General features: G+C 43.4%; 1 pseudogene; it reads right to left on the bottom strand.

Annotated features, from left to right (window-relative positions):
- Positions 1-66,488: 66,488 nt before the first annotated feature.
- On the bottom strand, positions 66,489-66,607 carry LOC134963867 (5S ribosomal RNA; annotated as a pseudogene).
- Positions 66,608-144,179: the final 77,572 nt, after the last annotated feature.

The following is a 144,179-nucleotide window of genomic DNA, read 5'->3' as shown; positions in this document are numbered from 1 at the left end:
GCCTAATTCATACCTGATCACAGCAGCAAAATTGTTCTCTAATATGCAAAACCATGTGCACTGCAGGGGGAGCAATAACATTTGCAGAGAGAGTTAGATGTGGGTGGGTTATTTTGTTTCTGTGCAGGGTAAATACTGGCTGGTTTATTTTTACACTGCAATTTAGATTTCCATTTGAACACACCCCACCCAAATCTAACTCTCTCTACACATGTTAAATCTGCCCCCCCCTACAGTGCACATGGTTTTGCCAATTAGAGAACAATTTTGCAGCTGCAATCAGGTCTGAATTAGGCCCTAAGTCTTGTTTTTTTCTGTGTGGCTTTCCACTTACTGTAAAACAAAATCCTTTGTAAAATGTACTATGGGCCCGATTTGGTATGTGTCGCATCAGTGATGCAATAACATATGGACTATTCTGTGTGCAGTACACACATGCAGGACCCACACTGCATGTATGCACACAGGGGGTTATTCAGATCTGATCACTGCTGTGCGTTTTCGCACAGCGGGTGATCAGATCCGAACTACGCATGCGTATGCACAACACTGCACCAGAGCGTCGCACGGCTGCCACGGGCATCGGCGCCCTGCGATGATCCATTCGCACGGGCATTTGCAAGGAGATTAACAGAAAGACGCCAATTGTGGGTGGCAACTGACCATTTTAAGGGAGTGTTTGTAAAAAACGCAGGTGGGTTCAGGTGTTTTCAGGGAGGGTGTCTGATGTCAGCTCCGGACCCGATCATCAGGATTCTATTGCACAGGAAGAGTAAATCCTGGGCTGCGCAGAGACTGCACAATATCAGTTTGTGCAGCTCTGCTACACATGCGATTGCACACCTGCATGGCAAAAATACACTCCTCCTGTAGGCAGCGACTATCTGATTGCAGGACTGCAAAAATCGCTGCCCAGCGATCAGATCTGAATGACCTCTACAGTGTGATGCGATCACATTTCACTTATGTGAATGCCTCTGCCTAATTGACAGGCAGAGACTTCATGGGGCAAAACGGGGAGGCAAATCGGCATTGTGGGGGCATCGACTCAGCGTTGGGTGTGCGTATCGTCAGAAATGCAGGCGGGATTGGGGTGGCTGCATGACATCACACGTGGCTGCTGTGACCCGAAATATGGCAGCTCGGCACTTGCCTTCGCAGCCTGGCTGCAGAGATAGGGAGCTTCCACAAATCAGCAATGCAATCACAATTACATTGTGATCGCATCGCTGCAGGTTATTTGCATGATGAATGGCCTTGCCCTGCACTGGGCAGCCCCCAGCATGCGATCGCTGGCAGTTGCAGTTTTGCTATTTTGAAGCGGAATAAGGTCTTTGTTTATTGTGTCTATAAAGCGACTTTGATTCCTTCTGTAGAAAAGCTCTAAATAAATAAAATAATAATATTTATTATTATTATTATTAGTAGTAGTAGTAGTAGTAGTAGTTGGATAGGATGAGGGTTGCCTTATGTTGGGTCCCTCCATCCCAGGTATTGTGCTCTCACTTCTGCTGCTTTTATCATCATATACTGTATGTCTACCACATATTGAATTCCAGATATTACCATCTAACAATATTCTTTAGGCTTGATATAGACCATAGGCATAATTCAGATGTGGTTGTAGTTGCTGTCACTGCTGCTTCCTTGGACGCATCTATTACAAGCAGACACCTCCTACTGCAGTAGTGATCCAATCTACATCATAGAACACAGCACTGGATCTCTCTCCCATGGTGCCATGCAAGATGTCTATCGCAGAGGCTAGAAAATCTCAATCCTATGATGGAGATCCCCGACCTCTTCCCTTCCCCCTAAATGGAGGCAACATGCATCCATTTCCACAAATGGAGATCATTGCCACTCCTCCTAGACCCCCAAATGGCAAGACAGACAATTTAAATGAACTACACGTATGCGAAAGGGTCCTGTGATGTCAAAAACAGGACTCAGCAGACTGTCAGTGATTGACAGTCTGCTGAGCCCTGTTTTTGACATCACAGGATCCTTTTGCATATGTGTAGTTCATTTAAATTGTCTGTCTTGCCATTATCAAAGCTCTTACCACCTGCTCACTTTTGAGTAGCTGTCATTTAATGTCTCCCTGACCCTTTCTCCAAATTCTTGACAACTTTGCTTCCTGCCTCACTCACTTCCTTTCTTCAGATCTTACCTCCATTAGCTTAGGTGACATCAATATTCCAGTTGATTTCCTCTTCCACTAGACTCCTTACCCTCACATCATCATTTGGTCTCTCCCAATGGACTTCCTCACCTTCCTGTGTGAATGGTCACTCACTTGATCTAGTCTCATTTAATGTAGTGATATTTCTGGTTACTCCAATTCCCCATTTTTCCTCTCAGACCATTGCCTTATCTCTTCTAACTTTACCCCCTTTCCCTCTCCACCTCTGTCTCCCAAGGCTACCATCACTAAGTGTAACACTAAGGCTATCAACACCATTTCCTTATCCTCCTTTCTCAACTCACATCTCTCCCCTATTTTATCTCTCCTGCCCGAACAAGCCACTTTTTTATACAATGCCTCCTTTACTTCTGGTCTTTTGCTCCAGCAATCACTACTCACCCTCGCAGATTCTTCGCTCAACTCTGGCAGACCAATTGCACCAGACACCTAAAACTAAAAGATGTCTAAAACTAATCTGATTTCTCATATAACCTTGCTTCTTTGTTATCTATTATAGGCACAACCATCTCCTCCAGCTCCTAAGTGCACTGTCCTGGAATTATCATTCACTCCTCCCACTCAATCAAACCACACATTGAATACATTTTGCAGTCCTTCCATTTGCAGGTACATCTTAAAAATATTGCCAGAATCAGACCTGTTCTTACCCTGGAAGCTAATAAGTCCCTCAGCCACAAACTATTCATCTCCAGATTAGGCTAGTGTAAACTCCTCCTGTCTGCCCCCTACCCACCGACTAATGCCTTTCCCAACTCCAGCCTGACCTAAATGCTGCTGCCCAACTCATCTTCCACTCCAAACATACTATATTTACCTTCTCTTTCCTACAATCGTATACTGGCTCCCTTTCAACTTAAGAACCAAATTCAAGCTTCTAACACTCACTTACAAATCTATCACCTATTCCTCTCACATTTATTTTTCTGCCCTTATCTGCCTTCAAGCTCCCACTTGTCCTCTTTGCTCCATAAATGAATGCCGCCTTTCCTGCCAACTGATTACTTCCTCCCACTCTCTCCTACAAGAATTTGCATGTGATGCTTCCTGGCTCTGGAATTCTCTCCCTCTCCCTATTGGAAACCTCACCAATCTACAATACTTCAAACAGACTATTAAGACTAAATTCTTCATATAACCATCCATCTCTCATCCTAACTCTCTGGCACATGCTCACTTTCTACCCAATCTGTCTCCTCCTCCCCTTTAAAATGTAAGCTCTCACAAGCAGTGCCCTCTTCCCTTTTTTGCTTTCCTGAATTGCTTCCCTCACAAAGGACATCTCATCAGCTGCTGGGCAGATAGAACTCACCCCTGGATGACCTATTGCTGCGCCCACACTACATACAGGATACTACTAGCAGGAGCAGTGGAAAGTGGAGAGATCGGTGTGCACTGTGCTGACCTTCAGCTTTGGTACACTTGTGGTCCAGGAACACACACACACACACCTTCCTGCTGAGCAGAGATCTGCATCTGCACATCCTGCCCTAGGTGACCACAGATGGCTGAAGTGAAAGCTGCACAATGGGAAGCAGCAGGGAATAGTGTAGCTAAGGCTTTATCTGTGTAGCTTAGTGTTGGGCATGGTATACACCTGACCTCCCCCTGCTGTGGAGCTCTGTGTGTGCGGTGTTATATACTCTGCTACTGCAACTCAGCACTGAGCTCATGGACAGCAGAAAGGACACAGGGGGTCATTCCGAGTTGATCGTAGCTGTGCTAAATTTAACCTCTTCGCTGCCCCGCAGCCCGCCCCCCCAACGGTCCGGCCATGCCTGAATTGGCCAGACTGCACCCCCTAAACAGTGGCTTAACACCGCCATCCAGCTCCCTCCCACCCAGTGACCACCTCTGCCTCAGAGGCGATCGCCAGGTAATGACGTCTGGCATGCACCAGCGCACTGCGGCGCCGGCTCATGCGCAGTTCCGACCCGATCACTGCGCTGCAATAAACTGCAGTGAGCAATCGGGTCGGAATGACCCCCACAGTGCTATTAGCAGCTGCTGTACCGTCTACTCATTACACAGTGACATCTCTGCTACAGAGGTTCTGACATTCAGTTCCCCAGCCAGAGTATGTAACTATAGAGCAGTAGCAGAGTTGTGTCAAAGTCGAAAAATATTGTAATACACACACCACGTACTAACCACACACACATGCCCGCTGCGCGTGCACTTGTTCCGCCGTGCGTGCACATATCTGCAATTTGCGTATGATCGCTCCCGAGGTCCTGCACGTGGTATGGGTATTTACGGCGGCGTTTGTGAGCGCATAGAGGGTTATCAAAACATTACATATTTAACCCAAATAGTGCACATTATACACATAGCCCCCCTGCACCACATCAGCAAGTATCAACAGTTTAAATGATTCCAGGACTAAAGGATTCACCTTTGCATGATAGGAAGGGACAGACTAAGGTTATAAGGTGATGTCTAGTATCCAGCTGTAGGGTATTTTAAGGGTAACATTCCGGTGTTGGTTAGAGGAAGATTGCATGTTCCTGCATATAGTTATGTGCAGAAGTAGAATATAGATATATACTGTATTTTCTGTATATTATGTATGCGGCAGGAATCCAGAGGAGACCACCCACAAGAGCAGTTGAGAAAGACATCGCCCACCTTTTCAAATCAACCTATGACCTCTCCTGTAATGTAAAGATGCATCTCTGTGTCCAATGGACAAAGGGATTACAGTATCCATTGTATTGCTTTTGGAAGTAGTGTATAAAAAGCCTGTTGCTGCCTGGCCGGTCAGAAGACTCTTAACGCTATCTACCTGATGAGCGGAGGACTAGACCAGGTTGCGCAAGCGAATATTCTCACATATGTACATTGACTGTAGCCATTTTACTCTGTTGTATTTTGTAGTGTATAAATTGTATTGTTATCCCCTTCCAGATATATACGCTGAGGTTTCGGAGCCCAGTGTTTAACTACAAATCGGTGTTGTGTCCTCTTTTCCCAGCTAGGGTTTAAAGCATATTACATTACCTAACTGTATAAGGTTTGAGTGTATTGATAAGGTGTGTATGCACTGCGGGTACTTTATACCGTCAGCGCTGCTTAAGGTTTAAGGTGTAACATCATTGCAGTGCTTTGCTGCATAAGGTTTAGAGTGTAATAATATCATTGCATTGCATTACGAATAAGGTTTAAAGTTTAGCAAGAGTGTGTGCGCGTGCTGTGTGTACTTTGTACCCCCAGCGTGGTGTTTGTACGCTAAGCCCGTACAACGTACAGGACTCTGTACGCAAATAGCGTACAAAGTGCGTAGCGTGTGTATTAAGTCTAGCGGCCGCAGCGGCTCCATGGTAAAAGTGCATTTAGAGGTATAGCTTTATGGTTAAAGATAATATCGACATTATCAATTGTGGACATCGTCCGGTTTTTCCTCATACCCGCAGCCTAGCAGGTTAAAGCAGACTTTATCTATCAGCAAAGGGCGGACAGGTATCCACGTAAGCCTTCTCCTGGTTGGTGGATACACTGGTAAACCCTATCTCATTGCTGATAAGATGGCGTCTGCTCTGCATGGTTTGTAGGGATGCTGGTGGGATCCGTAAGGTAAATATTAGAGATGAGCGCCTGAAATTTTTCGGGTTTTGTGTTTTGGTTTTGGGTTCGGTTCCGCGGCCGTGTTTTGGGTTCGAACGCGTTTTGGCAAAACCTCACCGAATTATTTTTGTCGGATTCGGGTGTGTTTTGGATTCGGGTGTTTTTTTCCAAAAACACTAAAAAACAGCTTAAATCATAGAATTTGGGGGTCATTTTGATCCCAAAGTATTATTAACCTCAAAAACCATAATTTACACTCATTTTCAGTCTATTCTGAATACCTCACACCTCACAATATTATTTTTAGTCCTAAAATTTGCACCGAGGTCGCTGTGTGAGTAAGATAAGCGACCCTAGTGGCCGACACAAACACCGGGCCCATCTAGGAGTGGCACTGCAGTGTCACGCAGGATGTCCCTTCCAAAAAACCCTCCCCAAACAGCACATGACGCAAAGAAAAAAAGAGGCGCAATGAGGTAGCTGTGTGAGTAAGATTAGCGACCCTAGTGGCCGACACAAACACCGGGCCCATCTAGGAGTGGCATTTTTGTTCTCCATATTTTAATAGGCACAACTAAAAGGCACCTCAGGTAAACAATGGAGATGGATGGATTGGATACTAGTATACAATTATGGACGGGCTGCCGAGTGCCGACACAGAGGTAGCCACAGCCGTGAACTACCGCACTGTACTGTGTCTGCTGCTAATATATAGACTGGTTGATAAAGAGATAGTATACTCGTAACTAGTATGTATGTATAAAGAAAGAAAAAAAAACCACGGTTAGGTGGTATATACAATTATGGACGGGCTGCCGAGTGCCGACACAGAGGTAGCCACAGCCGTGAACTACCGCACTGTACTGTGTCTGCTGCTAATATATAGACTGGTTGATAAAGAGATAGTATACTCGTAACTAGTATGTATGTATAAAGAAAGAAAAAAAAACCACGGTTAGGTGGTATATACAATTATGGACGGGCTGCCGAGTGCCGACACAGAGGTAGCCACAGCCGTGAACTACCGCACTGTACTGTGTCTGCTGCTAATATATAGACTGGTTGATAAAGAGATAGTATACTCGTAACTAGTATGTATGTATAAAGAAAGAAAAAAAAACCACGGTTAGGTCACTGGTATATACAATTATGGACGGGCTGCCGAGTGCCGACACATAGGTAGCCACAGCCGTGAACTACCGCACTGTACTGTGTCTGCTGCTAATATATAGACTGGTTGATAAAGAGATAGTATACTCGTAACTAGTATGTATGTATAAAGAAAGAAAAAAAAACCACGGTTAGGTCACTGGTATATACAATTATGGACGGGCTGCCGAGTGCCGACACAGAGGTAGCCACAGCCGTGAACTACCGCACTGTACTGTGTCTGCTGCTAATATATAGACTGGTTGATAAAGAGATAGTATACTCGTAACTAGTATGTATGTATAAAGAAAGAAAAAAAAACCACGGTTAGGTCACTGGTATATACAATTATGGACGGGCTGCCGAGTGCCGACACAGAGGTAGCCACAGCCGTGAACTACCGCACTGTACTGTGTCTGCTGCTAATATAGACTGGTTGATAAAGAGATAGTATACTACTAATATTATATACTGGTGGTCAGGTCACTGGTCACTAGTCACACTGGCAGTGGCACTCCTGCAGCAAAAGTGTGCACTGTTTAATTTTAATATAATATTATGTACTCCTGGCTCCTGCTATAACCTATAACTGGCACTGCAGTAGTGCTCCCCAGTCTCCCCCACAATTATAAGCTGTGTGAGCTGAGCAGTCAGACAGATATATAATATATATAGATGATGCAGCACACTGGCCTGAGCCTGAGCAGTGCACACAGATATGGTATGTATGTGACTGAGTCACTGTGTGCTGTGTATCGCTTTTTTCAGGCAGAGAACGGATTATAAATAAAAGTGGTGGTCACTGGTCACTATCAGCAAAACTCTGCACTGTACACTACTGAGTACTCCTAATGCTCCCCAAAATTAGTAAATCAAGTGTCTAAACGGAGAGGACGCCAGCCACGTCCTCTCCCTATCAATCTCAATGCACGTGTGAAAATGGCGTCGACGCGCGGCTCCTTATATAGAATCCGAGTCTCGCGATAGAATCCGAGCCTCGCGAGAATCCGACAGCGTCATGATGACGTTCGGGCGCGCTCGGGTTAACCGAGCAAGGCGGGAAGATCCGAGTCGCTCGGACTCGTGAAAAAAAACATGAAGTTCTGGCGGGTTCGGATTCAGAGAAACCGAACCCGCTCATCTCTAGTAAATATGCAAAGCTATTTTAAAAGTCTGTGAATTTCTGTGTGGCGCCAAATGCGCAGACAACACAAGCATACACCTGTACTTTGTATACCTGCTCGCATTGTTGCCATAAGTAGTGATTATTAGATTCATTTCGACCTGTGCTGAGAAATTTGTTGCTATTTAGTTAAAACATAGACTAAATATTAAGGAAGTAAACGTAAAACACAAATACAGTCTGGCCTAGTTAAACAGGTTTATACAAAAAGATACTGTGTTATGTTAAGTTAACGATTATAGGTAATATCGCTTACATTTATAGAAGTGTGGGATTTGTACTACTGCGGACATACGGTCTGTGTACACGTGTCTCGGACAAAGTACGGGACTGCATACGCAACGTGCGTAAGGGTACGGCCGCTTAGTACAAATTACACAATAGCATTGTTTAGTTTAGGCGCGGGATGGTTGCCATGCGACAATATCACAAATTGCTCAGTTTCTAAGATTTAGTTTAAATAAAACCTTTTTTACTGTATTACCTCTGGTACTAAGGCTGTTTATCTGAATGAAAGTTAATTTTCTTTACAGAAAAACCAAAGTGTATTTGAGTGAACGAACGTGAGTGTGCAAACATAATAAAGGTTTTGTGGACCCAGGGAATTCGGGATCCCGTAGCGGTGGTACACCAGGTGAGTGGAGACTTGGTGGCATGAGAATTAGCTGGCTCACGTTAATATAAATTGAAGTACAAAGTAGCAAGGTAGCAGATACCGCAGGCCAGAAGGTCAGCGAAGGTTTAGAGTACCGCAGACCAAAGGTCAGCGAGGTTTTTTGTTTAGAGTACCGCAGCCCAGGGGGTTAGCGAAGATACCCATTTAGTTTTTGATTGATACGCTCCGGCTGAGGTTTCGCAGCCTGAAAAATCAATTCCATTGGTCGTACGGCGGATAAGTAACAGTTACCTATACGCTGTGCGATTGGACCGCACGTTCGTGGGTGCAATACTTAGTGCAACGTGATACCCTTTTTATGAGCTTTGCGTAAAATCGCGGGATCATTAGCGCTGGATATAGCATACGCAAGCGTGATTTGTGTATAATAAAGGTTAAGGGAGGTTTCGCTGGTCACTCAGGAAATCTCCAACAACCAATATTTACTGGAAAGGGTAAGTCACTACCAGATACTTCCAGTAAATAGAGGTTACATAGGGGCCCTAGGTTGGGTACGTACCTTCGCTAACGACAGTGTTTGGTAATATTGGCCAACGTGGGCGGTGAGTGGGTGAAAGCACTCGGAAAACTTTCACCGTTGCCTTATATTGAGTATTTTGTTTTTTTGTAGGATTAGCCGGGATGGCAATACCTACAAAATATGAGGGCCAGTTGCTCAAGTAAGGGACGTGCAACCAGGGTTCAGGTTGACATACCGCGACCCAAAGGGTCAGCGAGGTTCATAATGTGTGAGAAGCATGGAACACACGCAGAAATTTTGTGCAATGAATGGGAACGTATGACTGCGGAAGATAGGGAACCATTCCCTAAGGTAGGCAGTTTTGAACCAGAGGTATTGCAGAATTTAAGGGTTAGGATATGTCTGATAAAATCCCGAAAGCAAAGGGTCAGACACACAAACTGTTTAAATTTATGGCAGCAAGAGGGCGATATGCAGAGGGAACTAGCTCACGCAGCAGGTTCCAAACCTAGCAGGAAAATGATGGCAACCGCACCACCACCACCGTATATTGTAGGGGAGAAAGTGGCTACAGACAATGGCATACTGGTATCTGATAAGAGTATAGTTGACAAATGTACTAATGCTAACCCGTGCACGTTGTATCCCATTTTAAACTTTCCTCAGGACTGCGAGCAAGAAGATGAGCCCAGCATGATATCGGCACTCTCTCTAGCAGCCACCATACAGAACACTCAGGTGGGCACGGCCCAACCAGTAAGATCAGTTGTAAGGCCCCCTAGCGGAGGGATAAGTGAGGTCGTGCCCACAGGTAAGTACAGTACCATACATTAAGCAGAGACAATAGCACCTCAGATTGTGGAGTCAACTCAGAATGATGTAATTTAATTAAATCCTGTCAGGGTGATCGCAGTCTTCAATGGGAAGACTGACGCTCAAGGAGTCACTCCCATCAGGAACATTGCTATGCATTGTCCTTGGTCCCGGACCGAATTAAGGACAATTATGTCTGAATTTCCCGATCCCAGAAAGGATCTAGTCGCATGCCAGAGGTTTATTAAAGAATTAGGTAATGCCACCGAACCCACAAACAAAGATTGGCAAACAGTGCTACGGGCTTGTTTACCCTCCAATATTGACCCCGTGAAATTCATTACTGATTGTAAATTAGATGCAGAAGTACCTCTCACTAATGAGTACACTCAGGAGAACGTACAACAGATCAATCTGCAATTAGGAGTATATTTCCCTATTGTTGTTAAATGGAATAAAATCTTTTCCATAAGACAAAAAGAAGGTAAATCGGCATCTGAATATTTCCATCGAGCACTGCAGGAAATGGCTAGATACACTGGGGTCGAGGACATTAAGGAAAATGTACATCACAGGGAGGTAGCTGTGTCAGTATTAATGGACGGGTTAAAAGAAACGTTGAGAACAAGGGTACAAACCTCTCTACCTAACTGGAGAGGTATCTCGGTGGCTGCATTAAAAGAGTCCGCTATCGAGCACGATCGGAACATCATTAAGCACAGGGAGTCACAGGGGGATAAGCTGATGACAGTTAGTATAAATGCCCTTACAATGAAGCCGCATCAGCCAAAACCCCAGACTCCTGATGGTAAGTTACGTGTAGTGGTATGCTATAACTGTAAGAAGGAAGGACATTATGCATGGAATTGTAGGTATAAGGACACACATAAGGTATACCGATCCCCTAGACCAGGATATGAACCACATTATGATAGACGTAATTGGGATCAGGGATCACATAGGAAAAATTATGAGCCACACGCAGGGGAAACAGGGAGGTATCCACCTAGGAGGGACTGGCAGGTCTCCGAAAATTCTCAGTTACCCCCCTCACATATTGTAGCTGCCAGCGCGCTGTGGGAGGGTCACAGTATACAATAGGGGTTGGGCCACACCTGTAGTCTGCAGCCAGTGAAGTTGATTGCTAGCCTTGGTAGTGAACCTGAGGTCACAGTTGATGTAGCTGGTAGATCATTACCTTTTCTTGTAGATACAGGGGCGGCCAGGTCAGTGTTAAATTCGAAGGTAGGTATGAAAACCACGGGTAACAGGAATAGTGCAACACTACCCTTTAAGTAGACCAGCGGAGATTACGATAGGGCCTTTGCAGACCAAGCATGCCTTTTTGCTGGCTGCATCGGCTCCGACTAATCTACTTGGGAGAGATTTATTGTGTAAAATGAGGTGTGTCATATATTGTACTCCTGAGGGTGTCTTCTTGGATATACCCGAGAATCACATTCAGGAAGTGCAGGATATGTTAGACACCTCACAAAGGTTAATGTCACACTCTGCTGTTACAGACAAGTGTCCATCCAAGGTAGAGGCAATGATCTCCCAGATACCGGAATCCCTCTGGACCAAAGATGGACAAGACACTGGATTGATGGCGAATGTAGCTCCTGTAGTAGTGCAAGTAAAAGATGGTAGGATAGCTCCAAAAATCCCTCAGTATCCTCTGAAGCCAGAGGTGGAATTAGGAGTGTACCCAGTCATAGAGCGCTTGCTACAACAGGGCATCCTAGTTAGGACGTCCAGCACTGCCAATAGTCCCATCTTCCCTGTGAAAAAGAGTGGGGGGAGGGGTTACAGACTAGTGCAGGATCTAAGGGGGATAAACAAGATAGTTGAGAGCCAATTCCCTGTAGTGCCAAATCCAGCTGTCATTCTCATGCAAATTCCCCCTACTGCCAAATTTTTCACTGTCATTGACCTCTGTTCTGCTTTCTTTTCTGTCCCTCTGCACCCTGACAGCCAATACCTGTTTGCATTTACATACAGGGGAGTACAGTACACCTGGACTCGCCTACCCCAAGGTTTCATTGACAGCCCAAGTATTTTCTCCCAGTCTTTGCATGACTATTTACAATCCTTTCAACCTGAGAGCGGATCAGTATTAATACAGTACGTAGATGACTTACTGCTGTGTTCTGAATCACTCGAATCGTCCTTGAAAGACATGAAAAAGCTTCTGTTTCACCTTTCTAATATGGGACACAAGGTTTCAAAGGATAGGTTGCAGTTGTGCCAGACCAAGGTAAAATATTTGGGACATTGCTTGACGCAAGGCCTTAGACACCTTACCGCTGATAGAATACAGGCGATTCACGACATGACTCTGCCACAAACCCAGCAACAAATCCGCACTTTGCTTGGAATGTGTGGGTACTGCCGAAACTGGATCCCAGGGTTCTCCATACTGGCTTTACCTTTGCAAGAAATGGTCTCCTCGAACAAACCAGATCGGATCTCTCACACAGATGAGTCCGAACTGGCATTTGAGAGACTTAAACAGTGCCTATCACAGGCACCTGCATTAGGCATGCCAGATTATGGGAAACCCTTTGAATTGTACGGTACGGAAAGTGCTGGGTGTGCGGCAGGTGTCCTAACCCAGAGACATGGTGATGCCAGCAGGCCGGTAGCTTACTACAGTGCACAGTTGGACACCGTAGCGCGGTCTCTCCCCACATGCTTGCGAAGTGTTGCAGCGATAGCCTTGCTAGTAAGTAAAAGGGAAGAAGTAGTGTTAGGACACAACCTGACCATCCATACACCTCATGCAGTGTCAGCCTTACTGAACTCTGCCCAAACCAGACATGTCTCATCTGCATGGTTTACAAGGTGGGAATTAGCACTAATGGCCCCTGTAAACATCACCATAAAGAGATGCAGCGCACTAAATCCTGCAACTTATCTGCCAGGTGTGCCTGGACAGGCACAAAGGGTGTAGATTGAGAATGATGGTGAAGGAGGATTTAGTACAGACACTGACACACATGATTGTATGGAATATCTGAACCAGACTTTCACTGTAAGACCCGACATTAGTGACAACCCACTGGACGGCGTAGATTTTACCTTTTACACTGATGGTAGTTGCCACCGACAGATGGACTCGGGAGACCTGTGTACTGGATACACAGTCGTAGATGACAGAGGTATCATAGAAGCTGAGCCCCTGGGCCCACCGCACTCAGCACAAGTTGCTGAGCTGGTTGCCCTAACCAGAGCGTGTGAATTGGCCAAGGGAAAGTCAGCCAATATATATACAGATTCTAGGTATGCCTTTGGAGTAGTGCATGATTTCGGGGCACTATGGCGCCTCAGAAATTTTATGATGGCAGCTGGCACACCTGTAGCGCATGCATCCCACATAAAAAGGCTTCTAACAGCGATACAAGAACCAGACAGAGTGGCTGTTATCAAGTGCAAAGCCCACACTTACAGTCAAGACCCAGTGTCACTTGGTAACAGCCGGGCAGACGAAGCTGCTAAATCAGCAGCCAGCACCCCCATACAAACAGATATCACATCACTGATGATATTCAACACCATCAACACACAAAAATTAAGTGAAATGCAAAATGTGTGTTCTCCACAGGAAAAGGCAGTCTGGAGGTCAAAGGGGTATGGCCAGGAGTCCTTAGGACTCTGGACAGATGGACAGGGTAAGCCAGTGGCCCCCAGAGCATATCTTCCAAGCTTAGCTGAGGCGGCACACGGTCTGACTCATCTGGGTAAAGAGGGTATGTGTAAGCTGGTGAGAGCCTACTGGTGTGTGCCAGGATTCTCTTCTCATGCGGGTAAGAGAGCAATGACATGTCTTATTTGCTTGAGGAAGAATATTGGAAAGTCAATACCAACAGAACCATCCCATATCCTGCCGACAGACGGCCCTTTTCAGGTAATACAGATTGATTTCATACAGTTACCACCCTGCAGGAATTTAAAATATGTGTTAGTCTGTATTAATGTGTCTTCCAATTGGGTAGAAGCGTTCCCTGCTGCCACAAATACTGCTACGTTCACTGCAAAGAAAATTGTGCAGAAATTTGTGTGCAGATATGGTATCCCTAGAATAATTGAAAGCAATAGTGGTACCCATTTTACAGGTGAAGTCTTTCAGGTTATGTGCAAACTGATGGGAATTAATAGCAAGCTGCATACTCCGTACCGCCCACAGGCGAGTGCGAAGGTGCAGAGAGTAAACAGCACTATTAAGAACAAGTTGAGCAAAGTGATGGCTGAAACTGGATTGTTGTGGCCAGAAGCTTTGCCACTAGTATTGTACAGCATCAGAACCACTCCCAGGTCCCCACTTAACCTATTACCCTTTGAGATTCTTTTTGGTCGACAACCCCATGTAATGATAGACCCCCAGGATGATTTGAAATGCAATAACGAAGTGACTGTAAAATATTTGGTTAAGATGAGCCAGCAGCTGAGGAATCAAAACAGAAATCTAAAGCTGGTGATTCCTGACCTACAGAACAGTAATTGTCATGACCTTGAACCTGGGGATTATGTAATGATTCGAAATTTTCTACGCTCAGGTTGCCTCACTGACAGGTGGGAAGGACCGTACCAAGTCTTACTAACCAGCACGACAGCATTAAAGGTTGCCGAAAGAGAGACTTGGGTCCACTCGTCCCACTGTAAGAAAGTCGCTGACCCAGAGAGAACCCGTGACAAAGAGCAGAGTGTAGAGAACATCGTATCACTGCAGTGTCTGTTCCGGGAAGGCTGAGAGGCAGGACTGTTGTCACGGCACCTGAGTGCGGAGAACAACAAGACCAAGAGGCGGTTGTCGCACCAGTTTTTCTTCTTTTTTTATTATTTTCTCCATCTCCCACTACCCTCTTTCTCTCCTCCTTCCCTTTTCCTCCCCCTTCTTGTTTCCTTTCTCTTCCCTTAACAAGATGGACTTACCCCAAGAGACTGCGTTCCGGGTTTTCCTGTTAACCCTGTTGTTGACCAGAACAGTCTGTTTCGGTGAGAGTACCAGAGAGGTCGAGAAAGGATCTGGAATGGGTTCTGATGGCGAGGACGGATTTGTAGAATTCCAAGAGCAACACATCACTCGAGCAAAGGCGAGTATCAGAAAACGATCTGGTAGTCAGGGAACTAGGAGGCACTGTGAAGGGTTATTGGCTGAGGAAAATTGCATTTGTAAAAATTGTGAGAACATAGTTGAGGATGGGTGCATCCAGAGATGTCAGTCCAGCCTTAATATCAACATGGACCATCATCCATTGAGTGATTACCACTAACTAGTGGGTAAGGTCTTAAACCAGACAGAATGCTGGGTGTGTTCACAAGTACCTCAAGGTCAGAGCAAGTAGTACCGTACCCTTTAGCAATAGATGAAGTACTCGAATTACGGGGTGGGAGACCGGTGGACAAGAAATTTAATATTTCTAGGCCCCCTAGTTTGAAGCTCCACCAGTACCATGTAGATAGATCCTTGGTATGCTTCAACATTTCCAATCTCCGAAAACCAGGAAATTGGGAGGTGACATGGAATAATCAAACCATGGCATTTTCGCATAGAGCTGATAGGAAACCCATAGACTCTGAACTTGTACGCCAAATAGCCAACAGTGGAAGGTATTTTTGGTATAGGTATACTCAAGGAAGCAAGATCATGCGGGTTGGAGAAGTACAGTATCACCAGGGTACTGTGCTCATATCATACATCCTGATACTTGTACTGAACAGATGAGAGAACTAGGGATTGGGTTTTTCACTTGGAAAGTTTGTAATATGGTAATGTCATATTCTGTCCCCTATGTTCTCCCCGATGATGCCTATTTCATATGTGGGAGGAAGGCGTATAAGTGGCTTGCCCCAAACTCAGAGGGATTGTGTTATGTTGGAAGAGTGTTGCCAGAGGTCATGACCATAACCCATGATAAGATGAAAGATGTTCACTGCAGTGCTCAGGCTCCTTATACTCATACTCATTATGAACACATCATCAAGAGACACCTCATAGATAGGACAGAGCACGTAGCCTCTGATTTGATCCATGAATCCACCGGGATTCAATTCCTACTTGCGTTAGACATCACCCGTACTGCCAGTGGAATTATAAATTATAGGTATATCCATGCGCTGGCGAACTTGATAGATAATATCACTGAGATGTATGACGACACCGTCAGGTATACGGGTAGGGAGTTGCAAGCTTACAAAACGGAACTGATCCAGCACAGAATGGTCCTTAATTATATCACAGCTGTGACGGGTGGGTACTGTGTCACTTTGGCAACTCAATATGGTGTGTAGTGCTGCACGTATATTACAAACAGCACTGATGACCCAACCGAGATCATCGATCAAAAGATGGACGATATTTTGCAGTTGAAGTGGGAGTTCAGAAGGAGACACAACCTTACCCTGACTGCTGTGAGTAATGATCTGACCGGCTGGGTCTCATGGTTGAACCCACGCAATTGGTACTCAGGTTTAGGAGAATGGGCTCAAAATGTTATTATGAGTGTAGGAAAGTTTCTCCTTTGTATCCTGGGAGTCGTCATAATTATTGGCTTGATATTTAGGTGTGTTTGAATTTTAACGCGGCGCAAGCACGGCACACAATTGATGAGTTTAAGGAGTGGGAGCATTGTTACAGCAGCAGATTTAATTTACGACCCATGCATAGAGACCATGTTGTGATAAGGATTGCAAATGAATTCCATGGCCCGTTTCTTTCACCCATTTTTCCTTTGTCTCCCCCTTGGCCCAGATCACCGATCCAGAAAAGACATCGACTACACCCAAGAATGATTACGAAAATGTTATGTGAATGTATTTTAGATATGTGTCTTATCTTCATCTCTACAACCTTCAGTTAGTGACACACAGTCGACAGGTGATATCCACATATATTAGCACTCACATATGTTCCCCCTCCATGTATCATCAACTAAATGTGCACCCCATTTGTTGGAACAAGAGCCGAAAAGAGCTCGGTAGTGTTTGTTGGCCCACTTACAGACCCTTAATACGGGATAAGAAGGATTTAATGTATGCTTTGCAATACCTCGAAGCTTATCTAGAACATATATGGCACGATGATACATGCCCCTCAGACATGGATTCATACATACATGCTTTTACTATCCCACTAGGTCATACATTTCCCACCTACACCTCTCCTCCTACCATCCAATCATCTGTAGATATTGTATTGTATATTTTTCTTTTTAATGTTTATATAGTGGCAGTTATTGTTGACTGCCAAAGGGTGGACCGTCAAAGTCGAAAAATATTGTAATGCACACACCACGTACTAACCACACACACATGCCCGCTGCGCGTGCACTTGTGTCGCCGTGCGTGCACATATCCGCAATTTGCGTATGATCGCTCCCGCGGCCCTGCGCGTGGTATGGGTATTTACGGTGGAGTTTGTGAGCGCATAGCGGGTTATCAAAACATTACATATTTAACCAAAATAGTGCACATTGTACACATAGCCCCCCTGCACCAAATCAGCAAGTATCAACAGTTTAAATGATTCCAGGACTAAGGGATTCACCTTTGCATGATAGGAAGGGACAGACTAAGGTTATAAGGTGATGTCTAGTATCCAGCTGTAGGGTATTTTAAGGGTAACATTCCGGTGTTGGTTAGAGGAAGATCACATGTTCCTGCGTATAGTTATGTGCAGAAGTAGAATATAGTTATAAACTGTATTTACTGTATATTATGTATGCGGCGGGAATCCAGAGGAGACCACCCACAAGAGCAGTTGAGAAAGACATTGCCCACCTTTTCAAATCAACCTATGACCTCTCCTGTAATGTAAAGATGCATCTCTGTGTCCAATGGACAAAGGGATTACAGTATCCATTATATTGCTTTTGGAAGTAGTGTATAAAAAGCCTGTTGCTGCCTGGCCGGTCAGAAGACTCTTAACGCTATCTACCTGATGAGCGGAGGACTGGACCAGGTTGCGCAAGCGAATATTCTCACATATGTACATTGACTGTAGCCATTTTACTCTGTTGTATTTTGTAGTGTATAAATTGTATTGCTATCCCCTTCCAGATATATACTAGAGATGAGCGGGTTCGGTTTCTCTGAATCCGAACCCGCCAGAACTTCATGTTTTTTTTCACGGGTCCGAGCGACTCGGATCTTCCCGCCTTGCTCGGTTAACCCGAGCGCGCCCGAACGTCATCATGACGCTGTCGGATTCTCGCGAGGCTCGGATTCTATCGCGAGACTCGGATTCTATATAAGGAGCCGCGCGTCGCCGCCATTTTCACACGTGCATTGAGATTGATAGGGAGAGGACGTGGCTGGCGTCCTCTCCGTTTAGAATTAGAATAGATTAGAGAGACACTTGATTTACTAATTTTGGGGAGCATTAGGAGTACTCAGTAGTGTACAGTGCAGAGTTTTGCTGATAGTGACCAGTGACCACCACTTTTATTTATAATCCGTTCTCTGCCTGAAAAAAGCGATACACAGCACACAGTGACTCAGTCACATACCATATCTGTGTGCACTGCTCAGGCTCAGGCCAGTGTGCTGCATCATCTATATATATTATATATCTGTCTGACTGCTCAGCTCACACAGCTTATAATTGTGGGGGAGACTGGGGAGCACTACTGCAGTGCCAGTTATAGGTTATAGCAGGAGCCAGGAGTACATAATATTATATTAAAATTAAACAGTGCACACTTTTGCTGCAGGAGTGCCACTGCCAGTGTGACTAGTGACCAGTGACCTGACCACCAGTATATAATATTAGTAGTATACTATCTCTTTATCAACCAGTCTATATTAGCAGCAGACACAGTACAGTGCGGTAGTTCACGGCTGTGGCTACCTCTGTGTCGGCACTCGGCAGCCCGTCCATAATTGTATATACCAGTGACCTAACCGTGGTTTTTTTTTCTTTCTTTATACATACATACTAGTTACGAGTATACTATCTCTTTATCAACCAGTCTATATATTAGCAGCAGACACAGTACAGTGCGGTAGTTCACGGCTGTGGCTACCTCTGTGTCGGCACTCGGCAGCCCGTCCATAATTGTATATACCACCTAACCGTGGTTTTTTTTTCTTTCTTTATACATACATACTAGTTACGAGTATACTATCTCTTTATCAACCAGTCTATATTAGCAGCAGACACAGTACAGTGCGGTAGTTCACGGCTGTGGCTACCTCTGTGTCGGCACTCGGCAGCCCGTCCATAATTGTATATACCACCTAACCGTGGTTTTTTTTTCTTTCTTTATACATACATACTAGTTACGAGTATACAATCTCTTTATCAACCAGTCTATACATTAGCAGCAGACACAGTACAGTGCGGTAGTTCACGGCTGTGGCTACCTCTGTGTCGGCACTCGGCAGCCCGTCCATAATTGTATATACCACCTAACCGTGGTTTTTTTTTCTTTCTTTATACATACATACTAGTTACGAGTATACTATCTCTTTATCAACCAGTCTATATATTAGCAGCAGACACAGTACAGTGCGGTAGTTCACGGCTGTGGCTACCTCTGTGTCGGCACTCGGCAGCCCGTCCATAATTGTATATACCACCTAACCGTGGTTTTTTTTTCTTTCTTTATACATACATACTAGTTACGAGTATACTATCTCTTTATCAACCAGTCTATATATTAGCAGCAGACACAGTACAGTGCGGTAGTTCACGGCTGTGGCTACCTCTGTGTCGGCACTCGGCAGCCCGTCCATAATTGTATATACCACCTAACCGTGGTTTTTTTTTCTTTCTTTATACATACATACTAGTTACGAGTATACTATCTCTTTATCAACCAGTCTATATATTAGCAGCAGACACAGTACAGTGCGGTAGTTCACGGCTGTGGCTACCTCTGTGTCGGCACTCGGCAGCCCGTCCATAATTGTATATACCACCTAACCGTGGTTTTTTTTTCTTTCTTTATACATACATACTAGTTACGAGTATACTATCTCTTTATCAACCAGTCTATATATTAGCAGCAGACACAGTACAGTGCGGTAGTTCACGGCTGTGGCTACCTCTGTGTCGGCACTCGGCAGCCCGTCCATAATTGTATATACCACCTAACCGTGGTTTTTTTTTCTTTCTTTATACATACATACTAGTTACGAGTATACTATCTCTTTATCAACCAGTCTATATATTAGCAGCAGACACAGTACAGTGCGGTAGTTCACGGCTGTGGCTACCTCTGTGTCGGCACTCGGCAGCCCGTCCATAATTGTATATACCACCTAACCGTGGTTTTTTTTCTTTCTTTATACATACATACTAGTTACGAGTATACTATCTCTTTATCAACCAGTCTATATATTAGCAGCAGACACAGTACAGTGCGGTAGTTCACGGCTGTGGCTACCTCTGTGTCGGCACTCGGCAGCCCGTCCATAATTGTATACTAGTATCCAATCCATCCATCTCCATTGTTTACCTGAGGTGCCTTTTAGTTGTGCCTATTAAAATATGGAGAACAAAAATGTTGAGGTTCCAAAATTAGGGAAAGATCAAGATCCACTTCCACCTCGTGCTGAAGCTGCTGCCACTAGTCATGGCCGAGACGATGAAATGCCAGCAACGTCGTCTGCCAAGGCCGATGCCCAATGGCATAGTACAGAGCATGTCAAAACCAAAACACCAAATATCAGTAAAAAAAGGACTCCAAAACCTAAAATAAAATTGTCGGAGGAGAAGCGTAAACTTGCCAATATGCCATTTACCACACGGAGTGGCAAGGAACGGCTGAGGCCCTGGCCTATGTTCATGGCTAGTGGTTCAGCTTCACATGAGGATGGAAGCACTCAGCCTCTCGCTAGAAAACTGAAAAGACTCAAGCTGGCAAAAGCACCGCAAAGAACTGTGCGTTCTTTGAAATCCCAAATCCACAAGGAGAGTCCAATTGTGTCGGTTGCGATGCCTGACCTTCCCAACACTGGACGTGAAGAGCATGCGCCTTCCACCATTTGCACGCCCCCTGCAAGTGCTGGAAGGAGCACCCGCAGTCCAGTTCCTGATAGTCAGATTGAAGATGTCAGTGTTGAAGTACACCAGGATGAGGAGGATATGGGTGTTGCTGGCGCTGGGGAGGAAATTGACCAGGAGGATTCTGATGGTGAGGTGGTTTGTTTAAGTCAGGCACCCGGGGAGACACCTGTTGTCCGTGGGAGGAATATGGCCGTTGACATGCCAGGTGAAAATACCAAAAAAATCAGCTCTTCGGTGTGGAGGTATTTCACCAGAAATGCGGACAACAGGTGTCAAGCCGTGTGTTCCCTTTGTCAAGCTGTAATAAGTAGGGGTAAGGACGTTAACCACCTCGGAACATCCTCCCTTATACGTCACCTGCAGCGCATTCATAATAAGTCAGTGACAAGTTCAAAAACTTTGGGTGACAGCGGAAGCAGTCCACTGACCAGTAAATCCCTTCCTCTTGTAACCAAGCTCACGCAAACCACCCCACCAACTCCCTCAGTGTCAATTTCCTCCTTCCCCAGGAATGCCAATAGTCCTGCAGGCCATGTCACTGGCAATTCTGACGAGTCCTCTCCTGCCTGGGATTCCTCCGATGCATCCTTGCGTGTAACGCCTACTGCTGCTGGCGCTGCTGTTGTTGCCGCTGGGAGTCGATGGTCATCCCAGAGGGGAAGTCGTAAGCCCACTTGTACTACTTCCAGTAAGCAATTGACTGTTCAACAGTCCTTTGCGAGGAAGATGAAATATCACAGCAGTCATCCTACTGCAAAGCGGATAACTGAGTCCTTGACAACTATGTTGGTGTTAGACGTGCGTCCGGTATCCGCCGTTAGTTCACAGGGAACTAGACAATTTATTGAGGCAGTGTGCCCCCGTTACCAAATACCATCTAGGTTCCACTTCTCTAGGCAGGCGATACCGAGAATGTACACGGACGTCAGAAAAAGACTCACCAGTGTCCTAAAAAATGCAGTTGTACCCAATGTCCACTTAACCACGGACATGTGGACAAGTGGAGCAGGGCAGGGTCAGGACTATATGACTGTGACAGCCCACTGGGTAGATGTATGGACTCCCGCCGCAAGAACAGCAGCGGCGGCACCAGTAGCAGCATCTCGCAAACGCCAACTCTTTCCTAGGCAGGCTACGCTTTGTATCACCGCTTTCCAGAATACGCACACAGCTGAAAACCTCTTACGGCAACTGAGGAAGATCATCGCGGAATGGCTTACCCCAATTGGACTCTCCTGTGGATTTGTGGCATCGGACAACGCCAGCAATATTGTGTGTGCATTAAATATGGGCAAATTCCAGCACGTCCCATGTTTTGCACATACCTTGAATTTGGTGGTGCAGAATTTTTTAAAAAACGACAGGGGCGTGCAAGAGATGCTGTCGGTGGCCAGAAAAATTGCGGGACACTTTCGGCGTACAGGCACCACGTACAGAAGACTGGAGCACCACCAAAAACTACTGAACCTGCCCTGCCATCATCTGAAGCAAGAAGTGGTAACGAGGTGGAATTCAACCATCTATATGCTTCAGAGGTTGGAGGAGCAGCAAAAGGCCATTCAAGCCTATACAATTGAGCACGATATAGTAGGTGGAATGCACCTGTCTCAAGAGCAGTGGAGAATGATTTCAACGTTGTGCAAGGTTCTGATGCCCTTTGAACTTGCCACACGTGAAGTCAGTTCAGACACTGCCAGCCTGAGTCAGGTCATTCCCCTCATCAGGCTTTTGCAGAAGAAGCTGGAGGCATTGAAGAAGGAGCTAAAAGGGAGCGATTCCGCTAGGCATGTGGGACTTGTGGATGCAGCCCTTAATTCGCTTAACAAGGATTCACGGGTGGTCAATCTGTTGAAATCAGAGCACTACATTTTGGCCACCGTGCTCGATCCTAGATTTAAAGCCTACCTTGGATCTCTCTTTCCGGCAGACACAGGTCTGCTGGGGTTGAAAGACCTGCTGGTGACAAAATTGTCAAGTCAAGCGGAACGCGACCTGTCAACATCTCCTCCTTCACATTCTCCCGCAACTGGGGGTGCGAGGAAAAGGCTCAGAATTCCGAGCCCACCCGCTGGCGGTGATGCAGGGCAGTCTGGAGCGACTGCTGATGCTGACATCTGGTCCGGACTGAAGGACCTGACAACGATTACGGACATGTCGTCTACTGTCACTGCATATGATTCTCTCAACATTGATAGAATGGTGGAGGATTATATGAGTGACCGCATCCAAGTAGGCACGTCACACAGTCCGTACTTATACTGGCAGGAAAAAGAGGCAATTTGGAGGCCCTTGCACAAACTGGCTTTATTCTACCTAAGTTGCCCTCCCACAAGTGTGTACTCCGAAAGAGTGTTTAGTGCCGCCGCTCACCTTGTCAGCAATCGGCGTACGAGGTTACATCCAGAAAATGTGGAGAAGATGATGTTCATTAAAATGAATTATAATCAATTCCTCCGCGGAGACATTGACCAGCAGCAATTGCCTCCACAAAGTACACAGGGAGCTGAGATGGTGGATTCCAGTGGGGACGAATTGATAATCTGTGAGGAGGGGGATGTACACGGTGATATATCGGAGGGTGAAGATGAGGTGGACATCTTGCCTCTGTAGAGCCAGTTTGTGCAAGGAGAGATTAATTGCTTCTTTTTTGGGGGGGGTCCAAACCAACCCGTCATATCAGTCACAGTCGTGTGGCAGACCCTGTCACTGAAATGATGGGTTGGTTAAAGTGTGCATGTCCTGTTTTGTTTATACAACATAAGGGTGGGTGGGAGGGCCCAAGGACAATTCCATCTTGCACCTCTTTTTTCTTTTCTTTTTCTTTGCATCATGTGCTGATTGGGGAGGGTTTTTTGGAAGGGACATCCTGCGTGACACTGCAGTGCCACTCCTAGATGGGCCCGGTGTTTGTGTCGGCCACTAGGGTCGCTAATCTTACTCACACAGTCAGCTACCTCATTGCGCCTCTTTTTTTCTTTGCGTCATGTGCTGTTTGGGGAGGGTTTTTTGGAAGGGACATCCTGCGTGACACTGCAGTGCCACTCCTAGATGGGCCCGGTGTTTGTGTCGGCCACTAGGGTCGCTAATCTTACTCACACAGTCAGCTACCTCATTGCGCCTCTTTTTTTCTTTGCGTCATGTGCTGTTTGGGGAGGGTTTTTTGGAAGGGACATCCTGCGTGACACTGCAGTGCCACTCCTAGATGGGCCCGGTGTTTGTGTCGGCCACTAGGGTCGCTAATCTTACTCACACAGTCAGCTACCTCATTGCGCCTCTTTTTTTCTTTGCGTCATGTGCTGTTTGGGGAGGGTTTTTTGGAAGGGACATCCTGCGTGACACTGCAGTGCCACTCCTAGATGTGCCCGGTGTTTGTGTCGGCCACTAGGGTCGCTAATCTTACTCACACAGCTACCTCATTGCGCCTCTTTTTTTCTTTGCGTCATGTGCTGTTTGGGGAGGGTTTTTTGGAAGGGCCATCCTGCGTGACACTGCAGTGCCACTCCTAGATGGGCCCGGTGTTTGTGTCGGCCACTAGGGTCGCTAATCTTACTCACACAGCTACCTCATTGCGCCTCTTTTTTTCTTTGCGTCATGTGCTGTTTGGGGAGGGTTTTTTGGAAGGGACATCCTGCGTGACACTGCAGTGCCACTCCTAGATGGGCCCGGTGTTTGTGTCGGCCACTAGGGTCGCTAATCTTACTCACACAGTCAGCTACCTCATTGCGCCTCTTTTTTTCTTTGCGTCATGTGCTGTTTGGGGAGGGTTTTTTGGAAGGGCCATCCTGCGTGACACTGCAGTGCCACTCCTAGATGGGCCCGGTGTTTGTGTCGGCCACTAGGGTCGCTAATCTTACTCACACAGCTACCTCATTGCGCCTCTTTTTTTCTTTGCGTCATGTGCTGTTTGGGGAGGGTTTTTTGGAAGGGCCATCCTGCGTGACACTGCAGTGCCACTCCTAGATGGGCCCGGTGTTTGTGTCGGCCACTAGGGTCGCTAATCTTACTCACACAGCTACCTCATTGCGCCTCTTTTTTTCTTTGCGTCATGTGCTGTTTGGGGAGGGTTTTTTGGAAGGGACATCCTGCGTGACACTGCAGTGCCACTCCTAGATGGGCCCGGTGTTTGTGTCGGCCACTAGGGTCGCTTATCTTACTCACACAGCGACCTCGGTGCAAATTTTAGGACTAAAAATAATATTGTGAGGTGTGAGGTATTCAGAATAGACTGAAAATGAGTGTAAATTATGGTTTTTGAGGTTAATAATACTTTGGGATCAAAATGACCCCCAAATTCTATGATTTAAGCTGTTTTTTAGTGTTTTTGGAAAAAAACACCCGAATCCAAAACACACCCGAATCCGACAAAAAAAATTCGGTGAGGTTTTGCCAAAACGCGTTCGAACCCAAAACACGGCCGCGGAACCGAACCCAAAACCAAAACACAAAACCCGAAAAATTTCAGGCGCTCATCTCTAATATATACGCTGAGGTTTCGGAGCCCAGTGTTTAACTACAAATCGGTGTTGTGTCCTCTTTTCCCAGCTAGGGTTTAAAGCATATTACATTACCTAACTGTATAAGGTTTGAGTGTATTGATAAGGTGTGTACGCACTGCGGGTACTTTATACCGTCAGCGCTGCTTAAGGTTTAAGGTGTAACATCATTGCAGTGCTTTGCTGCATAAGGTTTAGAGTGTAATAATATCATTGCATTGCATTATGAATAAGGTTTAAAGTTTAGCAAGAGTGTGTGCGCGTGCTGTGTGTACTTTGTACCCCCAGCGCGGTGTTTGTACGCTAAGCCCGTACAACGTACAGGACTCTGTACGCAAATAGCGTACAAAGTGCGTAGCGTGTGTATTAAGTCTAGCGGCCGCAGCGGCTCCATGGTAAAAGTGCATTTAGAGGTATAGCTTTATGGTTTAAGATAATATCGACATTATCAGTTGTCACATTGTTAGTAATCATTCCTAAGAGTAGCAGCATGGTGCAGCATTACTTTAATAATGGTTAATAAATAATTTTTGTTCTATGCATTTGCAAAACATTACCCCCCCCCCCCCCCCCGAACAACACTGCCTCCACTGCTAATAGTTCTGCTCCCACACATTCACATAACCACTGTAGGTAGTGGCCCCTGTATGTTGCTTTACCCAGGGACCTACGTTTCTGTAAAGATGGCTTTCACAGTAGCAGCTCTCCAGTCTTTCGATCTCCAATGTAAGTACCATACTCCACCATCTTTCCCCTCATGTGGACATAAGTGCAAGGGACACTACTACTGTGGGATTTAAGGGTGGCACTACTACTTTGGGCATTATGTGTATAAGGGACACTACTGTGAATAATGTGTATAAGGGGCACTTCTGTGTGTGGTAACATGGTGCAATATGAATCATGGTCACTAAGTACTGTATAATGTGAATAAGATTGTGCTACTTTGTGTTGTAATTTGAATTGGGGCTAGGTAGTGCATGGTCACACCTCTACCTTATGAGATCACACCCTTTTTTGAGGCGCATATTGTCACTTCATTATATATGGAATGGAAGGACACCAAACACCCTAGCGCCGGCCCAGTACTTAAGACGTTCATCGTCTGCAGATCTGCTCTGTCAGTCCCTTCATTGGTTATCCCATTGGTTATCAGTATTCTACAGTATTAAATATAAAATACTTTTACTGACATACAAGGCTATTAACCAAACTGCACCAACATACATCTCTTCACTCATCTCAAAATATCTCCCTACCCGACCTCCGTGATCTGCACAAGATCTATGTCTCTCATCCACACGCTTTACTTGTTCACACTCAAAATTACAGGACTTTATACAGGCTTCACCCATTCTGTGGAATGCCCTCCCACGCACAATAAGACTCGTCTCTAGTCTCCAAACCTTTAAACATTCCCTGAAAACTCACCTCTTCAGACAAGCCTATCAAATTCCAGACCCACCCACATAACCTTCAGAGCTTCCCTATCTAATTACATTCTCTCTGTACATTGGCCCTCATTCCGAGTTGTTCGCTCGCAAGCGGATTTTAGCAGATTTGCTCATGCTAAGCCGCCGCCTACTGGGAGTGAATCTTAGCATCTTAAAATTGCGAACGATGTATTCGCAATATTGCGATTACACACCTCGTAGCAGTTTCTGAGTAGCTTCAGACTTACTCGGCATCTGCGATCAGTTCAGTGCTTGTCGTTCCTGGTTTGACGTCACAAACACACCCAGCGTTCGCCAAGACACTCCCCCGTTTCTCCGGCCACTCCTGCGTTTTTTCCGGAAACGGTAGCGTTTTTTCCCACACGCCCATAAAACGTCCTGTTTCCGCCCAGTAACACCCATTTCCTGTCAATCACATTACGATCGCCAGAACGATGAAAAAGCCGTTAGTAAAAATCCTAACTACATAGCAAATTTACTTGGCGCAGTCGCAGTGCGGACATTGCGCATGCGCATTAAGCGGAAAATCGCTGCGATGCGAAGATTTTTACCGAGCGAACAACTCGGAATGAGGGCCATTATACATAACATCACATATTTTGTCTTTCTCTACTCTCACAACCTCCTGACACTTGGCCAACATTGCGGGGTGATCATATCATACAACCCATTAAGAACCTAGCAATCTGGTGGACAATTATGCAATAGGTAGCATCTATCCTTGTGTATCAATGCCTATTTCCCTATAGATTGTAAGCTTGCGAGCAGGGCCTTCTTACCTCTATGTCTGTCTGTTTTTACCCAGTTTAGTTCTATTACTGTTTTTCTAATTGTAAAGCGCAACGGAATATGCTGCGCTATATAAGAAACTGTTAATAAATAAATAAATATTAATAAAGTACACTGTATTTCACTGTTTTTTTGTTTTGCTCATTATTATGTATGTTGTAAGTTGCCACGGAACCCTTGTGGCATCATATAAATACATGATGATGATGATGATAACAATAATACTAATAATAATAATTATTATAATAATAATAATAATAATAATAAAAGTAGTGCAGTAAAAAAAAATATTTCTTATTTATAAATTACCATTACTTGGTTAGTGAGTTAGATGCAATCTATGTAGTGACAATCCAGCTTTGCACACAACTCAAGTTGAGTTTAAAAACTTTTTGAAAGATTTATTACTGCTTGCGCAATGCTGCCTGAACCTTTTTCAGCTAAAATTTACAGCTTTGAATTTCTCTCATACTTGTAAATCCTTATTTTTATCTTGGTAAGTTCAGGGAAAGTAGATATCTCTTGTAAAAGATGTTTTGCACTGGTGTTAATATTAGAACAGTAAGCTTATTTTCTTTTATACCAGTAAGTCTTATATATACTCTAAGTAGTCACATTGCACCATTTAAAACATAGAAATACATTGCAAAAAAAGTTCTAAAACAGCAATAAAAACAGATGTTATATTTTCTGGATGATATGGTTTTATTTTGTTTTTGTATTGTTTTTAAGATCCAATATGTAGAATTTACAAAGAAACCCCTGAAATGTAATTAAATAAAATATACATTTAATTATATGTTATAGAGATTGCAAAATTTGTACAATATATGTAAGTATATATTCTAAAGATTAAATAAATGTAAAAATGTTTTGTAACATATTGTTCACATTACACAGCATTTACATATTTCTCCATACAACGTTGATCATGTTCAGTAAAGCATTCCCACTTTTTTTTATTACACAAAGAATTGGCAATTTTCTACCTGCCACAGCTTCTTTCTTATTGGCTCTGTTCTGCATAACATTGTCATCTGTCAAAAGTGATCAATGGAATATTATGTAAAAAGATTTGGTGATAATTACTGCTACTGAGGAAAGGCTGGATGTAGATGTAATGCTACCCCCTAAATGAACATATGTATATATGCAAATAATAAAAACAACTTAAGGAAGAAATTTATGAAAAATTTATTTTTCCTTAATTTTATTATGTCTCTTGCTGTCAAGGGATGCAGATTGACAAGAGTCATTAGTAGAGCTGTCACTAGTGGAAATTCTTAGCGAATTGTTTATATGATAGTGGCATTATTACTTTTACTCGTATTTAGAACAGCATTGCAGTATACTGTGTTGAACCTGATTTATGCAAGAAGTTGAGGTAAGTTACTTCCAATATAAAAAGAATAACCCACCTCTGTGCTATCCAATAGAGCAGCCAAATAAACCAGGATTACCAAAAGTGTCACCTAACCAAATTAAATCAATGTAAATTAAATATAAATTGTTTCCCAATGTTCATGCGCTCAAAACATGATACCATTAATGTAAAAACATACATCAAATAGATGTACTCCGTAGGGGTCCAGACATGGTGGATTTCAATGGTGTCAAAGTAAACAATGGAATATATATGGTAAGCAGAGGTGTAACTAGGGTTTTTGGAGCCCAGGGCAAGATGAAGAGTGCCCCCCCCAAAAAAAAAAAAAAAATACCCACAAAATCAAGTACTGTATGTGCACGCGCTGAAAAAATGGCCATGGCCATGCACCAGAAGGGGAGTGGTCACATACCATAAGTGGCGTGGCCATGGAAAATGGGGCATGACAACATGACTATCACCTACCCCGTGTCACCTCTCAGCACACTATCACCTCCCCCTTGTGTCGTCTCTCAGCACACTATCACCTACTCCTTGTGTCGTCTCTCAGCACACTATCACCTACTCCTTGTGTCATCTCTAAGCACACTATCACCTCCCCCTTGTGTCGTCTCTCAGCACACTATCACCTTCCCCTTGTGTCATCTCTCAGCGCACTATCACCTCCCCCTTGTGTCATCTCTCAGCATACTATCACCTCTCCCTTGTGTTATCTCTCAGCACACCTTCATTCAATTTTTGCACATTACGGCAGTAGAGTACCCTACTTACACAGTACGCAGGCAGAGTCCCCTTTTTTACACAGTACGCAGGCAGAGTCCCCTTTTTACACAGTACGCAGGCAGAGTCCCCTTTTTAAACAGTACCAGATACACATTACCCTACAGTGCCAGATACATATTACCCCAATGCTAGATACACATTGCCCCACAGTGCCAGATATATATTACCCCACAGTGTCAGATACATATTACCCCACAGTGCCAGATACATGTTACCCAATAGCGCCAGATACATATAACCCCACAGTGCCAGATACATATTAGCCCACAGTGCCAGATACATATATGTCCAGCAGTGACAGATACATATTACCCCACAGTGCCAGTTACATATTACCCCACAGTGCCAGATACATATTACCCCACAGAGATACACATAGCCCCACAGTACCAGATACACATTGCCCCACACTTTGCCCCACAGTGCCAGATATATATTTCCAGATACACATTTCCCCACAGTGCCAGATACACATTGCCCCACAGTGCCAGATACACATTGCCCCACAGGGACACACATTGCCACATACACATTGCCCCACAGAGATACACATTGCCCCCCCCCACTCTCCCCCGCTCACCGCTGGCACTGCCCGCTGCTATGTGAGGGGAGGAGAGCGCAGTGCTTCTCCTGCCCCTCAAAGCACCATGAAGCCTGGTCTCCGGCTGCCGGGCATGGTTATCTTGGAGCCAGTTCATTAGCCAATTAGAGCTCGCAGACCGTCAGCCAATCAGGAGCCGGCCCGTGAGCTCTGATTGACTAACGAACCAAACCAAGGAAACTTGCCCCACCACCACCACCAGACCAGACACTGAACACATTGAGGGGCAGAAGAGCACAGGAGAGGCGCTGCATTCTCCTCCCCTCACGGGATGAGGGATGGCCCAGGGGCAGATCCAGAGCAGCAAGGGTGAGTGGGCATGATGCCCTGGTCACCGGCGGTGCCACCCTCTGCAGTCCCTGCCATGGCGCCCAGGGCACGTGCCCTGCTCAAACCCCCCCCACCTTAGTTACGCCTCTGATGGTAAGCATACAGATAAAACAATATTTCTTTTACAGTATATAGCCACTTTTAATTTAAGTAGTGTTTAGTGCAGCTTAGGAGGCTTTGATCAACTGCAGTTGTTGCTAAAAATAATGCTGTTTTGGAGGTACTGTAGTAACATTTTTACAGGATGAGGAACTATAAATGGATCCCAGTGACAGGTGGCAATATAAGTAGAATAAAATGACATTGTTAGTGTACAAACTATTGTCTATTTACATTGTTGCTTGCAGCATGCTGCAGCATGGCATTTTCAGTGCATGTGCCTGACACAATACGCCACTGTGATTGTCTTGTACAATTCGCCTCATGTTACTAAACCTACTTTCCCTTTTTTCTGAGGACATTGTTACAAAAGAGTCGATAACTCAGAGACACATTGGACATAGTTCATCCAAGCCTATACTTCAAGCACTCATTACTAACCGCCTTTGTTAAGAGCCTTCACTTAAAGGATGTACTAACCAGCGATCCACTATGTATCAGTCATCTGACTATTTGGACTAATATATTTTAAAGTTTTATTTTTATTTATTTTTATATTATTTTTTGTATCTATGAACTCCTAAACACAGATTGCACCCAAGCTTTACTTCCCTTTATCAACAGTACAGGACATAGTATGTCACCCTATAGTTATGGCATATTGCTTTTATTTGCAAATCCTTTTTCTTAATCAATTTTAGAATTAATGGGGCAGATGTATTAACCTGGATAGGGCATAAGGAAGTGATAAACCAGTGATAAATGCAAGGTGATACATGCACCAGCCAATCAGCTCCTAACTGTTAATTTACATATTGGAGCTGATTGGCTGGTGCGTGTATCACCTTGCATTTATCACTGGTTTATCATTTCCTTATGCCTTATCCAGGTTAATACATCTACCACAATGATTAATAAGGCTTTTTCATCTCTTTTTAATTTTTTTAAATATAGACAGTTTTCATTGCCTAATGTGACTAGCAGTCATTTGCATAAAGTGCCCCACTTGCGGTCCCAGTCAGCTTCCCCTTTTTGCCCCACTTCTGGTCTCAGCCAGCTGCCGCTTTTTGCCACACTTCCAGTCCCAGCCATGAGTAACATCACTTCTGGTGATGTCACCATGCACCTCAGAGTTCACAGAGGCTATTTATTAGATATAGAGGGCTTAGAGCACTCAGCTATAAGGCCCCATTTGAAACCACAGTAATTTGAACATTAGGACTACTTTAAAAGTTCACTTATTACTCTTTTCCTAATGTAGCCACCTTGCAGCTTCACTTCCGTATTCGTATACTGGTTACTGCCAGACCGGAAGTGCCCATATTCCCACCATGTTATATTAAATTTTGCTATTGCTTTTAACTCATGATTCCATGTCAATCTGGTATTAACATTAACTTATCAACCCAGTAACATGGTTCCCTACTGATTAGCACTGATTACGCACACTAACTTCCTTAAACCTGAACATTTTCGGGGGGCACACTAGGGGTCACCTCTTGATGCATACATAGGCCTGCATTCCACACCAGCTTTTTGCCCATCTACATTATAAATTGCAATACACCACACTGCAGCACTGTTCATACTATGCAATCCTATGGGACTGTGGGTGTGAATGCCGCATATGGGCACTCCGGCCTGTGTAGCAAGATGTTTATTGTGATAGGGATTGATTATAAGTCCCACATACTGAAGCTGGATTTGAAAAAAATAGGTGAAGGCGCACAAATGTATAGAACCGACTGCTGTTTTGATGCAAATTAGTAATTTATTTCTAATGAAATTTAAAATCTTTAAAAAAAACACAATAAAACAAAGGTAATTACCATAAGACCAACAAACATTCATAGGGTTAATACCACATATATTAGAATTCGCTCCACACAAACTGATGCTTTGGTTAGTAAATAGCTCCTTTTGAATATGGCTTAATGCATGCACCCATCTAAACTGGGCCGAATGTGCATAAAACGCCTTCAGCTGATATACTCAAAGTCCATGCACATGTGTGAACAAAATATGATTAGTTTTAGTCCCAAGCATTAACTGTTAGTCGTGCAGAGAATAGATCACAAAGGAACCTTAATTGCATGCACTGATGATTAATGGAAGTTACAGGATAATTCTCTTTCAGCTGATGAGTTAGATTTTATGTGCACATAAGAACACAGTGTATCTCCAGACCGGCTGAATACTGATTAGTATGATGATCACAAGAGTTAATATGAACCCGTGCCACTTAGGAAGTGGGTGCTAGCTGTTGTAATGGTTTGGTTTATACTTCACCCATTAGTAATCTCAGGAGTGCTCCCGTGTTGCGTAACACCCGTGTGTTCTCCTTTTGGTTCCTCCTGCCTGGTCCCCACTTGCCGGGGTCCTGATGTCAATTGCAGGGGATGGAGGGCTTTGTAGCTGTGTCGACGGGTTAGTATGACCGCGGCGGCAGTGGAAGAGTGGAGACGCTAGTGTATGTTGCGTGCCGCGACTTCCGGTTTCGGGCTTCCGTTTTTTCGCGCTCCACTTGCGGTTCACCAAGGATGAGTCACCTGACGCGTTTCTCCGCCCACAAAGATGGCGGTTTCATCAGAGGATGATAGGCTCATCACCATGGTCTCCTTTTATCCCCTCAAAGGGCTCCCAATTGGATAATTAATATTAACTCTTGATCTCCCTAATTGGGATACATTCCTATTCAGTTCTATCAGTGTTGTTTTCTAACCACAGCATATAGTTAATAAGTAAATCATTAGCTCATCAATATGTCCCGGTTAACATTTATACAGTACATAATACTTATATTATATTATTGAGGTGCCTGTCTAATATTCAATTCGAAGAAAAGAGGAGGAATATTAAAAGAAATATATATTTTATATTTCAACATCATTAAATACTAGATGATCAGATGCAAATATGTGCAGGTATATGTACATACTAACATACATACATACACATGTACATATAGGTAATATAACTCCGAGAAGAATCATATCCTCTCGAATTTCAATTTATTTTCCATATATATATAATATTATTACAACTACATATTTGCTTGGCAGATTTTTTTTATATATATAGAGATATATGCATAACACAGTCTCATCAAAATTAACAATAAATAATAAACAATAAATAACAATAAACAATAACAATAAACAATAACAATAAAGAAATAATAAAATCAGATAAATACAAATATTCGGTCTTGTTTAGATGGGCGCATGCATTAAGCCATCTTCAAAAGGAGCTATTTACTAACCAAAGCATCAGTCTGTGTGAAGCGAATTCTACTATATGTGGTATTAACCCTATGAATGTTTGTTGGTCTTATGGTAATTACCTTTGTTTTATTGTGTTTTTTTTTTTTAAAGATTTTAAATTTCATTAGAAATAAATTACTAATTTGCATCAAAACAGCAGTCGGTTACTATACATTTGTGAGCCTTCACCTATTTTATTCTTGTCTGCATTAGTATACTGGTTGGATTTCCAGGTCCACTTTGGGAAGGCAGCTGATTATAGACTGTTCTCTCTTCTTTATAGAGATTAGTACATATCAATCTAGCGCCAGACACATTGGTTTTTGTTGTAGCTGGATTTGCCTGGAGATTGTATTAGAGTTTCTCTAGCGTATTACAGAAAGTTTCATAGTGAATACCTGCATAATATAAGCAATGACAAAATTATAAATATGGTTAAACTCACTATATTAATCGATGGAAATTCTCATACTGTATGTCAGACAGTTGACATGGATAATACAACAGCTTTTACAATGTTTCTAATGTATGGTACTATAACTCATCACAATCCATATTATAATGTATATTGAAATCTATAAAAAGTGTGCAGGGTTAAGTGCACTTATTAGTTTGTTCAGTTTTTCAATTTATTAGGTATATGTACAACTAAATAATAATTACATTTAAATAATAAGAAAATACATAAGACAACAAAGTAATGTAATATTTCAAAGAAAGTTCTAGAAAATATTAGCTTTTGCCATTTTCTTTCAGAGACTTTGAGGTATTCTGAAAAATAATATCATGCACCAAGCCTCATGTTGTAATAACTTTTTTTATAACATTATTTTAAAGCACAGTATTTTTGTGAGTAGGCTCTCACTTTTTTACGATCAAAAAATACAACGTACAGTACTGTAAATATTGTAATCACAATTGCAGTATATGCCTTAGTGAAATTAGACTGCAAAACCTTAAACTCCACAATTCACTGCTTAAGATATTCATTAGGTTATGCATTGTTAAAGGTAGTATAACAATGCATAACCTAATGAATATCTTATGCAATAAGCTATTCATTTGCGATATTTGAACAGTTACTGTATGGTAAGCTCTTACTTCCTCTGCAAGTAGTAGGTTAAAAGGTTACTAAGTAATGAGTTATTAAATGGTCATAATATACTTGCTTTACTATTACAGTATATGATACAACCGGTAGAACTATAGAAAAAACAGACATAGCAAACACCTTCAATAATTTTCTGCATCATACTGTACTTTCCACTGTTTTCTACAAGACAAATGCATAAAAATTGTCTGCACTTCCATGTCCCTCAACATCTAAAAAAAGGAGTATTTCACTTTTTATTTTTATTTTTAAATGGAGCATGTTACCAAAGCAATTGGTGCTAACTTTTAGAGTGTTAAGATTACCTTTCCATACATGCTCTAATTTTAATTTTTTTATAAGTTTTGATCAATACCTAGATGAGGAAGGTCAGAAGAAAATGACACCTGAAATAATTGACTTCATTAAACCACTCCTATATTGATCATATAATACCCTGCAGCATATGCAGAAAAAGAAACCCTAACTCAATTAATAAATATGTGATTTTCATATACAGCAAAAACTTGTCACTGACACTGGAAAACTATTGAGCAGTATAACAGTTATTGATTAGGTCAAAGCTAGCTACAAACTGCCTATTCTGAGGAGTATTTTTTATTGTGAATGTTCTTTTATGGGATATGTGTGCACTTACTCAAAGACTGATTAACCTAAATCCATGTGACATTTAAGTTGAATTCAGCAAGGAGCCTTAATGCAGCTTAACTTTACCATATGACAGATGCTTAATCAGTGCATTATGTACAGATCCTTAGATCAGTTTAATGCAGCACAGCATGCTTGAAGTAATCAGAATGCAGGAAATTGGGGAATACTGAATGTAAAATAAGCTGTAGCTACAATTTTCTTAATAAAGAGTAGCTTGTTTAATTATGTAATAAAACATGCTTTATATTTAGCACTGTCATGATAAATATTTAATTGAAACTGCACCCTGAAAATATGATCTTTTTGTGCAGTTCTGCCCTTTAGAACATATATTTTTATAGTTTCTCCAGTTTATTTTATTTTCTTCATCAAATAATTTTGTTTTTTTATATTTTACAGACTATTTATTGAACTTAAGCTTTATTTCTTTTTATCTATAGATATGAATATGTCTTTTTTTTCTAAACTGCAAGTCTTAGTATTACATTTATATGCCACAATAACAGAAAACACTTCTAAAATATTCACATACTGTATTTGCACAAAAATAACAAAAAGTTAAAAACAATATGAATAACATAACGTGTGATATACATATGGGTCTTTTAATGGTAAATAATTAATTGAATTGAATAGTTAATACTGTGCAAGAAGCCTGTCATTTATTTTTATTAGAGATGAGTTATTTGTATTCTACTAAATCCAACATTGCTGAGTTTTACTAATTCAAGTATTAACTAAACCGATTTCAGATCGTTAATGCCGGGTCACACCCAGGAATTGGAAACGGATCCTTCCCAGGTGTGACCCGGCATTGGGCCCTGAGAACTGGCTTCCCGACTCGGCATATTGCATCATCAGGGACAGGTGCGAATGCGGTTCTAATAGATGAGATCATCTCTGCTCAGCTCTCCCTATGCAGTGAACAGGTTACAGGTTGCATCGACCCGGGAAACCCATTCACACTGCACCTGACCCGGTTTATAGCCCAGGAATAACCCTTCATTATTCCCAGGTTGATTTACCGGGTCAGGCGACCCAGGAATTCGGGACTGACCCTTTCACACAGCACAGCGACTCGTGTCGACCCGGCAATATACCGTGTAAATTGCAGGTTATTTGTGCGGTGTGAGAGAGGTATTAGATTGCATTGGGCTTTGGATTCTGCAGTTTGCCATCATGTTTTCGGTGGGAAAAAGGTGTGAAAGTGTCTAAATGCTGGAGTGCTCTTAGTATGAAATAAAAGAAAGGTCAGCACAGGGCCAGATCATCCACAAGGAGGAAAAGGGGACTGCCTAAGGAATGATGATTCTTAGGGGCCCCAGTTCCATCCACGGCTGGAGCGTCTTTTGTGAAATATGTAGTGCATACTACACAACTATATTTTACTTGATTCTGTATTCAGAATCAGTATACCAATCATGCTATGTATTTTGCAGTACCTGTAACCATAGAACATACTTTCCAACATTTAGAAGGAGTAAGCGGGAATATGGAATGGCAAAGCCGCATTTGTGCCTGAAAAGGGGGCGTGGTTGCAGGAAAAGGGGCATGGCTTAGCTGGGATTATGTATCCAAAAGCCATGCCTTCTAAATTTGCCACTTAAGGGGCATGGCCAGTACTTTGTGAGCTGCAGGCATGCACCCAGCCCTTCTGCCTCCCGTAAATAGCCACCAATATGTGCTTGTGATGGCTCTCTGCATCATTGCAGGTGCAGTGGCACACACAGCGTCTGCTCCAAGTGACTTAACAGCAGCGGACCTGGCCCGGGTCACCAGCGGCTGCATCAGCGGTTCTCTACATTGCTACTTTGCCAGCGACCACGATCTCTGACCCATATCAACTTTTAACAGTGTTCTGTGCCCATGGTGCTTTTCCAACATTACCAGATTATATTCAATCCATATATTGTCAACAAACGGACTAAGCGTTGAGACTGACAGAACAATACTGAGAGTCTCCGCTTGCTGCAAGTCATGTTGGTAAATATATTTATTTATTGCTATACTACATAAGCATATTTCCTTCATATTCCAGGGACTCTCTAACTCACAAAGTGTTTGTGTCACTTTGGATATAATAATTCGTGATTCAGGCTAATATTTGAATAGCTTTATTTTAATATTGTATTTTAATGTGTTGTTTGTGTCATTTTATTGTCTATGTTCAATAAATTTTTATTTTTATTAAACTGTCCTGTTCAAGTGCCTACCTGGTATATTATTTATTTTTTCTAGTGCACTGCAGGTGTGGCAGATATAACATTTGCAGAGAGCATTAGATTTGGGCGGGTCATTTTGTTTCTGCGCAGGGTAAATACTGGCTGCTTTATTTTTAAACTGCAATTTAGATTTCAGTTTGAACACACCCCACCCAAATCTAACTCTCTCTGCACATGTTATATCTGCCCCCCCCCCTTCAGTGCACATGGTTTTGCCCAACTGCTAACAAATTTGCTGCTACGATCAACTCTAAATAAGGCACATTATTCACGTTAGACCACTCAGTAGTGCCCTTTCTATATGTTACACCACACAGTAGAGCACCTTATACACATAATGCCAAACATTAGTAATGCCTTTATACACATAATACCACACAGTAATACCCATTACCCATACTGTATAACACACATTATTAATATCCTTATAAACATAATGTGCCTTACATACTATGTCATCCTTTATTAATGCACTTATACACATAATGTCCCTTACAAATATGCCGCACATTATTAATATACTTATAAACATAATGACACACATAATGCCCCTTACACATATGCTGCACATTATTAATGCCCTTACATACATAATGACACACATAGTGACCCTTACACATACAGCATGATGCACATTATTAATGTATTTATGCACATGACACATATAATGCCTCTTACACATATGCCGAACACTGTTGCACAACCAATACACCCGCACACAGCACTCACACAGCCGCTAACACTATGACCTCTGCTTCTGCTTAGATACAGATGTGTCCTTAGACATCTTGCCTCAATACACCATGCAGCAGGAGATGCCTGGCATGAGTCAGCTAGCAGCTTCCGGGCAGCTCTGCTAATGTTTGTCGAAAATGCATCTTATTTGTATTGTTACGTGACTAGGATGCACAAGCAGCTTCTGTGGATTAAAATGATATGCAGCATGTCTATATTCTTTGTGTGACTGTGGCTTTATCTGCATATGAAATGCTGCATTGCAGTGATTTCCAGGAATAAACTGTAACGTAGCATTTTGTATGCAGATACAGCCGCAGTCATACACAGAATATAGGCATGCCGCATATCATTTTAATCAACATAAGCTGCTTGTGCCCCTAGGCATTTAAAATGCCCTAGGAATTTGCCTAGTTTGCATATGCCTAGGGCCGTTTCTGATTGCAAGGGTAGTAATGGGGACAGAAGGGTTTATGTGTAATTACCTTGCATTCTAATGTAAAGACCACACTCATCCCATGCCATGAAAATGCACCTTACTCACAAGGGTATAGAATTATCGTACTTGGTGCCACATGTCCCTTTGTCCATTTGAATCTAACAGCTTTCTTCATTGCTTACTAATCTTTTCCATGAGATCTTTGCACTGTTACATTGAGCCGTTTATTCACTGCAACTTGATTACAATATCCTGCTTTGTATATTGTGATTCTCAAAATGTTTTTAATAAAACTGGCTGCACATACTACATGATTAAATATGCAGTCACTGGATTTGCAGTTACTAGTTTGTGTATCCTCATACTTTGAAAAATGAATGATACTTAAGTACAGTATGAAACTACTGTCACTTTGTTGATTATATTCTTCCCTCTGAGTTCTATGGAAACATCACCATAGGAAACATTGCTCCCATGACTTTATCAAGTTGGGCTGTCCTGGTCACTGTAGGTACTGGGAAATGTGCCCAAACAATCATTCTTCTTTCTAAGTCACCAAGATCTCCACTTGCAGCAATACCAGCCATGATTATAGAACATATGCATTATCTTCACAATGCCATGATATTATTTGCCTAATACCAGAGCCATAACTAGCAGTGTGATAAAGGTGCATTGTCCTCAGTGCAGGTGGCCTGTGGGCGGCATCAGCCGCTGCTGCAATTTGCAGTAGCTCTGCTGCTTCTTTGCAATTTGCTGTAGCTCTGCTGCTTATTTGCAATTTGCTGTAGCTCTGCTGCTTTTTGCACCCAGAGCTCTGGGCAGTGGCATAACTACAAGGATGAAAAGGGTACCTCTGCTATAATGCATAGGCTGCCTCTAGGGCTCACTGACTACCACTCCCCTGCACGGATTACCCAATAGCCACCTATGGACTGGGGACTGATTTTTTTAGAACTTGCCACCATGGATCTAAAGTAACCAGCATGACCCCTGCTGTGACATCATGCTGCCTGCTTCCTGCAGCCATCACCACTCTCCAAAAGAAGCCACTACATCAATGGAACACCATCAGAGCCCCACCCCAACATTACCTCTAGATATAGGGAATCTACAGGGACACATGACAGTTAACCACAACCTGACTGCCAAGCTATGCACCAGCCAGACACCTGTCAAAGCTCTCATCTCTAGCTCCACTTTCCTCTTTCCTTCCTCCTCACACAGCAGCAGGCAGTGGTAAGTAACAGTAGCATCCCCCTCTCCTCCCCATGCCACCAAAGCTCAATATACAGTAGGTTAAGCAGCAGGTAGAGGAAGAGCAGAGAACGTGGAAAGAGGAGGGGGTTGCAAACAAATAAAATGGAGAAAAAAGCAACAGGAGCCTAGTTACACCCCAGCTAATGTCCCACCCTGCACCTTGTAACTGCCTTCCCTACAACTAACACCCCTGCACCTACATCCATGCACCCTGTAACTGCCTCCTCATGTTTCTTCCACCCCTGCACCTGTACCTTCTACCCTAGACCCTGTAAATGCCACCCCTGATCCCCTTAATTGCCACTCCTGCACAGTGTTTGTCCCCTCTGCAACTGAATCCCCTGCATCCTGCAACTACCCCACTACACATTATAACTGAATCCCCCTCCAGCTGCCATCTCTGCACTGTGTAACTGCAACCCATGCAAGTAGATTTTTTAGAGGTCTGCAAAATATTTGCTCGGTCTATTTGATTTACCTCTGTCAGAGCCTTTTGTACCAATCATTTCTAGAACAGGGATATCCGGATAATATATTACAAAAGGCTCTGACAGAGGTAAATCAAATAGACTGAGCAAATCTTTTGCAGACCTCTAAAAAATCTATTATTAAAGGTAATACAGATAGAACTGCTTTATTTACTACACAATATAATAACTGTGCATATAAAATTAGGTCTATTATAAAGAAAAAATCAGCTTTACTCAAATTAGATAATATATTACGTGAAAATGTGGACTTGGAAGGCACAGTTATATTCAGGAAGTCTACTAATTTACATTCACTATTAGTTAAGAGCCATTATCAACAAGAACAGGCTATCAATAAAACATGGATACCGGAACGTCCAAAGGGTTTCCATTCATGTGGGAAATCCACATGCACTACCTGTAAACATGCTTTAAGAAAAGCCACAGACTTTACTTCAAATACTAATGGAAAATTATTTACTATTAAAGATTTTATGAATTGTAAGTCTACATATATAGTCTATATAATTCAATGTGGCTGTGGCAAGCAATACGTGGGAAGAACTACTCGTATGTTGCACACCAGATTCATGGAACACTGGTGGAATATAAATCAGGGAATTAAGACACATCCCCTTTCAAGTCACATTTCCCAATGCATGAAATCAGATACATTTAGTAGAATAAATATAAGGGCAATAGAATCCATTAAATGTACAAAAAGGGGTGGTGATAGATTCAACACGCTATGTAGAAGAGAAGCGTATTGGATCTATAGGTTGAAACACTAGTACCCTGTGGACTTAATGACACAGTAGAGTTGAATAATATTTGATACATATATTGGTTGAGTATATATGTTGAGGGTATGTGTATGCATGTACACACGCTACACATGTATGTGTGTGTGTGTGTGTGTGTGTGTGTGTGTGTGCATGTATCTGCATACACACCTGTAATTAGGGATGTCTTTGGTAAACAGCTACATGGGCATACCAATATGGAATGTGTACGAATATATATGGAACCAACTGTCCGCATTTGTTGCTGTAATGGTGTGCATACATATGTTCACACTGATTTTGCATGTGTAGGAGGTATCTGTGCATCTACATATGCAGTAAGATTTTGTACCCGCTATATAATCCTGCAAAGGAATTATACTATCATATCATTATACAAGGAATTATTGTGATAATTATAGGAAGTCTCTCTATATTTATGAAGCTATGTATCTAAGTATGTATTCTGAACTGACCTTAAAAACTAGTCAATAAGCAATATCATGATATGACCACTTCTTCTCTGCTTATAATCTATAATTTATAATCTATATAATATATACAACCGAAAAAGATAATAGAGCTTATTAAAACAAATTTTGGTGAAGTTAAATGTATACACCATACTTATATGGATTTATATGGTTTTAATTTACTTATGTAAGTAGTGTTAGGCTGTGTGTATTGGTGCATTGGGAGATTACCCTCTGAGGAGAACATCATAAGAGTTGGAGTAGGAGGGGTTAAATTTAATTCCATACAGGTGTATGGAATCATGAATGGTTTAAAAACACCCCTCTATACAGATGGCCTTACTACGTTCTGAGGAAGCCGCCGATCTGACTTGAAGGCGGAGAAACGCGTAAACCTTTTTATTTACTACAAGCCAGCTTTTGTTTATTCCATAACACTGAGGAGATCAATTCGATCTACATGCCCTGAACGATAACGGATATCCAAGGAGAGAGCGGCACCTGTAATAGTGCTTGCCGTGCGGCTCACGTGCAGTGTGTAGCCCGACACAAAGTACAGAGGGAGCGAGTCACGAAGCGGCCTGGGGAGAGAGAAGCGCTTGAAGCAGCGCCGGCCGCACAGTTCATGTGCGGTGTGCAGCCCAGCACAGAGAACGAGGTGAGCACTTATTATTACACCTCGTCCCAATGGAAACACTGCTGAAAAACTCTCACATCATCAGCTAAATAGCCACTCGTGTAAAGAAAAGCTCTGTTCCCTCTATGATATACTGATTAAGAGACTGTTTCACCTCAGTTAAAAATTAATCAAACATTGTTTGGTGAGCCTGTATTATTCCTTGGCAACCTTTAAACATCTATAAGTTAAACGCCTTCACCTGACCTCCTGATATGTCCGCATATAAAGGAACTGCTACCAGCGGACGGGAAGAGTGATTATAACAATAATATTGGGCTCACATATAGGTGAAACAAACCATCAGCATTTGGATACTTGATAATTCTAAAGGACATTTTATATTGCAGATTTGCATTCATTAATTAACTAGCTTTTTAAATTTCTTAATTTTATGTATATGATTGTTTAAACAGTGGAATATATTCGATTATATTTACCGGCTGGTAATAACAAAAACAATCTTTTTATTAGAATTGTATAATAAACCAAAAAATTATATATATTGGTATATGGTGTATTTATTAATAATATTTTTATATCAGCGCCTCTGCCTTTTCCCATTTGTGGGAAAAACTTTGTTTTTTTGTAACTTGAAGCACTGGCGTCACTGTCCTAAACCAGCCCCCTTTTATAGGGAGAGCTTCTCCTGGATTGGCTGGAAGAAACAGGAATAAGGAACTATGCTTAAAACTTGGTCTCCAACATGGCGGCGCCCATTAATGCAGACCTTTCTGCAAAGCCACATTGCTCACTGCCTCTGGTCTCCTAGCAATGGCTCAGCAAGAGTGACCCGTTGTAGCGGCGTCCCGCCACCACAAGCGGACCCCCTCACCACCGCCACTGCTGCATATGGACCCGGCGCAGCCGCCCACCTCCACCGCTGCCCACACACTGCCAGAGAAGCCAGCCCCGCGGCCCCAGCGTACCGGTAGGACTCCGGACACTGACACAAAGAAAACAGGTTTATTCATACTAGTCATCTCATTTGTCTGAGTTTTGAATAAATCAGATCAAGGGATCTGTGTTTTGCTATCTTTGGATCCTGCAGACGATATCCTGTTTATGTAATATGGCATCAATTTTCTCTTGGGCAAACCTCACATCAAAAGTGATGTGCTAAATTTGTAAAACTATGAAAATGGCAAACCTTTCTTCAGCTGTATAGGATGATGGCTTTGAGCATGCAAGATGGTATTGCAGTCCATAGGTTTATGATATACTGTATGACAGTGATCATTTGTTTACCATCCCATTTATTAGCCACATCCAAGTAATTGATATATTCAATACAGCAACAATTTGTAAATTTGATATATTGATGTGCAGTGTTGGCAATTAACATTGCTTAAAAAAAAATTCTTCTGTGCCCGACCATTGCAGAAGAATTATATATATATATATATATATATATATATACCTAGAATATAAAATAACATTTCTGCAAAAGGAGTGGTTTTTCAGGAACATTTCCTTTTCAGCTTGAAATATGTAAGTATTAGGAAATGAAGGTGCCACTGGTGAGCCCATTGTGCACTATGATAGTTGAATTAAAAAAATTGTTATTAAATAGAAAATAGTTCCCTGTCAAAGTCTTCTCCAATAGGTCCACACAAAAAAACCCCACCTGGGTCCTGCATAATCTGGTTTTTCAAGCAGATTGGAAAAACAAAATAACAATAACAAAATAAATGGAGGTCGCACAAGTGAGTTTTAGAATAATAAAAAAACAATTACTTATAACAATGCTTACAAACAACCGAAAGTAGTAGTAAACAGCATCAAATAGCCCAGCCTCATGATATCCACACGGGCCCTCATTCCGAGTTGTTCGCTCGCTAGCTGCTTTTAGCAGCATTGCACACGCTAGGCCGCCGCTCTCTGGGAGTGTATCTTAGCTTAGCAGAATAGCGAACGAAAGATTAGCAGAATTGCTACTAAATATGTTCTTGCAGTTTCTGAGTAGCTCCAGACCTACTCCTAGATTGCGATCAGCTCAGTCCGTTTAGTTCCTGGTTTGACGTCACAAACACGCCCTGCGTTCGGCCAGCCACTCCCCCATTTCTCCAGACACTCCCGCGTTTTTCCCTGACATGCCTGCGTTTTTTAGCACACTCCCGGAAAACGCTCAGTTACCACCCAGAAATGCCCCTTTCCTGTCAATCATTCACCGATCAGCAGTGCGACTGAAAAGCGCCGCACGAACACCAGCAAATCTACTAAGTTTTGTGTAAAATAACTTAGCACATGCGCACTGCGTACCATGTGCATGCGCATTTAGCAACAAATCACAGCATAGCGAAAATCGTCAATGAGTGAACAACTCGGAATGACCACCACTGTTGTTTTCGGATTACAGCAAACAGAAAAATTCTCCTGGTTTCAGTAGCATTCAAATCATTTGTTACTACCTGCAGGGGACTTTTGATAAAACCACATTCACTTTCTGATAGGCAACACTCAACATGTTTCATCACAACCAAGGACTTTGTCAGGGTGTGTCTATATATATCAGTGACTTGCGATGAGGTGAGGCAGGTGAAGCAGGGCCTTTCCTATTATACTTCAGTTTACATCAGAGTTTTGACAATACAAATTACAATATGGAAAATACAAAGAATATATTATAAATATCTTCTTTGTATTATTCTAATAATTTTATAGTCAAAACTTTGGAGTATATAGTCTATGTATAGTTTTCATCCAATTAGACATCACATATCTATGCTGTTGCTACTGGTGAAACTTGCTCTATTGGTCATTTTGTTGATTTATTGATGGTGGAAGACCCTTCTTGGAAAAAAAGATTATTCTACCAGATATCAAACAAGCCTTTTTAACTATATTTCTGTGTATATGTTTGGGCATTTTAGATTGATTATAAAACAAATTTTTGATCAGAATACTAAACTTTGGGACTAATTTCTCAATTCTGGTGTATACTGAAGCACAAGTAGCCACTGAAAGTGTCATCCAGTATGGAGTTTGTATGTGAAATGACTAGAAAATGTTTTGTTAAATAATAAATAGAGATGAGCGGGTTCGGTTCTCTGAGAACCGAACCCTACTGAACATCACGTCCCGAGCCCGGATCTGTGTCCGGCTCGGGTTTTCCCGCCAGACTCGGAAATCAGAACAAGGCAAAACCTCCTCAGATGTCTCTCACCACAGTGTCCAAGACGCTGAGATGCTGAGAGTGAGCCGGAACTGGAAGTGATGAACGAGAGCAGGAGCATGCACACGCAGGAAGCAATGGGACAAAGCAGCTGCACCAACTGTAAGGTGCAAGTGATGCTAGCCGTACTGTGCAGGGAGCCAGGGGAGCAGTGCGGGGGAGTCCGAGGAGCAGTGCGGGGGAGCCCAGGGAGCAGTGTGATCGTACAGAGAGAGCCGGGGAGCTGTGAGTGCTAAATGCTGAGCAGGGAGCTTTGCCAGGAGCTGATTCATTGAGCCACAGCAGGTTGCTGATCAGAAGAAAAGGGAGCAGATAAGTATTAACTTTTTTTGTATAAACAATTGTCTCCCTTTGTCTGTTACTGTATTTTATTGTGCTTTAATTTATACCTAATTTACTTAATTTATCATATATTTATCAGCTGGGACATGGTTAGAAGGAAGAAGAAGAGGGGGAGACAGGACATCTCCTATCTGCCAAACCCCAATAAATTTGCCCAATTGGATGAAGATTCTGAGGATGGCAGTGAGGAAATGATGGAACCAGAGGAGACTGTTCCCTCTAGCAATCAGAGGAGCGGTCCCCCCGGTACTGATGGGAAAAAAGATAGTGAGGTACATAGTCAGATTGTGGTTGTAGAGGATTCTATTATCAGGAGGACAGAAAGGGCAATCTGCTACCGAGACCATGATTGCTGTAGTTTGTAGTCTTCCAGGTGCTCAGGTACAGCATATCGTGGACCTGGTAGATAGATTGTTGGGAGGGGCTGGTAAAGACTCGGCTGTCTTGGTGCATGTTGGCACCAATGACACAGTTAGTGGTAGGTGGGATGTCTTTAAGAAAGACGATAGGGAATTATACAAGAAAATGAAGGCAAGGACAGCTATGGTAATATTCTCTGAAATATTATCAGTGCCACGCGCCAGCTCAGGGAAGCAGAGGGAGATTGGGGAGGTAAATGTGTGGCTTAGAGACTGGTGTAGTAAGGAGGGGTTTGTGTTCTTGGAACACTGGGTGGACTTCTCAGTCAGGCGCCATATTTTTTGTTGTGATGGATTGCACCTGAATGAGGATGGAGCTGTGGTGCTCGGGGGGTAGGATGGTTAGAAGGTTGGAGGAGCTTTTAAAGTAGGACCCTGGGGGGAGGGTTTAGATAGAAGCTATGGTACAAACAGAGAGAACAGTAAAGATGGGGTAGTGAACAATTTGGGGAGGAGAAGGAGGGAGTGAAAGATCAGTCAGCAAGGCCAAGGGTATCTGCATGGGTATTGACCCCGGAATTAATGACACGGGTATTGCCCAAGATATTCCAAATTTATAACCTACTGATAATTATTGTACAACAATACGGTATATATAAAATGATTTCCATTGCATAAGGGAAGATACTAACATCAGGGGGAGTGGTATAGATAGCAGTGAGAAAGGCTGTACTAAGTACAATTGGTGGAAAGGGAGGGAGGAGATTAACAGTTGGTAAGAGTAATTCTAGAAAGGCACTTGGAAATATAGATAAGATATCATTAAAACAAACGGACATGGGAGATGCTAAGCTAAGATGTATGCTTGCGAACGAAAGACGCCTATTGGGTAAAATGGGGGAATTGGAATGGCTTGAATCAAAGTCTCAGTATGATATAGGTATTTTGGAAACATGGTGGGATGACTCTCACGACTGGGTTGCAAATTTGGAGGGATATTCTCTTTTCAGGAGGGACAGGGCTACCTAAAGGGGAGGAGGGGTATGTCTCTTTGTTAAACCATCTCTTAAACCAAACTTAATAGAGGGTATCTTTGATGGAGCAGGAGATAACGTGGAGTCGCTATGGGCTGAGATCACAAGTGGGGGCACTAAGGCAAAGAAACTAGTCATTGGAACGTGCTACAAGCAACCGGATATTAGCGTACACGATGAGGAACAACTGTTACACCAAATTGAAAATGTAGCGAGAATGGGGGACATCCTAGTGTTAGGTGACTTTAACTATCCTGATAGAAATTGGAGTAACGATTCATGTGTAAAAACTAGGAGTAGCAGGTTTTTAAATACATTGAAGGATTAATTCTTGACTCAATTAGTTGATGACCCAACTAGAGGTAAAACTATTCTGAACCTAGTTATTACCAATAATGTGGACATTATATCAAACACTAAAGTTGGGGAGACCTTGGAAAACAGTTATCACTATATAATCACAATCGACATCAGTTTCAAGAAACATAGCTATAAGGGAACAACCATTTAACTTTAGAAGAGATAACTTCAATATGCTGAGACAGGCGCTAAACGCACATTGCCTGTGAAGTTTTGTTTCAAGGCAAGGACATATTGGAAATGTGGGATGCTTTAAAAGGGTTGCTTGAAAATAATATTCACAAATTAATTCCCATGATCAGTAAACGCAGGAGTACTAAACACAAACCAATGTGGCTTAATAAGGAGGTCAAGGAAGCAATGGCTAATAAGAGGCGTGCTTTCAAAACATTTAACTCTAATGGAGGGGAGGAGTCATTCTGGTATTACAAGGAATGCAATAAAAGATGTAAAAAAGTGATAAGGGCAGCTAAAATTATAAACGAAAAGAAAATCGCTATAGAGAGTAAAACCAATCCTAAAAAGTTTTATAAATATATTAACAGTAAAAGGTTAAAGAAGGAGAATGTAGGCCCATTAAAAGATGAATTGGGAGCTCTGAAAAATGATGACAAATTAAAAGAGGAAATATTGAACAATTTTTTTCCTCAGAATTCACCAGGGAAGATGAGCCGGTGACATTAGTGCATAACAACAATGAAGGTAATGACTCTTGGCTCGATGCTTGTTTAAGTGAGGAAGTAGTCCTGGAGAGACTAAGTAATGTGAAGATTAATAAATCACCAGGTCCAGACGGTTTTCATCCAAGGGTTATTATTGAGCTTAGGTTACAGCTAGCAAAACCCCTATACTTGATTTTCCGTAGTTCAATTAGATCAGGCATGGTACCAAGGAATTGGTGCATAGCTGAGGTAGTGCATTTATTTAAAAATGGAATTAAAAATAATCCTGGAAACTATAGACCAGTTAGTTTAACCTCTGTAGTGCATGGGTTTGTAAGGGACAGGTCATGCCAAACCAACTTAATTAGCTTCTACGAGGAAGTGAGCAAGAATCTTGACCATGGAAAAGCAGTGGACGTGTTGTATTTAGATTTTGCAAAAGCCTTTGATACAGTGCCTCATAGGAGACTGATCAACAAATTAAGGGAAATTGGTCTAGAATATACTATTTGTACATTGATAAATAATTGGCTGGATAACAGAGTACAACGAGTAGTGGTCAATGGGATGTTCTCCAGTTGGGCACCAGGAGTCAGCGGAATACTACAAGGGTCTGTTCTTGGCCCACTGCTGTTCACTATATTTATCAATGATCTAAGAATAGGCCTGGAAAGCACAGTGTCAATCTTTGCAGATGATACTAAACTGTGTAAGGTAATTAATTCAGAAAGTGATGTGGAGGCTCTACAGAATTACTTAGTTAAACTGGAAACCTGGGCGTCTAAATGGAGAATGAGATTTAATATAGAAAAATGCAAAGTTATGCATTTTGGTTTTAATAACACACATGCCTCAACACTGTAGATGGGGAAAATATAGGGATCCCTATGGTGGAAAAAGATTTAGGGGTGCTCATAGATAATAGGCTTAATAACAGTACACAAAGTCAAAGTGCAGCAAATAAGGCAAGTGCTTGCATGAATTAAACGGGGCATAGAAACAAGGGACAAGGATGTAATCCTGCCACTGTACAAATCATCAATACATCCGCACCTGGAATATTGTGTTCAGCTCTGGGCACCATATTATAAAAAAGATATCAGGGAACTAGAAAGAGCTAGCAGCAGATTTGTTTATTAAAAGAACTCTGTATAGGATGCATGGGCACTCACTTAGGCTAGAGGAGAGGAAATTCCGTACACAACATAGGAAAGGGATCTTCACGGTAAGGGCAATAAAGATTTGGAACTCCCTGCTGGAGAAGGTAATAATGGCAGACTCTGTAAATGTTCCAGTTCCGGCTGTATGGAGTACTGAGCTCCGTTTTGAGCTCCGTCCCCCGCTCCCCTAAAAACACAGTTTTCACGGCTTTTAAAGCCTCGTTTCGGGCCCAGAGCCTCCCGCAGTGCCCCTGCTACTTACTCAGCCGCCGATGGATAAGTTATTGGCGCCGCTGACAGCGCACCCCCCCCGGACCAACAACAGCAGCCGCAGCCTCCGCGCCAGGAGAAGCGGCGTGCTGCAGGGACGATGACAGTGGAGTCCGCTGTCGATAGCGCTCCTCCCCTCCACAAGAAAACCGCTGCCAAGGGACCAGCTTCTGGGGGCCAAGTAAGTGCTGGCAGTGATACTCCTGTGACGTGCACTGATGTGGTGGCAGCCATTACAGCCACTATGACTACCCTTCTCTCTAAGGCTGTGGCTGACATCACCAGCCAACTCCAACACCTCACACACAGGGTGTCTGCTACAGAGCAACAAATCACTATAGTCTCCCACGACGTTGAGGATCTGCAGCACACAGTGAAGCGTCTTACTAATGATAACTACCAGCTATGGAATAAGATTGACGACATCGAAAACAGATCGCGTCGTAATAACATTAGGCTGGTTGGTCTGCCCGAATCTATCAAAGGGCCTGCTCTGGACCATTTTGTCCGCAACACCCTCCCTTCGCTCCAAGGCATAGAGGCAGTTTGCCAGGACATGGTTATAGAGAGGGTTCATAGGGTTTGTCCGACACCGACCCCTAACAGGCCGAGACCCCGCATTACCCTGTTCCGCTGCTTAAATTACTTGCATAAGATGGAGATTTGGTTGGCCTCTCGTAAGGCAAAAACCCTGTTGTGGGAAGGGCATAAACTGCATATATTCCAGGACTACTCTGCAGAGTTGTCGCGTGCTAGAAAATCCTTCTCCCCTGTGTGCTCTCGACTAATCGCTGAAGGGTGCAAATTTGGCCTGCTGTATCCTGCCAGACTCCGCATTTATGATGGGACTTCCTTTAAGGACTTCTCCAATCCCCCCGATGCATTGGCATATCTCCAGGAGCTGTCCCGAGCTAAAGATGCCGACATCACGGATTCCACGGAATAATGCTTTATGCCCTCTGTTTTGATATGCTAAGCTTCGGCTTTTCAGTTTGAGCGCTTTTACTTAGCTCATAATATATCAGTCTGTTTATTACGTTTACAGGTTAATTCTCATGTTGTGTCTATTTCTATACTATGCGGTGTACTGCGGAGGTCTCCTGGCCTCTTTCATACTAAGTTACACTTTGGGGAGTAGGGACGGATCTACCCCTCCCCACCGGATGTGTTTTTTGTTTGCTATACTACTGTTTATATGCTGTTACGGAAGTTTGGCACCAGGCACTAGCATCTGTCTGCCCTTTCTCACTTATGTTCATCTCTCCCCTCTCCCTCCATCTCGCTTCTTCCTTACTACCTTATTCTACCCTCCTACTCTCTTTAGCATTGATTTTAACTTTGTGAACTGGTTGGATATTGCAAAGTCACGCGATATGGTTACCCTGAAGGCTCCCGCCCTCGCCCCACTATGTGTTGAACCACTTTTTCTGTTTCTCCCTGTTTCCTTGAGGGATGCCTGATCTACGCTTCGCCACATGGAACGTTGGAGGCATTAACTCCCCAGCGAAAAGGAGAAAACTCCTGATTTACTTACAGAAAAACGGCGTGGATGTGGCATTCCTTCAGGAAACTCACCTGACCCCATCTGAAACCCTGAAATTAGGAATGCTGGGATGGTCTGTGTTAGCATCTTCCTCCTACAACTCCAGAGCCCGTGGTGTAGTTATTCTGGTGCGTCGCTCTCTACCATATGAAATTCATAATGTCACTGCGGATGATTTAAGTAGATTCGTTGTAGTCTCCGTCGACTTATTAGGCAAGAAATTCATCTTGGCTAATGTCTACGCCCCCCCTCCCTACTCTAAGCCCTACCTCCGACAGTTAATTGCCCTTCTGACCCCTTTCATGGGGGATAATCATATCATTGGAGGGGATTTTAACTTGATCTCTTCCCCACTACTAGACAAATCTTCTACACGTTGGACCCCCACTCGTCACTCCCTAAAATAGGCATCCCTCTATTTTCATCTACTCTCCAGGTTATAGACCTCTGGTGAGCCCTAAACCCAACGGAGAGGGAATATACCTGTCTCTCGGCGGCGCATGGCTCTCTCTCCCGCATTGACTACTTCTTTGTCTCTCATACTCTTTTCCCTCAGGTCACTCAATGCAACATTGCCCCCATCTCTCTCTCTGATCATGCTCTGGTTACCTTCACTGCTCATTTCCCCGATGACAGGGACTCTACCAAATTGTGGAAATTTCCTTCCAGATTCTGCCGCTCTATTACTTTTAAATCCTTTTGGGAGGCTACTTGGGAAGATTATTGTATCACCAACTCTGAGCATATTAAGGCTGATCCTTTCCTGTTCTGGATGTCGGGAAAAGCCGTGCTCAGGGGTGCAATCTTATCTTTTACTGCAGCTTCCAACAAGAAATACTCGGCTCAATACCTGACACTTCAAGACACTCTATCTTGGTCTTTTCAGACATATAAATTTTCCCCCTCCCCAGCCACGAAACACGCTTACTTGACATCCAAAATTCATTTTGATTAATTTTTGTCGGAAATGGGTGACAGATACCTCTTCTCTGTCCACCACAAATTCCACAGGTTTGGTAACAAATCTGGCCGTTTACTCTCCAGTCTGCTACGCGGCACATATTCCCCAGCAGTTGTTCATCCACTTCGCACACCACAAGGAACTCTGACCTCCATGAACAAACAGATCGCTCAGATTATGCAAAACTATTATTCACAGCTTTATACGTCTGTTTTACCAAGCACTTCTTCACAAACACCACCAGCTCTGCCTCCTGCTCCTACTCCCCCTTTGCAGTCCACCCACTCTCCCACCCCTCAGGAGACACACCTCGGCCTCCCCCCCTTCTGGGAGACTCTGCCTTTTCCTACACTCTCGGAAGATATGGCCTCTCAACTTCTATCCCCGATCACTCTAACTGAAGTCTGCCTGGCGATTGGACAATTGAAACCTCATAAAGCCCCAGGCCCTGATGGCTATACTGGGGAGTTTTATAAACTCCTTCAACACAAATTTGATTATATCTTAGTTGAGGTTTTCAATTCTTTGTTGCTAGCTAAGACTCCCCCTCCACATTTCAACTCAGCTATCCTGAAATTACTTCCCAAGCCTGGAAGGGATCTAGCACTCCCTGGCTCCTATCGCCAAATATCTTTGCTGAACTTAGATTATAAGTTATTTGCAAAAATTTTGGCCGACCGTCTCAAACTTACACTCCCCCACATCGTCCATCCTGATCAGACTGGCTTCATCGCTGGCAGGCATTCGGTGGTCAATGTGAGGAAGGTGATAGCGGCTCTACATTCCTGTCATTCCTGCTGCTCATCACCCTCAGGCTATGCCATCCTTTCCTTAGATGCGGAGAAAGCCTTCGACTTAGTCCAATGGCCACACCTTTATGCTACCCTACGCCGCTTTGGCTTTCCAGAATCTTTTATTCACGCTATCCGTACCCTCTACTCATCCCCAGCCACCCAAATTTCTTGTAACGGTTTCCTCTCCAACCCCTTCTTTATTGGAAAAGGTACTAGACAGGGCTGCCCCCTCTCCCCTCTTCTCTTTGCCATTGCTTTAGAACCTTTAGCTATAGCCCTCCAACTTTCCACTTCTTACACTGGTATTTCCGTCGGCACAACTGAACTTAAGGTCGCCTTATTTGCAGACGACATGCTCTTATTTGTCTCTGATCCACTTTCATCTATCCCTGAAATTCTGCGCTTGATCTCAGATTTTGGTGCGACGGCCGGCTATAAGATTAATGTCGACAAATCGGAATTACTCCCTCTGAACGTTCCTCCTTCCTTGCTCTCCACACTCACGCAAACCACCACCTTCACGATTACTCAATCACATTTCAAATATCTAGGAGTTAGTATCCCACGTGATCTCTCACGAATTTATGAGTTACATTTTTCTTCAGTCATCGCTGCTGTGCTCGCTAAACTGGAGGGCTGGGCTACCCTTCCCCTCTCCATGTTGGGACGGATTGCAGTTCTCAAATCTGTAATCTTCCCTAAGATCTTTTACATTATGCAATCTCTCCCGATTAGCCTCCGCGACTTGGACAACACCACACTTCGCAAAGCTATGACCCGTTTTATCTGGCAAGGAAAGAAACCTAAGGTGGCTTTTGCGAAGCTGGTGATGGACAGATCTGCGGGTGGGTTTGGTGTCCCTGATTTTCTATCCTATTCTCTCACAATCTTCCTTCGATATGCCGCTGACTGGCTACTGGGTAGAAGCACTTATACAGACATGGCTCTAGATACTAATGCCTTTAGACCTTTTTCCCCTTGTGCTCTTCTGCATACAAAGAAGGCCTCGGTCCCACCCTCAATTATGGAACATCCCCTATTAAGGGACACCTATATCAGTTGGGTGAAAATACATAAGAAATTAAACTTAGATCACACTGCTTCCACATATATACCTCTTTGGGGAAACCCCTCCTTTCCTCCTTCCCTTCACAACACTTTATTCCTTCAGTGGCGGGAGAGGGGGCTATGCTCCGCTTCCCAGGTTTTCGATCTGGGTGGCCACATTACGCAGTTCGCGATGCTGAGAGACAGGTACTCCCTACCCTCTTCCCACTTTTTTATGTATCTCCAAATGAGGCACTATCTTACGTCACTTAACCTTGGTCCCTCTCATATGATCCCCTCCTGCCCGCTAGCAAAAGTTCTGAAACAATGGGAGTCAAGACCGTACAAAATCAAGCACCTCTATATTCTCCTAGTAAACATTCCCTCCACGCCATACCTTCCAAGACTAGTTGCCTCCTGGCAATCGGATGTTTTTAGAGATTACCTCCTACGAGCTTTTACTAGACCACCATCAACGCACCTTGTCCATACTGAGCTCTGCATACCTCCAGGAGGTCCATCTCAAAACTATACATAGGGCTTGCCTCCCTCCCTATGACCTGGCCGCTGTTGACCCCTTGGACTCCAACAAATGTCCTAAATGTAAAGGGGCTAGAGCCTCATTCTACCATTGTCTCTGGAGTTTTACTAGGATCCAGCACTTTTGGAATAAACTATTCGTATTCATCAATACTCGTTTCCACACCTCTTTACGGCCAGACCCGCTGGCATGCCTCTGCATAAATTTTTCTGTGTGGCAATCTATGCCTGGGATTAAACCACTCTTTCCTATGCTGACCATGCTGTTTACGATTTAAAAAAAAACGATTCTGAAGCACTGGGCTGTTATTAGATCCATCCCCTCCCTATCTGAAGTTTTAAAAATTATGTTGAAATATATCTATTTTGATCGCAAATCTACTATCCTTACGAGATATAGCCTGTCTTGCTGGGTTTCATAGAAAATGGGGTCCCTATCTGTCAACACTTGACCCAGATACTCGAACTCAGATAACCTCAGCTTTTGAAAATCCTCTATGGAAGTTGTCTAAATAACTATCTAAATAACAGTATAAATGGACTATGTTACTCCACTTTCCTTCCTCAGCCATTCTCTCTCTTCTTCTCCTCTTTGCTGTTTAACCTTTTGTAATGCTCTAACACTCTTCTGTTACCTTTTTCCCATGACTTTTTTTTCCCTTACCCTTTGATATTGCCTTCACTTTATTGTTATTCTTATTGTTGTAGCAATACCACCGACCACATTGTCCTGGGTTTTCGCCTGATGGGCTTTTTGCCCATGATTTCTCAGACAAATTGTCAGTGCTCCCTCTATTTCACCCCTCTTCCCCCCTTTTTTTATTTTCTTCTTTCTCCCTCCTACATATTTTATCTCTACTCACCATCTGTGATTTGACTGTATTTCTAATTTATTTAAGACTGTTTGAACCACGCTTACATATGTCTCTATTCCAATGTTCTCACCTCACAGAAGGATCAAACAATCCGTTGTGTTGTGTTGTTGATGTTTTTGATGTCGATTGTACATTTTTCTTCTAAAAACGCAATAAAAATCAGTCTTGTTAAAAAAAAAAAGCGGATTGGACAAATTCCTAACTGGAAAATGTATCCAGGGCTATAGCATTTAACATATTGACAATAGATAATCTGGGAGTGGTAAGAATCATTGTTATCAATTGGTACTAAGCCATTACTTCAGCAGGCACATTATAATATGAACAGATTAACACAGAATACAGGTTGAACCCAATGGGCAGTTTGCCTCTTTTCAACCTCACTGACTATGTAAGTATGTAAAATATCATCATCCCGCTGTCGGATTCTCACGGGTTTTGGATTCTATATAAGGAGCCACGCGTCATCGCCATTTTCACTTCAGTCCTGGAGAGTGTAGTGAGAGGACATGTCTCCTCAGTCTCTGTTCGGGAAATGGTGTGGCTCATGTGGTGGTGACCTGCTCTTATGTGTCATTCCAGTGCTGTCTTGTGCTGCATCAGTCCAGTGGTGGTGTCTTGTGCTGTATCAGTCCAGTCACAGTGGTGGTGTCCTGTGCTGCCATAAGTCCAGTGCTGCTGTATAAGTCCAGTCCAGTGCAGTGGTGGTGTCCTGTGCTGCCATAAGTCCAGTGGTGGTGTTCTGTGCTGCCATAAGTCCAGTGCTGCTGCTGTATAAGTCCAGGGGTGCTGCCGTATACAGTAAGTCCAGTCCAGTGGTGCAGCCATATAAGTTCAGGGGTACTTCCATATAAGTCCACTGGTACTGACATAAAAGTCCAGTCCAGTGTTACTGCCATATAAATCCAGAGGTACTGCCATATAAGTCCAGTGGTACTGCCGTATAAGTCCAGTTCAGTGGTACTGCTGTATAAGTCCAGTGGTACTGCTGTATAAGTCCAGAGGTACTGCTATATAAGTCCAGTGGTACTGCCATATAAGTCCAGTCCAGTGGTACTGCTGCATAAGTCCAGAGTTACTGTCATATAAGTCCAGTGGTTCTGCCGTAAAAGTCCAGTCTTGTGGTTCTGCCATAAAGGTCCAGTGGTACTGCCGTATAAGTCTAGTGGTACTGCCGTATAAGTCCAGCGGTACTGTCGTATAAGTCCAGTCCAATTGTACTGCCATACAAGTTCAGTGGTACTGCTGTATAAGTCCAGTCCAGTGGTACTGCCATATAAGTCCAGTGTTACTGCTGTATAAGTCCAGTCAGTGGTACTGCCATATAAGTCCAGTGGTACTGCCAAATAAGTCCAGAGGTACTGCCATATAAGTCCAGTATAGTGGTACTGCCATATAAGTCCAGTCCAACTGTACTGCCGTATAAGTTCAGTCGTACTGCTGTATAAGTCCAGTCCAGTGGTACTGCTTTATACTTCCAGTGGTACTGCTGTATTTGTCCAGAGGTACTGCCGTTTAAGTCCAGTCCAATTGTACTGCCATATTAGTTCAGTGGTACAGCCGTATAAGTCCAGTGGTACAGCCGTATAAGTCCAGTGGTACTGCAGTATAAGTCCAGTTCAGTGGTACTGCCGTATAAGTCCAGAGGTACTGTCATATAAATCCAGTGGTACTGCCGTATAAGTCCAGTGCTACTGCCGTATAAGTCCAGTCCAGTGATACTGCCATATAAGTCCAGTGGTACTGCCATAGAAGTCCAGTGGTACTGACGTATGAGTCCAGAGGTACTGCCGTATAAGTCCAATGGTACTGGCGTATAAGTTCAGTGGTACTGCCAGAGCCAGATTAAGGGGGGTGCCCAGGGGGTCAGTACATATATAAATGTTAGGGAACTCCAGCACTATTTCTGTGAGACACCTAGAGCCCACAAGAGGGTCATCTGCCAGTAACAGCCCACCACTGTCCCTTAGTGCATGACACACACAATGGTACTTCAACCTCTAGCAGTATGGGCTAAGACAATAGGCTGGAGACCACAGGTAATCAGCTGGAGTATAACTGCAGACAGATGAAGTAGGCTAGGCAATGGTTTACTGAAAATTACTGTGGGATCCTAGATGTATTAAGATGTCAGGTGAAAGGAATAGCAATAGCCTCCCAGGGTTGTAACACACAGACTGTGGATAAGAACAACAAGGAGAGTCTTAAATTCCAGAGTGCAACACAATACTTGATCACAGGTGCAACCTCATAGAGGATTGTATGCCCAGTTTTCAGGCAGAGCTTGAATGCAGAATGGCCGCAGTTAGTAATGAACATGCATGGATATGGAGAAGTTCTCAATACTAGAATGGAGCAGCAGAGAGTAAAACTAAAGTAGGAAACTGCAGTGGGAGTCTAAGGCAGAATCACATGGAAAAAATACACAATAGTCCAATATGAGGTAATCAGCCAGGGATCTCAGCAAGGCACAAGTGGAAAGTACAACATTAAATGAAGCATAGACCATTCAGCATAAACTAAATGATCTGTGCTTCATTTATGGGGTCAATCCGAGTTGATCGCTCGCTAGCAGTTTTTAGCAGCCGTGCAAACGCTACGCCGCCACCCACTGGGGAGTGTATTTTTGCTTAGCAGAAGTGCGAATGCATGTGCAGCCGAGCTCTGCAAAAAAAGTTTGTGCAGTTTCAGAGTAGCTCTGAACCTACTCAGCGCTTGCAGTCACTTCAGCCCATTCGTGTCCGGATTTGAAGTAATTCTCCCGCCCAGCGAACGCCCAGCCAAGCCTGCATTTTTTTAGACACACCTGCGTTTCTGCAAACACTCCCTGAAAACGGTCAGTTGACACCCAGAAATGCCCCCTTCCTGTCAATCTTCTTGCGGCCGTCAGTGCGACTGAAAACTTTGCTACAACCTGTGTACAACCACAACGGACTTTGTACCCGTACGACGCGCGTGCGCATTGCGGCCCATATACATGCGCAGAATTGCTGATTTTTAGCCTGATCGCTGCGCTGCGAACAATGGCAGCTAGCGATCAACTCGGAATGACCACCTTAATGTTGTACACACACACACACACACACACGAATACAGAGACTTAGCCTGCAAGGAGTCTTTTGGAACAGGACTAAAATACCAGGAACTGAACTAAGTCCTGGCTGCTTAGTAACAGCTGGGACCAGGAATCAGTGCAGCTGACTGAGTCCCAGTTGCTTAGCAACTATCGGGACCATCGGCCAGTGCAGCTGGCATGACGCAGCATCCCAGTCGCATGGTAATGACTGCGACCTGCTGCAGAGGAGAGCCGCATCGGCAACTATAACAATAGGTTAACTAAAATAACAGATTTTCTACATAAACAGTGCTGTTTCTAGACTTTGTAACACCCAGGGCGAAAGTTTCCTTTGGCACCCACCCATATTTAAAATATTAAAAGTTTGCAAAAATATGTGGGCATCACTCCATGGGGAAGAGGTGTGGCCACAAAATAGTATTAATTCACATTATACCGCACAGTAGTGTCCATCAGTCACATCACACCACACAGTAGTACCCCTTATGCACATTATGCCATGTTAGAGCCCCTTACACACATTACACCACAGTAGAGCAGAGCACCTTATATAAATTACGCCAGGTAGAGCCCCTTTTATACACCTTATCTCAGGTAGAGGCCTTATACTTGTTATGCCAGTTAGAGCCCATTTTATACATGTTACGCAAGGTAGAGCCCCTTATACACATCATGGTAGATAGAGCCCATTTAATGCACATTATGCTAGGTAGATCCCCTTATTCATGTTATGCCACTGTATACCCCTACTATATTCCCACACACCTCTATACCCCTGCTATATGCCCACACACATGTATATCAATTATATACCCGCACACCTTTATACCCCTGCAATATACCCACATGCCTGTATACCCATGTTATAAACCATTCCACCTGCATACCCCTGCTGTATACCAGTACAACTTTATACCCCTGCTTTATTCGAACACTTACTTGGTTCGCATATTGGGTAGGGTTGTAGATTCCTACCAGCAGGCATTAGGTTGGTCCCTCTGGCAGCAGCAGCACCATCAAGCTGGTCCCTTTGGCAGCAGCAGCAGGCTGGTCCCTCTGCATGCTATCTTGCTCAAGCATGTGCAGTGGCCATTTTTTAAAGAAGCAATTCGGCATTAGGCTGGTCCCTCCTGCAGCAGCACCAACAGGCTGGTCCCTTTGGCAGCAGCAGCAGGCTGGTCCCTCTGCATGCTGTCTTGCTCAAGCATATGCAGTGGCCATCTTTGGTGAGTACAATGCATCGTGGGATTTGTAGTTTATCTTTTACTGCTCAGAGTCTGAGCAGTAAAAAATATACTACAAATCCCATGGTACCCCTCTCTTCCTTCTCTGGATGGCTGAGTAACTGTCTTTCTCCAGTAGCAGCCATCTTTGGAGGACACAATGTTTCATGAAATTTGTAGTTTATCTTTTACTGTGCAGAGTCTGAGCAGTAAAAAAATTAACTACAAATCCCGAGGTACCCTGCTGTGTCAGGCACCCTTACTGAATATGGCCAACACAGCCAGGTTTAAGCTAACATCTGTGGGTGGGCACAGGGTGACTGCAGATGCGCCCTGAGAACACAGCGCCCCAGGTGGCAGCCCTGCTTGCCCATACGTAGAACCGCCACTGTACATAAATAATTTTTTTTAGTTTTTAATGAAGTTATCCATAAGCCTTTTTTCTTTAACCTAAAAGTAGACAATCTTTGGAATTTCTAAATAATATTGAACAGTTAACTGAACTAATGTCTGAAGATGACACAGTTTGCTGGGGATTGTAGTTTGTGGAAAAATATTTTTCTGCTCCCTGCTTTTCTTTATATTACATACAGTAGCTCTAAATTACGGTACATTTATTCTTATTTTGTAGTTTCATTACTATTAGGATTGATTAGTTAAGATGACTATAGATTGGGTAAATGCTTGTACATTGAGACACTGTGGAGAAGATTCAGAATAAATGTAAGTTGGCTGTAGTTACACCCACATTGCTTGCATGAAAAAATGCTGATATTCTCCTATATACAGAGTTATGCACATCCATGTGACTGTACTGCCCCTATTCATATTTCGATTTCATAGTTGTTATCATTATCAGCACACGCTTGCATCAGCCATAATCCTTAATGCAAGTGATGCATCTGAGATCAGACAGATTTATGCATATACAAAACTCAGCATAACCTGAAAATCCCATCTACATGTCTCTGACAAGCTTGTCTCACTAAACTCAGCCTACGTAGTAATACCTGTCCCTTAAAACTCAGTTACACCCCTACAGCCTGTAGTAAAGATGTGTATGACTCTGAATTCCCTGTAGATATGTGTGCTGAATTGTAGTGCGATTAACACCCACGATCAATGCACAAAATGCTCTTGCCTGCACCTTTGCCTCAGTCTTTGTATTTCTAAATCCACAGCGAGAACATTTAACATACTGTATGTTTGATGCATGTCAGAATGTTTCATGTGATTAAACTAGAATGAATTGCATTGCTTTAGTAAACTACACCATTTTTATGGTCCACATTAATTAAAAAGCTCACCCTGATCTTCTTTATGCAGTATAACTTTGTTAAACACACTCTTAAAATAAATAATATTTTTTGAAGGAAATTGAAATGTTTCACTCTCTAGATCTAAGAGACCTACAGTTCCTGTTCAACCCAGATTGCTTGACTATGGGTCCGATTCAGACCTAATTGCTGATGTGAGTTTTTGCACAGTGGGTGATTATTGATTGACTGCGCATGCGTATGCACTGCAATGCTCATGCACGTCGCCAAACAGCAACAAGCTGATTCAAAAATTTTGATCGCACAGCCATTTGCAAGGTGATTGACAGATGGAAGCCCGGGGTACAGTAAGCCCTGCATCCCCCCTTAATCTGGCTATGTATATGGGGGTATTCATTAAAACTTGGAAAGAGATAAAATTGTGAGAGAAAAAGGGGTCTATTGGCTAAGCCTTGGATAGAGATAAAGTGGACGGAGATAAAGTACCTGCCAATCAGCTCCTAACTGACATGTCACAGGCTGTGTTTGAAAAATTACAAGAGCTGGTAGACTGCTACATTATCTCCGTCCACTTTATCTCAATCTAAGGCTAGTAAATAGACCCCAAAGTACCAACCAATCACCTCCTGTCATTTTTCAAACATAGCCTGTAAAATGTAAAGCAGAAGCTGATTGGCTAGTAGTTTATTGCTCACAATTGTACTGTATCTCTCTATAGTATTATATCCAGACAAAGAAGGTTACATCTTTAGTGAGTGGTCAACACCTGTTAATGTTGTTTAAAGATTATTTATTTGTTTATATATGCCATGGGTTGTGTACCATGTTTTTGTTTATTTTGTGTTACTGTATATGCAGTTTATGTTAGAAATAATACTTTATACTGTTTTTTGTTGCTTTGAATACATTGTGTTTCAAGCCAAACCTGCTTATTCAAAGCTGCTGTATGAATTTGATGGCTTTATAATGCAAGCTGTGGAATTGAAATCATACTTGCCTACCCGACCCTCTCCATGAGGGAGAAAATGCTCTGTTCCTGGACTTTCCTGATAATGTATGATTGCCATCACCTGTGGTGAGCTAGTTAATTGATAAGAGAGGTGTTTAACCACATATACGTTACCAGGAAAGTCCAGGAACAGAACATTTTCTCCCTCATGGAGAGGGTCAGGTAGGCAAGTATGATTGAAACCCACCTCCTACAGTACCTTTGGGATGTAGTCCAAAAGAATATACAACTTAATATCCTGGATTTGAATATATTAAGATAACTTCATGATCTTCACTGCAGTTTTTTTTAACTTGTAAAAAATGTTTATAGTGCTGACTACCCTAACTGATTTCACATGAGCTCTCATCTGACAGACTTTTATGTCAGCAATCAGTTCTCAGAGCTTAGTGGTTTATACTGAAATTTCACATTGTAGACACCCTGTCAGTTCTTAAGAGCCACTTCACAATTTATTGTAATTAGTGGTAGACAGCCTTTTCGGCATGATTAAGTATTTTGAATTAAATATAGATAGACACCATTGTTATTTCTTTCTTCATCCATTTGACTTGTTATTTAACCCTGCTACCAAGGAAGGCCCCCATGTGCTTGTGCATGTATATTATCATCTATTATTTGATATGATAATTAATTAAAAGTGAAACATTGTTAACATTCTCTAGCTACACTATATTATTGGTTAATGCAGGATAGTTATTAAGCTTTGCAGTCTGTAGTTTGTTGTGGCAGTATACATAAAGAACTTCCTTAATTGCTTTGTTATTTCTTCACCTATATCAAGCCACCTTTTCCATAGAGCTCAATATGCTTAACAATACTTGGATGACCCTAGCTCTTTAATTCCAGTTAATATGGGCATAACAACTCATGGTATTGTTAATGGTATTTTAGATGTACAGAACCCTGAAGGAGTTCCACATGGTATTAAAGTGAATGCTCAAGGTGAAGAAAGTCTGAGAACAGCAGATGAAATAGCACAAATTCCATTGAACAAGTCAAGGGCAGCAATGGCTGCAGATAAATCAGTCCAAAAACTGAGGTCAATAGTAATAGTATGTACTGTAAAACAGAATATAAAAGACAAGCCTAGGTCAGTACAAGAGAAAACAGTGAAATTCAAAAGTCAATCTAGGTCAGCAACAAGGAATATACTCAGGAACACAGGTTGATCAAATAGAAACAATCACTTACACATTTAAATCATAAGATAGATTACAGAGTGAGGTCTGGAGAACCAGCCACCTCCTGATGAGCAGCATCACATGTGAGAATATTAGCAGAAGCATTCCAATTGTGATGGCTGACAACAGTGTCACTGAGAGCAAGATCCAGAGGCTGTTGCTGAATGATGGCTATGCTTTATGTATCTTTCAATGTTACAAGTTTCACTTATGCTTAATTACTATTAGATCTTCAGCAAAAAATTATGTGCTGCTATCAAGTACTGGGTGGTTCAAAAAAATAGACTTTTTTTCCATATTCAAACACCTACAGTATATGCTCCATATGGCATCCATCATTGGCCCTCATTCCGAGTTGATCGGTCGCAAGGCGAATTTAGCAGAGTTACACACGCTAAGCCTACGCCTACTGGGAGTGAATCTTAGCTTCTTAAAATTGCGACCGATGTATTCGCAATATTGCGATTACTAACTACTTAGCAGTTTCAGAGTAGCTTCAGACTTACTCTGCCTGTGCGATCAGTTCAGTGCTTGTCGTTCCTGTTTGACGTCACAAACACACCCAGCGTTCGCCCAGGCACTCCCACCGTTTCTCCGGCCACTCCTGCGTTTTTTCCGGAAACGGTAGCGTTTTCAGCCACACGCCCCTGAAACGCCGTGTTTCCGCCCAGTAACACCCATTTCCTGTCAATCACATTACGATCGCCGGAGCGATGAAAAAGCCGTGAGTAAAATTACTTTCTACATAGCAAAGTTACTTGGCGCAGTCGCAGTGCGAACATTGCGCATGCGTACTAAGCGGATTTTCATTGCGATGCGATGAAAAATACCGAGCGAACAACTCGGAATGAGGGCCATTGTTCACTGCGTATTCCATGTGGTCAATCTTTATTATGGTTAGCCACAGACCCTGTTTGCAGGAATATTTTCACCCAAGACAGGATATTGTCCTGGATCCTAATTGTTATGGATGTCAGGGAAAGCCCACCATTCCATCCTGTCCCGTAACTTTGTAAATAATGTTCTACACACCATGCAAGTTCCTGGATGGCATACTGTGGCATACCGGCTGTCACTCAACCTCTACTGTAACACATAAGATACACACACATACAAGTTTCAGTTACCATTTTATTAAACACCCAGTATTTCATTTAACAGCAATACAGTACATTGGTTGATGCTAGCAGATAAACACAAATACTTTACATTGATATTCAGTGACACACTCAGTGTGTGATATTCAGTGTCCTTATTTTGTATTAACATTACCGTTTTTTAACCCATATATTTCAACATGACATACTGTACTAGTAAACAATTCTAACTCATAGCACTGAATCCATGGGCTTGGTTCTAACCCTTGCTTTATTTGTGCAGAGATTTTATTTTTCCATGTATTAAGTAGGTTTCCATGATCCTACTTGTTAGGCTACTAGACTGTAAAGAAAATCAGTATGTTTGTGTGTCACTTTAAAACTATAAGCTTAAATTTTGCAAGGATTGAATTATTGCATATTATCTATATTGTTACATACTGTAAAAAACAATAAAATATTATGTTATGTTATAATAATGTCTATTCATTCTTTATGATACATTAATACTCGATAATATGATATGATATTATATGATAATACACAATAATATAGTGTACAACATATTAAGCTTACGAGTAAGGGTGCTGTAAGGTCTGGCTTAAGAAAAGATAACGTTTCCCTCCATAAATTGCTATATAATCTCCAATAGTATCACCTGGTCTTCCTATTTACTTCATGCAGCAACAAAAGAAATAGAGGTATCAAATAGGTATACAGGTACAGTATGTATGTATGTATATATATTTTTTTTTTTAAATGACATAATCGCTTCTTTGTTTGAACCCTATAGGTTCTAGATCCATCATTGTGTGCCTTTTTTAGACTATACTTCCAAGGCGGAAAACTCCACTCAGTTTATATATTTATTCCTAATTGTATGGAATACTGGTATGTATGGTCTGCACCAGTGTGTCCCCATAAACTGGAGGATTAATTATTTTTCGTGTTTCCCTTAAACATATTTAGGATAGATTCCATCCGGTATCTGATTGGGACATTTTTATCCAAATTCTTCTAGAATGAACCTCAGAAATAGGTTCATCCTTACAGGAAGAGGTATTTACCTCAAATCACTCATACATCTGCTTACTCCATTACAGCTTGGGATATATATTGCCATCTTCTTCACCTATTCATCCTTTTATTGGTGTTACTCACCTGTTCTTTAGTACTCAATGGTGTTTGTGTCACTCTCAGTTTCTTTTTCGATACACTGGTGTGTAATAAGTTTTATAATTGAATGAGTTTTTTAGATGATCGCTGACTGCCACTTGGATAGTATGCCTGTTTACATAATTAATGGTTTGGCATAAATATGCAATGAGAATATTATAGATACAAATAATTCCAGCATAGGTTATTCCATGCAAACTCAACATAACAGTATATATAAAAGAATATTGTGGGTTCTCCCCTGTGTGAGTTACAGCACCTGGTCTTCCTGGGTGGCCTCCCATCCCAGTACTAGCCAGGCCCAGCACTGCTTAGCTTCCAAAATTAGATGAGATTAAGCATGTCCAGTGTGGTGTGACTGTACTTATCAGGAGAAGTACAGGCAGGTGGTTAAATAGGTGAATTAACCGTTTACAGCCATAGGAAGGGGGCTATTTCATAGCTCTCATTGTAGCCTTCTGGTTTGAGACACAGGTGGCCATTCTAAATATATTATCATGTTAATATATTTTTTTATCTAGCAACTTATCCCTGCTTTATATACTGATGCATTATATATATATATATATATATATATACTAGGCAATTCATTGTGCCCTACGAGCGCTCTTCACACCGTCGAAAGGGGCTATGCCCCCTTAACCCTTGCATGCCCTTGTGGCGTGCAATATTTTTATTATATGGATTATTACCTCCATTCATAGTTGTGTGAGTGGTTAAATATTGCACGGACAAAGGTCATGCGATGGTTAAGCGGTCATATCCACTTGCAACAGTGTGAACAGCGCATGCAGGGCCTGATGAATAACCTAGTAGGTGCTGTGGTTGAGGGAGTGGCGGGGGCGGGGGAGATGTGGATGAAGAAGTGGGTCCAGGTATGATATGGGTAGGGGAGCGGCGGTTTGCGGGGGTGCCATGGTTAAGGGTTGGTGTGTTGGTGCCGCGGGTGGGGGAGAGGGTCCGGACCCACCGTGGGTGGGGAAGGTGTGATTGTGGGGGTGCTGCGGGTGTGGAAGGGATGGGTGTGGGGGTGCTGTGGGTGGGGGAGAGGGTTTGGAGCCATCGTGGGTGGTGGAGGGGGGGGTGGGCGTGCCGCTGATGGGGCCCGGAGGTACTGCGAGTGGGGGAGGGGCGGGTAATGCTTCTCCTCCTGGAAGCAGCTAAGCTAATGTCATCCCTTTGGCAGTGGCATTTCCGGAGACTAGCACAGCAGCCAAGCAGCCAGTAACTATTGTTAGCGCCGGTGTCCCAACGTGCCACATTACGTGGAAGAAGATGCACCCAATAAACTACAGCTCCCAGCAGCCCTTTGCGCCAGAATGCTTCGGAGCTAAGGGCTGCCGGGAGAAGTAGTTTATTTAGTGCATCTACTTCCCTGTAATGGAACACCAACGCTAACAATGTCCTGTATCATGTTGTGCAGTAAAAGAGGGTCCCTCTTACCGGACTTGAATCATTCACAAGCACCGTGGAGTTTTAGCAGCAGACTCCCGTATCAGCGGTATAATGTTAAGAAAAAATGAGCAGAATAATGACTCTTATTAATTAAATCTAATGACACAATATAATTTAATAATACGATTAATATACATATTTAAAATTTCTAATAATTAATTAACAATGGAAGCACATGGAATTATCATCAGAGTTAATAGCCTAATGGTTAACAAACCAGGTTAACACACATTAGGACCTTGGTTCGAATCCAAGCATAATACACCACACAAAATGTATCACCCATTAAATAATATAAATAGAGACTATATTATGTCTCAACAGTTGATAGCACACAATGAATTATATACAAAATTATCATTCATAACAGTTAATTCATTTTCTATATTGTTCTAAATGACAGCATGTCACTTTTTATCCTTCATATTATTTAAAACGAATTATCTTTATGGTATAACACCTTTTAATATATAGTTACAGAGTACGAACTACTAACCCTAGATGGTGAACACACATATAAAACTAAATGAATGGATGAGAAAACAGGGATTAATTTAATCGCATAATAAAAGATCAAACAATTAAAACTGTTTTATCTAATATTATTTAATTCTATATTTTCATTAAGTCCTTCAGGGACCAATGTAGCCAGGGTGAAGATCCAAAACGCCTCTCTGGTTTTCTTAACATTATTCTTAACAATTTTCTTAACATTTTTAAACATTTATAAATTGATTGTGCTATGTAGGTAGACATATGATTCGTATATGCATTTATCTCCAAGTGCGGTTAATACCGCAGGTGTTTGTATTAATCAATTAATCATGATTGGTTCATATGGGTTTAAATAGACAGCCAGAATGGCAGACAATACATCCTCTGACGAAACCGCCGTGAGATAGGGGCGGAGAAACGCGTAAGGACCTTCTAAACAACCCATTCAGTGAAAGTGTCTCCACGGCTGTGCTACAAAGAAAGCCGATTACGGACATCACAGAGCCGCCGCTGATACGGGAGTCTGCTGCTAAAACTCCACGGTACTTGTGAATGATTCAAGTTCGGTAAGAGGGACCCTCTTTTACTGCACAACATGATACAGGACATTGTCAGCCGAGATCAGACGGGGGTGTAGCATAGCGCCGGGTTATCATCACATCGGCACCCTCCCTCCGCCTGTTCCCACAAGTGTGCTTACAGCATCAATTTACGGAGGAAACACTGCATGTTGGCGTGCTTGCCACTATAATCCTCACGTTGTCACTAGACTGACAAGTCAAAAGGAGACAAGTGCAATACGGGCTACTTATCTTATTAAGATCTCACAGCATCTAATAACATTTCGGAATCTAAAGAACACTATTGTTACGGACTTATGTATTAAGGGAGACACGAATTAGAGAGATATCTACTATAGGTATATGTATTTATATGTCTACTTTTTGGATATATTAAATTGTTCATTATTGTTTTTTTAATAAATTATTAATTTTTTGATTGGAGCGCTTCCTGATATATATTTACTCACTATATATCTTTCATCTATATAGAAAATAGTTTTGGTATTTCAACAGTACCTTTTTGGGAGCAGCTGCAATCTTATTGATATTATAATTATAGAAACGAGCAGGATAATTGACTATACAAGCGCCAGGGAATTTATGTATATTGTTTATATACTATATATATATATATATATATATATATAGTAGTACAGTGCTGCATTTTGGTGACCAACAGTATATAGTTGTACAGTACAGAAGGCCATTGCTGTATTTTGCAGCTCCATGTCACTTCAAGTATCCATATCTGTGCTGCATTGTTGTGAGCAGTTTATATATATATATATATATATATATATATATATATATATATATAGTAGTACAGTGCAGCATTTTGGTGACCACCGGTATATAGTTGTACAGTACAGTAGGCCTTTGCTGTATCTTGCAGCTCTGTGTCACTTCAAGTATCCATATCTGTGCTGCAGTGTTGCGGGCAGTGTGTATGTATGTATGTGTATATATATATATATATATATATATATATATATATATGCAGAGAAAGGGGTGGTGTCTAAGGGAGCTAAACACATAGATATCATCCAGAATTTGACCACAAATCACTTTAAAATAATTTTTTAATATATTTATATAAAAGTATTTGACAATAATAGTGAATAAAAAATGGCTGACATGATCAAAATGCAGACATCAGATATGGACACCATATAATGCGGATAATTGGTAAGTCCATTGTGGTTTTCTTAATTAGTACATATCCGATGTTCCTATATCCGAACCAGAAATCCGACACGTTTCGTCCAACTGGACTTCATCAGGGGCTCAATATCAAAAAAGTCAGAAGAACATAAAAGAACAGATGGGCACTTAGTGATCGTATTTGTCCCACATCAGTAAAACAGGATTTGCAATAACAGATGTAATAAAAAGTGCGCTGATTCCACAGCAAGAATCATACAATAATGCTGAGTTCGGTAAAAGCCACAATTTCGTTTTTGTGGATAATCCTCAGCAGGAAGAGTGGCTTCTCCTAGTCAGCAGTACAGTGCAGCATTTTGGTGACCAGCAGTATAGAGTAGTTCAGTACAGTAGGCCATTGCTGTATCTTGCTGCTCTCTGTCACTTCTAGTATCCTTATCAGTGCTTAATAGCTGTGCTCAGTGTCAGTGCAGCATTGTGTGACCAGTATACTACAGTACAATAGTCCAGGGCTGTTCTCGCTGCTCAGTGTCAGTTCTCCCTAGTATCATCAATGCTCAGTAAAATCAGTGCTCAGTATAATCAGTGACTGATCAGTATAATCAGTTCTCAGTATAATCAGTGCGCTTTTAGACGTGTGCCGGTTTTCCGCCATTAGTGCATTGGGATTTAGACAATTGATGAAGTTATTGTGTCCGCGGTACAAAATCCCATCTAGATTCCACTTCACTAGGCAGGCGATAGCGAGATTTTACCAATTAATATCAGTGATTTATAATTAAATATTAATAACAGTGATCTTGCCGTATGATTTCAGTGATTTTGACATTTTCTTCCAGTGATTTGGACCAATAATACCATTGATTAGAAAGAATAATTCCTGTGATAATGAGGTGTTTGTGTCGCTTAGCTTAGCCATCCAGTGACCACAGTGCACCTCTTTTTCTCTTTTCTTTGCATCATGTGCTGTTTGGGGACTATTTTTTTAAGTGCCATCCTGTCTGACACTTCCGTATATGTCCAGTGGTACTGCCATTTGGATATAATTCTTGACATTACTGCCATTTAATTCCAGTGATTTTGTTATTTTCTTCCAGTGATTTGGACCAATAATACCATTGATTAGAACAAATAATTCCTGTGATTTTGTCATTTTCTTCCAGTGATTTGGACCAATAATACCATTGATTAGAACGAATAATTGCTGTGATTTTGTCATTTTCTTCCAGTGATTTGGACCAATAATACAATTGATTAGAACAAATAATTCCTGTGATATTGAGGTGTTTGTGTCGCTTAGCTTAGCCATCCAGCGACCACAGTGCACCTCTTTTTCTCTTTTCTTTGCATCATGTGCTGTTGGGGCCAATTTTTCAAGTGCCATCCTGTCTGACACTGCAGTGTCACTTCTAGATGGGCCTGGTGTTTGTGCCACCCTCTTGGGTCACAACTTAGTCACACAGCAACCTCGGTGCAAATTTTAGGACTAAAAATAGTATTGTGAGGTGTGAGGTGTTCAGAATAGACTGGAAATGAGTGGAAATTCTATGATTTAATGATTTAATTCTATGATTTAAGCTGTTTTGAGGGGTTTTTGTAAAAAAAAACATCCAAATCCAAAATACACCTGAATCCGACAAAAAATTTTAAGGGAGGTTTTGCCAAAACGCGCCCGAATCCAAAACACGGCCACGGAACCGAATCCAAAACATGGCCACGGAACCGAATCCAAACACAAAACCCGAAAAATTTCCGGTACACATATCTAATTGAAAGTATAGAAAAAGGGGCGTAGCCATCCCACTTTACCCATGGCCATGCCCCCTTTTCGAATTTGTACCGATTTTTATGTGTAAATTGTTGGAGGGTATGTTGGGCCTATTTTGGGCTGTGGACCTGGAGCTGCAGCTCCATCTTCCCCATTGTTATTCCTGCTCTGGGAACAAACAGCAGCCAAAGGGCAGAGCCTCCCATTGGATGTAACAGCTGTGGACTGGGTGTGATAGACCCAATGAGAGCTCCTAGCCACGCCCATCATTATACACACAGGCACAGAGTCACAGATCTGTGCTATTATATAGGATATATAAAAATAAAGGGAACACTTAAACAACAAAATGTAACTCCAAATCAATCACACTTCTGTGAAATCAAACTGTCCACTTAGGAAGCAACACTGATTGACAATCAATTTCACATGCTGTTGTGCAAATGGAATAGACAACAGGCGGAAATTATAGGCAATTAGCAAGACACCCCAAATGAAGGAATTGTTCTGCAGGTGGTGACCACAGACCACTTCTCAGCTCCTATACTTTCTGGCTGATGTTTTGGTCACTTTTGAAAGCTGGCGGTGCCTTCACTCTAGTGGTAGCATGAGACGGAGTCTACAACCCACACAAGTGGCTCAGGTAGTGCAGCTCATCCAGGATGGCACATTAATGCGAGCTGTGGCAAGAAGGTTTGCTGTGTCTGTCAGCGTAGTGTCCAGAGCATGGAGGCACTACCAGGAGACAGGCCAGTACATATGGAGACGTGGAGGAGGCCGTAGGAGGGCAACAACCCAGCAGCAGGACCGCTACCGCCGCCTTTTTGCAAGGAGGAACAGTAGGAGCACAGCCAGAGCCCTGCAAAATGACCTCCAGCAAGCCACAAATGTGCATGTGTCTACTCGAATGATCAGAAACAGACTCCATGAGGGTGGTATGACGGCCCGACGTCCACAGGTGGGGGTTGTGCTTACAGCCCAACACTGTGCAGGACGTTTGGCATTTGCCAGAGAACACCAAGATTGGCAAATTCGCCACTGGCATCCTGTGCTCTTCACAGATGAAAGCAGGTTCTCACTGAGCACATGTGACAGACGTGACAGAGTTTGGAGACACCAAGGAGAATGTTCTGCTGCCTGCAACATCCTCCAGCATGACCGGTTTGGCAGTGGGTCAGTAATGGTGTGGGGTGGCATTTCTATGGGGAGCCGCACAACCCTCCATGTGCTCGCCAGAGGTAGCCTGACTGCCATTAGGTACCGAGATGAGATCCTCAGACCCCTTGTGAGACCATATGCTGGTGCGGTTGGCCCTGGGTTCCTCCTAATGCAAGACAATGCTAGACCTCATGTGGCTGGAGTGTGTCAGCAGCTCCTGCAAGATGAAGGCATTGATGCTATGGACTGGCCCGCCCGTTCCCCTGACCTGAATCCAATTGAGCACATCTGGTACATCATGTCTCGCTCCATCCACCAACACAACGTTGCACCACAGACTGTCCAGGAGTTGTCGGAAGCTTTAGTCCAGGTCTGGGAGGAAATCCCTCAGGAGACCATCCGCCACCTCATCAGGAGAATGCCCAGGCATTGTAGGGAGGTCATACAGGCACCTGGAGGCCACACACACTACATTGCCTCATTTTGACTTGTTTTAAGGACATTACATCACAGTTGGATCAGCCTGTAGTGTGCTTTTCCACTTTAATTTTGAGTGTGACTCCAAATCCAGACCTCCATGGGTTAATAAATTTGATTTCCATTGATAATTTTTGTGTGATTTTGTTGTCAGCACATTCAACTATGTAAAGAAGATTTCATACATTCAGATCTAGGATGTGTTATTTTAGTGCTCCCTTTATTTTTTTGAGCAGTGTGTGTGTATGTGTATATAAGTTAGGGAGTGTCATATGAGACTTATTTTAATCTAATCTTTTGTGATAATTGAAATACTGCACCATGGTGCTGAAAGCTCCTCTTGTATATTTAAATAGATTTGAGATAAAGTTATATATATATACAGGATAGATAGATAGATAGATAGTGATAATGTCGGTATTATCTTAGACCGCAAAGCTATACCCCTTTGTACACTATTACTGTTGAGCCGCTATGGCCGCTAGACTACGTGCACGTGCTACGCACTTTGTACGCTATTTGCGTAGAGTCCTGCACGTGGTACGCACTTGGCGTACGCACGCTGCGCTGAGTGTACGGAGTACACACAGAGAGCGCACACACAATGGATAACCTTTAAACCGTGTTAATGATTCAATGTAATAATATGCTTACACTTTAAACCTTAAGTAACACTGGCGATACACAGTACCCGCAGTGCGTACACCTTATCAATGCTTATACACCTTATACAGATAAATCTACTTTAAAGCCCATGCAGGAAAGTGAAAACACAACACAGTTTGTAGTTGAAACCACAGGGTTCTAAGGCCACCGTGGATTGATTCCAAAAGATAAAACAATACAATTTATACACTACAGGCTAACAAGTAAATCTAAACAGAATAATGGCTACAGAGAATGTACGTACGTGAGAATATTCGCAAGCGCAACCCGAATCCGGTCCTCTGCTGGTCATACAGATAGCGTTTAGAGTCTTCTGACCGGCCAGGCAACAATGGTTCTTTTATACACAACATGCATACACAATACAATGATCACTGTAATCTCATTGTTCATTGGACACAGAGATATGTCTCCACATTACAGCAAAGGTCATAGGTGGATTTGAAAAGGTGGGCAATGTCTTTCCCAACTGCTCTTGTGGGTGGTATCCTCTGGATTCCCGCCGCATATGTAATTTACAGTAAATACAGTTAACGTTCATAATCTACTTTTGCACATAACTATACACAGGAACAAGCGATCTTTCTCTAACTAACACCGGAATGTTACCCTCAAAATACCCTACAGCTGGATACTAGACATCACCTTCCAATCTTTATCTGACCCTTCCTATCATGCAAAGGCGGATCTCTCTGTCCAGGAACTGTTTAAACTAATAATACTCGCTGACATGGTCTAGGGGAACTATATCTAAAATGTACGCTATATGGGTTAAATATGTAATGTTCTAATGACACGCTACACGCTCACAAACTCCGCCGTAAATACCCATATCATGCGCATGATCGCCGGAGCGGTCCTACGCAAATTGCGGATATGTGCACGCACGGCGGACTGAGTGCACGAGCAACGGGCATCTGCATGGGGTTAGTACAAGGCATATGTATTATGATATTTTTCGACTTTGACAGTCCACCCTTTGGCAGTCAACAATAACTCCCACTATCTGAACATTAAACAGAAAAATATACAATACGATATCTATAAAATAATTGGGGGGTAGGAGGAGAGGACTAGGCAGGAAATGTATGACCTAGTGGGATAGTAAAAGCATGTATGTATGAAATTCATGTCCTAGGGGCATGTATCATCATGCCGTATATGTTCTAGATAAGCTTCGAGGTATTGCGAAGCATACATTAAATCCTTCTTATCCCATATTAAGGGTCTGTAAGTGGGCCAACAAACACTACCGAGCTCTTTTTGGCTTCTTGTTCCAACAAATGGGGTGCACATGTAGTTGATGATACATGGAGGGGGAACATATGTGAATGCTAATATGTGGATATCACCTGTCGACTATGTGTGATACTACCTGAAGATTGTAGAGATGAAGATAAGACACGTATCACAAATACATTCACATAACAATTGTGCAATCATCCTTGGGTGTTGGTTGAAGTCTTGTCCGGATGGGTGTATCCTTGCTGTGGGTGGTAATCAAAGTCTTTCAAGTGTCCATAAAAAGTCTTTCAAAGTCTTTAGAATGTCCATCAAAGTCTGTAGAATGTCCATCAAAGTCTGTAGAATGTCCATCAAAGTCTTCTTCCGAATGGATGTATTTTTGCTTGGGAGAAAAACAAAGGAGAAACGGGTGAAAGAAACGGACCGTGGAATCACGTCTTATCACAACATTGTCTCAATTGATGGGTCATAAGTTAAATCAGTTGTTGTAACAATGCCCTCGCTCCTCAAACTCATCACTTTGGTACTGCGCTTGCGCCGCGTTAAAAATCGAACACATCTAAATATCAAACCAATCATTACGACGACTCCCAGGATACAAAGGAGAAACTTTCCTACACTCACGATAACATTTTGAGCCCATTCTTCTAAACCAGAGAACCAATTTCGTGGGTTCAACCATGAGACCCAGCCGGTCAGTTCATTACTCACAGCAGTCAGGGTAAGGTTGTGTCTCCTTCGAAACTCCCATTTCAATTGCAAGATATCGTCCATCTTTTGATCTATGACCTCGGTGGGGTCATCAGTGCTGTTTGTAATGTACGTGCAGCACTTCACACCATACTGAGTTGCTAGGGTGACACAGTACCCGCCTGTCACCGCTGTGATGTAATTGAGAACCATCCTGTGCTGGATCAGTTCCGTTTTGTAAGCTTGCAATTCCCTCCCTGTATACCTGAAGGTGTCATCATACATTTCGGTGATATTATCTATCAGGTTCGCTAGCGCATGAATATACCTAAAATGTATAATTCCTCTGGTGGTACGGGTTATATTTAACGTGAGTAGGAATTGAATCCCAGTGGATTTGTGGATCAAATCAGAGGCTGCGTGCTCTGTCCTATCTATGAGGTGTCTCTTAACGATGTGTTCATAATGAGTGTGAGTGTAAGGAGCTTGAGCATTGCGGTGAACGTCTTTCATCTTATTTTGGGTTATGGTCATTACTTCTGGCAACACTCTTCCAATGTAACACAATCCCTCTGAGTTTGGGGCAAGCCACTTATACGCCTTCCTCCCGCATATGAAATATGCATCATCGGGGAGAACTTATGGGACAGAATATGACATTACCATATTGCAAACCTTCCAGGTGAAAAATCCTGCTCCTAACTCTCTCATCTGTTCAGTACACGTAGCAGGCTGTATGATATGCACACAGTACCCTGGAGATACTTCTCCAACCCGCATGGTCCTACTTCCTAGAGTATACCTGTACCGAAAATACCTCCCACCGTCGGCTATTTGGCGTATAAGTTCTGAGTCTACGGGCATTCTGTCGGCTCTGTGTGAAAATGCCATGGTTTGGTTATTCCATGTTACCTCCCAATTTCCCGGCTTTCGGGGATTGGAAATGTTGAAACATACTAAGGACCTATCCACATGATATTGGTGGAGCTTCAAACTAGGGGGCCTAGAAATATTAAACTTCTTGTCCACCGGTCTCCCACCCCTTAATTCAAGTACCTCATCTATTGTTAAGGTATACGGTACTAGTCCTGACTTGCTCTGACCTTGAGGTACTTGTGAGCACACCCAGCATTCTGTTTGGTTTAAAACCTTACCCACTAATGAGTGATAGTCACTCAATGGATGACGGTACATGTTGATATTAAGGCTGGACTGACATCTCTGGATGCACCCGTCCTCAACTATGTTTTCACAGTTTCTACAAATACAATTTTCCTCAGCCAATAACCCTTCACAGTGCCTCCTAGTTTCGTGACTATCAGATCGTTTTCTGATACTCGCCTTTGCTCGGTGAATGTGTTGCTCTTGGAATTCTACAAATCCGTCCTTGTCATCAGAACCCATTCCAGATCCTTTCTCGACCTCTCTGGTACTCTCACCGAAACAGACTGCTCTGGTCAACAACAGGGTCAACAGGAAAACCCGGAATGCAGTCTCTTGGGGTAAATCCATCTTGCTAAGGAGAGAGAAAAAGGAGCAAGGAAGGGGGAAAGGAGGGTAATGGGAGATGGAGAAAATAATAAAAAGGAAAAAGAAATTTGGTGCGACAACCGCCTCTGGTCTTGTAGTTCTCTGTGCTCAGGTGCCGTGACAACAGTCCTGCCTCTCAACCTTCCCGGAACAAGCACTCCAGTGATACGATTTCCTCCACACTCTGCTCTTTGTCACGGGCTTTCTCTGGGTCAGCGACCTTCTTACAGTGGGACGAGTGGACCCAAGTCTCTCTCTCGGCAACCTTCAATGCTGTTGTGCTGGTTAGTAAGACTTGATACGGTCCTTCCCACCGGTCAATAAGGCAACCTGAGCGTAGAAAATTTTGAATCATTACATAATCCCCAGGTTCAATGTCATGACAATTACTGTCTGGCAGGTCAGGAATCACCAGCTTTAGATTGCTGTTTTGATTCCTCAACTGCTTGCTCATCTTAACCAAATATTTCACAGTCACTTCATTATTGCATTTCAAGTCATCCTGGGGATCAATCATTACGTGGGGTTGTCAACCAAAAAGAATCTCAAAGGGTGATAGGTTAAGGGGGGACCTGGGAATGGTTCTGATGCTGTACAATACAAGTGGCAAAGCTTCTGGCCACAACAATCCAGTTTCAGCCATCACCTTGCTCAGCTTGTTCTTAATAGTGCTGTTTACTCTTTCCACTTTCGCACTCGCCTGTGGGCGGTACGGAGTATGCAGCTTACTATTAATTCCCATTAATTTGCACATAACCTGAAAGACTTCACCTGTAAAATGGGTACCCCTATCACTTTCAATTATCCTAGGGATACCATATCTGCACACAAATTCCTGCACGATCTTCTTTGCAGTGAACGTAGCAGTATTTGTGGCAGCGGGGAATGCTTCTACCCAATTTGAAAACACATCAATACAAACCAACACATACTTTACATTTCTGCAGGGTGGCAACTGTATGAAATAAATTTGTATTACCTGAAAAGGGCCGTCTGTTGGCGGGATATGTGATAGTTCTGTTGGTATTGACTTTCCAATATTCTTCCTCAAGCAGATAAGACATGTCATTGCTCTCTTACCCGCATGAGAAGAGAATCCTGGTGCACACCAGTAGGCTCTTGTAAGCTTACACATACCCTCTTTGCCCAGATGAGTCAGACCATGTGCCGCCTCAGCTAAACTTGGAAGGTATGCTCTGGGGGCTACTGGCTTACCCTGTCCATCTGTCCAGAGTCCTGAGGACTCCTGGCTATATCCTTTTGACCTCCAGACTGCCTTTTCCTGTGGAGAACACAAATTTTGCATTTCACTTAATTTTTGTGTGTTGACGGTATTGAATACCATCAGTTGTGAGATGTCTTTCTGTATGGGGGTGCTGGCTGCTGATTTAGCAGCTTCGTCTGCCCGGCTGTTACCAAGTGACACTGGGTCTTGACTGTAAGTGTGGGCTTTGCACTTGATAAAAGCCACTCTGTCAGGTTCCTGTATCACTGCTAGAAGTCTTTTGATGTGGGTCGCATGCGCCACGGGTGTACCAGCTGCCGTCATGAAATTTCTGAGGCGCCATAGGGCCCCGAAATCATGCACTACTCCAAAGGCATACCTAGAATCTGTGTAGATATTGGCTGACTTACCCTTAGCCAATTCACACGCTCTGGTTAGGGCGACCAGCTCAGCAACTTGTGCTGAGTGTGGTGGGCCCAGGGGTTCGGCTTCTATGATACCTTTGTCATCTACGACTGCATATCCAGTACACAAGTCTCCCGAGTCCGTCTGTCTGTGGCAACTACCGTCAGTGTAAAAAGTAAAATCTATGCCTTCCAGTGGGTTGTCACTAATGTCGGGCCTTGCAGTTAAAGTTTGGTTCAAATATTCCATACAATCATGTGTGTCAGTGTCTGTACTAAATCCTCCCTCCACCCTTTGTGCCTGTCCAGGCACACCTGGGAGATACATTGCAGGGTTTAGTGCGCTGCATCTCCTCATGGTGATGTTTACAGGGGCCATTAGTGCTAATTCCCAACTTGTAAACCGTGCTGATGAGACATGTCTGGTTTGGGCAGAATTCAATAAGGCTGACACTGCATGAGGTGTATGGATGGTCAGGTTGTGTCCTTACACTACATCTTTGCTTTTACTCACTAGCAATGCTATTGCTGCAATGCTTCGCAAGCATGTGGGGAGAGACCGTGCAACAGTGTCCAACTGTGCACTGTAGTAGGCTACCGGCCTGCTGGCATCACCATGTCTCTGGGTAAAAACACCTGCCACACACCCAGCACTCTCCGTACCGTACAACTCAAAGGGTTTCCCATAATCTGGCATACCTAATGCAGGTGCCTGTGATAGGCACTGTTTGAGTCTCTCAAATGCCAGTTCGGACTCATCTGTGTGCGAAATCCGATCTGGTTTGTTTGACGCGACCATCTCTTGCAAAGGTAAGGCTAGTATGGAGAACCCTGGGATCCAGTTTCGGCAGTACCCACACATTCCTAGGAAAGTGTGGATCTGTTGCTGGGTTTGTGGCAGAATCATGTCGCGAATCGCCTGTATTCTATCAGCGGTGAGGTGTCTCAGTCCTTGTGTTAAGCAATGTCCCAAGTATTTCACTTTGGTCTGGCACAACTGTAACTTATCCTTTGAAACCTTGTGTCCCATATTAGAAAGGTGAAACAGAAGCTGTTTCGTGTCTTTCAAGGACGATTCGAGTGAATCAGAACACAGCAGTATGTCATCTACATACTGTATTAATACTGATCCGCTCTCAGGTTGAAAGGGTTGTAAACAGTCATGCAAAGCCTGGGAGAAAATACTTGGGCTGTCAATGAAACCTTGGGGTAAGCGAGTCCAGGTGTACTGTACTCCTCTGTATGTAAATGCAAACAAGTATTGGCCGTCAGGGTGCAGAGGGACCGAAAGAAAGCAGAACAGAGGTCAATGACAGTGAAAAACTTTGCAGCAGGAGGAATTTGCATGAGGTTGACAGCTTGATTTGGCACTACGGGGAATTGGCTCTCAACTATCTTGTTTATCCCCCTTAGATTCTGCACTAGCCTGTAACCCCTCCCCCCACTCTTTTTCACAGGGTAGATGGGACTATTGGCAGTGCTGGACGTCCTAACTAGGATGCCCTGTTGTAGCAAGCACTCTATGACTGGGTACACTCCTAATTCCACCTCTGGCTTCAGAGGATACTGTGGGATTTTTGGAGCTATCCTACCATCTTTTACTTGTACCACTACAGGAGCTACATTTGCTATCAATCCAGTGTCTTGTCCATCTTTGGTCCAGAGGGACTCTGGTATCTGGGAGATCATTTCCTCTACCTTGGATGGACACCTGTCTATAACAGCAGAGTGTGACATTAACCTTTGTGGAGTGTCTAACATATCCTGCACTTCCTGAACGTGATTCTCGGGTATATCTAAGAAGACACCCTCAGGAGTACAATATATGACACACCTCATCTTGCACAGTAAATCTCTCCCAAGTAGATTAGTCGGAGCTGATGCAGCTAGCAAAAAGGAGTGCTTGGTCTGCAAAGGCCCTATCGTAATCTCTGCTGGTTTACTTAAAGGATAGTGCTGCACTACTCCTATTACCCCCATTGCTGAAATTGTTTTACCGTGGTCTTCATGCCTACAGTTGAATTTAACACTGACCTGGCCGCCCCTGTATCTACAAGGAAAGGTAGTGATCTACCAGCTACATCAACTGTAACCTCGGGTTCATTTCCAAGGCTAGCAATCAACTTCACTGGCTGCAAACTACAGGTGTGGCCTAACCCCTATTGTAAGTTGTGACCCTCCTGCAGCTACAATATGTGAGGGGGTAGCTGAAAATTTCCAGAGGTTTGCCAGTTCCTCTTAGGTGGGTACCTCCTGGTTTCCCCTGCATGTGGCTCAAAACTCCTCCTATGCGGTCCCTGATCCCAATTACGTGCGTCATACTGTGTGTCATGTTCTGGTCTAGGGGGTCGATATACCTTATGTGGGTCTTTAAAATTACAGTTCCGTGCGTAATGTCCTTCCCTCTGACATTTAAAACATTTTACCACATATGACTTACCATCAGGGGTCTTGGGTTTAGGCTGATGTGGCTTCGTTGTCAGGGCTTTTATACTTACTGTTATCAGCTTATCCCCCTGTGACTCCCTGTGCCTAATGATGTTCCGATCATGCTCAATAGCGGACTCTCTTAATGCAGCCACCGAGATACCTCTCCAACTTGGTTGAGTGGTTTGTACCCTTGTTCTCAACGTTTCCTTTAAGCCGTCCATTAATACGGACACCGCTACCTCCCTATGATGCACATTTTCCTTAATGTCCGCGACCCCAGTGTATCTAGCCATTTCCTGCAGTGCTCGATGGAAATAGTCAGAAGCCGTTTCACCTTCTTTTTGTCTAATGGAGAAGATTTTATTCCACTTGATAACAGTTGGGAAATATACTCCTAACTGCAGATTGATCTGTTTTACGTTCTCCTGATTGTATTCATCAGTAAGAGGTACCTCTGCATCTAATTTACAGTCCGCAATGAATTTCACAGGGTCAATATTAGAGGGCAAACATGCCCGTAGCACTGTCCGCCAGTCTTTGTTATTGGGTGCGGTGGCGTTACCTAGTTCTCTAATAAACCTCTGACATGCGGCTAGATCCTTCCTGGGATCGGGAAATTCAGACATAATTGTCCTCAATTCTGTCCGGGACCAGGGACAATGCATAGCAATGTTCCTGATGGGAGGGATTCCCAGAGCGTCAGTCTTCCCATTGGGGACTGCGATCACCCTGACAGGATTCAGTTCAATTACATCATTCTGGGTTGCTTCTACAATGTGAGGTGCAATTGTCTCTGCATAATGTACTGTACCATACTTACCTGTGGACACGACATCACCTGTCCCTCCGCTAGGGGCCTTTGCTACTGCTCTTACTGGTTGGGCCGTGCCCACTTGGGTGTCTTGTATGGTGGCTGCTAGAGAGAGTGCCGATATCGTGGTGGGCTCATCTTCTTGGTCACAGTCCTGAGGGAAGTTTAAGATGGGATACAACTTGCACGGGTTAGTATTAATACATTTATTAAATTCACTCTTATCATATATTAGTATGCCATTCTCTGTAGCCATTTTCTCTCCTGTAATGTACAGTGGTGGTGGTGCAGTTGCTATCAGTTTCCTGCTAGAGTTGGAACTAGCCACTTGAGCTAATCCCCTTTGCATATCACCCTCCTGTTGCCATAAATGTAAACAACCATAATGTCTAATCCTTTGTTTTCTGGATTTTATTAGACATATCCTTCTCCTTAAATTTTGCAACACCTCAGGACTAAAACTGCCTACCCTAGGGAACGGTTCCCTATCTTCCGCAGTCATACGTTCCCATTCATTGCATAAGACCTCTGCGTGTGATCCATATTTCTCACACATTATGTACCTCGCCGACCCTTTGGGCCGCGGAATATCAACCTGAACCCTGGTTGATCGTCCCTTACTTGAGCAACTGGCCGCCATTCTTTGCAGGTATTGCCTTCTCAGCTAATTCCTACAAAAAACAAATTACTCAGTGGTAAGGCGACGGTGAAAGTTCTCCGAGCGCTCTCACCCACTCACGCCCATGTTGGCCAATACACCTGAGTACTGTCCGCAGCACTGGTCGTACCCAACCTAGGGCCCTACGTAACCTTTATTTACTGAGAGTGTGTGGGAGTGACTTACCCTTCCCAGTAAATATCAGTCGTTGGAGATTTCCTGAGTGACCAGCGAAACTCCCTTAAGATAAAAAAACTGTCACACAAATCACGTTGCGTGTTCAATTAGCGTCTATGATCCCGCGATTTTACGCAAATGGCGTAATGGGTATCAAGTTAAACTAACTATTGCACACACTAACGCGCGGTACAATCGCACGGCGTATAAGTAACTGTTACTTATCCGCTGTACGACCAATGGAATCGTTTTTAAGGCTGCGAAACCTCAGCCGGAGCTTTTCCAGAACAGGCCTATATGGGTACTACGCCAACCCCCGGGGCTGCGCTCTCACCGCTGACCTTTTTCAGGACACAGTATTCAGAGCTTTGCTTGACTTAGTCAGCGGATTTCTGACTTCGCTGACCTCTTGGTCTGCTGTTATACTAATTGCTCCTTTATACCTTAATCAATGTTAACGTGAGAAAGCCACTCCCACGCCACCAAGTGTCCACTCACCTGATGTGGTCTCCTACGGGATCCCGAATTCTGGGTTCACAAAACCTTTATTTGCACACTCACGCTCGTTCACTCATATACACTTTGGTTTTTCTGTACAGAAAATTAACTTTCATTCAGATAAAACAGCCTAGTCCCAGAGGTGATACAGTAAGAGAAGGTTCTTTTAAACTAAATATTGGAAACTGAACAAATGTGTGCTATTATCGCTGCCATATCGCCTAAACTGAAACAATGCTATTGTGTGATTTGTATTTAGTGGGCGTACCTGTACGCACGTTGCGGAAACACGCCACGTGTGTAGGCCTTTACGTTGCGTACGCAGTCCCGAACGCTGTCCGAGACACGTGTACAAAGGCCATACGTCTGCAGTACTACAAATCCCACACGTCCTATAAATGTAAGCGATATTTAACTATAATCGCTTACTTAACGCTACACACAGTTTCCACTGTATCAACCTTTACAACTAGGCCAGGCTGTGTGTGCGTTTTACACTTACTCCCTTAAATATTAACTCTATATGTTAACTAAATAGCAACAAATTTTCCAGTGCAGATCAAAATAAATCTAGTAATCAGTGATTATGGTAATGTATGAGCAGATATGCAAAGTACAAAACACAGGTGTATGCGTGTGTTGTGTGCGCATTTGGCGCCAAAACAGAAATTTACAGATTTAAAAAAAAGAAAAAAAAATAGCTTTTGCGTTCTTACCTTACGGATCCCTCCAGCATCCCTTCAAACCATGCAGGGCAGACGCTTATCTAATCAGCACTTATTATATCCCCTGACCAAGAGAAGGTTCACAGGGGATACTCTGCCCTTTGCTGATAGATAAAGTTTGCGAAAACTCTGCTAGGCTGCGGGTATGAGAAGGAACCGGACGAGCCCTCAATTGATAATGTCGGTATTATCTTAGACCGCAAAGCTATACCCCTTTGTACACTATTACTGTTGAGCCGCTATGGCCGCTAGACTACGTGCACGTGCTACGCACTTTGTACGCTATTTGCGTACAGAGTCCTGCACGTGGTACGCACTTGGCGTACGCACGCTGCGCTGAGTGTACGGAGTACACACAGAGAGCGCACACACAATGGATAACCTTTAAACCGTGTTAATGATTCAATGTAATAATATGCTTACACTTTAAACCTTAAGTAATGCTGGCGATACACAGTACCCGCAGTGCGTACACCTTATCAATGCTTATACACCTTATACAGATAAATCTACTTTAAAGCCCATGCAGGAAAGTGAAAACACAACACAGTTTGTAGTTGAAACCACCGGGTTCAAAGGCCACCGTGGATTGATTCCAAAAGATAAAACAATACAATTTATACACTACAGGCTAACAAATAAATCTAAACAGAATAATGGCTACAGAGAATGTACGTACGTGAGAATATTCGCAAGCGCAACCCGAATCCGGTCCTCCGCTGGTCATACAGATAGCGTTTAGAGTCTTCTGACCGGCCAGGCAACAATGGTTCTTTTATACACAACATGCATACACAATACAATGGTCACTGTAATCTCATTGTTCATTGGACACAGAGATGTCTCCACATTACAGCAAAGGTCATAGGTGGATTTGAAAAGGTGGGCAATGTCTTTCCCAACTGCTCTTGTGGGTGGTATCCTCTGGATTCCCGCCGCATATGTAATTTACAGTAAATACAGTTAATGTTCATAATCTACTTTTGCACATAACTATACGCAGGAATAAGCGATCTTTCTCTAACTAACACCGGAATGTTACCCTCAAAATACCCTACAGCTGGATACTAGACATCACCTTCCAACCTTTATCTGACCCTTCCTATCATGCAAAGGCGGATCTCTCTGTCCAGGAACTGTTTAAACTAATAATACTCGCTGACATGGTCTAGGGGAACTATATCTAAAATGTACGCTATATGGGTTAAATATGTAATGTTCTAATGACACGCTACACGCTCACAAACTCCGCCGTAAATACCCATATCATGCGCATGATCGCCGGAGCGGTCCTACGCAAATTGCAGATATGTGCACGCACGGCGGACTGAGTGCACGAGCAGCGGGCATGTGCATGGGGTTAGTACAAGGCATATGCATTATGATATTTTTCGACTTTGACAATAGATAGATAGATAGATAGATAGATCTTGTGACAAAGAGGCTGGTAGTGGAAGCACTCTGGACGTATCCACTGTGACTTTATTTCAACATAATGGCTGCAGATCAGCAACAGTAAAATGTTCATGGCCTTGTCACTAACAGATATCTACGCCCCAGTCACTGACCAGCTTTCATGATGTCGGTTATAAACATAAATCTCCCCCAAACAATATTTTATACCTTAGACTTCTTCCTTTCCCAGACTGACAGGCAAATGACACTCCCACCTTGCCCTTAAAAGGAAACTCTTCCCAAGTGTTCTGGTTGATTAATCACATACTTTGAGCTAGGCTGGATAGGAAATCTGTACTGAAATAAATCGAGAAGGTAATGCTGCTTTCACATCACAAACCCTGCTTTTGAAATGGTTCTTTAAATGGTTCTTAAAACCGGTCTGAGCAGTTAAACCCCCTTCACATCGCATGTTGTAACTGGTATATTACCGTTTCATTACCGTTTTGGTACCTTTCACACTGAACCCGTTTCTCCCATAGAAAACAGTGGTTGTCATTTTAAATGGACTTTTCTGGCCCACACATTATTAATAATTATTAATTAATTATTAATAATTTGGCTAGTTGTACGATGGAACCCAGTAGCTTCAAGCATCTTTACCTTGTTTTTTAACTGCATCCTTCACTGTCCCAGTGATTTGTCTACATATTTCTTCATCCTCTCTGATCCTAAGCAGCTCCCTAACCTCCTCATCACTCTAATTTGCCATTTTAAACTGTATTCTGTATAATAAAATGCTTCTTCACTCTCATGTGTTTCCTCCAGTTTATTTCCTGCTTCTGCCTGGTGACATCACGCATGGAGACAGCCTATCACCTTCTGTGGTTTGGAAATACCGTTTCAGAGCCTTTCACATTGCACAATGAAACAGGTCTGAACCGTGTAGGACCCTGCTTTTTAACCGTTTTAAAATACCAGTAATCTATAACCAGTAAATTCAAGGTGGCCCTTTCACACCGCAGCTAGAACCGTTCTGGAAGGCTTAAATAATGGCAATTTACCGGGTTAAAGCTGCTGTGTGAAAGGGGTATAAGACACACATTTCCTATGCTGAAAATGCAACGTTTTCCTGGGCTTAACAGATAAACACAACCGGTACTTTTGTAGCACACTGCCCCTAATGACACAAACACACATTTATTTATTTATTTATTTATTAACAGTTTCTTATTAAAAGTTTTTATATAGCACAGCATATTCTGTTGTGCATATATATGCTATAGGTACAAAATTTGCAACTTCCTATATTAAATATACTAATGGGAGAATGGGAGGAGGAGTCTGTTTTCAATACAACTTTTATGAGCAACAACATAAAATTCTACCCAAGATACATAGACAACCTGATTTTTATTTCTTCAGTTGATGCAGCAAGTATAGAACAAGTTTAGCTTTATATTAATAATAATGATGTCAATCTAAAGTTTACGTATAAGAGTCACCCGAATGTTATTGGTTATCTAGATCTCAAATTAGAAGGACAGGGAGTGGAACTTATAAAATCTTACACTTTCTTTAAGGAAACGGATGCGAATAGTTTTATACCTGCCACTAGTTGCCATCTGTGTAATTGGAAAGAGATGTTTCTAGGAATAAAGAAAAACTGCAGTGACTTCTCAAAATACTGGGAACAATCTATAATATTAGTGGATAGATTCCTTGAGAGCTGCTATGAAAGAAGCAAAATAGAAGAAGCACTAGATAAAGACTCAAAAAGGGAGAGAAAAGAACTGTTACAAGAGAAACCAGATTTAGGAGTTTAAACAGACAGAAATAGGTCTTACATAACACAATATAATAAAGACAATAAAACAGTTAAAAAAAATCTGACAAAATATTGGGGGATATTACAGAGAGATTTGATACGCAGGCCTCACCTTTCAGAAAAACCATCGGTCATTTTCAAAAAAGCATTTCAAAAGTATTCTGGCTCCTAGTGATTTAGAAGTTGAAAATAAAAATTCACAACCTTCAGGGTCAGATTTTTTTTATCTCAGAAAACAGGCAGTTATCCATATAATAAATGCATCTTTTTGCAAACACAAAGAGAAATCTTCAATGACACGTGATGAAGAAAGCAAGGTAAATAAATTAAGACAGCTTCTTACTAGAGATGTGCGGTGGACACTTTTTGGGTTTTGTGTCTTGGTTTTTGGATCTGGATCTCCATTTGTGTTTTGGATCTGGATTGGTCTTGCCAAAACTACCCTTTCGGGTAGAGATGAGCGGGTTCGGTTCTCCGAGAACCGAACCCCCCCGAACTCCACGTGGTTTACACGGGTCCGAGGCAGCCTCGGTTCTTCCCGCCTTACTTGGAAAACCTGAACGAGGGAAAACGTCGTCATCCCGCTGTCGGATTCTCGCGAGATTCGGATTCCATATAAAGAGCCGTGCGTCACCGGCATTTTTACTCGTGCATTGTAGATTGAGCGGAGAGGACGTCGCTACCTTCTCTGAGTGGAAAGCTCAATATCAGCTCAATATCTGTGCTCAGTATCAGTGCTGCATTGTGGTGACCAGTATATAATACTACAGTACATTAGTCCATTGCTGCATCTTGCTGCTCCGTGTCAGTTCTAATATCCTCATCAGTGCTCAATATCTGTGCTCTGTATCAGTGCTGCATTGTGGTGACCAGTATATAATACTAGTACAATAGTCCATTGCTGCATCTTGCTGCTCCGTGTCAGTTCTAATATCCTCATCAGTGCTCAATATCTGTACTTAGTATCAGTGCTGCATTGTGGTGACCAGTATATAATACTACAGTACAATAGACCACTGCTGCATTTTGCTGCTCCGTGTCAGTTCTAGTATCCTCATCAGTACTCAATATCTGTGCTCAGTATCAGTGCTGCATTGTGGTGACCAGTATATAATACTAGTACAATAGTCCATTGCTGCATCTTGCTGCTCCGTGTCAGTTCTAGTATCCTCATCAGTGCTCAATATCTGTGCTCAGTATCAGTGCTGCATTGTGGTGACCAGTAAACTACAGCACATTACTAAAAGTCCAGTGTCTTGTGCTGCATCTTGCTGCTGTAGGGTGCTGTGGTAGTGTCCTGTCACTGTGCATAGGTCATCATCATTCCAGTCACAGTGGTATCTGGTATCTATCTAGTGGTATATAATTCCAGACATTACTGCCATCTAATTCCAGATATATTACTGGCATATAATTCCACACATTAAAAAATGGAGAACAAAAATTTGGTGGGTAAAATAGGGAAAGATCAAGATCCACTTCCACCTAGTGCTGAAGCTGCTGCCACTAGTCATGGCAGAGACGAGTCAATACCATCAACGTTGTCTGCCAAGGCCGGTGCCCAATGTCATAGTAGAGAGCATGTAAAATCCAAAAAACAAAAGCTCGGTAAAATGACCCAAAAATCTAAATTAAAAGCGTCTGAGGAAAAGCGTAAACTTGCCAATATGCCATTTACAACAAGGAGTGTCAAGGAACGGCTGAGGCCCTGGCCTATGTTCATGGCTAGTGGTTCAGCTTTACATGAGGATGGAAGCACTCATCCTCCCGCTAGAAAAATGAAAAGAGTTAAGCTGGCAAAAGCACAGCAAAGAACTGTGCGTTCTTCTAAATCACAAATCCCCAAGGAGAGTCTAATTGTGTCGGCGGTTGCGATGCCTGACCTTCCCAACACTGGACGGGAAGAGGTGGCTCCTTCCACCATTTGCACGCTCCCTGCAAGTGCTGGAAGGAGCACCCACAGTCCAGTTCCTGATATTCAAATGGAAGATGTCACGGTTGAAGTACAACAGGATGAGGATATGGGTGTTGCTGTCACTGAGGAGGAAATTAACAAGGAGGATTCTGATAGTTAGGTGATTTGTTTAAGTCAGGCAACCGGGGAGACACCTGTTGTCCGTGGGATGAATAAGGTCATTGACATGCCTGGTCAAAATACAAAAAAAATCATGTCTTCGGTGTGGAATTATTTTAACAGAAATGCGGACAACAGGTGTCAAACCGTGTGTTGCCTTTGTCAAGCTGTAATAAGTAGGGGTAAGAACGTTAGCCACCTAGGAACATCCTCCATTATACGTCAACTGGAGCACATTCATCAGAAGTCATTGACAAGTTCAAAAACTTTTGGGTGACAGTGGAAGCAATCCACTGACAATTAAATCCCTTCTTCCTCTTGTACCCAAGCTCCTGCAAACCACACCACCAACTTCCTCAATGTCAATTTCTTCCTGAGACAGGAACTCCAATAGTCCTGCAGGCCATGTCACTGGAAAGTCTGATGAGTCCTCTCCTAACTGGGATTCCTCCAATGGATCCTTGAGTGGAATGCCTTCTGCTGCTGTTGTTACTGCTGGTGCTGCTGTTGTTGCTGCTGGGAGTCGATCGTCATCCCAGAGGGGAAGTCGGAAGACCACTTATACTACTTCTAGTAAGCAATTGACTGTCCAACAGTCCTTTGCAAGGAAGATGAAATATTTCAGCAGTCATCCTGTTTCAAAGCTGATAACTCAGGCCTTGACAACTATGTTGGTGTTAGACGTGCGTCCGGTATCTGCCGTTAGTTCACAGGGACTTAGAGAATTGCTTGAGGTAGTGTGTGTGTCCCCGGTACCAAATACCATCTAGGTTCCACTTCTCTAGGTAGGCAATACCAAGAATGTACACAGACATCAGAAAAAGAGTCACCAGTGTCCTAAAAAATGCAGTTGTGCCCACTTACCCATGGACATGCGAACAAGTGGAGCAGGGCAGACTAAACACTATATGACTGTAACAGCCAACTGGGTAGATGTATTGCCTCCCGCAGCAACAACAGCAGCAGCAGCAATAGTAGCAGCATCTCGCAAACGCCAACTCGTTCCTAGGCAGGCTATGCTTTGTATCACCGCTTTCCATAAGAGGCACACAGCTGACAACCTCTTACGGAAACTGAGGAACATCATTGCAGATTGGCTTATCCCAATTGGACTCTCCTGGGGATTTGTGACATCGGACAACGCCACCAATATTGTGCGTGCATTACATGTGGGCAAATTCCAGCATGTCCCATGTTTTGCACATACAATGAATTCGGTGGTGCAGAATTTTTTTAAAAATGACAGGGGCATGCAGGAGATGCTGTCGGTGGCCCAAAGAATTGCGGGCCACTTTCGGCATTTAGCCACCGTGTGCCGAAGACTGGAGCACCAGCAAACACTCCTGAACATGCCCTGCCATCAGCTGAAGCAAGAGGTGGTAACGAGGTGGAATTCAACCCTCTATATGCTTCAGAGGATGGAGGAGCAGCAAAAGGCAATTCAAGCCTATACATCTGCCTTCGATATAGGCAAAGGAGGGGGAATGCACCTGACTCAAGCGCAGTGGAGAATGATTTCAATGTTGTGCAAGGTTTTCCAACCCTTTGAGCTTGCCACTCATGAAGTCAGTTCAGACACTGCCAGCCTAAGTCAGGTCATTCCCCTCATCAGGCTTTTGCAGAAGCAGCTGGAGAGATTGAAGGAGGAGCAGATGTTCAAAGACCTGCTGGTGAGACAATTGTCAAGTCAAGTGGAACGTGACCCACCAACAGCTCCTCCTTCATTTTATCCCGCCACTGGAGCTGCCAGGAAAAGGATAAAATTTCCAAAAACCACCCGCTGGCGGTGATGTAGGGCAATCAGTAGTGATAGCTGACATCTGGTCCGGACTGAAGGACCTGCCGATTACTGACATGTCGTCTACTGTCACTGCATATGATTCTGTCACCATTGAAAGAATGGTGGCAGATTATATGAGTGACAGCATCACTTTAGGCATGTCAGATAATCCGTATGTATACTGGCAGGAAAAAGAGGAAATTTGGAGGCCCTTGCACAAACTGGCTTTATTTTACCTAAGTTGCCCCCCCTCCAGTGTGTACTCCAAAAGAGTGTTTAGTGCACCCGGTAACCTTGTCAGCGATCGGCGTAAGAGGTTACATGCCGCCTCTGCTTTGTGCGCCGCGCTGGAGAGGAGAGAGCAGCGCCGGAGTCGGCGGAGAAGGAGGAGGAGGGAGGGGGACAGGAGCCACAGCAGTGCCATGTAATTGGTAGTAGCGCCACTGCAGCCATCTCCTCTCCTTCCGTATTGGCTGCCTGGCACTGCTGTGAATGCTGGGATGCGGTTCCTTCATTCCAGCATTCCATTCACAGTGGCGGCGGGCAGCCAATACAGAAGGAGAGAGGACTGCTGCAGCGGTGCCACCACCAATTACATAGCGCTGCTGCGTCTTCAGTCCCCCTCCCTCCTTCTCCTTCTCCCCTGCCTGCACCGAGGTATCTGCCATCACGAGGAGCCTGACTGCCAGCGGGGAGAGATGGTAAGTATCTCTCTCTCTCACTCTCTCTATCTCTCTCTATTTCTCTATTCTTTCTGCCGCAATGTGTAAAAAGGGGGACTGGCTGCCGTAATGTGTAAAAAGGGGGATGCTGTCTGCCGTAATGTGTAAAAAGGGGGAAGCTGACTGCCATAATGTGTAAAAAGGGACGCTGTCTGCCATAATGTGTAAAAAAGGGGACTCTGCTGTAATGTGTAAAAAAGGGGATGCTGTCTGCCGTAATGTGTAAAAAGGGATGCTGTCTGCCATAATGTGTAAAAAGGGGGACTGTCTGCTGTAATGTGTAAAAGGGGCTCTACCTGGTGTAGTGGTGCTACTGTGCAGCAGAATTTGAATAATGGAGACTACTGTGCACCATAGTATGTATTGGTATTATTTTGTGGCCATGCCCCTTCCCCATGAAGCCACACCCCTATATATTTTTCATGCGCCTGTGGCACGCACTGCCCCTATCTTGCATGGGGGGTGCCAATGCCATTTCTTGCACACAAGGCTAAAATGCCAATCAGTAGCGATAGCTGACATCTGGTCCGGACTGAAGGACCTGCCGATTACTGACATGTCGTCTACTGTCACTGCATATGATTCTGTCACCATTGAAAGAATGGTGGAGGATTATATAAGTGACAGCATCACTTTAGGCATGTCAGATAGTCCGTACGTATACTGGCAGGAAAAAGAGGAAATTTGGAGGCCCTTGCACAAACTGGCTTTATTTTACCTAAGTTGCCCCCCCTCCAGTGTGTACTCCAAAAGAGTGTTTAGTGCACCCGGTAACCTTGTCAGCGATCGGCGTAGGAGGTTACATGCCGCCTCTGCTTTGTGCGCCGCGCTGGAGAGGAGAGAGCAGCGCCGGAGTCAGCGGAGAAGGAGGAGGGAGGGGGACTGGAGCCACAGCAGCGCCATGTAATTGGTAGTAGCGCCACTGCAGCCGTCTCCTCTCCTTCCGTATTGGCTGCCCGGCGCTGCTGTGAATGCTGGAATGCGGTTCCTTCATTCCAGCATTCCATTCACAGTGGCGGTGGGCAGCCAATACAGAAGGAGAGGGGACTGCTGCAGCGGTGCCACCACCAATTACATAGCGCTGCTGCGTCTTCAGTACCCCTCCCTCCTTCTCCTTCTCCCCTGCCTGCATCGAGGGATCTGCCATCACGAGGAGCCTGACTGCCAGCGGGGAGAGATGGTAAGAATCTCTCTCTCTCTCACTCTCTCTATCTATCTCTATTTCTCTATTCTTTCTGCCTCAATGTGTAAAAAGGGGGACTGGCTGCCGTAATGTGTAAAAAGGGGGATGCTGTCTGCCGTAATGCGTAAAAAGGGGGAAGCTGTCTGCCATAATGTGTAAAAAGGGATGCTGTCTGCCTTAATGTGTAAAAAGGGGATGCTGTCTGCTGTAATGTGTAAAAAAGGGACGCTGTCTGCCGTAATGTATAAAAAGGGGACACTGCCATAATGTGTAAAAAGGAACGCTGTCTGCCGTAATGTGTAAAAAAGGGGACGCTGTCTGCCGTAATGTGTAAAAAGAGGGATGCTGTCTGCCATAATGTGTAAAAAAGGGGACGCTGTCTGCCGTAATGTGTAAAAAGGGGATGCTGTCTGCCATAATGTGTAAAAAAGGGGACGCTGTCAACCATAGAGTGTAAAAAGGGGACGCTGTCTGCCATAATGTGTAAAAAAGGGGACGCTGTCTACCGTAATGTGTAAAAAGGGGGACACTGTCTGCCATAATGTGTAAAAAAGGGGATGCTGTCTGCCATAATGTGTAAAAAGGGGACGCTGTCTGCCGTAATGTATAAAAAGCGGGACGCTGTCTGCCGTAATGTGTGAAAAAGGGGACTTTGTCTGCCGTAATGTGTAAAAAGGGGACGCTGTCTTCCGTAATGTATAAAAAGGGGGGCGCTGTCTGCCGTAATGTGTAAAAAGGGACGCTGTCTGACGTAATTTGTAAAAAAGGGGACTCTGCTGTAATGTGTAAAAAAGGGGATGCTGTCTGCCGTAATGTGTAAAAAGGAACGCTGTCTGCCATAATGTGTAAAAAGGGGGACTGTCTGCTGTAATGTGTAAAAGGGGCTCTACATGGTGTAGTGGTGCTACTGTGTAGTGGAATTTGAATAATGGAGACTACTGTGCACCGTAGTATGTATTGGTATTATTTTGTGGCCACGCCCCTTCCCCATGAAGCCACACCCCTATGTATTTTTCATGCGCCTGTGGCACGCACTGGCCCTATCTTGCATGGGGGGCGCCAATGCCATTTCTTGCACACAGGGCTAAAATGCCTATTTATGGCGCTGTCCCCTAATGCCACTAAACAGGTTTGTAGGGCTTATCCAGTGGATTAAAGAACACTGGAGAAAGAGACCTGGGGGCACAACTGGCTAGGGCAGAAATGAAGAAAATATATGAACTAGGAACACTTAAACCGGGTGGTTTAAATAATGACCTTGAGGTCAAATGTTGAAAAAAAGAAGACATAATCCAACATTTCAAAGACTGGCGCTAAAATGGGCACTATTCACCAAACTGCTGTGCAAACACAGGGATAGTCAATCCCAAAAATGGAACAGTATGCAAGAAAAAGACACTGTGCTTCTTTGAGGAAAGGATTGCAATACAGGTGACGTGAAAGTGAATAAATGAATTTATTTATAAAAAATAAAAAAATTATGAATTACTTCCTATAGAGTAATTGCAGTACACAAATAATTTAAAATTAAGACATATAAGTGTATCTAAAATAGGCAGCCAAAGGAATATAAATAAAAATAAGAATAAAAATGAATAGCATGAGGCAATGTAATAGTCACCCCTTGATAATCTTTGTGGATTCTGTGTCCATTTTGGAGTAGTATTTAGTGAATGTGTCCTGTTCCTTTAATTACAACCTTGTGATGGAACTTAAGGGGGTAATTCCAAATTGATCGCAGCAGGATTTTTGATAGCAACTGGGCAAAACCATGTGCACTGCAGGGGAGGCAGATATAACATGTGCAGAGAGAGATAGATTTGGGTATGGTGTGTTCAATCTGCAATCTAATTTGCAGTGTAAAAATAAAGCAGCCAGTATTTACCCTGCACAGAAACAATATAACCCACCCAAATCTAACTCTTTCTGCACATGTTATATCTGCCCCCTGCAGTGCACATGGTTTTGCCCAATTGATATCAAAAATCCTGCTGCAATCAACTTGGAATTACCCCCTAAGTCCTGAACTTTGGATGATGGGTCCTAGCTATTTGTTGCTGTCCAGGCTCAAATATGTGGGTACTATATTTGCAGTTGGCACTGCTGAGGAAGCAGGAGTCCCCTGTGGCCCAATTTGAAGTTCAATTGACGATGGCCCAATTAGTTTCCATCCATGTTTAGCGTAGTAATCAGGTCTGGTTCAGGTCACATAAGTCCAAATGGGTAGAATAGGTTGCAGAATCCAATTTGTATCCTGGGGTGTAACTGGCTGATGCATTCCGCTGGGGAGTTCCCAGCTTTTTTAAAGGTGTCATGTATTGAGAGTACTGGGGTATTTATACCTGAAACAATATGGCTGCTAATTGTTACCCCTGTCACTAAATTTCACTTTAACCTGTATTTACACACTAAAGTACGTTTTTCCAAACAATAAAAGGAGGCAAACGTGTATGTTCAACGATTTATAATGATTTTTAATTGTGTACTTTTATTTTAACAACAGCACCCCTGTAGTTGAACAACACTCCTGTATTTTTACAGCACACAGGACAAGGCCAGTGTACTTTTATTTTAACAACAGCACCCCTGTACATTTTACAGCATACAGGACAGGGCCAGCATCCTTGTATTTTAACAACACCCCTGTAATTTTACAATATACATGATAGGGCCAATGTACTTTTATTTTAACAACAGCACTCCTGTATTTTTACAGCATACAGGACAGAGCCAGCACCCCTGTATTTGAACAACACCCTTGTATTTTTACAGCATACAAGACAGGGCCAGTGTACTTTTATTTTAACAACAGCACCCCTGTACTTTTACAGCATACAGAACAGGGCCAGCATCCCTGTATTTTAACAACACCCCTGTAATTTTACAATATACATGACAGGGCCAATGTACTTTCATTTTAACAACAGTACCCCTGTATTTTTACAACATACAGGACAGAGCAAGCACCCATGTATTTGAACTACACCGCTGTAATTTTACAGCATACAGGACAGTGCCTCTGTACAGCACAGTGACAGCCAGGACAGCAACACCCATGTACAGCTGCAGCTCCCCTAATAGTACATGATACCAGTGACAGGACAGCACCACAGTGAAATGACAGCACCCCTAGTGAGCACACACTGACCCACTCGATGCAACCACCCACAGAGAGACAGAGATCTGTCTCTCTCACTCTCCAAGTCTGGAGTAAAAATGGTGGCACAGCTGTTTATTTAGAATCCAAAACCCACGAAAATACGACAGCGGGATTATGACATTTTAAATCATTCTGGTTTCCGAATCTGGTGGGAAGTCCTGAGCCGGACTCGGATCCGGACTCGGAGCGTGAAGTTCGGGGGGGTTCGGTTCTCTGAGAACCGGACCCGCTCATCTCTACTTCTTACCTGTAATTCTAACTATGTAATCTACCACATTACCTGCAGGTGTAATCTTAATTATATTGGTAAAACAAAAAGGATTGTCAAATTAAGAATTCAGGGGCAGATGTATTAAGCCTGGAGAAGTGATAAAGCAGTGATAACTGGAAAGTGATAACACAGCAGCCAATCAGGTCCTATCCGTAATTTTTCAAACCCGTAATGATTGGCTGGTACATTATCACCTTCCACTTATCACTGCTTTATCACTTTTCCAGGATTAATACATCTGCCCCACAGGAACATATAAGGAATATTAAGAACAAACTACACATAGCCTACCTAGACATTTTCTAGAGTTTCATAACTGTGACATAAGTGCAGTAGTCTAAAATTCACAATCCTAGAGCATATAAAAGAAAACAAAAGGATAGGAAGCAGAGATATCCAATTGTCCAAAAGAGACACATTTTGGATTTATACCCTAAATACTCTAACACCTAAAGTTCCAAACGAAGATTTAGACATAACTCCTTATTTTTAATTACTACCAATATTGAATCCTCCTTAGATTAAAAAAAATTCTGTTTTGTCATTGCATTATAATTATTAAGTATATTAAGTACATTGCATTATATATTAAGTATATTTAATATACTTAATATATTTAAGTCTATTATGTAATGCTTTTTGCTACTTGCCCCAATGAGGGGGTGATTATAGTGAAAGCTCTCACACAAGTATAAACTGTTTATGATCAGGAATATGAAAAACATGGTTTAATATTGTGACTGTGGTCCATCGTATATAGTTTAATACCTCATCCTCTGCCACATGTTCATTGGTGAACTAAACATCTAATATCTAAACATATTAATGAATACTTATATATACATCTGTGTAAAACTGTCTGTTGTATGTCTTCACTATGTGCAATGACAGTCATCTGTGGGACCCCCAATGTTTACTTATTTTTTTATTTCATTTTTTCAGTTGATAATATTTGTGAGGATACAAGTGTGTCCTAATTTAAAAGCCAGGTACTGTATACACCCAGTCACACAGTCCTTTCAGTTATGCTAAGGTGCTGAAGGAGGACGGGGAGCATGGTGGACACATGCTTAGTTAAGGAATAAGCAGTCTGGAATAGGACACATGTACAGCCAGAAATGGGCTGCACAAGTGCATGACTACCAAAATAGGAGAAAAACAAGGTGGAAATCAACCAGAACTAAAGTGCGTTCCACCAACTGAAAATCCACAGTGGAGAAAACAGCGGACACTGGTAGTCATGTTAGGTGGAATGCACCTGGAAGTACTGTAAGGTGCATTCCACCAACAGGAAGCACACAGCAGCTGAGGTAATCGGTAGAGAATTACTGCAGATTTTGGTGGCCAGGTTAGGTGGAACGCACCTAGAAGTAGAGTGCATTCCACTGGCTTGAAATCCATGGCGGACTAAGCCCGCAGATGCTCATATAACTGAGGTGGAGTGTACTAGGAGGTAAAGTTCTCTCCATCAATAAGAAGATTACTGGATAAAGGTAATAGCTGGTGCAGACCAAATAAAAACAATGAAAAGTAACCAGGAAAATAACAATAGCCAGTTGCTGGTTGGTGTTTTTGAAAAAAACGGCAAACTAAAAGCAGGCTTGGAACTTACTCAGGAAATAGAAACTTATTAATTGGAACACAATCTTATCAAATAAAGATTAATTAAATAGTACTGTTCTGGCAATAAAGTTAATATTAGTCTTTAAAAGAAGACATACTTAATAGGAATAAATCCAGCATGTTAGTAAAAACTGTAGGTTTATAAAAAGGAGTAAAAAGGAATTAAGTTACTAGTAAGAATACAGGAAGTGATGTAAGACAAGGTTAGGTATTTAAGAAGAATAGAGGCCCACCATTACATTCACTCTGTGACCTGCACATTGGATTCTATGTAAGTAAATCTAACAAATAGAGATTTTTTCACCAATACAGACAGGCCCTTAAGACCATTTAATCACCCATGACATTTGTTAATGTCACTATTGTATAGAAACTATTTAGTCATTTAATAAAGGTTATATATTTTGAATTAACAATAACATATTGATCATTATAGGTGATTTAAATACACCCACCAATGTTAGCACTTTATTAGACACTTTTAAGTTTATGGTCATGTATATATAAATAAACTAATCTAAATTAAAACTTGTAGGATTTAAGCCTGTTAGGACTGATTCTGGAAGGAGGCGTTCAAATCTTTAGATTTGTTGGACAAACAATAGCGATTTCTAAGTATTAAAGAATAATAGATCTCTATTTATATTTATTTATAATAAATATATAAACATATATATACATATATTTATATATATACAGTATATATATACTATGATTTTATATATATATATATATATATATATATATATAGTCTAATCCTTGATAGAGAAGGCTATAAATCCATTTTCAATCTCTGACCATACGGGAAACAAAATCTTTCCATTCTTGTCCATCTTTGATTTTGGAAGTAAGTAAAAATAAGGTGGCATATTGAGTCCTTAAGAAATCTAATGCATACACAATGATATTATGTTTTAATGCGTAACACTATTCTGCCTGATTAGGTGTCTTAATCAACATCCAAGTCCTGTAATAGGAAACACAGCAGCAGATTGCAAGTTTAACTGTACTTCACACAGGAGAGGAATTCTCCTTAATCCTTATAACAATTCAATCTATAAGAAAGTGAACAAGGGGTGATGCAGTTGACCTTTAGTGAATAAACATTATGTAATTCACTTTTTGATATAAATTGGTAATTATATTTTCAATATGGTCTTCAGCATATACTTTTAAGCTGGATTGTTAGAATCAACCTGAGAAAATTAGATGACATTTTTCCAACTAGCCATATTATGATACCCTCTCTTTACTTATATACAGTATTTTTCTTTAGTCAAGATATCCCTGAATAAGTCAGGAACAACGAAACGCACTGGGTGATTTTCGTTAATTCATTTGGAGTGTTTCAAGTATAAACAAAGGGGCAGATGTATTAACCTGGAGAAGGCATAAGGAAGTGATAAGCCAGTGATATGTGCAAGGTGATAAAGGCACCAGCCAATCAGATCCTAACTGTTAATTTACATATTGGAGCTGATTGGCTGGTGCCTTTATCACCTTGCACATATCACTGGTTTATCACTTCCTTATGCTGTCTCCAGGTAAATACATCTGCCCCAAAGTCCCCAGAAATGGTTTGCTCATAAGGTTAAATCTTGTAAAACAGAATATTTTCTCATGTTTTCAATGTGAAGATTTCCAAAGCAATGTTAATATTCTATATGTATTTTAGATATTTTAAATGTGTTTTTATAAATTTTTCTATTATATCTAGTGGACCTTCAGACATGATCTGTCTATCTCATATCTTTTAAAACTGATATTGACTACAGTTCACAATTCTATCTATCTATCTATCTATCTATCTATCTATCTATCTATCTATCTATCTATCTATCACTAAACAATATTTTGTTATATCTCTCTTCATATTGTTATGTTTCTGGCTCTTCATTTTATATATATATATTTAGCATCACATGTCCATCCTGCAACAGAATCACTAGTATAGACAGGACCAGCACACTGTAGTTTAGTCAAAGTGCAATATTTACTCCATATGTATGAATGAAGATACAAGGCTCAACGTATACTCATCGTAAGCAAGCACACAGAAACACAGTAGACCTCCCAAACAGCGGTTTTCGGACTTAATCCATCATCAGGGGAACAGTCATCAAAAGTGCCATAGTGCCTTGTGCAAAAAATGCCTGTATAAAGTGCCAAAACCAACCTCACTTGTGTGCTCTATTTAAGCACACCTGATGGTGCTTACCTGCCGCACCTGTGATCTCCACCGCCGCCCCTTGATGATCAGACCCACCATACTGCCTGTCCGGGTCCCCCGCCGCTGGAATGCACGCCGGCGCACCACATGGCTGGAAGTCCGGGTTCGTGACACGCACACGTGCGCATCACCTAGCCGGACCCGTGGACTGAATCCTGCGCTCCACCAGCAGCGTAGTTACCCCTTATGCAGCGTAGCGGTATTCTGAGCACCCAGGGCGCATGGCCGAGATCCGGTACCCGCAGGCTATGTCCATAACAGTATATCAATGTTATCCAACACAAACATAACAAAACAGTGCACACCATATTAGTATCTAAGTGAACACTCCACAATGCTGTCATGCATCTGGTTAAATAATCAATAAAAGGTATCGCCCCTCAATCTTAAAAACAGGGGAACCAAAATGATACACCACGATGCCAGGCAGCATTGATGAAGTTAACATTTAACATTATATACAATCTAAAAAATACAGAATGATCTCAAAACAACCTATTAGTTAAGACCAAAGTAAACACATGTACTTATTATATATAGCGATCTATCATTTGCAGGGTCAATAATCTATCACCAGTGCCAGCCCTATAGAAAAGAAGCAAATGAACATTCCTCATTTAGTCCATTAGGGACCATTGCATCCAGCATGTAAAAAATAGATTGACGAGCCTTGCCTGAAGAGATCGAATATGTGCTGGCGTACACCAACCAGTTACTCTTAGATTTCTCTTGGTGTTTCTGTAATTCTTCCCAGGGTAGTTGCAAACAATGGTTTATGGCCTCTTTCACCTCCCTTGCATCATAACCCCTATCAATGAATTTGTCCCCCATCGACTCTAAGGCCTCAGGTAGTACAGCTCTATCCGAAATAATTCTTGCAACACGAATCAACTGAGAGTACGGTAGTCCCTTCTTTAATGCTACTAGATGGAAGCTTGAAGCGAGCAAAAGAGAGTTTTTGTCAGTGGGCTTCCTGTACATGCCAGTAGTCAATGTCCCATTTTGTATACGCACCAAAACATCAAAAAAACTAATCTCAACATCACTGCTGGCACTGGTGAATTTGATAGACCCCGGTAATTTATTGAGCTTATCAATAAATTAATCTAATAATTGCTGGCCCCCAGTCCACAGCATGAATAAATTGTCGATAAAACGTACGTAACATTTAACATGCTGTGAAAACATTATATGCTGTTGCTCATACTGGTACATAAATATATTAGCATAGGATGGGGCCATATTGGACCCCATCGCTGTACCCTTAAGTTGCAAGAAAAATGAATTATTAAATAAGAAGTAGTTCTTGCGAAGAACCACATCAATTAATACCAATAGAAATTCCAATGGTGTACCCTCATACTGTGGACTATGGCCAACAATGTTTTTGACAGCAGCAATACCTTCCTTATGACCAATATTTGTGTATAAACTGGTGACATCTAGTGTCACCAGTATACATCCAGGTACTAGTGGACCGGTGGCTCTTAACTTGCATAAAAAGTCTGTTGTATCTTTGATGTAATAAGGTGTAGACTGAACTACTGGTTGCAAATGGTGGTCAATGAACTGGGAGATAGGTTGACCCAAAGATCCTCGCGAGGATATAATGGGTCTACCAGGAGGTTTGACTAATGTTTTATGCACTACGGGTAAAACATAGATTAATGGAGTTATAGGGAATTCTGGTGTCAAAAAATAAATTGTAGTTTCATCAATCCATTTATTGGACATACCCAAGAGAATGATAGAATCAACCTCTTTCTTAAAGCGCTCAGTCGGATCACTGGACAGAAGTTTGTAACATGCACTGTCAGAAAGTTGGCGCGATATCTCATCAATGTAGTCCTGTCTATCCATTAAGACGATCGCCCCGCCTTTATCGGCAATGCGTATGACAATTCCTGGATTGTCACGTAAGTTCTTAACCGCCTCTGTTTCTTGCCTAGACATATTAGAGAACCGTAGCCTGGTGTTTTGTATGGAGGATAAAATTTCACTCCGTACAAGCCTCATAAAGGTTTCAATGGAGGTGTTTGTTGCAGGAGGATCAAAGGTTCTCCTACCCCTAAACTGTGTGAAATGTCCCCCCTGTTCCCCCTTATTGAAGAAATAATCTTTCAATCTTAACTGTCTTTGAAATTTATACAACTCAATTTCACAACTAAATTTATTCTGATGATGCGTCTGTACATGAGTTAATCCCTTAGATAAGACAGACATCTCTAATTCAGTGGGGGAGTAGGTTGACAAATTCAGCACCGCTACCTTCTGCCTCCCTTCTAACCTTTTCCTGTGTTTTTGTGCTTCTGCCCTCCCCATCTGCATGGTTTTTTGCATTTCTGTTTCCCCTCACATAACTCCTGGTGTTGGCCCTTTCGCCTAAAAAAGACATCGAGCTCTTATCCTGAGTGGAAGTATCTGAATCACTATGTGATGTCTAAAATTCTAAATCAGTAAAGTGCATATCATTCCTCCTCCTGTATCCCTGTCCCATTCTCCATGGTCTATGATTTAATGGTGAAAAAACCCAGGGATACAGCCTAAGCTCTTTATAGTCGTCTTTAACCTTTTTATACTTGGTCTTCTTAAATGCTAACAAGTCATTTTTAAATGAGACCAAACTCTCATCAAGTTGTGCCAACCAGTCCACTGTACTGTCAGATTTTAAAATAGAAAGACCCTGGGCTTTACACAAGGTTATTTCCCTTTTCACATTATCAATGTCAGTGTTTACTTGTTGTACAATTAGCACCATTAAATCAAAGCTGCACTGGTTTAATATCTGGCACCACTGCCTGCAAAATTCTTTACTATTACGTCCAATGGTTGGTTGATTCCTATTCCTCAACCCCCTCGGGATGAGGTTCTCCTTATGATATTGAGAGAGTGTTAAAACATGCAGTTCTAATTCAATCAACCTTTTATGTAATTTAAGCAAATCACTATTTACTTCGGCTGGTGAATCTACATCAAAAGCAAGCTGATCTGTTGTGCTAAATAAAATACGACTGACATCTTTTTCAAGAAATCTCTTAGTACCCGTAAGGTTACCAATATCATTCTCCATAATATACCGAGTGAAAAATGATTAAGTGCACTCAATAAACCAACAAACAACAAAATACAAACAATATCCTTAAAATGTTTAAAATCCAATAGTGGTGCAGCTCCAATAATTAATTGTATAATGGTCACAGAAAAGAGACCTGGGAATCTGCACTGACACTCTCAGAAATATGTCCCAGGTGTCCGGTCAATGAAATTGATATAGCATCATATGTCCATCCCACAACAGAGTCACTAGTATAGACAGGACCAGCACACTGTAGTTTAGTCAAAGTGCAATATTTACTCCATATGAATGAATGAAGATACAAAGCTCAATGTATACTCATCGTAAGCAAGCACAAAGAAACACAGTAGACCTCCCGAACAGCGGTTTTCGGACTTAATCCATCATCAGGGGAACAGTCATCAAAAGTGCCATAGTGCCTTGTGCAAAAAATGCCTGTAAAAAGTGCCAAAACCAACCTCACTTGTGTGCTCTATGAACTTCATCAATGCTGCCTGGCATCGTGGTGTATCATTTTGGTTCCCCGTTTTTAAGATTGAGGGGCGATACCTTTTATTGATTATTCAACCAGATGCATGACAGCATTGTGGGGTGTTCACTTAGATACTAATTTGGTGTGCACTGTTTTGTTATGTTTGTGTTGGATAACATTGATATACTGTTATGGACATAGCCTGCGGGTACCGGATCTCGGACATGCGCCCTGGGTGCTCAGAATACCGCTACGCTGCATAAGGGGTGACTACGCTGCTGGTGGAGCGCAGGATGCGGTCCACGGGTCAGGACCTCCGGCTGGGTGACGCGCACGTGTGCATGTCACGAACCCGGACTTCCGGCCATGTGGTGCGTCGGCGTGCGTTCCAGCGGCGGGGGACCCGGACAGGCAGTGTGGTGGTTCTGATCATCAAGGGGCGGCGGTGGAGATCACAGGTGCGGCAGGTAAGCGCCATTAGGTGTGCTTAAATAGAGCACACAAGTGAGGTTGGTTTTGGCACTTTATACAGGCACTTTTTGCACAAGGCACTATGGCACTTTTGATGACTGTTCCCCTGATGATGGATTAAGTCCGAAAACGGCTGTTCGGGAGGTCTACTGTGTTTCTTTGTGCTTGCTTACGGTGAGTATACGTTGAGCCTTGTATCTTCATTCATACATATGGAGTAAATATTGCACTTTGACTAAACTACAGTGTGCTGGTCCTGTCTATACTAGTGACTCTGTTGCGGGATGGACATGTGATGCTATATCAATTTCATTGACCGGACACCTGGGACATATTTCTGAGAGTCTCAGTGCCGGTTCCCGGATCTCTTTTCTGTAACCATTATATTTATATATATATATATATACAGTATATATATATATATATATATATATATACATACACACACACATAGCAAGGTAAATGCAAATATTAATTAAAATTATTTGTAGATATGTAGCTAAAATCATTCAGGAACTTGAATTGAAACTTTTTTTTACCGGTATTGATAAATCAATTATATATGTATGTAAATATATATATATATATATATATATATATATATATATATATTAGAGATGTGCACTGGAAATTTTTTGGGTTTTGTGTTTTGGTTGTGGATTCGGTTCCGCGGCTGTGTTTTGGATTCGGATGCGTTTTGACAAAGAAAAAATTTAACATTTTTGTTGGATTCGGGTGTGTTTTGGATTTGGGTGTTTTTTTTTCCAAAAACCCTCAAAAACAGCTTAAATCATAGAATTTGGGGGGTAATTTTGATCCTATAGTATTATTAACCTCAATAACCATAATTTCCACTTATTTCCAGTCTGTTCTTAACACCTCACAATATTATTTTTAGTCCTAAAATTTGCACCGAGGTCGCTGAATGACTAAGCTAAGCGACCCAAGAGGACGGCACAAACACCTGGCCCATCTAGGAGTGGCACTGCAGTGGCAAATAGGATGGCATTTTAAAAAATTGGCCCCAAACAGCACATGATGCAAAGAAAAGAAAAAAAGAGGTGCACTGTGGTCGCTGGACGGCTAAACTAAGTGACACAAACACCTCAATATCACAGGAATCATTTGTTCTAATCAATTGTATTATTGGTCCAAATCACTGGAAGAAAATGACAAAATCACAGGAATTATTCGTTCTAATCAGTGGTATTATTGGTCCAAATCACTGGATGAAAATGATAAAATCACAGGAATTATTTGTTCTAATCAATGGTATTATTGGTCCAAATCACTGGAAGAAAATGACAAAATCACTGGAATCATTTGGCAAGATCACTGTAATTAATAATTAATTATAAATCACTAATATTAATTGGTAAAATCTCGCTATCGCCTGCCTAGTGAAGTGAAATCTAGATGGGATTTTGTACCAGGGACACAATAATTTCATCAATTGTCTAAATCCCAATGCACTAATGGCGGAAATCGGGCGCACGTCTAACAGCGCACTGATTATACTGAGAACTGATTATACTGATCACTGATTATACTGAGCACTGATTATACTGAGCACTGATTTTACTGAGCACTGATTATACTGATCACTGATGATACTACGGAGAACTTACACTGAGCAGCGAGAACAGCACTGGACTATTGTACTGTAGTATACTGGTCACCACAATGCAGCACTGACACTGAGCACAGATATTAAGCACTGATCAGGATACTAGAAGTGACACAGAGCTGCAAGATACAGCAATGGCCTACTGTACTGTACTACTATATACTGGTGGTCACAAAATGCTGCACTGTACTACAAAATACTGCTCACAACAATGCAGCACAGATATGGATACTTGAAGCGACACAGAGCTGCAAGATACAGCAATGGCCTACTGTACTGTACTACTATATACTGGTGGTCACCAAAATGCTGCACTGTACTACTATATAGTATATACTGGTCACACAACAATGCAGCAGATATTGAACACTGATCAGGATACTAGAACTGAGTCTGACACGGAGCTGCAAGATACAGCAACAGCCTACTGTACTGTACTACTATAATATACTGGTGGTCACCACAATGCAGCACACTGAGCACAGATATTTGCAGCACACTGAGCACAGATATTGAGCTTTTCAGGCAGAGAACGTAGCCATGTCCTCTCCGCTCAATCTACAATGCACATGTGAAAATGGCGGCGAAGCGCGGTTCTTTATATGGAATACGAATCTCGCGAGAATCCGACAGCGGGATGATGAAGTTCGGCCTCATTAGGGTTAACCGTGCAAGGCGGGAAGATCCGATGCTGCCTCGTACCCGTGTAAAACACGTGAAGTTCGGGGGGGTTCGGATCTCGACGAACCGAACCTGCTCATCTCTAATATATATACACTACGTTTCCAATGCCTTTCACCATTCTATAAGTATTATACCATAAAAACTTTCCAATTTCATAAAATTGATACTGTAAGTACAATGCATGACATTTATGTATAATTAGAAAAGGGTACTTAAGCATACCAAAGCTTTGCCTGATCGTCACTACAGATTAATCATTAGCTAAAACTGAAAAGTCATGAGATCTGTTTTTGTTTTAAAATAAACTGAAAAATCTTCCTTTATATTAGGAGCAACATACTCACTTATCTTGTTTTGCCTGACTGACCAGTTTTACTATGTGAAACAGCAAAAAAGCAAGGAATCTTTAGGTCAATCTGCAGTGCATGTAGAAGATACTCTCTATTTGCTGTACTACCTTTCTTTGTCATCAGTAGCATGTTCCCCTTGCTCCCATTGGAAGACTGCAAACTGATCTGATTGCAAGGAGATACAGTCTACTTATCTGATACAATTACAATATTTAAAGTAACAGTTGTAGATGTGCTGTATCTTTTTTCAGGTGCCATTTTTGTAGCCAAAACTTTTTAGCCTTTGGACAATTATTGTTGTTCTGCTTTTTGTACTTGATTTTTAATAACTACTGCTTATTTAAAATGTAGCAAAACTGTTTATAGTGTATTAGCTGTCTTTGCATGTGCAATTTCCGTACCATACTTCTAATAATGCCTATACTTCTGCAACCTGAGCTTAGCGCGGTAGTAGAGAAAGCATTTCTGTTGTCTAAAACTTCAAAATCTGTAATTAATGCATAACCTTATGTAAGAGGACCATATTTAGTGCAGCTATTGCAACTACTGTACCATGCATACAGTTTGAGTTCTGCATTAACCCTAGCAAATATAGTGAGATCTGTGCTTGGTAAAAAATAATTTTCACCCATTGTAAACAGTATTGTTTACTGCTTCATCTCACTCTCATTTATCACTCTGAAGCTGATTAATTTCATTTATCAGCAGGATTTAATATATAGATGTGTCCTCATACATATAGCCTCAATTATGACATATATCACGAGATGCCTGTTGTGAGCCACCAGACCCCATGCAATTCTGCAAATGTCAGGCATCTTAGTTTGCATAAAGTGCTCCTTAGTTGCAATGTGATATGACTAGGAGGCACAAAGAGACTGTGCTGAATAATTTGATACAGTATATGACACATGTACATTGTGTGTGACTGAGTCTGTATAAGTAGCACAATGAAATGTGTAGAGAAAAGCTGTGGATCCTACATTGTACTACTTTGTGTACAGATTCAGAGACTCAGTTGCACACAGATATATAAGAATCATACTGTAGATTAAATTATTCACCACAGTCTCCTCATGCTTCCCAGTTGCATTACTTTGTGACTAAGATGCATTTTCGGCAAAAAGTCTGTAAACTAGATGCTTGGCACTAGAAGATTCTCACAGGACCTGTCGTGGCAAGAGGGGCTGCTTGGCATGTCTGTAGCAATGTTGTATGAGGACACAGCTGTATTGAATATATATATATATCATAAGGCAAAAGTGCCAGCTTCCCCTTGATATGATATGATGATATAATATGTTGTGTATGGTGATAATTCATGAGCAAAGCAATTGCACGTAGAAAGGTTAGTGCCAGTCACTGTGTCGGCTGATTTTTGAGCAAGTAATTCAGACATTAGGCTTGATTCAGAGGTAGACACAAATGCCTTTGCAGCTGTGATCCCATAGCAGTGTCTGACTGAAAGCATGCCAATGTTGTAGCTGCCAGGATTTGTATTAAGGTTCCCAATGAAGGCTTCTTAGATCTGCTACTTGTATACTAAGACGTAACCATCGGCATACCTCCCAACTTCTGTTCATGTTAAGGAGGGACGTCTGCGCCCGCAAAGCGCGAGCCCGCCCTAAAAGGGGCATGGTCTATGGAAAAGGGGGTGTGGCTTCGTGGGAGGGCCAACGACCATGAGCCATGCCCCCATTTTCATCACTGAGGGGGCATGCCCAGTGCTCTGTGAGCTGCTGGCATGCCCCCTCTCCTCCTGTCTCCACTGAATAGATGCTGCGCACATGCGCACTTCATCTATTCACTGCTGCTCTGCTAAGCAGAGCAGCGAGTGCATGAGCCTGTCCAACTGCTCCCCCGCCCCCCCACCGCGGGACACTGCGGGCCACAGGTGGGACAGATGGACAGTCCCCAAAAAATGGGACTGTGTCACAAAAATCAGGACAGTTGGGAGATATGACCATCGGACACACATCTAGCAATCAGCAGCTTTCTGAGTAACCCAATGGTTGTGCAGCATTGCCGTCAGAAGTTAGATGCCAGAGACATTTTAATTGAGTATGGGATCATAATTGCAAGCTATGACATGCCCCAGAAATGAGATGCCTGTGTTTGAATTCCCACTCCGCTGTTATTGCGCACAAACACTCCCTGTCAAACACTTTGCAAATAAATCTTCACTGCAATCGTGGCACAATGCAGCACATGCACATAAGGACTTAGGGGGTAATTCAGACCTGATCACTAGGGTGCATTTTTTGCATCCCTGCAATCAGGTAGCCGCTGCCTACTGCGGTAGAGGGAAATCGCTGTCTAAGTGTGCATTCGGATGTGTTGGAGAGCTGCACAAACTAATTTTGTGCAGTCTCTGCACAGCCCAGGACTTACTATTCCAGTGCGATGATTGGAGCCAGAGCTGACGTCAGAAACCCTCCCTCCAAAAGCCTGGTCCCTCCTGCATTTTTTCGGACACTCCTCAAAAACGGTCAGTTGCAACCCACAAATGCCTTCTTCCTTTCATTCTCCTTGCATTCGCCGGTGTGATGGGATTTTTCGCACCATCCCATCACTGCCCGGCACTCCCCGGCACTCTGGTCAGCGCACCTGCGCATTGCGGTGCATATGCATGCACAGTTTAGACCTGATCGCCCGCTGTGAGAAAACGCACAGCAGCGATCAGGTCTGAATTGGCCCGTCAGGCACAAGCACAGTGGTAACAAAATCACTCCACTGTATGAAATGTCAATATTGCACCAAATTGGAATCAGGTCCACATCTACTGCACAAACAAGATAACAGTGCTCTGTAATTACACAAAGGTCACTGATTAACACCATGTTGCGGTGTGATAAAACCAGTAGCAAATGCCTTGTATTCAAGGGCATAGCTACCATAGGTGCAGGGAGTGCAGCTGCTATGGGGCCCAGAGCTGAGGGGGGCCAACCTTCCCTGACACAGTTACATGTGTTAAATATACATTTTTCACCACTGGGTTAAACATAGGCAGGGCCGGCTCTCCATCCCCCTCCCCGTACACCGTGCCTCTCCCCCGGTTCTCAGGAGCAGCTATCTCCCTCTGCTTTCCCCACACTGCACCCCCCTCCCCGTACTCCGCTCCCTGTACACCATGCTTCCCCCTCCCACGGCCCTCTCCCCACTCTGCACCTGCTGGCTCCCAGTGCTAGCTGTCACACCGCAGAGTCTCCTCCCCAAGACACCAGCAGTGGCAGCACAAGATGCGCGGGGGATCCTCAGGCTGCTCTGGCTTGGTGTCTGCCAGCGTCTACCCAGATCTCCCCACTCTGCAGCTTCCCCTCGGTCACGCCGCCGCTCCGGGCCCCTTACTTACCTCTCCGGGCACGTTGGTCCTCTCTGCGGCCGTCCTCGCTGGCGGCTCCCGGCTCCCGTCGCTCGGCCCGGCGTCTGGGCGGGTGACGTCATCAGGCACTTCCCACCAACCAGCTGGTGGTGGAAAGTATAAATTCAGGCACCAGGAACTGCATCAGTGCCTGAGTATCATCAGTTCCACAGGAGTGGTGATCACCAGATTTCCGTGCCTCCAAGCACCTCCGTGCCTCCGAGGATCCCCGTGCCTCCCAGCACCTCTGTGCCTCCGAGCATCTCCGTGCCTCCAAGCACCTCCGTGCCTCCCAGCAACTCCGTGCCTCTGAGCACCTCCGTGCCTCCAAGCACCTCCGTGCCTCCAAGCACCTCAGTGCCTCCAAGTGCCTCAGCGCCTCCAAGCACCTCAGTGTCTCCAAGCGCCTCCAAGCACTTCAGCGCCTCCCTGCACCTCAGTGCCTCCAAGCACTTCAGCGCCTACAAACACTTCAGTGTCTCCAAGCCCCAGCACACGTAAGCGTAGTTGTGCCTCCAGCACCTGGTATTCTTCTCTGATTCACCAGCACCTTTCAAGTTCTGTCTTTCAGGAGACCTTCAGTGTCCACATGTGCCTCCTGTTTGCCGACCTGATCCTGCATGAGGAAAACTTACATTCGGCCATCTCTGCTGCGGCCCAGTTGCGGTTCCTCTTCCCGGTCACCGGAAGAAACCCCAAGTCCACAACACTCCCAAACCAGGTCAGTGATAGTATACTCAGGCCCCATGGACCCGGGGGATCGGAACATGGACTCAAGTGCCATCCAGAATCTGGCTTCCCGAGTACAAAGTCAGGAAGCGGCACAAGCTCAGGTGATGCAGTACCTCCAGGAGTTGTCCGGGCGTCTGGATCAGATCCAGGCATCTCTAGCCTCGGCTATTCCGGCACCAGTTCCAGTAGCCGCACCAGTTGCCGCTTCCAGCAATGTTCAACCATCGGCCGGTGCCACTCCGCGCCTTCAGCTGCCTACTCCGTTCCGTTATAATAGAAATCCTAAAAATTGTCGTGGTTTTTTAAACCAATGCGAGGTACATTTCGAGCTACTTGCACATAACTTTCCTACAGACCGGTCCAAGGTGGCATATATTATTTCTCTGCTGGAAGGATCTGCCTTGGATTGGGTGTCTCCATTATGGGAACGTTCGGATTCACTGGTTTCCAATTACTCCGAATTAATCACGTCTTTTCAACGAATTTTTGACGAGCCCGGCAGGATGACCTCGGCCTCTTCTGATTTGCTCCGCATCCGTCAAGACTCCCGATCCGTGGGTCAGTATGTGGTTCAGTTTCAAACCATTGCCTCTGAACTTCGCTGGAATAATGAGGCTCTGAGAGCTGCTTTCTGGAACGGTCTCTCTGATCGCCTGAAGGATGAGTTGGTCACTCGGGAGCTTCCGGATTCTTTAGAGGAATTGATCTCTCTCTGTGTCAAGGTAGATCTCCGGATGCAGGAACGTGGAGGTGAACGTAGTCGATCGGATCGTTCTAGGTTCCGGCTTCCCCCTGCAAGGCAAGTGGTGGTCCCAAGTCCAGACGAACCCATGCAGATTAACCGATCCAGATTGTCCCTGGAGGAGCGACAGCGTCGTCATGAGGGTAAACTCTGTCTGTACTGCGGAGTTGCGGGTCACTTCATCAAGTCTTGCAAATCCCGTCCGGGAAACGGGCAGGCCTAGCTTGTTCCGGAGGAGTCAAGTTGGGGGTTACGACCAAATCTTCTCCGACTTCGGACTGTTTGCTTCCTGTAACGTTAACCACCAAGGTTACTTCCAAGTACTTTGAAGCCCTGTTAGACTCCGGGGCTGCAGAGAATTTCGTTTCTTCCCTCTGTGTCCAAAGCCTGAATTTGGAAGTACGGTCCATCGAACGGCCTATTTCCTTGACAGCTATCAATGGTACTAGGATATCCAAGGGTATCATAACAGAACACACGGTTCCAGTTAAATTACAGGTCGGGGCTCTACATCAAGAATATTTGGAGTTTCTGGTATTTCCGGAGATGCATCACGATCTGGTTCTCGGAATGCCTTGGCTCAGAATTCACAATCCCCATATCGATTGGAAGACCGCACAGATTCTGTCTTGGAGTTCTTTTTGTCACGCTAACTGTCTCACTCCTGTCTGTCCACTTCGTGTTTCTACTAAGGCGGAGGAAGAACTTATCCCGGAGGCGTACCAAGAGTTCAAGGATATGTTCTCGGAACAGGCGGCTGACCAGTTACCACCCCATAGGTCTTGGGACTGCCCCATTGACCTCATCCCAGGGAAAATGCTGCCCCGGGGTCGCATTTATCCTCTGTCCCTTCCAGAGACACAAGCTATGTCAGACTATATCAAGTCCAATCTTCACAAGGGATTCATTCGTCCCTCTATCTCCCCGGCCGGAGCAGGCTTCTTCTTCGTGAAAAAGAAGGACGGAGGTCTAAGACCATGTATCGACTACCGTGGCCTAAATTATATTACCATCAAAAATAAATACCCCTTGCCTCTAATCACAGAGCTATTTGATAGAGTTCGTGGTGCCCACGTTTTTTCCAAGCTCGATTTGAGGGGGGCCTATAACCTTATACGCATCAGAGAGGGAGATGAATGGAAGACCGCCTTCAATACCTGGGATGGGCATTATGAGTATCTGGTGATGCCGTTCGGTCTTAGCAATGCTCCTGCTGTCTTCCAGGGATTCGTCAACGAAATCTTCCGAGACATGTTATACCTAAGTGTCGTGGTGTATTTGGATGACATACTGATTTTTTCCAAAGACCTTGCTGAACACAGGATACAGGTCAAAGAGGTACTCCGCCGTCTACGTGAGAATCATCTCTATGCCAAGTTATCCAAGTGTACCTTCGAAGTAACATCAATACCGTTCCTCGGTTATATTATCTCGGGGATGGAGCTTTGCATGGACCCGGAGAAACTTTCCGCCATTCAGGACTGGGCACAGCCACTCTCCTTGAAAGCAATACAGAGATTCCTGGGTTTTGCGAACTATTATAGGAAGTTCATTAGAAGTTTCTCCACCATTGTTGCACCCATTACCGCCTTGATGAGGGAGGGTTTTAACCCGGGTTTGTGGCCCCCCAAAGCCATAGAGGCCTTTTCCCACTTGAAATCAGCTTTTATGTCTGCTCCAGTACTCCAACAACCAAATTTCGAGGAACCTTTCTTCCTAGAAGTTAACGCATCCTCGGTCGGAGTTGGGGCCGTTCTCTCTCAGTACGCCTCAGATAAGAAATTACATCCGTGTGGCTTTCACTCTCGTAAATTCTCTCCGGCTGAACGAAATTACACTATTGGAGACCAGGAACTCTTGGCAATTAAATCTGCCTTGGAAGAGTGGCGATATCTCTTAGAAGGGGCCAAACATGTGATTACCATTTACACTGATCACAAAAATTTGTTGTATATCAAAACCGCACAGTGCTTGAATCCTCGCCAAGCTAGATGGGCACTCTTCTTCACTCGATTTTATTTTGTTATCAAGTACCGAGCCGGGACTTTAAATACTAAAGCGGATGCACTGTCCCGTTCACAAACTCCCACAGATGAAGAGGATTCTTTTGAGCGGAGTTTAATTCTGAATCCAATTTCTGTCTCCGCTGCCTCAACTACTCCAGGTCCTCCCCCTGGAAGAATGTCCGTACCAGCTAAATTCCGGTCGAGGATTCTACAGTGGGCCCATATCTTCAAGTTTTCCGGTCATCCCGGCGCCCAGAAGATGTACAAGTTTCTGCAAAGATCTTACTAGTGGGACTCCATGAGGAAGGATGTACAGGATTACGTTAATTCTTGTCTACAGTGTACACAGCATAAATCTCCCCATCTACCTCCTGCTGGGTTACTTCATCCTCTGCACTACAATGGCCAGGCATGTGTATATGGCACTGTGTAATGGGCATGTGTATCTGGCACTGTGTGGGGGCATATGTATATGACACTGTGTGGGGGGCATATGTATCTGGCACTGATTGGGGGTATATGTATCTGCCACTGTGCGGGCATGTGTATCTGGCACTGTTTGGGGGCATGTGTATCTGGCACTGTGGGTGGCATGTGTATCTGGCACTGTGGGGGGCATATTATGGCACTGTGAATACACGTGTATCTGACAATGTGGGGGCATATAATGTGTATCTGGCACTGTGGGGGCATATAATGTCTATCTGGCACTGCTGAGGTATATCTGGATCTGCTGGGGGCATATATTGTCTGGCACTGCTGGGGGCATATAATGTGTATCTGGCACTGCTGGGGCATATACTGTCTATCTGGCACTACTGGGGGCATATAATGTATATCTGGCACTGTGGGGGCATACAATGTGTATCTGGCACTGTGGGGGCATTTAATGTGTATCTGGCACGGGGGCATTTAATGTGTATCTGGCACTGTGGGGCATTTAAAGTGTATCTGGCACTGTGGGGGCATTTAATGTATATCTGACACTGTGGGGGCATATATTGTGTATCTGGCACTGCACTACTGGTGCATATGTGTATTTGGCATTGCTGGGGGCATACAATGTCTATTTGGTACTACTGGGGGTATATGTGTATTTGGCACTACTGGGGGCGTATGTGTATCTGGCACTGCACTACTTGAGTCATTATGTGTCTGACACTATACTGGAGACATTATGTGCAAGGAACACTACTGTGGGCATTATGTGTAAGGCTGCTAATTGTGTGTAGAGGGGGTCTGAAAATATATTTATTTATAGTTAGATTATATAAAGGCCATGGATACTTTTCCAGGAGCGTGCGCACATGGTGGGGGGGGGGGGCACTTTGACATTTTCTCGCTCAGGGCACTAGTAGACCTGGAGCCGGCCCTGTACATAGGGGCCCTTACAAACTTTCACATTGCGGACTACAATATATCCAGTTACACCACTGGTCCTGCTCATTGTAATTTGGTATAAAATGAACTGGAAGGTCTTTATAATGTTACATAATATAAATTGTGGCACGGTAATGTGGCATAACAAAAAGTGGATGCATAGTGTGGCATAATGTGAACCGGGGGTACTGTAATGTGGCACAATATGAACTGGGAACACTGAATGTAATAATGGGGTACTGGCAGACCTAATACTGTATGTGACATAATGTGAACTAGGGCACTATTATGGTTCATAAAATAAACTAGTGCACTACTATGGGACATAAAAGTAACTAAGACACTACTATGGTTTAGAAAATGAACTAGGGCACTATTGTGCTTTCTGTGAAAAGTTGTCTCCCTATAAGCATTGGGAGAGGGGCCCTTTCAGAATGTTGCTATGGGACCCACAAAGTTCTGGCTACACCCCTGCTTGTATTCAAGATACAAATATTACAAATGGTTAATCAGAATTTGGATGCCTATTGCTGAGGCCTTGGTGAGTGACATTTCTAATTGTGTAAAACACAATTTTGTTTCATCTGTATAGTGGCTGTGGTATGGTTTTTGTGGCATACAAAGGCACTGCCAGCTGAGAATATGTAGCAATCATTTCTCTACAGTATACTGTCGTGCCGAGATAAGCATTTTCTAATATTTAGTTTTTATTTAGGTAATAGAAATTGGAGCAATACCTGTAGAAGGAACAGCCATTACCATCAGGGCCTTTAAGGAGGTAGTCGCAACACACATTGTTTTTTTTTTTTGTCCTGAACCTTGGATAAATACTTTGGAAAAAAGCAGATTTTTCCTTATGGATCTTTAAGTAACATAGAGCCTGATTCAGAGGTGGATGCTAATTGCATTGATGCTGTATCTTCTTATACAGAGATCTGAGATGACATGCAAATGTCGTAGCTGCTGTCTTCTGTAAAGTGACACCCACTACAAGCTTCTCACATCAGAATCAGAATCAGCTTTATTGGCCAGGTATACTTGCGTATACTAGGAATGTGTCTTCGGTTTGCTATACAACAGCCAAGTAGGTAACAGATAAGCAGGTGGAGGTGGGTGGGAGTGGGGGGATGGGGGGGAGGATGGGGGGGGTAAGAAAAAGTCACACAGATAGGTATACCGTAGGGACACAAGTTAGTTTCATTTATGTCTAGTAAGTCAATGTTCAGGAGTTCAGCAGGCGGACTGCTTGGGGAAAAAAACTTTTGAGGCTTCTGGTGGACCTGGCGGTGACGGCCCTGTAACCCCTGCCTGAAGGAAGCAAGTTAAACATGCTGTGGCCGCGGTGTAGCTGGTCTTTTACTATCTTATTGCCCGCTTTTTAGCTCTGGACAGGTACAGGTCCTGGACTGAGGGAAGGTCGGTCCCGATGATCTTCTCTGCGGTTCTGACCACCTTTTGGAGCCTGCATCTGTCTCTCGCGCTGGCGGAGCTGTACCATATGAGTATCGAGGAGCACAGTACCGACTCCACAATCGCGGAGTAGAAGAGGAGCAGAAGCTTCTGTGGGATGTTGAACTTCCTTAGTTGCCTGAGGAAGAACAACCTCTGCTGCGCTTTCCCAACAGTGGTGTCAGCGTTGGACCCCCATTTAAGGTCCCGGGAGATTGTGGTCCCTAGAAACTTGAAGGAGTCCACTAGCGATACCACACTGTCAGCAATTGTTAGCAGAGGTGCACTAGATGACTTCTTCCTGAAGTCCACTATCATCTCAACAGTTTTGAGGGGGTTGAGCTCAAGGTTGTTGTGGATGCACCACTGGGCCAATCAGTCTACTTGTCGTCTGTAGGCCGATTCGTCCCCGTCCTTGATGAGGCCGATGATGGTGGTGTCATCGACAAATTTGATGATCTTTACTGATTGCGCCTCTGAGGTACAGTCATTTGTGTACAGGGAGAAGAGCAGGGGTGAGAGGACACAGCCTTGAGGGGCCCCTGTACTAATGGACTGCGCTTGAGAGGTGAATTCCCCCGCTTTCACCACCTGTGTCCTATCTGTCAGGAAGTCTACTATCCAGGAACAGGTATCTTCTGGGACCCCTAGGCGAAGTAATTTGGGGTGGAGGATGCTGGGGATGATTGTATTGAAAGCCGAGCTGAAATCGACAAACAGGACCCTCGCGTAGGTACCGGGAATGTCTAGGTGCTGTAGAATGTAGTGCAGGCCCAGGTTGACTGCATCCTCAACACACCGATTCGATCGATAGGCAAACTGCAGGGGGTCCAGTTGGGGGCCAGTCACAGTTTTCAGGTGATTCAAAACAAGACGCTCTAACGTTTTCATGACCACAGACGTCAGTGCTATTGGCCTGTAGTCGTTCAGGTTCGTGATAGAGGTCTTCTTGGGGACCGGGACGATAGTAGACCTTTTGAGGCAGGAAGGGACTTTCTGTAGCTCCAGCGATTTTCTGAAGATCATTGTGAATATGGGGGCGAGCTGACCGCACATGCTCTTAGGGCAGATGGTGACACTCTATCAGGACCCGGAGCTTTCCTGGGTTTTGCCCTTTTGAACAATGCCTCCACCTCTTCTTGGGCAACTTGCAGTGCCTGGGGTTGGCCATCGGTGTTCTGAGCATCGTATAGGTGATTGTTTGGGTTGCAGGGGACTTCTTTTGCGAACCTGCAATAAAAGTGGTTCAGTTCGACTGCTAGGTCTTGATGCATGGTGGTGGACTTTGATGTTTTCCTATAGTTGGCTATGGATTGCATTCCTTTCCATACAGATATGGGGTCATTGGTGTAGAGATCGTTTGTCAGCTTGTCCGAGAACCGCTTTTTTGCTATCCTGATTCCTTTAGTCAGAGAGTTCCTAGTACGGTTGTATAGTGCTCTGTCACCGCTGCTATAGGCCTCCTCTTTGGCTCGACGAAGTTGCCTGAGCTGGGCATTGAACCAGGGCTTGTTGTTGTAAATGCGGTAAGTCTTGATAGGTACACACATGTCCTCACAGTAGCTGATGTAGGATGTGACAGTGTCTGTCAGGTCATTCAGGTCGGTTGCCGAGGCTTCGAAGACCCCCCATTCCGTGCAGTCAAAGCAGGCCTGGAGCTTCATCTTGGCCTCATTGGTCCATTTCTTAACAGTCTTGACGACAGGCTTAACCGCTCTCAACTTCTGTGTATAGATTGGGAGTAGGTGGACGAGGCAGTGGTCAGATAGGCCGAGTGCAGCACGCGGGATAGATCGGAAGGCAGACTTGAGGGTAGTGTAGCAGTGATCAAGGGTGCGCCCTTCTCTAGTGGGACACGTGACTTGTTGTTTGTACTTAGGTAGCTCCTTGCTCAGGTTAGTTCTGTTGAAGTCACCCAGTACTATAAGCAGAGAGTCTGGGTGTTTTTATTCTATGTCGGATATGCATACGGCCAGGTGGTGCAGGGCTTCATTCGCGCAGGCGAGGGGGGGATGTACACTCCCACAAGGACAATTGAGGCAAATTCCCGGGGAGAATAGAAGGGGTTGCAGTTGATACTTAGCATCTCCATGTGAGGGCTACATAATATGCTTAGGATTGTGACAGTGGTGCACCATCTGTCATTGATGTAGAAGCAGATGCCACCACCCTTTGTTTTTCCTGAGAGGACCTTGGAGCGATCGGCCCTGAAGAGATTGAAGCCCGGCAGAGACATTGGGTTGTCCGAACTATGGTCGTCCAGCCACGTCTCCGTAAAGCAGAGGACGGACGATCCTGTAATGCCTGACCCTGCGCTTGTGTAAAATGTTGTAGCATTGGATAAACATTGCTTGCACCATTGGACCTCTGAACAGCCCTATGGGTGCTCAGAATGTCTATCTCAACTAAGATGCCGGGGCCAGTCAAACTGTGTATGACAATGCAGTAGCAAGCTGTGACATGCCTCTGAAATGGATGTGAAATGCCTGTATTTTGACCACAACTCCCCAGTTGCTCTCTGACAATCACTGTGTCCTAATCTACATTATGACCACCATCACATGACCATTGCGGTATGTGCACAGTGTGACTTAAATCCATGCAGAGTAGAAAAAATATCACCATTTGTAACGTAATGATGTGGCTTGCGTAATGACGTCACTGGAGTCCATGGCCAAGCACATACATGTGGATGAGTAGCTTTGCAGCCATTTCCTCACCGTCAATGCTGCCAGGACCCACACCCTGCCGACATGCCAGACCCCTGGGAACCCCAGGAATCATCTTGATAGCAGCTATTCTGATATCCAGAAAAATCCCATATCCGGAATGCTCCTGGTTCCAAGCATTCCGGATGTGGGATACTCAACCTGTAATAAAGAGACAGACTTAGTTTTCCACTTTAGCTTGTGACCAGTGTTGGATCTTACCTAAGTGCTGCAGGGCTGCATCCTTCCCCAGTAAAAACAACTAATTACCTCTGTCCTTGCTAAAATATAGTAATTAATTAATTTTATTCTTAATGATTTATAGTGAATCATTTAATGTTCATAGCCATATATGCTGTATCAATCAGAGATCAAGAGCCACTATTATTGGGGAGAATGACTGCGACTACAGTACCAGGCCTCGTCAGAGAGGGGCCCCATCCCTGAATGAGGATCTGTATGTCAAAATGTCCTCAACAAAATGGTCACCACCATGGAGGAGACAAACAAAAATACATAGGAACATGAGGAAGCAATAAAGAGTGAGATGGTGGCCGGGGCTGACTGAAACAGCACATCAGCTTGGTTGCCACTGATGTAAATAGAGGGAGTGTAGGGGCAGACTGTGCCACTGGGTGATGGAGTACTGGGCACATGCTGTGTGCTATGGCAGCAGTGATGGGAATGTGTTGACAGTAGAAGCAGATGTTGACTCCCAGCCTGTTCATGTGTTACCAGCATCTGCCTGCCTGCTGTTGTATCATGTGGCCAGGCTGCTGCTGCCTGCAGGGAGTGTGTGTGCCCAGGACCAGGATGCTTCTACCTGTGGATGTGTGTGCCCAGTCTGCAGCTGTTTAATGGGATTTAATAGCCAGTGGGGGATCCTACCATCTTCAGTCGCCCAGAGTAATATACTTTTTGTATGTCAGCAAGTGTCTCACCTGTATATTCCAAGCCTTGTTTATGTTCAACTGCACATACTGTACTTGCTGCATTTTTAATCACATCTATTCTACTAGTTTTTTATTTATTTAGCCAATTGTCATACACTGGATTTGGATCTGACAAGATTATGATTTTTTTCCATTTTTTCCAATTTTCACTGTGGGGGTCATTCCGAGTTGATCGCTAGGTGCATTTGTAACAACAAAGAAAATAGAGAACCCCTGCGCCCTATGCGGCAACAGTCGAGGTGGACTCTGGATGTCACCCAACACCCCTATGGAAAGATATACAACAAAAATTGAGTCTTTCCTCAATTGCGCACTGCTTCTAATACAGGGTAGAGCAATATGTATTGTGCAGATAATCTTGTAAACTAATAATGATGTAATATACAATGGTATAAATTATACCCATAGGATCTACTCAAAGTCCCTTAAATGTTGTCTTTCAGTCCTCTCACGGTGATATTTTCTTTGAATCTCCGTGGGTTCAAAGGATGCAAAACAGGAAAAAACAAAAAACAGGCTTAGTCCCTCATGTCTATGGGATATCAAAAGGTATTTGTTGAAAAAGGGGGAGTCATATTCCCTTTCCCTTACAGGGCTTGGTCACTTTATGATGAATACTTCTATGGGTTCACCTTTGTGATAAGTAGGAGACTTTTGTTCACACTATTCTTACATAAAACTGATGTAAGATGTACTTATAAAGGTTTCTTTTTAATCCTACCACCCAAAGGTGCTCACATGTATGCTTACATGAGGAAGGATGTTGTTATACACAGAAAGGTATCTTTTCTGGTCCTTGTAGGAGGCCCGCACGTCCCCTCGTCTTATGCGTATTGAAATAGTAAAAATAGGAAAAAGGTGAATATTAATTTCCAACTCGGAATGACCACCTATACGTAAAAAAATACTTTTTGTTATTGAGTTTTCCAATGTACCATAGTTGAACATAGTAACATAGTATCTGAGGTTGAAAAAAGACAATTGTCCATCGAGTTCAACCTATTTGTGGTCTCCTATGCATGATGATTTGACTAAAATTTCTGACTGATGCTGCTGTCAGCCGTTGCATTTTATCCCTATTTATAGTAACTATAATGCATGACTATGAACCATACCCCTGGATATCCTTATCTATTAGGAATTTATCTAACCCATTCTTAAAGGTGTTGACAGATTCTGCCATTACAACTCCCTCGGGCAGGGAATTCCAAACACGTATTGTCCTTACCGTGAAAAAGCCTTTACGCCGTATTGTGCGGAATCTCCTCTCCTCTAACCTGAGCGAGTGTCCACGAGTCCTCTGTGTTGATCTAACCAAAAACAGGTCCCACGCAAGCTCTGTGTATTGTCCCCTTATTTATTTGTAGATGTTGATCATATCCCCTCTTAGTCTCCGCTTTTCCAATGTAAACATGCCTAGTCTTTCAAGCCTTTCCTTGTATTCCATCGTCTTTATGCCCTTAATTAGTTTGGTCGCCCTCCTCTGTACCTTTTCAAGCTCCAGGATATCCTTTTTGTAGTACGGTGCCCAGAATTGTACACAGTATTCAAGGTGTGGCCTCACTAGTGATTTATATAACGGGAGTATAATACTCTCGTCCCTAGCATCAATCCCCCGTTTTATGCATGCTAATATCTTATTAACCTTCTTTGCTGCAGTCCTACTTTGGGTACTACTGCTTAGCTTGCTATCTATGAGGACACCTAAGTCCTTTTCCAGTACAGAATCCCCTAATTTTACCCCATTTAGTAGGTAGGTGTAATTTTGTTCTTGTTACCACAGTGCATTACCTTACACTTGTCTGTGTTGAAGTGCATTCTCCATTTGGCTGCCCATGCTTCTAATTTAACTAAGTTGTTCTGAAGAGACTCGGCATCCTCCTCTGTATTTATAGCCTTACACAATTTGGTATCATCTGCAAAAATTGACACCATGCTCTCTAGACCTTCTGTTAGGTCGTTAATGAAATATTGAACAATAGCGGTCCTAATACTAAGCCTTGCGGCACACCACTTAGCACTTCAGTCCAAGTTGAAAAAGATCCATTAACCACAACGCGCTGCTCCCTGTTATCTAACCAGTTTTTGACCCAAGTGCATATTGTGCTTCCTAGCCCTGATTCTTGTAGCTGAACCTCATATTATCCATTTATTTGTTGAAGTATTCCTGTCAATGCAAGTTTCTATGTATTATGACTAAATAAACATCATTAAAACATATATTTTTAGTTTTTGACTGTTATTAATATAACAAAAAGCCACAACCTAATTCAACAATATCCATTTGATGGTTTGACAAACTATTATCTATTGACAGACAGTTGTGTCTTTATTATGTTTTGTATATGATTATTTCTTTTTTTATATTTTGTGCAAATTTAAGCTAGATTCAGTGTTAAATCAGGTGCTTTGGCAATGTAATGATGTACAGTTTTTTAAGTGATACTGAGTCAACAAAATTAGAAAATATGACATGTTGAACTGAATAGACCATTTTTTTAACTAAATTAACTAAACTAACTAATGAGCACTAACTAAATAGATAAATAAACTGTTGCTTTAATGCAGGGGTGGCCAACCAGTCAGAAACAAAGTGCCAAAAATTTTGTTAGGCACGTCAAAGAGCCGACATCGAGCCGCAAGCGCACATGCAAAAATGGGGTGTGGCCTTGTGCCTGCTAGGCCACGGCTCTGGTATAAAATACATTTCAAAAACCAGATCCACATATAATACATTTTAAAGCCAGATCAAGATCCAACATAAATACATTTAAAAAGCCACTTCCACATAAAACAATTGAGAATGAAAGATCCACATAAAATATATTGAAAAAGCCAGATTCACATAATACAGTTCAGCTCCTCCATGTGTCACTCCAGCCGGTACCCTCTTGTGTCACTCCAGCCAGCTACCTCATGTGTCACTCCAGCCAGTACCCTGCTGTGTCACTTCAGCCAGCTACCTCATGTGTCACTCCTGCTAGCACACTCATACAGTATGTCACTCCAGCCAACTCCCCCATGAGTCACTCCGGCTAGCACTCACCTGTGTCACTCCTGTCAGCACTCACCTGTGTCACTCCTGCCAGGACCCTCATATGTCACTACATTCCACCCCCCAAAAAAAACACACACCTCGTGCCATTGCAGCAGCCCCTTATGTGTCCTCTGTTTGACTGTGGGTGTCTCACCTCAAGTATCTGGCTCTCTCAGTTCTCAGTCCTCGTAGTGCTGCTGTTGACTGTCTGGCAGTGCAGCAGTTTCCAGATCTGTTGTGACTGTCACGTGACTTTGAGTGTCGGGAGCCACATTTGAATAAAGAAAGAGCCACATGAGGCTCAAGAGCCACAGGTTGGCCACCGCTGCTTTACTGAGTTTACTACAGTAGACATACTGTATCACTGTTTTTTGGGTTGTAACACCGACAAATATGTTTTGATTTTGTATATACAACTATACAAGTATATTATAATCTTCTTTGCTTCTGAATATGTACAGATGTAGCCACCTTTATCTTGACCGATTTTCCGCCTAGACGGATGTTTAGTCAAGCTAAGGCAATAGCTGAGTTTAATCACAGGCAGGCGCGTTGAGGCAGTTCTAGATACTCAGCATGCATTACACATCTCCACCACTGGGTGGCTAATGCTCCACTAATCCAGTACTTTCGATCGTACAGTATAGCGGCGGATTGATCTACAGCTCTGGCAATTGGTCAGTGACGACTGTAATGTTAATACTGTAGGCGTAACGGGAGGTGGTGGAAAAAGATGGTGACCTACTGTAGAGTACTGTATGTGTATGGAGACGCAACTAATTGTGTAAAAGGAAGAATGTACAGTACAATGTATAAACACCGTGCTTTTAAAATACATGTACAGTACATGAGCGTCTGAGTTCCCTTAAGCATAATGGGAATGGTGGGCTAGCGGGAGGCAGTGGAAAATACCGTGCTTTACAAATGCGAGCATCCGAGTCCCCTAAGGCATAAACCAACACCAATGGGGAGGGGGCCGGCGCTGTTTGCTGTACTTTTACACATGACATTGTGAATCTCTCATGAGGCATCATGGGCTAGCGATGAAGGCTCCCACCTCCCACGCTGGGGGTCCAGGGTTCGAGACCTGATGTGCCTTCTTCTTTTTATTTTTTTATTGTAATAATATACTGTATTATTTTATTTTCATTGTAAGACAGTCAATGGAAGGGTGCACACAAGTTTCACATAAATCAGAGTAGATCTGCAGGAGCGATTCTTTACGCAAAATGCAACTACACAGTGGCAATGAGTAGAAATGAGTGTATTCTGACGCAACTAACTGAGCAATATAGTACTGTAGATCTTCGGCGTTTGTGTATTGCACAGGACCTGAATTCCCTCCCTGTCTACTGCATGACCTGTGCAGGCTCCCAGGGGGGAAGGGCGATGGGGGTAGGGGGAGATGATGGAAAATTCCATGCCTTTGAAAAGCAATTACATGAGCGTTCGAGTCCCCTACGGCATAAACCAACACCAATGTGAAGGAAGTGCCAACCTTTTTTTTTTTATGTGTTCCCGTGACATTCACTTTAATATTTTTTTTCTCTCTAATACATCCAATGGAAGGATGCACACAAGTTTCACAGAAATCATAGTAGATCTGCAGGAACGATTCTTTACGCTAAATGCATCTACACAGCGGTAATGAGTAGAAATGAGTGTATTCTGAGTGAGCAAAACAGTACTGTAGATCTTCGGCGTTTGTGTATTGCACAGGACCTGAATTCCCTCCCTGTCCACTGCATGATCTGTGCAGGCTCCCAGGGGGGAAGGGCGATGGGCTAGCAGGAGGTGATGGAAAATACCGTGCTTTACAAATGCGAGCATCCGTGTCCCCTAAGGCACAAACCAACACCAATGGGGAGGGGGCCGGGCACTGTTTGCTGTACTTTTACACATGAAATTGGGAATCTCTCATGAGGCGTCGTGGGCTAGCGATGAAGGCTCCCACCTCCCACGCTGGGGGTCCAGGGTTCGAGACCTGATGTGCCTTCTTTTTTTTTTTTATTGTAATAATCTACTGTATTATTTTATTTTCATTGTAAGATAGTCAATGGAAGGGTGCACACAAGTTTCACATAAATCAGAGTAGATCTGCAGGAGCGATTCTTTACGCTAAATGCAACTACACAGCGGTAATGAGTATAAATGAGTGTATTCTGACGCAACTAACTGAGCAAAACAGCACTGTAGACCTTCGGTATTTGTGTATTGCATAGGACCTGTGCAGGCTCCCAGGAGGGAAGGGCGTAGGGCAAGACAGTGGAAAATACCGTGGTCAAAGAAAGGGCATATTCAAAACTAAGGGAAACTGTCGCACAGTAACAACATTGAATGCCTTGAACGCACTACGTCTGAGACGCACGACGTCTGAGACGCTCATTTCGCATAAGGACGGTGTCATGGCTGCTGTAAGGGACCGTCCTTATGCGCTCGGAGAGCTCCATCTCCTCATTCGCTGGTGGGACAGAAGTCTCGCCAGCAACGAGGAGAAGGTGAGGGCTTACAGGAGGGCCAGCAGGGAGATCCTCCGGACATACAACTGGAGGAGATCCGTGAGGTCATTGCAGAGGAGGTGGAGTGACCTCGTCCGGAGTACTCCAAGGCGCCTGCAGGCCATAAGGGATTGTAAGTACAGTACATTACTGTAGATTACTGTACTTTAAGTTACTGTAGTTACAGGTACAGTACATTATAGCACGGGCTGCTGTAGCAGCAGGTTTCTGGTCTATACAGCACTGTATCTGTGGTAAACAAATGGTTAAACAAGGCCCAAACATTAACCCGGGTCAAAAGGACAATTATTTTTTTTACACTTTCCCAATTTTTTTTACATTTACTATCCATGTCAAAAGCGACACCATCTAGGTCGACACACCATGTCATCCTATATCTGGTATCAACCAATTGGTGTCGACCTAGATGGTGTGGCTTTTGAAATTGGTTGACACCAGTTACAGTATACTGTAGGTTGACATGGCCGTTAATTTGACATGGAAAAAGATCGACATGAGTTTTACAAAAATAATAATTATTTTTTTTAACTTGTGTATATAGTTCTTTACAATCCACGTGGTCTACGATTGTGCAGTGTATCATGCAGTGTACAGTATATGCAGTGTATCACAGTGTATTGTACTGCATAATTGCAGCGTGTCATGCAGTGTACATTCAGTATATGGTATTGTGCAGTGAGTGTAATGCATAGGGAATCACATCGTGCAGTGTACTGTATACACATGTGGTAATTGCAGTTTTTTGTGCAGTGTACATTGTATCATATTTTGCAGGGAAATGTGCAGTGTAATGTGCAGTTTGTCGTATCACGCAGTGCATACAGTATGCAGTGTAGTGCAGTGCATTGTGTGGTGTAATTGCAGTGTGTCGTGCAGTGTACCTGCAGCGTATTGTGCAGTTTGTCGTATTGTGCAGTGTACTGTATCACATAGTGCAGTGCATATGCAGTGTCGTGCAGTGCATCGTGTGGTGTAATTGCAGTGTGTCGTGCAGTGTACCTGCAGCGTATTGGGCAGTGTATCGTACATTATCATTCAGTGTAACGTGCAGTTGTAATTGCAGTCTCCTGCCTCCCACGCTGAGAGTCCCGGGTTTTATTCCCAAAGTTCCAGTCACTATTTTTTTGTTATAAGGGAGATTTGTGTTTCAGATAGTACAGTGTTCTAAGGGACGTTACTGTGGCAGAAATTATTCTAAGGGATGTTACAGTGGCCTAATGTGTTCTGACGTGCATTACTCTTGCATAATGTGTTATAAGGTTCATGACTGTGGCAGATCTCTACTTTGTGACATAATGTGGATAGACTACTGCACTACTGTGACGTACAGTACAGTAACGTGAATAAGGTGCTCTGCTGTGTGACACAACATGAATCAAGGACAGTACTGTGACGTGAATAAACTACACTACTGTGACATGACGTGAATAAGATGAATTCAGGTGAGTGCTGCATCATCTGTCATGAAATAAATGTATACTGTAATGAACAGTACTGAGATGGTTAAGGGTGGGAGGGCCGCATGTTGATGTGTGTCATAATGTTTATAAGGGCAATGCTAATGTGTGTTACAATGTCTATAAAGGTAGTGTTCTGTCTAATACCCTGGACCTACTGTACTGTAGCGATACTATAAGTGACTGTATGTCACATTTAGAAATGTGCCCCTTAAGTTTTGAAGACAGAACAGTACACTATGCCCTCCTGAGTGATTAGGTGCAGGGTACTAGAATGAACAATTCCATTGATTGTGATGTCATAAAGATGCTGTCAATGTTGAATTTCATTGGCTGTACAGTATGCTGCCATTATACTGTATATATATTTTCACAGGGCTGGTAGCACAATGGCACAGGAGGCGGGACAGGCACCACCAAGCTGGTAAGTATTGTCAAATACAGTAGTGTACATAGTGATTTATATAGTCCCACCCCCTTGTCCTGACCAGCACAGATAACTTACTGCAATCCGGATGGGAGGGAGGGTTGGACACTTCCTGTGAGATCTGGTGGCCCGTGATGTTAAGAATGTCTGTTTAAAAAACTAAATGAAAATATTAAACACAGTATAAATAACATTGTAGATAGCTGAATACCCGTGCTGTGCTCACTACAGGATGAGGATGGTAAATTACAGTGATAGTTGTTTGTTAATTTACATTTGTTGGCGATCTAGTATACTGTATACTTTAGACATACTGTATCTGGCTTCTCTGATGCAGATTGTGTAGTGGCCGGACCCCTTTTTGGTCCCCTCGCTCTTCCCACTATACAACTCTCAGTCTGTGGCTTCTTTCTGTCTCCAATTCCCATTTTCACATCATGTTGGTGCTCCTGTGAAATTATCTTTTGTTTTATAGTTTCTTATATAGCGCAGCACATTATCTTCTAATATACTCTGTGCTCCAGGGGGACCATGCTACTTCCAGTATATAACTCTCAGTGTGTGTGTTTGTGCTACCTGCATTCCCCTCCTCACATTATGTCACTGTCCATGTAACATGCATCCCTGTTATCACTGACATACTGTATCATGCATGTCCTGAGATAGTCTGTGCTGCTGGCCCAACCCTAGGGGTGCTAGGGGTGTCTTATACCCACAGTGTTTGTTCCCAGCCTGTAAGTCATACTGTATGTATACCGAGTGTGTTGTAAATAGGTCCAGGCAGTGGGGAGTTATGCTGTCTGCTGACATATTCTGTGCTGCTGTCTCCCCCCTAGGGGTGCTAGGGATTTCAAATTGTATTAGTTGCGTCCGCTGTGTTTTAATACGCTTGTATGGCAAATTTTACGATCCTCACTTGTAAACTGTGGAATTGTATAGAAAGACAGAAGGACAGACATTCGCTTTTATATACAGTAACAACCATGTGTATCGGCACTCGAAAAAAGACACAAATACCTTGGTGATCCAGTCCTATCATGGGGTAGCCATGATTCGATAGTTCCAAACAGAGGGACGGCACTCATAGGATTTTGCAACACGTATATTATATTCCAATAAAAGAAAGTTCCAAAGATTACATCAACGTTTCGGTGTGGAACACCGTCATCAGGATGTACATAAATCACATACAGGAGAAATGGTGAACATACATAAAACAGCAACTTACCACCCTTATAAAGACCAGTAAATGACAAAACCGCTGACACCTGCGCCGCCGCACACGCCTGCCAGAGCAGCCGGACGCATGTGAAAGACGTCATCCACATGCACGTCTCCACCGCGTCCCGCCGTCGTCATGACAACGATAGCGGTTACCATAGAAGCCCGAGATGCAGCCGCGTCATTGAGCTCGACGGCCCGCACCACATAGTCATCAAAGCAGGGGGCATGGCTGAGTCACGTCACGACGCGTTCCTGGCAACGGTCGTGGTTACCATAACATCCCAATATGTAGCCGCATCCTTGAGTTATACAGCCCACATCACCCGTCGTCAGAGCGATCGGTGTGGCCCCCGTGCATCACCCATAAAAACATTAACAAGAAAAAGATTAAAAACAACACTGGAACACCAGTGTGTAAAAACGGAGAATCATGTATCCCATCGTAAAAACAGGACTGCAAAGACAACATTTATGTCCTAATGTATGTAAATTGAATCATAAAGTATATACTATTTATAATTACCCAAATAGATAACTCTAAAGACTGATCTAGTTTTGCATAAATCAGGAGAATAGAAATATGAGAACACGACAAATGCACATATTTTTATGTAAGACTATTCCAACAAATCTTTTCATTTAAGCCCCGTGGGGCAACAGTGTCCAGCCGGACAATCCATCTTGCCTCCATAATAAGTAACTGTTTGTTTCTATCACCACCACGTTTCAGCTCAGGGAGATGATATATGATCATGTACTTGAGGCTAGCCAGGCTGTGCTTTCTATCAGCAAAATGCTGAGCTACCGGTTGTTCACTTTTACCAGAGATTAATGCTGCACGAATGGCAGAACGGTGTTGATTGGCCCGTTCTTTAAATTGGCGGATAGTTTTTCCCACATAATAGTACCCACAAGGGCATCGGATTATGTAGATGACAAAAGTGGTTGTGCATGTGACCACATGTCTGATTGGAATGTATTTACCACTATGTGGGTGTCTAAATGAACTACCAACATCTAGATGATTGCAAGTCGCACAGTTAATGCATCTATAGCACCCGGCCTTGCGTCTGGACAACATTCTGGTAGATTCGTTTTTAAACTTCGAAATGTCGGTACGCACAACCATGTCACGAATATTTCTCCCACGGCGGTAACATGCCATGGGGGACTTATTTCTCAACACACTTAGCTCAGTGTTCGTACTAATAATAGGCCATAATGCTTTAGTGGCTTGAGCTGTAATCTTGCTACTTGTTGTAAACAGGGAAGGCCACATAATTCTATTAGACTGATGTTTTTTGCGGTTGCTGGGAAGAAATAGAGTTTCCCGGGGGATATTGAGCACTTTCTGTTTCTGTTCTAACAATAATTTCTCAGGATATTCACGACAGATAAACTTTGAAACCATGTCCTCAAGTTGCCGTTCTAACACGGCTCTGTCACTATTAATCCTGGCAACACGCAACATTTGTGAATAAGGCAACCCTGCTCTTAATGCTGATGGATGGTGGCTGGAAAATCTAAGCAGGGTGTTGCGGTCAGTTGGTTTAGTGTAGACTGATGTCACCAAATGGCCCCCCTGATTAGTCAATTTGACATCCAGAAATTCAATTTCCTGGTAACTTGTTCTATAGGTGAATTTGATGGGCCCCTGAGCATTGTTAATGCTATCAATAAAGGTACGAAAAACTTCCTGTGGGCCTGACCAAAATACAATCAAATCATCAATATAGCGTAAAAATATTTAGTATGATGCATGAATTCTGGCTGACTAAGAAACAAGCTATTCTCTTGAATAAACATAAATATGTTAGCATAGGTCGGTGAGACATTCGATCCCATTGCACACCCGGCAGTTTGAACATAATACTGAGAGTCAAACAGGAAATAATTGCGATGTAATACTAGTGAAAGCAATTGTAACACAAACTCTAAGTCAGGTCCCCTATAACTACTGTTCCCCCGCAGAAATTGTGCTGCTGCTGCAAGACCTTCATCGTGCGGAATTGAAGTATACAGACTGTGCACATCCAGTGTGCAAATCAGTAGATCAAACGGGCCCTTGGTGAATTCGCCCATCGCAGTTAGAAATGCAGATGTATCCTTGAGGTAGGTCTTCTCATGCACAATGCATGGCTGTAGTAGGGTGTCCAGATATTGAGATATAGGCTGATACAGAGAGTCTCTCGCTGATACAATGGGGCGTCCGGGTGGAGACGTGGGGTTTTTATGAATTTTGGGAATCAAGTACAGAATCGGGGTGATGGGGAAATCTTGAGACAATGCTTTAAAAACTTTTTCCGATATGATTTTATTCTGTTTTGCGGAAAGGAGGACTTGATCCAGTTCCTTCTTGAACACCACAGTTGGGTCCCTTGGCAACTTCCTATACACTTGTTGGTCAATAAGTTGTTGTAGCATTTCATTGCGATAGTCATGGGTGTTCATGATGACTATCGCCCCGCCCTTATCCGCAGGGCGGATGACAATGTCCTCACACCGTCCCAAGTTTGTGAGTGCCGTCCTCTCTCCAGCCGTGAGATTGTGGCGCACGGTTCTGTTTTCAGTATTGTATTTTTGGATGGAATCATCAAGAAGTCTGGTAAAGCATTTAATGGATGGGTTTGTCACAGGTGGATCAAAGGAAGATCTTTTCTTCTGCCTGCAAAATTTGTCAGCAGGATCTAGTTCGGTGCTCATGTCCACAGGTGCAGAGTTGGCGAAATGTTCACAGAGTCTCATCCTTCTGCTGAATTTATGCAAATCCCAACTCCACTCAAAGGGGGAGTGTTTGTTTGTGGGAACAAACGCCAGCCCCTTATTAAGGACCGACTGTTCATCTGCGGACAGCACCCTGTTGGACAAATTGAAGATCACTTGTTCCTCTTCCACGGGGGTCTTCCTACCCCTCTTCTTTTGACCACCTCTTCTTGTGCGGACACGTTTGTTTTTTGGTTTGTCATGCATGAACGTGCCCCTAAAGGGTTAGCTTGAGCATTCCCCACCTCCTCTCCCTCTGAGATTGCAAAGTCGTTGTCACTTTGTGAAGTCGTGACATCACATGGTTGTCTCACTGAACGTTGTGTTCGCTGATTTCTATTGAACTGTCTCGGGTATCTGGGGGAATCCCCATTGACCCATCGGTATACACGGTTGTCCTTGTAGTCCTGTACTACCTTCAGACGATTGACCTTTTTAAATTTGATAAGATCCTGTTGATATTTGTCACACTGATTGCGTACTTGCGTGAGCCAGTCATGTGAAGAATCTGTTTGTAACGTATTGAGATTAGTTCTCTCAAACTCTGCAATCTTGGATTTAACAGAAGTCAGTTCTTTAGACGCCTCTTCGACCACCAATATCATGAGGTCGAAGGAGCACTTATTAAGTATTGCCACCCACTTACGGTGTTCCGGACCCTGAACCCTCGTGGGATAAACTTATCCCGATAGTAATCAGATAAAGTCAGGCCATGCAGAGTATAATCAATTTCACGTTTCTTCATTCTAAATAGAGATTGGAATAATTCTTCACAAGAGTCCACTTGATTGATATATTGTGGACCCCCCAAAAAAAGAATCTTATCAATTTGATCAGTAGTATAACTGAGCATTTCCCCCAATGGCAGCACAGAGGGCTGAGGGACTTCAGACATCATTTTGAGCAGAACAAAACACACCCAGAGTGTGAATTCACAATTCAGTCCTCCAGTAAAAAATGATGGGACACACAATTCTCAACGGCTGATAAGTCACCCTCAATAAACTATTTCCACGGTGCCATATAATAAATAGACAAAGTCCATCAAATAACAACCATGTGTATCGGCACTCAAAAAAAGACACAAATACCTTGGTGATCCAGTCCTATCATGGGGTAGCCATGATTCGATAGTTCCAAATAGAGGGACGGCACTCATAGGATTTTGCAACAAGTATATTATATTCCAATAAAAGAAAGTTCCAAAGATTACATCAACGTTTCGGTGTGGAACACCGTCATCAGGATGTACAGAAATCACATACAGGAGAAATGGTGAACATACATAAAACAGCAACTTACCACCCTTATAAAGACCAGTAAATGACAAAACCGCTGACACCTGCGCCGCCGCACACGCCCGCCAGAGCAGCCGGACGCATGTGAAAGACGTCATCCACATGCACATCTCCACCGCGTCCCGCCGCCGTCATGACAACGATAGCGGTTACCATGGAAGCCCGGGACGCAGCCGCGTCATTGAGCTCGACGGCCCGCACCACGTGGTCATCAAAGCAGGGGGCATGGCTGAGTCACGTCACGACGCGTTCCTGGCAACGGTCGTGGTTACCATAACATCTTTTATCCTTGCAACGGTCATGGTTACCATAACATAAACAACTTTTATATACAGTAGTAGATAATTTATACACAGCTTCACTTACGGTACTGTTAAAAAAATAAATCACAGTACCACCGCCACCTGTCAGCTCACACCCACCACAGGCCCTGGCTGGTGATGAGGCGCCAGGCACCAGTGCAGCCGGTAAGCACACTACTCTCTGATTACTGCTCTGCTTCCCAGTGATATTGTGTAACGGGGATTCTGGTGCTACTGTCATCGTTACACTACTGTACATGTGTCCTGGATACTGTACAGTACATGTTACAAATTGGCAGCTTCACTTACAGCATTGTTATTTTTTTTTCCACAGTACCACCGCCACCTGCCTGCCCACACCCATCACAGTCCCTGGCTAGTGATGAGGCGCCAGGCCCCATCTCATCCGGTAAGCACACTACTCTCCGATTTCTGGCTTGCTTCCCAATGGTATTGTGTACCGAAAATTCTGTTGCGACTTTCATGATTTGGGATCATGGCGGTCGGGATCCTGGTGCTGGATTCCACACACCCCTGAAAATGGCGGTGCCGATGTCTCGAATTGGGTGGGAGACCGGCTCCATGATCCCAACAGACAGGATCCTGATCGTAAGGACGTCGGATGCAATGAGTATACAGCCAGGGAAGGGAGTAGATTTAGGGTTATCCTGCGGCCATGGGTGGTTAGGTTTAGGCAACACCAGGGGGGACTTAGTGTTAACCACCAAGTGGGAGGTTTAGGCTGCTTGAGGGTAGGTTTTTGGTTGGGGGGGAATATACTTAACAACCCCCTGTGGGGATTTTCCGATTTGATATTCTTGCATTCGGGATGGCATCATCGGGATACTGAGCGCCGGCATACTGTATCTTATGATATTTTTATTTATTTTTATCCATTATTTACTAGAGATGAGCGCCTGAAATTTTTCGGGTTTTGTGTTTTGGTTTTGGGTTCGGTTCCGCGGCCGTGTTTTGGGTTCGACCGCGTTTTGGCAAAACCTCACCGAATTTTTTTTGTCGGATTCGGGTGTGTTTTGGATTCGGGTGTTTTTTTCAAAAAAACCCTAAAAAACAGCTTAAATCATAGAATTTGGGGGTCATTTTGATCCCATATTATTATTAACCTCAAAAACCATAATTTCCACTCATTTTCAGTCTATTCTGAATACCTCACACCTCACAATATTATTTTTAGTCCTAAAATTTGCACCGAGGTCGCTGGATGACTAAGCTAAGCGACCCTAGTGGCCGACACAAACACCTGGCCCATCTAGGAGTGGCACTGCAGTGTCACGCAGGATGTCCCTTCCAAAAAACCCTCCCCAAACAGCACATGACGCAAAGAAAAAAAGAGGCGCAATGAGGTAGCTGACTGTGTGAGTAAGATAAGCGACCCTAGTGGCCGACACAAACACCGGGCCCATTTAGGAGTGTCACTGCAGTGTCACGCAGGATGTCCCTTCCAAAAAACCCTCCCCAAACAGCACATGACGCAAAGAAAATAAGAGGCGCAATGAGGTAGCTGTGTGAGTAAGATTAGCGACCCTAGTGGCCGACACAAACACCGGGCCCATCTAGGAGTGGCACTGCAGTGTCATGCAGGATGTCCCTTCCAAAAAACCCTCCCCAAACAGTACATGACGCAAAGAAAAAAAGAGGCGCAATGAGGTAGCTGTGTGAGTAAGATTAGCGACCCTAGTGGCCGACACAAACACCGGGCCCATTTAGGAGTGTCACTGCAGTGTCACGCAGGATGTCCCTTCCAAAAAACCCTCCCCAAACAGCACATGACGCAAAGAAAATAAGAGGCGCAATGAGGTAGCTGTGTGAGTAAGATTAGCGACCCTAGTGGCCGACACAAACACCGGGCCCATTTAGGAGTGTCACTGCAGTGTCACGCAGGATGTCCCTTCCAAAAAACCCTCCCCAAACAGCACATGACGCAAAGAAAATAAGAGGCGCAATGAGGTAGCTGTGTGAGTAAGATTAGCGACCCTAGTGGCCGACACAAACACCGGGCCCATTTAGGAGTGGCACTGCAGTGTCACGCAGGATGTCCCTTCCAAAAAACCCTCCCCAAACAGCACATGACGCAAAGAAAAAAAGAGGCGCAATGAGGTAGCTGTGTGAGTAAGATTAGCGACCCTAGTGGCCAACACAAACACCGGGCCCATCTAGGAGTGGCACTGCAGTGTCACGCAGGATGGCCCTTCCAAAAAACACTCCCCAAACAGCACATGACGCAAAGAAAAAAAGAGGCGCAATGAGGTAGCTGTGTGAGTAAGATTAGCGACCCTAGTGGCCGACACAAACACCGGGCCCATCTAGGAGTGGCACTGCAGTGTCACGCAGGATGGCCCTTCCAAAAAACACTCCCCAAACAGCACATGACGCAAAGAAAAAAAGAGGCGCAATGAGGTAGCTGTGTGAGTAAGATTAGCGACCCTAGTGGCCGACACAAACACCGGGCCCATCTAGGAGTGGCACTGCAGTGTCACGCAGGATGGCCCTTCCAAAAAACACTCCCCAAACAGCACATGACGCAAAGAAAAAAAGAGGCGCAATGAGGTAGCTGACTGTGTGAGTAAGATAAGCGACCCTAGTGGCCGACACAAACACCGGGCCCATTTAGGAGTGGCACTGCAGTGTCACGCAGGATGTCCCTTCCAAAAAACCCTCCCCAAACAGCACATGACGCAAAGAAAAAAGAGGTGCAAGATGGAATTGTCCTTGGGCCCTCCCACCCACCCTTATGTTGTATAAACAAAACAGGACATGCACACTTTAACCAACCCATCATTTCAGTGACAGGGTCTGCCACACGACTGTGACTGATATGACGGGTTGGTTTGGACCCCCCCCCCAAAAAAGAAGCAATTCATCTCTCCTTGCACAAACTGGCTCTACAGAGGCAAGATGTCCACCTCATCATCATCCTCCGATATATCACCGTGTACATCCCCCTCCTCACAGATTATCAATTCGTCCCCACTGGAATCCACCATCTCAGCTCCCTGTGTACTTTGTGGAGGCAATTGCTGCTGGTCAATGTCTCCGCGGAGGAATTGATTATAATTCATTTTAATGAACATCATCTTCTCCACATTTTCTGGATGTAACCTCGTACGCCGATTGCTGACAAGGTGAGCGGCGGCACTAAACACTCTTTCGGAGTACACACTTGTGGGAGGGCAACTTAGGTAGAATAAAGCCAGTTTGTGCAATGGCCTCCAAATTGCCTCTTTTTCCTGCCAGTATAAGTATGGACTGTGCCTACTTGGATGCGGTCACTCATATAATCCTCCACCATTCTTTCAATGGTGAGAGAATCATATGCAGTGACAGTAGACGACATGTCCGTAATCGTTGTCAGGTCCTTCAGTCCGGACCAGATGTCAGCATCAGCAGTCGCTCCAGACTGCCCTGCATCACCGCCAGCGGGTGGGCTCGGAATTCTGAGCCTTTTCCTCGCACCCCCAGTTGCGGGAGAATGTGAAGGAGGAGATGTTGACAGGTCGCGTTCCGCTTGACTTGACAATTTTCTCACCAGCAGGTCTTTCAACCCCAGCAGACTTGTGTCTGCCGGAAAGAGAGATCCAAGGTAGGCTTTAAATCTAGGATCGAGCACGGTGGCCAAAATGTAGTGCTCTGATTTCAACAGATTGACCACCCGTGAATCCTTGTTAAGCGAATTAAGGGCTCCATCCACAAGTCCCACATGCCTAGCGGAATCGCTCCGTGTTAGCTCCTCCTTCAATGTCTCCAGCTTCTTCTGCAAAAGCCTGATGAGGGGAATGACCTGACTCAGGCTGGCAGTGTCTGAACTGACTTCACGTGTGGCAAGTTCAAAGGGCAGCAGAACCTTGCACAACGTTGAAATCATTCTCCACTGCGCTTGAGACAGGTGCATTCCACCTCCTATATCGTGCTCAATTGTATAGGCTTGAATGGCCTTTTGCTGCTCCTCCAACCTCTAAAGCATATAGAGGGTTGAATTCCACCTCGTTACCACTTCTTGCTTCAGATGATGGCAGGGCAGGTTCAGTAGTTTTTGGTGGTGCTCCAGTCTTCTGTACGTGGTGCCTGTACGCCGAAAGTGTCCCGCAATTCTTCTGGCCACCGACAGCATCTCTTGCACGCCCCTGTCGTTTTTTAAATAATTCTGCACCACCAAATTCAAGGTATGTGCAAAACATGGGACGTGCTGGAATTTGCCCATATTTAATGCACACACAATATTGCTGGCGTTGTCCGATGCCACAAATCCACAGGAGAGTCCAATTTGGGGTAAGCCATTCCGCGATAATCTTCCTCAGTTGCCGTAAGAGGTTTTCAGCTGTGTGCGTATTCTGGAAACCGGTGATACAAAGCGTAGCCTGCCTAGGAAAGAGTTGGCGTTTGCGAGATGCTGCTACTGGTGCCGCCGCTGCTGTTCTTGCGGCGGGAGTCCATACATCTACCCAGTGGGCTGTCACAGTCATATAGTCCTGACCCTGCCCTGCTCCACTTGTCCACATGTCCGTGGTTAAGTGGACATTGGGTACAGCTGCATTTTTTAGGACACTGGTGACTCTTTTTCTGAGGTCTGTGTAAATTTTCGGTATCGCCTGCCTAGAGAAATGGAACCTAGATGGTATTTGGTACCGGGGACACAGTACCTCCAACAAGTCTCTAGTTGGCTCTGCAGTAATGATGGATACCGGAACCACGGTTCTCACCACCCAGGATGCCAAGGCCTCAGTTATCCGCTTTGCAGTAGGATGACTGCTGTGATATTTCATCTTCCTCGCAAAGGACTGTTGGACAGTCAATTGCTTGGTGGAAGTAGTAAAAGTGGTCTTACGACTTCCCCTCTGGGATGACCATCGACTCCCAGCAGCAACAACAGCAGCGCCAGCAGCAGTAGGCGTTACACGCAAGGATGCATCGGAGGAATCCCAGGCAGGAGAGGAATCGTCAGAATTGCCAGTGACATGGCCTGCAGGACTATTGGCATTCCTGGGGAAGGAGGAAATTGACACTGAGGGAGTTGGTGGGGTGGTTTGCGTGAGCTTGGTTACAAGAGGAAGGGATTTACTGGTCAGTGGACTGCTTCCGCTGTCACCCAAAGTTTTTGAACTTGTCACTGACTTATTATGAATGCGCTGCAGGTGACGTATAAGGGAGGATGTTCCGAGGTGGTTAACGTCCTTACCCCTACTTATTACAGCTTGACAAAGGGAACACACGGCTTGACACCTGTTGTCCGCATTTCTGTTGAAATACCTCCACACCGAAGAGCTGATTTTTTTGGTATTTTCACCAGGCATGTCAACGGCCATATTCCTCCCACGGACAACAGGTGTCTCCCCGGGTGCCTGACTTAAACAAACCACCTCACCATCAGAATCCTCCTGGTCAATTTCCTCCCCAGCGCCAGCAACACCCATATCCTCCTCATCCTGGTGTACTTCAACACTGACATCTTCAATCTGACTATCAGGAACTGGACTGCGGGTGCTCCTTCCAGCACTTGCAGGGGGCGTGCAAATGGTGGAAGGCGCATGCTCTTCACGTCCAGTGTTGGGAAGGTCAGGCATCGCAACCGACACAATTGGACTCTCCTTGTGGATTTGGGATTTCGAAGAACGCACAGTTCTTTGCGGTGCTACTGCTTTTGCCAGCTTGAGTCTTTTCATTTTTCTAGCGAGAGGCTGAGTGCCTCCATCCTCATGTGAAGCTGAACCACTAGCCATGAACATAGGCCAGGGCCTCAGCCGTTCCTTGCCACTCCGTGTGGTAAATGGCATATTGGCAAGTTTACGCTTCTCCTCCGACAATTTTATTTTAGGTTTTGGAGTCCTTTTTTTACTGATATTTGGTGTTTTGGATTTGACATGCTCTGTACTATGACATTGGGCATCGGCCTTGGCAGACGACGTTGCTGGCATTTCATCGTCTCGGCCATGACTAGTGGCAGCAGCTTCAGCACGAGGTGGAAGTGGATCTTGATCTTTCCCTAATTTTGGAACCTCAACATTTTTGTTCTCCATATTTTAATAGGCACAACTAAAAGGCACCTCAGGTAAACAATGGAGATGGATGGATACTAGTATACAATTATGGATGGACTGCCGAGTGCCGACACAGAGGTAGCTACAGCCGTGAACTACCGTACTGTACTGTGTCTGCTGCTAATATAGACTGGTTGATAAAGAGATGTAGTAGTATGTATGTATAAAGAAGAAAGAAAAAAAAACCACGGGTAGGTGGTATACAATTATGGACGTACTGCCGAGTGCCGGCACAGAGGTAGCTACAGCCGTGAACTACCGTACTGTACTGTGTCTGCTGCTAATATAGACTGGTTGATAAAGAGATGTAGTAGTATGTATGTATAAAGAAGAAAGAAAAAAAAAACACGGGTAGGTGGTATACAATTATGGACGGACTGCCGAGTGCCGACACAGAGGTAGCTACAGCCGTGAACTACCGTACTGTGTCTGCTGCTAATATAGACTGGTTGATAAAGAGATGTAGTAGTATGTATGTATAAAGAAGAAAGAAAAAAAAACCACGGGTAGGTGGTATACAATTATGGACGGACTGCCGAGTGCCGACACAGAGGTAGCTACAGCCGTGAACTACCGTACTGTACTGTGTCTGCTGCTAATATAGACTGGTTGATAAAGAGATGTAGTAGTATGTATGTATAAAGAAGAAAGAAAAAAAAACCACGGGTAGGTGGTATACAATTATGGACGGACTGCCGAGTGCCGACACAGAGGTAGCTACAGCCGTGAACTACCGTACTGTGTCTGCTGCTAATATAGACTGGTTGATAAAGAGATGTAGTAGTATGTATGTATAAAGAAGAAAGAAAAAAAAACCTCGGGTAGGTGGTATACAATTATGGACGGACTGCCGAGTGCCGACACAGAGGTAGCTACAGCCGTGAACTACCGTACTGTGTCTGCTGCGACTGGATGATAAATAATGATATAAAAAATATATATATATCACTACTGCAGCCGGACAGGTATATATTATATAATGACGGACCTGCTGGACACTGTCTGTCAGCAGAATGAGTTTTTTATAGAATAAAAAAAAAAACACCACACAAGTGAAGTCACACGACGAGTGTTTAACTTTTTCAGGCAATCACACAATATAGTATACTACTAACTATACTGGTGGTCAGTGTGGTCAGGTCACTGGTCAGTCACACTGGCAGTGGCACTCCTGCAGCAAAAGTGTGCACTGTTTAATTTTAATATAATATGTACTCCTGGCTCCTGCTATAACCTATAACTATTAACTGGCACTGCAGTGCTCCCCAGTCTCCCCCACAATTATAAGCTGTGTGAGCTGAGCACAGTCAGATATATATACATAGATGATGCAGCACACTGGGCTGAGCAGTGCACACAGATATGGTATGTGACTGAGTCACTGTGTGTATCGTTTTTTTCAGGCAGAGAACGGATATATTAAATAAAACTGCACTGTCTGGTGGTCACTGTGGTCAGTCACTAGTAAACTCTGCACTCTCTACACTTCTACAGTAGTCCTAAGCTCCAGTAAATCAGGTCAATCTCTCTCTCTCTCTCTCTCTCTTCTAATCTAAATGGAGAGGACTCCAGCCACGTCCTCTCCCTATCAATCTCAATGCACGTGTGAAAATGGCGGCGACGCGCGGCTCCTTATATAGAATCCGAGTCTCGCGAGAATCCGACAGCGTCATGATGACGTTCGGGCGCGCTCGGGTTAACCGAGCAAGGCGGGAAGATCCGAGTCGCTCGGACCCGTGAAAAAAAACATGAAGTTCGTGCGGGTTCGGATTCAGAGAAACCGAACCCGCTCATCTCTATTATTTACTGTACTTTATTTCATTGTACTGTACAGTAGCTTATGTTACAGTGTTATTTTTCAACAGCAGCACGTGCCCCACCCGCCCAGGAGCCTACCCCACCTGCCCAGGAGCCGGAGGTAGCGAGCTCCCGGAAGTGGTAATCATTTTTTTGTTACAGACACACTAGTTTCCTATAGCATTAATGTCATTTTTTTATTTTACAATACTTGTTATCTTTTACACACAGATCTCCTAATTATTGACACGGAGGCAGAAGAGGAGGAGATGGGGAAGCCTTCAGGCCAGCCTGGTAAGAATTGTAATCTACTGTACTGTACTCTACTGTACTGTATTGTACATTTCTTTTTTGGGGATTTATTAACAGTTTCTTACCGTATATAGTGCAGCATACAGTATTCCGTTGCGCTTTACAATTAGAATAACAGTCGTAGAACAAAACTGGGTAAAAACAGACAGACCTACAGTACAGTAGAGGTAGGAAGGCCCTGCTCGCAAGGTTACAATCTATATATAAATAGGTGAGGTTGTGTGTTCTGTACAGAGAGTATGTAATTGGATAAGGAAGCATTGAAGGTTATGTGGGTGGGTCTGGAATATGATACAGTAGGCTTGTCTGAAGAGGTGAGTTTTCCAATTGTGTACCAATGGGTTGGGTTCGCATGACCTGTGGTCAGGATTCCAGCAGTCGAGTGACCATCAGCGGTATCCTGATTGCAGAAATCCCATCAAGTTGAGGTACGGTATCCAAACCCTCCTCCCCCTAACCCTCCATTCATACTCTGATTCCGGCCTCATCATTCTGAATGCCGGGGTCCGGACAGCTGGTATTTTAGATGCAGGTACAGTACATCCCCTACCAATGGACGGTCATTCCACACTCCGGCTAAGAATGTCTCTCTGCCTCTTTACTTCCTGTAGCACTGTACTACTGTCAAGTATTGGATAATACTTTAGTACAGTAGTATTGGAAATAACAATGTAAAATTTGACTTTTATTTGTTGGCTTATATATTTTTTTTTTAAATTCAACACAGATGTCGCTTACGTGGAGTCGGGGGAGGAGGAGGAAGAGCCACAGTATAGTAAGTACAATAGGATTTTCTCAAGCCCATTCTTAAAAGTATTAAGCGAGTCCACTTTTATTACTTTTCATGCAGGGAATTCCAAACATGTACAATATTACCCTCACTGCGAAGAACCCTTTTCGCCTATGTGTGCGAAATCGCCTCTCCTCCAACACGAGTGACTGTGCACGTGTCCTCTGTGTCGATCTTATCAAAAACAGTTCCTGTGTATTGTCCCCTTACTGTACTGTATATATTTGTAAAGGTTAATCATGTCCCCTCTTAATCTCCTCTTTTCCAATGTATACATGCCTAGCCTAGCAAGCCTTTCCTCGTATTCCAGCTTCTCAATCCACTTGATCACATTGGTTGCCCGCCTCTAAACCTTTTCTAGTTCCACGATATCCATGTTGTAGTATGGTGCCCAAAATTGTGCATCCTACCCACCCTCCACTAGCCTAACCCTCCAATCATACTCTGAATCCAGACTCTGCATTCTGAATGTCGGTATCCCGACAGCCGGTATTTTAAAGATGAGTACAGTATAGTACAGTACTATACTGTACACCCCCTACCACTGGACATTCATTCTTTTCCTATTTTTCATTTTTGCTTTATAATATATATTTATATAATTTTTATTTTTTATATATATATATATATATATATATATATATATTTATTTGTTTTATATTCAACACAGACATCATTTGCATGGAGCTGGAGGAGGAGGAGACACAGTGTAGTAAGTACAGTAGGAATTTATCTCGCACATTCTAAAAAGTATTGACCAAGTCTGCCTTTACTACTCTATCTCAGGCAGGGAATTCCAAACAGGTACAGTATTGTCCTCACTGTGAAGAAGCCTTTTTTCACCTCTGTGTGCGAAATCTCCTCTCCTCCAACCTGAGCAGATCTTATAAAAAACAGACCCTCCACAAGCTCCGTGTATTGTCCTCTTATATTTTTGTAAATTTTAATCATGTCCCCTCTTATGCTCCTCTTTTCCAATGTAAACATGCCTAGCCGAGAAAGCCTTTCCTCGTATTCCAGCTACGCAATCCACTTGATCAGTTTGGTAGCCCGCCTCTGAACCTTTTCCAGTTTCACAATATCCATTTTGTAGTATGGTGCCCAAAATTGTGCATCCTACCCACCCTCCACTAGCCTAACCCTCCAATCATACTCTGATTCTGGACTCGGCATTCTGAATGTCGGGATCCAGACAGCAGGTGTTTTCAATACAGGTACAGTACAGTACAGTACTGTATGTCCCCTACCACTGGACAGTCATTCTGCTCCTACTGTATTATAAATATCTCTCTGCCTCCTGTAGCACTGTACGACTGTAGACTACTGTGCAATTTTGTACAGTAGTACTGTAACTGTACTCTACTGTATTTTGTTTATATATATTTTTTTTCCACTCAGTAATTATTGACAGTGAGGAGGAGGAGGAGGAAGAGGAGGAGGAGAAGCCCTCTCCCAAACTTGGTAAGTAAACTGCAGTATTGTACTGTACTGTACATTGTGTTAAACCAATTGGTTGGGTTTGCGTGACCAGCAGTCAGGATTCCAG

The sequence above is a fragment of the Pseudophryne corroboree genome, chromosome 9, assembly GCF_028390025.1.
Source record: "Pseudophryne corroboree isolate aPseCor3 chromosome 9, aPseCor3.hap2, whole genome shotgun sequence".
Classification (NCBI taxonomy): Eukaryota; Metazoa; Chordata; class Amphibia; order Anura; family Myobatrachidae; genus Pseudophryne; species Pseudophryne corroboree.
This window is presented reverse-complemented; position numbering and strand designations above follow the sequence as displayed.